This window comes from Symphodus melops (assembly GCF_947650265.1).
Source record: "Symphodus melops genome assembly, chromosome: 21".
NCBI lineage: Eukaryota > Metazoa > Chordata > Actinopteri > Labriformes > Labridae > Symphodus > Symphodus melops.
In genome coordinates, this window is record NC_136711.1 from 10,892,211 (window position 1) to 11,030,448 (window position 138,238).

General features: G+C 39.4%; 16 protein-coding genes across 23 annotated transcripts in view; 9 read left to right on the top strand and 7 right to left on the bottom strand.

Moving 5' to 3' along the window:
- Nucleotides 1–4,971: 4,971 nt before the first annotated feature.
- Nucleotides 4,972–11,820, bottom strand: ppp1cab (protein phosphatase 1, catalytic subunit, alpha isozyme b). The gene is made up of 7 exons (XM_079333550.1): nt 11,409–11,820; nt 10,289–10,420; nt 9,394–9,624; nt 8,379–8,483; nt 7,078–7,301; nt 6,579–6,713; nt 4,972–5,811 (listed from the first exon to the last, which is right to left on the bottom strand). The coding sequence occupies exons 1-7, from the start codon at nt 11,461–11,463 to the stop codon at nt 5,722–5,724; spliced, it is 972 nt and encodes a 323-aa protein (XP_079189676.1). The 5' UTR covers nt 11,464–11,820; the 3' UTR covers nt 4,972–5,721.
- Nucleotides 11,821–12,179: 359 nt separating this feature from the next.
- On the top strand, nt 12,180–17,670 carry pelo (pelota mRNA surveillance and ribosome rescue factor). Its single transcript, XM_079333547.1, has 13 exons — nt 12,180–12,386; nt 12,791–12,883; nt 13,773–13,923; nt 14,184–14,274; nt 14,867–15,030; nt 15,161–15,221; nt 15,469–15,630; nt 15,718–15,764; nt 15,841–15,914; nt 15,993–16,064; nt 16,235–16,309; nt 16,403–16,434; nt 17,256–17,670. Exons 1-13 carry the CDS (start codon nt 12,346–12,348, stop codon nt 17,345–17,347), a joined length of 1,155 nt encoding a protein of 384 aa, XP_079189673.1. The 5' UTR covers nt 12,180–12,345; the 3' UTR covers nt 17,348–17,670.
- Nucleotides 17,671–17,676: 6 nt separating this feature from the next.
- On the bottom strand, nt 17,677–21,449 carry paqr4b (progestin and adipoQ receptor family member IVb). Its single transcript, XM_079333556.1, has 3 exons — nt 21,198–21,449; nt 20,108–20,326; nt 17,677–18,954 (listed from the first exon to the last, which is right to left on the bottom strand). The coding sequence occupies exons 1-3, from the start codon at nt 21,361–21,363 to the stop codon at nt 18,521–18,523; spliced, it is 819 nt and encodes a 272-aa protein (XP_079189682.1). The 5' UTR covers nt 21,364–21,449; the 3' UTR covers nt 17,677–18,520.
- Nucleotides 21,450–21,830: 381 nt separating this feature from the next.
- Nucleotides 21,831–34,123, bottom strand: cmn (calymmin; the record flags this gene model as incomplete). The annotated part of the gene is made up of 41 exons (XM_079372368.1): nt 21,831–22,254; nt 22,341–22,397; nt 23,326–23,622; nt 23,743–23,781; nt 23,858–23,917; nt 24,008–24,070; nt 24,162–24,230; nt 24,301–24,372; nt 24,467–24,529; nt 25,104–25,175; nt 25,263–25,334; nt 25,495–25,542; nt 25,702–25,758; nt 25,871–25,927; nt 26,095–26,163; nt 26,349–26,417; nt 26,717–26,773; nt 26,888–26,926; nt 27,010–27,060; nt 27,581–27,631; nt 27,730–27,768; nt 27,867–27,914; nt 28,237–28,296; nt 28,460–28,510; nt 28,609–28,653; nt 28,911–28,964; nt 29,778–29,900; nt 30,641–30,931; nt 31,327–31,758; nt 31,851–31,907; nt 32,036–32,128; nt 32,228–32,281; nt 32,743–32,787; nt 32,896–32,943; nt 33,022–33,063; nt 33,176–33,217; nt 33,460–33,504; nt 33,596–33,643; nt 33,747–33,797; nt 33,893–33,973; nt 34,069–34,123. Coding segments are annotated over 41 exons (3,171 nt in total), but the record flags the coding sequence as incomplete, so codon positions are not given.
- A 37-nt stretch (nt 34,124–34,160) lies between these two features.
- Nucleotides 34,161–38,772, bottom strand: LOC306842243 (uncharacterized protein; the record flags this gene model as incomplete). Its single annotated transcript, XM_079372369.1, has 23 exons — nt 38,756–38,772; nt 38,600–38,659; nt 38,453–38,497; nt 38,310–38,360; nt 38,062–38,109; nt 37,902–37,952; nt 37,752–37,802; nt 37,432–37,482; nt 37,294–37,344; nt 37,012–37,062; nt 36,764–36,811; nt 36,603–36,653; nt 36,453–36,503; nt 36,133–36,183; nt 35,996–36,046; nt 35,722–35,766; nt 35,596–35,637; nt 35,326–35,376; nt 35,190–35,240; nt 34,579–34,629; nt 34,437–34,487; nt 34,301–34,360; nt 34,161–34,213 (listed from the first exon to the last, which is right to left on the bottom strand). Exons 1-23 carry the CDS (start codon nt 38,766–38,768, stop codon nt 34,161–34,163), a joined length of 1,128 nt encoding a protein of 375 aa, XP_079228495.1. The 5' UTR covers nt 38,769–38,772.
- A 6,410-nt stretch (nt 38,773–45,182) lies between these two features.
- On the bottom strand, nt 45,183–52,716 carry patl2 (PAT1 homolog 2). Of its 2 annotated transcripts, XM_079372581.1 has the most exons (19): nt 52,561–52,715; nt 51,617–51,770; nt 50,644–50,930; nt 50,490–50,552; nt 50,352–50,405; nt 50,097–50,261; nt 49,267–49,341; nt 49,035–49,183; nt 48,796–48,870; nt 48,585–48,708; nt 48,307–48,424; nt 47,580–47,686; nt 47,441–47,494; nt 47,215–47,357; nt 46,935–47,091; nt 46,537–46,677; nt 46,347–46,444; nt 46,116–46,256; nt 45,183–46,035 (listed from the first exon to the last, which is right to left on the bottom strand). In XM_079372581.1, the coding sequence occupies exons 1-19, from the start codon at nt 52,582–52,584 to the stop codon at nt 46,002–46,004; spliced, it is 2,163 nt and encodes a 720-aa protein (XP_079228707.1). In that variant the 5' UTR covers nt 52,585–52,715; the 3' UTR covers nt 45,183–46,001. The 2 variants fall into 2 exon arrangements, with proteins under 2 accessions (XP_079228707.1, XP_079228708.1); XM_079372582.1 differs by lacking the exons at nt 50,352–50,405; nt 50,490–50,552 and having other exon boundaries at nt 52,561–52,716.
- Nucleotides 52,717–53,555: 839 nt separating this feature from the next.
- On the bottom strand, nt 53,556–63,783 carry LOC306842441 (transforming growth factor beta-1-induced transcript 1 protein-like). 2 transcript variants are annotated; one of them, XM_079372708.1, is made up of 12 exons: nt 63,241–63,783; nt 59,861–59,911; nt 59,358–59,506; nt 59,175–59,230; nt 58,638–58,774; nt 58,447–58,528; nt 57,862–57,946; nt 56,170–56,352; nt 55,840–56,013; nt 55,640–55,721; nt 54,908–55,056; nt 53,556–54,419 (listed from the first exon to the last, which is right to left on the bottom strand). In XM_079372708.1, exons 1-12 carry the CDS (start codon nt 63,251–63,253, stop codon nt 54,153–54,155), a joined length of 1,428 nt encoding a protein of 475 aa, XP_079228834.1. In that variant the 5' UTR covers nt 63,254–63,783; the 3' UTR covers nt 53,556–54,152. The 2 variants fall into 2 exon arrangements, with proteins under 2 accessions (XP_079228834.1, XP_079228835.1); XM_079372709.1 differs by lacking the exon at nt 59,861–59,911.
- Nucleotides 63,784–64,762: 979 nt separating this feature from the next.
- On the bottom strand, nt 64,763–67,328 carry LOC306842484 (elongin-B-like). Its single transcript, XM_079372778.1, has 4 exons — nt 67,239–67,328; nt 66,488–66,622; nt 66,209–66,317; nt 64,763–65,844 (listed from the first exon to the last, which is right to left on the bottom strand). The coding sequence occupies exons 1-4, from the start codon at nt 67,239–67,241 to the stop codon at nt 65,732–65,734; spliced, it is 360 nt and encodes a 119-aa protein (XP_079228904.1). The 5' UTR covers nt 67,242–67,328; the 3' UTR covers nt 64,763–65,731.
- On the top strand, nt 67,281–71,244 carry pkmyt1 (protein kinase, membrane associated tyrosine/threonine 1). Of its 3 annotated transcripts, none has more exons than XM_079372777.1 (8): nt 67,281–67,364; nt 68,220–68,636; nt 68,905–69,139; nt 69,262–69,541; nt 69,630–69,736; nt 69,831–70,003; nt 70,155–70,378; nt 70,530–71,244. In XM_079372777.1, exons 2-8 carry the CDS (start codon nt 68,259–68,261, stop codon nt 70,903–70,905), a joined length of 1,773 nt encoding a protein of 590 aa, XP_079228903.1. In that variant the 5' UTR covers nt 67,281–67,364; nt 68,220–68,258; the 3' UTR covers nt 70,906–71,244. The 3 variants fall into 3 exon arrangements, with proteins under 3 accessions (XP_079228903.1, XP_079228902.1, XP_079228901.1); XM_079372776.1 differs by lacking the exon at nt 67,281–67,364 and adding an exon at nt 67,401–67,502; XM_079372775.1 differs by lacking the exon at nt 67,281–67,364 and adding an exon at nt 67,416–67,519.
- Nucleotides 71,245–71,521: 277 nt separating this feature from the next.
- LOC306817042 (uncharacterized protein) lies at nt 71,522–74,417 on the top strand. Its single transcript, XM_079333598.1, has 3 exons — nt 71,522–71,805; nt 72,776–72,992; nt 73,069–74,417. Exons 2-3 carry the CDS (start codon nt 72,803–72,805, stop codon nt 73,956–73,958), a joined length of 1,080 nt encoding a protein of 359 aa, XP_079189724.1. The 5' UTR covers nt 71,522–71,805; nt 72,776–72,802; the 3' UTR covers nt 73,959–74,417.
- A 1,342-nt stretch (nt 74,418–75,759) lies between these two features.
- LOC306842244 (rho-related GTP-binding protein RhoG-like) lies at nt 75,760–76,326 on the top strand (the record flags this gene model as incomplete). The annotated part of the gene is made up of 1 exon (XM_079372370.1): nt 75,760–76,326. One exon carries the CDS (start codon nt 75,760–75,762, stop codon nt 76,324–76,326), a length of 567 nt encoding a protein of 188 aa, XP_079228496.1.
- Nucleotides 76,327–76,682: 356 nt separating this feature from the next.
- Nucleotides 76,683–79,516, top strand: LOC306817011 (uncharacterized protein). 2 transcript variants are annotated; one of them, XM_079333548.1, is made up of 3 exons: nt 76,683–76,976; nt 77,459–77,649; nt 77,763–79,516. In XM_079333548.1, the coding sequence occupies exons 2-3, from the start codon at nt 77,460–77,462 to the stop codon at nt 78,689–78,691; spliced, it is 1,119 nt and encodes a 372-aa protein (XP_079189674.1). In that variant the 5' UTR covers nt 76,683–76,976; nt 77,459; the 3' UTR covers nt 78,692–79,516. The 2 variants fall into 2 exon arrangements, with proteins under 2 accessions (XP_079189674.1, XP_079189675.1); XM_079333549.1 differs by having other exon boundaries at nt 77,766–79,516.
- Nucleotides 79,517–80,230: 714 nt separating this feature from the next.
- On the top strand, nt 80,231–83,993 carry LOC306817013 (sesquipedalian-2-like). 2 transcript variants are annotated; one of them, XM_079333551.1, is made up of 4 exons: nt 80,231–80,345; nt 80,718–80,822; nt 81,333–81,636; nt 83,375–83,993. In XM_079333551.1, exons 1-4 carry the CDS (start codon nt 80,268–80,270, stop codon nt 83,800–83,802), a joined length of 915 nt encoding a protein of 304 aa, XP_079189677.1. In that variant the 5' UTR covers nt 80,231–80,267; the 3' UTR covers nt 83,803–83,993. The 2 variants fall into 2 exon arrangements, with proteins under 2 accessions (XP_079189677.1, XP_079189678.1); XM_079333552.1 differs by lacking the exon at nt 80,231–80,345 and adding an exon at nt 80,348–80,430.
- Nucleotides 83,994–85,608: 1,615 nt separating this feature from the next.
- On the top strand, nt 85,609–89,574 carry LOC306817016 (myosin regulatory light chain 2, skeletal muscle). The gene is made up of 6 exons (XM_079333557.1): nt 85,609–86,120; nt 86,708–86,806; nt 87,804–87,984; nt 88,328–88,406; nt 88,514–88,562; nt 88,662–89,574. The coding sequence occupies exons 1-6, from the start codon at nt 86,118–86,120 to the stop codon at nt 88,761–88,763; spliced, it is 513 nt and encodes a 170-aa protein (XP_079189683.1). The 5' UTR covers nt 85,609–86,117; the 3' UTR covers nt 88,764–89,574.
- A 19,539-nt stretch (nt 89,575–109,113) lies between these two features.
- pgap3 (post-GPI attachment to proteins phospholipase 3) lies at nt 109,114–114,912 on the top strand. The gene is made up of 8 exons (XM_079333558.1): nt 109,114–109,565; nt 110,484–110,581; nt 110,741–110,893; nt 111,011–111,073; nt 111,828–111,889; nt 112,080–112,216; nt 112,365–112,569; nt 113,051–114,912. The coding sequence occupies exons 1-8, from the start codon at nt 109,334–109,336 to the stop codon at nt 113,112–113,114; spliced, it is 1,014 nt and encodes a 337-aa protein (XP_079189684.1). The 5' UTR covers nt 109,114–109,333; the 3' UTR covers nt 113,115–114,912.
- Nucleotides 114,913–119,436: 4,524 nt separating this feature from the next.
- Nucleotides 119,437–138,238, top strand: part of erbb2 (erb-b2 receptor tyrosine kinase 2) — a 21,376-nt gene continuing 2,574 nt past the window's right edge. The window contains exons 1-27 of one of the 2 annotated variants that reach the window (XM_079372779.1): nt 119,437–119,774; nt 126,240–126,391; nt 126,636–126,816; nt 126,958–127,092; nt 127,771–127,836; nt 127,920–128,032; nt 128,120–128,261; nt 128,833–128,961; nt 129,704–129,845; nt 130,464–130,537; nt 130,734–130,824; nt 131,412–131,614; nt 132,044–132,173; nt 132,860–132,950; nt 133,269–133,423; nt 133,532–133,579; nt 133,734–133,872; nt 134,089–134,211; nt 134,330–134,428; nt 134,515–134,700; nt 134,855–135,010; nt 135,095–135,170; nt 135,787–135,933; nt 136,094–136,191; nt 136,377–136,568; nt 136,864–137,263; nt 137,349–138,238. The exon at nt 137,349–138,238 is cut by the window's right edge and continues 2,574 nt beyond it. In XM_079372779.1, the coding sequence (XP_079228905.1) occupies nt 119,702–119,774; nt 126,240–126,391; nt 126,636–126,816; nt 126,958–127,092; nt 127,771–127,836; nt 127,920–128,032; nt 128,120–128,261; nt 128,833–128,961; nt 129,704–129,845; nt 130,464–130,537; nt 130,734–130,824; nt 131,412–131,614; nt 132,044–132,173; nt 132,860–132,950; nt 133,269–133,423; nt 133,532–133,579; nt 133,734–133,872; nt 134,089–134,211; nt 134,330–134,428; nt 134,515–134,700; nt 134,855–135,010; nt 135,095–135,170; nt 135,787–135,933; nt 136,094–136,191; nt 136,377–136,568; nt 136,864–137,263; nt 137,349–137,716 (3,909 nt within the window). In that variant the 5' untranslated portion in view covers nt 119,437–119,701 and the 3' untranslated portion in view covers nt 137,717–138,238. The remainder of the gene's footprint in view (nt 119,775–126,239; nt 126,392–126,635; nt 126,817–126,957; nt 127,093–127,770; nt 127,837–127,919; nt 128,033–128,119; nt 128,262–128,832; nt 128,962–129,703; nt 129,846–130,463; nt 130,538–130,733; nt 130,825–131,411; nt 131,615–132,043; nt 132,174–132,859; nt 132,951–133,268; nt 133,424–133,531; nt 133,580–133,733; nt 133,873–134,088; nt 134,212–134,329; nt 134,429–134,514; nt 134,701–134,854; nt 135,011–135,094; nt 135,171–135,786; nt 135,934–136,093; nt 136,192–136,376; nt 136,569–136,863; nt 137,264–137,348) is intronic. The other variant, XM_079372780.1, reaches the window with a different exon arrangement.

The following is a 138,238-nucleotide window of genomic DNA, read 5'->3' on the forward strand; positions in this document are numbered from 1 at the left end:
CAACTAAGTGTAAGAAAAGAGAAAAAGGCACTAAGATTCATCTCATACTTTCCCTCCCTCTCAGACATGTTGCCTGAACATTTATACTTTTCCTGTTCCACCGGTGTCCCCATCTCTGTTTCAGCTCGCCGTTCTCAGGCCTCAGCTGTTGTGCAGCCACTCTGACCTCTGAGATTTGGGGGCTGTGATAGGGGTCAGCCTGTCAGTGTCTCCCTCAGGGCAGAGCTGTGACATTTAACTCAATATCCCAGTAGGATAAGGTTTCTCCCTCCCCTACATCTTCCGCTTCTGTCTATCACCTAGGTGTCAGTAGCCTGTGGGTGCCGGGGACTTACTACAACGTAAACCCCTACGAGCTGGGACACCCATCACCTCCAACTCCCTCTGTGGCGCTAACATGCCACGCCTTCATGCCAGGCTGAGGGATCACCATGTGCCGCTGCGACCCATCAAGCCCTCTCTCCCTCACTGGCGAACTCTATCCGTGTTCCCAGTTCTGTACAAGTGTTAAGTACCACAGGGGTGCAGCTGTACACACAGCTATCTTATGCAACTAAGTCTGTCTCTGCTGACTTGCACGGCACAAGCAAAGTGAGAGGGACAAGGCGACATTTGTCACATATAGACTTGGAGCCAAGAAGGTTATTGTCATAAACAGCAAATTCTGCACATTGTTGGCTGCCTACTATAGGTGATCAGTATCATCTGTTTGTGGAGGACATAGTGACGTTATGGAACTTTTTTTCAAATATGCTAATAGACCCAAACACACTTTCATTCACAGTCTTAAAAAACCCCCAAGTCTTTTCAGACAGGAAATGTAATGAATAAGCTATATATGGGTTAAAAGTTATCCTTTCTATGTGTGTATTTGCAGCTTTAACAATATGTGTGATTTGCAAACAAAACCTGTGTGAGAAGTTGACCGAAAAAGTCGAGGGACACATTGCGGTACGTATGTTTGATACTTGTAAGTAAAGTAAATTTGGTTTGATTTGTGTGTAAACGGGATGAACTGCATGTTGTAGTGTGCACATGGATGTATTCATTTGAAAGTGAAGATGGAGGCCTGAAGAATTACTTCAGGAGTGAGTTTTGAAAAACAGGCTGTGCAAATGTTAACGCCCTCTTCCTGTAAAAATGTGTCTTGTTTAAAATGATCCTAATTGTAGGGTTTGAGATATACAGTAACACATCATTCACATATAAAGATATTTTTGTTATTTGCAAAATATCCTCATCGTGTAAAGTTATACAGATACATAAACGCATCATTTTTAATAGTACACCCAACAAGACTACAACGGCATCACTTTTAACTTTAAACTATACCCACGTGCAAAATAAAGGAGGCGTCCAATTCAACATAAAGTTAAATAGTACAGTATAGGTGTTGTATTGACAGTGAGGACATAATTAGTCATAGGCAATAAGAAACTGGATAAAGGAGCTACATTATCTGAGTTAGCGGAGTACTTGTTACAGCATTAGCTAATAGTAATAATAGAAGTGGCAGCTGAGTCTCTGAATCCAGAATTCCTCACAGGATATAAATAGAGCAAGTGACACTGTGCAGCTGAGAATGGCATCACGGCAGCTTTAGAGCTTTTTTTATTTCACAATGCTGAATGTTCAAGCTTCTTCGGACAACTTTCATCTGTTGGGGAAATAAAAAAAAGTGAAGATGCTGAAGGGCACATTCGACCTGCACGGTTCATCAGTATCCATGCGTCATGCTGGAACCAAGAGTTCCCGGTTGTTCACACCATTCCTCACACTTCAGGCTGTACTCTATAAGCCTCAGGGGAGCCAACAGGAAAGTGAGCTTGTTGATCAAAAGTGGCATTCATTTTTCTGATGGAGTGTAATTTACAAAGCCAGATCTGTTTTGGTTTTTTTTTCTTCCAAATTTGTTGGAAAAGGAAGATTCAAACATGGATTTAACTGACTCAGATCAATTCAGATGAGACTCACAGCTTCTTTCAATCAGTCCATAAACAGGAAATATAAAAGGCATTCAAAATAGTCTGGTTACAAATTCATTATTTTTATCATCAGCACTTTCACTTTGTCACATTTACACCTATGGTACAACTATAAAGGGCTACAACATTAATGAGAGACTAAGCTAAGATAAGCCAGCTGGCATTGACTCAGGTATAGTTTACTTTAAAACATCAGAGGCAGTTTGGGAAATTGGAGGTGGGCTACTTAACCGGCATGATCAGCACCAAAGACTTTGGATGAACTAGCTAATTTCATGGCCTTTTGCTACATTAGCTGGCTAGCATGTCTCTGTGTTTGTTAGCAAGCGTTTTACAGACAAAAGGTTGGACTGGGGGGTTTGGTTTGACATTAGATGTAGTTACATATGATTATTAAATCTTAGTGGCTTTACATAGAGCCTTTAATGATGATAGTAGCAAGGAGAATGTTGATGTGATGTTCATCTAACCTAATGTAGTCAGGAAGATATGACACGTTCTCCATTCTTTACATTTTGCTCCCTTAAGAGTGTAGGTTTTTTTTTTTTGTCTCTTTTTACTCTTTCTTAATTTGATCTCGGCTTAAGTCCATATTTTTAAAGAAAGTATACTTAAAATGGGGGGCACTTCTCTGTCACCTCTGAAGCGCCACAGGTCCCACTGTGAGCCGTAAAGTAAATGTACTGGTACAGTGTAGATATATTCACATTACATGAGTGTAGATACATTTATTGGATTATATTTCATAAAACATAACTATTACGGGCTACAATATACAACTACTATGTTATTATTCTGGTGCAAATCGCAGTCTGTCTCCAGTAGAAGGCACCGCCTTGACTTCAGACATGAATTCAGCAGTGAAGTATTTCAGGGCAGAATAGCTGCATGAACCACGATGTTCAGTATTTGGTATCATCTGAAAGATGAACTTCTACTACATCTTCAGTGTCTTGTCTATTTTGAGCACTGTTATCTAACCAAGACACTATTCTTGGGAAGATTGCTATGACTTAGGTATGTTACACCCACAAAAAATGGACCGGACCCAGAATGTTATAAATGTAGTTTTGATTTTTTTGTTTTGTTTTAACTTTACTTTAGTTTTACTTTTCTCACAGTATCTGTAACAAGAAACCTTCCAGCTCAAATCTTAACACTAACCAGTATGTTTTATGAAACATAATCGTATCCTGTCAGTGATAATATAAGATGACGGGTGACTTTGAGACACCATTAGCAGTGAATAACCACAGCTGACATATTTTGCCTCATGTACACCTTGCATGTACTTTTTTCTACATCACAATTAATTAATTGAGATAATAATTATTATAAAAAAATATGTTATGTTAAAATAGGAAAATAAAGTTAATCCCCCTTTTCTGTTTATTCCTTTTTTATTAATGTGAACCCTGCCTTAAAGGATGGCACAATGATGGACCAAGCGCCTTGAAGAAGGGGGCTGATGACAGGAAGATGAATGAATGCCAATAGATCCAAAGAAATGCCTCAGAAAGAAACAGGATCCCGAACTGATAAATATAGAATGAGGAATGTCAGAGAGAGGTTCACAGTTTTCAACACAGCTTGGCCTACTTAACAGCAAATAAACGTGACTATTAGTCATGACATTTGTATTTACCAATTTTATACCAAAATAAGTGATATGAAACTATAATTAATATTAACAATTTAGAAGGTGAACAGCCAGTGTTAGTTTAAGGTATACATCAAGCAGATTAGAAATGTTTACTATTGGTAAGGTCAAATAAGCATTTTGTTCACTTCAGGTCCTTCACCTCATTTTAAAGGCAGAGTAGGTAATTTTCTCCAGATATACTTTTTAAGATTATGGTTGAAATTGTCTTTAGGTCCTGACAGAAATGAATATTTAATGTACTCTGAAAAAGAAAGAACAAAATCTGTGATCTGTAGTGGTTGTAAACTCCAAAAAACTTTGACCAATGTCTGCACTCAGTATGAATTTTATGAACCAATCATGCCTCCCTGTCCCCCTGCTTGTTCTCTACCCCCAAGCATGCACGAGCCCACAGCATAAGCCTGTAAATATGGTCCACACTCAAAGCATGAGAGCAATGGCTGTAGTGTGTCAATGAAGAACGTGGCTTTTGAGGGAGCACAGAGGGGATGGGGTGGGTGAAGACAGAGCACATTTTTGAATGCTACTTTCAAGATCATGCGAGTTTTCGGAAATGACCAACCTCGTCTTTAACTCATGGTCACTGCACGACTCCACTGACCTCATGGTTAAAAGAGCTCAACAGCACCACCCTGTGGACAAAGGCTGAACATATACTGCATATATTGACATTCAAAGACATTAACTGCAGCTAAAGTGGCATGGATTTGGGAAGCACATGGATCATGCGTGAATGAAAGGTAAATCAATGTATATATCTTTCAGTTCATTAATGTTTGGTTGACTTCAGACTGAACTGGTGATTATAGAAACAGTCTTGACAAATATTCCTTTGGATTCTTGGTTAGATATTTTTACTGCGACACTTTTAAAAGTGTTTGAGTTAAATGCTCATTTAGTGATATGAAATCACGGACCACCGAGCAGTCAAAGAATAAACAAGAATAAAGACAACATGGACAAGGGACATAGTATTTGAGTTATAACTGTAAGTGAGCCTTCAAAATGTCTCATGCAGGAAATCAAAAACCAGTATAAATCATGTTAAAAATACTAATTACTGTACTAAAAACAAATGATTTAATAAGTCAATGGATGGGTTGTTTTCAGTCCAGTATGACAATAAACCAGCAATACAGTTTGAGTATTTGACAGAAGTTTGTCAACTCTGTAAGAACTTGTGTGTACAAGTGTGAGAGCTTCACACCAATTGTTTTTAACATTACAGACAAATGAGTCAATTAAAAAAAGATTCAAAACCTGTTTACCTTTGAACATGTCATTATTATTCATTAGCAGACAAAAAATACCCAAGAGACTTCGTAGCTCAGATTCTCGCTTTATTGGTCAACTTGATGAAAGACTACAAAACGAATTCACAAAAAATCTCTTTCAAGTAATCAAATCTGTACAAACCTAAACTGTAGGGGTTTTTTACAGCTCTGGCTCATATGAATCTGAAGAGTCATACGCATAAGTGTGTGCATGTGAGTGGGTAGGCAAGTGCTCCTGTGTAAGGATACGCCACCCTGAGGCAAAACACCCCAAGCGCAAACGCACACACATGCACACACTTGTGTTTGAGATTTTACAGTACAGAGGACAGGGAAAACAAAATACTTCCCCTCTCCACACGTACACATACATGACCCGCTGGCCGGGGTTTGCTTCCAAATTCATCAATACAGCATCTCCCACTGTCACGACACCTTGCTTTTCAGTCAAAATTACTGTACAGACAGACACTGTGGTTTCGACCTTTCCACGGGAAGAGTGGTAAGAGAGAGGGGAAAGTATAAATCTCTAATACTCTCACACAAAATGAAAACGTGCACACGTGATTTTAATGCTCACCCGTAGATGAGACGCGTTCGTCATTTTTGAACGCACGCACGCATCCACCCACGCATTCACTCAGACAATTCGTAACATTAAATGTTTTAAGAAGTACAGATAAAAAAGGAAAAAAGCCCTGGGTATAGGTTTGATTTCTGGCTGTTTGGTGAAAGAAAGGAGAAGAGAGGTAGAGAGGGCAGGAGGGATGGGTCGGAGTTCGAGGGCAATCTACGGGTGTCATTTCTTAGCTTTCCTTGGGGGAGTGACAGGGCGACCGGAGCCCACCCCTGCACCATAGAACAGCTTCTTATCTGCAGGTTTCAGAATCTGCGAAGACAAAAAGACAACAATGAGTGCATTTACACAAAGTTTACAAAAACTTGATGAACTGGACTCTTTAGGTGCATGAAAACATGCACGTCTTACTTCTCCGAGATAAACGAACACACCAAGATATTGTAATTGGGCCTCAATTTACTCCAACAAGCCTCCGTGTTCTGAACATGCCCACTCTGGACTTTGACCCAGAAATCAAATCCATGTGAAACACAGCAGAAGATCTACTGTTGTCTGCCTTCAGATATCACTGCAAGCTCGAGGCATGGCGAGCATCCTATTTGTGCCAAAAGCAAACAAAATTCCATTTTGTCATCGTTTTACACTCAAGTTTACAAACTTGTTGTCATGGTCACCAAGAAGAAGGTCCAATAGCAGCTAGCTGAAAGGAGACATACTGCCACCTCCTGTCCAGGAGTCAAGACACACTTCCATGGTATCAAATGGCCTTATCGGGCTTTAACTACAGGTCAGTTTAACTGTGCATGTGAGCACACTGAGTGACAGGAATATTATTCAGATGTTGATAAAATACTAATACAGTTAAAAACTAAAAATGTCATATTTCATATTGTAGACACTGTAAAAAGTATCACAACTTATTAACTTTTACTTAAGTTGAGGTGTCCAGGAGTACAAGGAGACTAACTGATGGGGTTTTTAGGCATGAAGGTCTCTGTTTTCATTTCAAAATGTTGGTTCTGCGAGGCCAGCTTCATCAACATCTGAGTTCCCCCAAGAGGTCTGATCGGTCTCACCTGGAATGAGCACATCAAGGTCTCGTCTACACTCATCATGGCACCGGCGTTGTCGAACTCGCCGCAGTAGTTTGGGGCAGAGAACAGCGTCACCAGCTGCCTCTTTGCAAAGAACTCATATCCGTCCTCAACCACCTGAAACAGATAGCACCAAGTTAAATGACTGTTTATAAGACGTGGGAGAAAGGGGAAAAAAAGAACATGTTTTCTATATGCAAACAATGAATCTATATGATGAGGTGTTCCAACAGTTCAAATTATTTTTTACTACACAGCTCGGTCTGCCTCTGATGCTGGAGGCTCCTGGGACTATCCACATTAATCAGCTGTTCCCTGACCTTTTCTGATAACAGCACGAACCTCGTCACTAAAAAAAGAAGTTGGATTTACGGAAGAAGGCCTCAAAACCATCGGATGGCATACCTTTAATTTACTCATCTCTTATGCTTTTCATTCCTGCTGCCTACACATCTTTTGAGGCAAGAGGTCATGTACTCACCTGATGGGCCCGACAAATGAGGTCCATGTCGTGTTTGTGTAGGAACTTCGTGACCACGTCTGCGCCAAAAGTGAAGGACACGCCGCGGTCGTTCTCGCCCCAGCCCAATACGTCTTTGTCCGGGTCGGCCCACAGCAGGTCACAGAGGAGGCCCTGGTCAGGCACATCAGTGGGACGCATGACCCTTCTCACCTGCTCCATGGACTGGAGGTCTGGGGAGAGGCCTGCAGAGGGCAAGAACAGAGAAATGTCAGCAAAGAGTCAACAGGAAGGTAGGTGCTCCACATTATGATCTATTCTTTTACTTCCTCTTTAAGTCGCTCTGTTTGTTTTTCCACACAATGATTTAAATACTTGATGTAGAGTGGACATGGATACCCATTTTGTTTCACCTAGAATACAGGCTGAGTCCTATAAACCAACCAATATATCAATAAAACACTGAGGCGCTGACTTTAATTACCCAGTGTGCATTTCTGCATCATGATATTTTGAATAAAGACATTTGCTGTTGACACACCTCTGTAATGTTTGTAAACGGAGTGGGAAAACATGGCTGCACATAGATCTTTATTTCACTGACAATTTGATCTTTCCATTGGCAGAAAATCTAAGACAGCATTTTTAACGGCGACAGTGAAAGCCCTGCAGTTGCTGTAACAGTCTTACAGGATTATCAAGATCTTTAGGATGATCTCGAATTGCTCAAAAAGACGAGTCATCTTAAACCTCACGTGATTTTCTGGGATGTGTCTGAACGTTGTTGAGGTTTAATAATCTCCTTGCGAGTGCGTGAAGCCCTTCAGTGATCAAATTAAAGAGTGGGACTTAAACTCCAACTTGGTGAACAGCTGAAACACTCGACACATTTCCTTTTGCATTATACCATTTTGCTTTCGTGAGTGAGGCTGAGTTTGCCCTCGTGATTATCAGCGCCTGTTTACATATCTTGTGTCGTCGCTTTCACAAACATGAGATAGCCTTGAGTGGCTGTGCTGGTGTCACGCTGTCTGAGGCCGAGGGCCCATTTCTTTTTTTTGATATTGTACACACAGCCGAGTGTTTTTAATCTTTAGCACAGTGAGAGAAGTGTTACTTCATGTTTGCTACTTGATAGCAAGTGTAAAAAGAAACTAAAAATACAGAGCAGCCCTGATAGCTGGACGAGAATGTGCGTGTGTAGTCAAAGAAGACGGTACGCTCCCACACAGCGGTGCAGGCCTTTGACCATGATGTTGACAGTAACAACAGTGCAGGGGCGAGTTTGTGTGTGCGCCAAATGAACTGTTTGATGAGGATACCTCCATGGCAACAGAAGATCTTCTCATCAACAATGGCTGCGACAGGCAAACAGTTGAAGCAGTCGGTGAAGGTCTTCCAAAGCTTAATGTTGTATCGCCTCTTACCTGTGGGAGCAAACGGCAGGCACTTTGTCACAATCTTATCTTCAGAGCAATAAAGCCTCAGCAGCTGTAGCCATTGCATCACATTAGCAACATTTTACATAATCCTGACTGTGAATAGAAGGGAACAGCATGTGATTAATCACTGCTGCCTGGTCACACTCCTCAGCCCCACGCCCAGTCAGAGCAGTTAACCATGTTGCAGCTTTTGTTACTGCTTACAAGTCAACTTTCCCAGTCAGGTCAGAAACTCTGATTGACTAAATATAATGACTGTTCTTCTGAGTATATACTACACGAGTACCCAGTATAAAGCTACGCTCATGTTGACGTTTGATGGGAAAACAATGTCAACCAACATTAACTGCTGACACTTTAAAAGGGGAGGCGATCTCGAGCATGACGGTAAATCTTAATGTTTATGACAGCTTTCTCTTGTAACCCTTTAGACAGAGATAAAAGAACTTGTGGTTAGGAAAAGTGTTACAACAGACAAGTGTTTCCGTAAAAAAAAAAAATGTCTGAAACATATTGAGACAACAAGAAAAGAGGAAACAAGAAAACATTCATCGTAAGATAACAAATCCTAAAACCATTTTAGTAAAGACTAAAGAAGGGGGGGGGGGTTATCTGCTGCATGATCATCAACATTAGATTTGTACTTAACTAAAATCAAGACAGTACACACTGTATAGTTTATAAAAAGATAGTTTGGTTAAAAACAAAGAAGGTTGGCTCAGCTTATTTCATAGATACAAGCCGGGAAAGCTCCAAGGAAGAACGTTTGGGAACAAACTTGGATTGCTTAAAAAAAAGCCTGCAGACTTGTGAATACGTTTTTAGAAAACATCTGGAAACTGTTGACAACAGGTTACATTAATGCATGCATTGTTAAGCTTGGTGCACGACTTACACTCGTCATAGAATCCATATATTCTGTTAATGGAGGCGCACTCGTGGTTTCCTCTCAGCAGAAAGAAGTTTTCTGGGTATTTGATCTTGTAGGCCAGCAACAGGCAGATGGTCTCCAGGGACTGCTTGCCTCTGTCTACATAGTCCCCCAGGAACAGGTAGTTGCTCTCTGGTGGGAAGCCCCCATATTCAAACAGCCTCAGCAGATCATAGTATTGCCCATGAACATCACCTGGTGAACAGAGCAGTGTGTTGGTTAACCATGTGATAATAATGCTGTGTGTATGCACAAAACAAAAGCTTAGTGACTTTGATAGAGGTACAACAACACTTGGCGCCTTGTAAATTGACAACATTTTTTACCATTACCGGACTTCCACATATAAACACTGTTATCACTGTGCTTGACTTGTGTGTTTTTGAGACTGAGATAAATAAGTGACTAGACGAGACGGAATGAAATGTGAAGATGCTGATGATTCACTTCACAGAGAAAATATAGCCAGTTACTGAAATATGTAGACTGCTCCTTTAAGGTTTCGCTCCTCATTAAGAAGCATCAGCAGAATGACACAGGAGGGCAACTCCAGGGAGACTTCAAGTGCAAAACAGCACTGCAGTGGAGAGCCAATATTATCAGTATCCCTATGGCTCTGTTATTATGTGACAAGGTCACAGCCATGGACTGCTTTCTATCCTCAAGATTTAACCACAGTATCTTTCAAATGAGATCGCTCCACAATATTGTTGACCACAGTAATAAAAAGTAATGGATGGATAATGTGAATTTGAGCATTATCATAATAGCTTTAACGGCCAGCTAAGAGTGTTTGTAAATGCTGTGTGACCTCACATGCAAATTCCCCCAACTCAAAAGAACACAAAGTAATCCTTACCACAAATCTTGAGGGGCGCCTCAAGTTCGAGCAGGATTGGCTGGCTGAGGAAGATCTCTCGGGATTTGAGGCAGAGGCCACGGATTTCATTCTCTGTCAGCTGAACATTTTTGCCAGGTCTGGAGCCTTTCACTGTAAGGATAAAAAGTGGAGCAAGAATGAGAGAGCAGTATAAAACAAATCATTTAACACAAGAGACTCACTCAGCAATACTGCAATGTTGTCGAGTTGAAATGGGAAAACACTGCCGTTCATAATTGTGTAAAGATTAATGTTCAAAATAATACATTTATCATATGGGTTTGCACAGTCAGTCCAGATGTGAAATTTGTTTCTCGTGTGGACACAGTAGCAGAAGAAAATAAAACAAAACGATGCCCTTGCAAAAATGTCTTCTGGAAAACGAACAGGAGTAAAATAAAATAAAGAAAACACATAACGCTCGCTTGTTTACAATTACTCTGGATCAATAAAGTATCTATATATTTACCAAAGACTCTTCTTCCACTTTTAATGGAGATACATGTTAACATTAACTTAAGAGTTATCCAATAAATAGTGAAAATTGTATCGACTCAGATTCGTTTGGGTTAAACACCCTGGTCTTAACTTTGCTCTCTAATATTTAATGAATTTTCTCTTATATCCTGGAGTGTCTTGCAAACGTAAAACAAAACCATGTAAACTTAAAGATTTAATAAGATAAATGTTGACCAAACATTGACTTGACCTTAGTACACAAACACGTTTGTCTCGCGCGGTAACTCTAATTTGACACTTGTAGCTCAACAAACAATTCAAATTCATTAAGAAATAATTTTGTAGGGTTTTTAAAAATGATAAATCCTTAGCGTTTCACTTTGAATAACGTCTGAGTGCGGACGTTTTTCCGGGTGGACTGAAACCTGGCTACATGTTGAACAGTTTAGTATTGTAATAAACCGAAGAGTTTAAATAAAATGTCCATCTGATGGAGATGTGTCCACACATTACTGGCGGTCAGAAGTGTTTCACTGGAAACAAACAAGAGATGAACTAAGCTGGTTAGCATAGCAGAGGAGGCTATCGTTGTCTAGCTTCTCGCAGCTAAAATGGCTACCTCGGTGAAATACTGACTTACCTTCCAGCAGACGTTGTATAATAGAGTCGATGTTCAACTTGTCGGCTTCTGCCATGCTATTCCTCTATTATGCGCAATGCCCTTTTTTACGAATATGTAGTAAATATGATCAGAAAGCGAGTCACCGTTAGCGTTAATCGGCTACCGTTAGCCCGCTAGCTTGCTAACCTTGGGGCAGAAATGGTAACCTCGGAAAATGAGGCTCGGTGTTTAAATATTAAAGATTTTTTGGCTGTCATGTAATAAAAAAATCGAATTAAATAAATTGTTTGAATTAAAAATGTCGAATTCCGTTTAAGAAGTTGTATTTTCTCGTGACTTCGGTGTTTTACGCCGTAGCTACTAGCACCATGCCATCGACACAAAAAAAGCTAGACGAGCGTTAGCTCAAAGCGAGGTTGAACGGAAGAGGTCTGGCTGTTCCTGCGCTCGATTCGTCAATTTTGGAAAGGGGCGGGTTTTTTCAAGGCCGAAACTCTCGCCGATTGGCCCTTTTCAATGTCGGTTAGCATTTACTTACGTTAAACCACAGCGTACAAACAACTGTTATTTTTTTGTATTTATGTCACGCTTTTCTTGCCTTTAATGTAAAATTTAACAAACAATGCAAGCTAGGCCGACTTTTGTCTGACTTAGCTCAAGTCGTGGCTCTTCTTTTTTGCTCTTTATTGCTTGCGCAGTACAGCGCCAGCGACACCCACGGAAGTGACCAAGATGGGAAGAATTGATGACGTATCTTGGCATGACGTCATGTCCCAGCGCCTGGCAACCAACCCGCAGCGAGTGATTCATTGTGAAGTTAAGAGATGACTTAGCTAGCTACTCTGCTAACATACTAAAAGTTAAACATGAACGTCATTTGGATGGACGTTAAACTGTCAACTATATTCGAATAATATTATTTTTTTGTATATATATATAAGACAACCATCCGACCATGAAGTTGCTCCATAAAGACATTGAAAAAGATAACGCCGGGTGAGTGACTGTTAGCATGTCAACAGGCTAACCAGCATGCTAGCAAGCAGCTGACAGTACATGTGTCAACTAAGTCTTTGTAAATGACTTAATTTACATTCACCTGTACCGACTGAGAATCGGGAGTGTTGGGTTAGTTATAATACCTTTTGCAATGTATTAGGAAACCGAAATAAAGACACCCACAAATAGCTACAGTATTGACATAGAGCTCTCAATACAGCTGTATATTTTAAGATTGAATCACACAGACTGTTTGGCTTTTAATGACTAATCATAAGCTGCCTTATTGTGAACTATGTTTTTAATGCCGATTGTATTTCATCAGATCTGAATGTGCACCACACCTCATTATGACGTACATAAACAAAAGCCAGTCTGTTCATGTTCATGCACCTCTTCAGTCAGGTGACTCTGATGCCAGAGGAGGCAGAGGACATGTGGCACACCTACAACCTGCTGCAAGTGGGGGACAGTCTCAGAGCCTCCACTATCAGGTAAACAATGCTTTCTTTTACATGCACCATGAGCCCTGTTGTGCACAGCCAACTATCAACTCATCTGTTATCTATAAGCATTGCACATTTTAGTGATATAGCATCTTCACCTGTTTTTAATTTTCCCATAAATTAAAAGGATTGGAATCTGTCATTCTAGGCACGTGTTTTGGTTTTATGCTAAAGCTTTTAAAAGTTTAGGTGTCATCCAACTTTGTTAAAACTGCAGTTTACATTTGAAACAAGTTGACTGTGTCGTAACTGTCTAGATTTGAAATGGACCAGTACAACAGGCAGCTTTATTCACACACACACACACACACACACACACACGACACGACCATTAAGGGGTACACACACTCTGTTTCCTACACACTTACTTTAGCAGTAGTTCAAATGTATATGTTGCCTCCAGTATGTCTATTTAAACATATAGTTTACTGGAACCAATCTGTGTTTGCAAATGATGTGCTTACTTTGTATTTTTCTGTCACTCTTCATGACTTACTTTTTGGTAGGTACTTCCGATACGATACCGATATTGCAGCCTTGAGTATTGGCCGATACTGATCTTGATCCAATAGCAGCACAAATCATACATACTAATTTTTAATTATTTTGTAGTGTGGAATGTTCGAAGAGGCTTGATCAAGTGATGTTACTCAAACAGAGAATAAAAGTCAACACATACTTTGTTGGATTGTGAACCAGAGCCACCTATGGATAGGATAGCTTGAGCAGAGAATGGTCTGATTATCAGATTATTTTCAGCTGATATCAGACCAATATCCAATATCAATATCGGATCAGTATACCCCTACTTTTTGGTCTTAAAAACCCACAGAGGACTATTCACAGTGAATTAGAGTAATGCCCTATGTTCCCACAGGAAGGTGCAGACAGAGTCCCAGACTGGAAGTGTGGGCAGCTCCAGAGTTCGGACGACGCTGACTTTATGTGTGGAGACCATCGACTTTGACTCTCAGGCCTGCCAGCTGAGAGTAAAGGGCACTAACCTAGAGGAGAACCAGTATGTCAAGGTCTGACATTTCTTTCAAACCTGAATTTGTAGTCCTCTCATCTCCTGAGATATATTACATGAGATTGAAAAAAGGATTTTGGGATTGAAAATAGACTATTAAGTTCATTTAGAGAGCACTACACATGAATCCTTGTCTGATACCATGTACGTGTTGTTCTTTTATTTTGTCATTACCCACTTATGAAATACAGTTTGTCTCTCTGTTAGCTCTTAAATGATAGAAGTTGTTGTGATGATGATCTTCCCTTCGCTCTTTAGATGGGGGCCTACCATACTATTGAGCTTGAGCTCAACAGGAAGTTCACTCTCGCTAAAAAGTGCTGGGACAGCGTCGTGCTGGACAGAATTGGTAAGCTCTTTAAAAACATTTCAACTCAGTAATCTTTGCTTCCGTAAGTTTGTCTTTCATCGCTACCATTTCCTTCTACACACTTTAATAACTTGTTTTTATTGTTATTGGACGTTGGCTGCTGTTGATTGTGTTTTACTCCTTTTCTGTCAGCTCTAGTCTTCCTGTTGTAACTTCAGACTACCAAGCCTTTTCCACTTGCTCCAGACCCCATCAATCATGAATCAGACGTATATTTTAAGAGCTGATTAGCACCGCGTTGCCTGACTGACAGGATGACATTTAGCTGGCTGTCTTTTCCATGCAAAAATCTCTGTCCTCTGTTGTTCATTTATTTACAGTGCCAAAAGAGAGGAAGGGTTGCCATGGGAACAGAATAGAGAGAAACAAGAAAAAAAAACAAGGGAATAACTGACAGATGGGTTCATGTTTTGAAGGAGTGAAGGTCCACTGAGTCATTGCTGCTTCAGTATGAAGTGGTTTTGTTAATTTGTTGCAACTACAGGGAATAAGTACTGATGACTTTCCAAAAAAAACGAATATTGAGATGAAATCTTTAGAATGAACACATGTATAATTTGTTGCCCTTCAGAGCAGGCGTGTGATGCGACCCAGAAGGCGGACGTAGCAGCTGTGGTGATGCAGGAAGGTCTGGCCAACCTGGTGCTGGTGACCCCCGCTATGACGCTGCTCCGAGCAAAGGTGGAGCTCACCATTCCCCGCAAGAGGCGGGGGAGCTGCACACAGCACGAGAAGGTGGGAGAGCTCTTTGTAACTGCTTGGAAGTTGTGAGCTCACAGATGGGGGGGGAACAAGTGTGCTTTTTATTTGGTAGAACTGTTTATTTGTCCTGTTGCCTCAAAGTATCCGTCGCTTCTGTTTGCAGGCACTGGAGCGGTTCTATGAGGCCGTGATGCAGGCAATTCTTCGCCACATCAATTTTGATGGTAGGACGAATGTTTAGACGTTGACACATTGACACTAACACCTGCTCCTACATGCACTTTGTTCCTGTTTCTCAGGCACATGCTCGCTCACTTTTTTTTATTGGTTTTTCCTGTCAATGCTCAAACTTGTCATTTTTATGATACCGTCTTTGCTTGTTCCTTCTTTTTATTTGTGTTTAAACAGACATTCAAATAATACAATTACTCTCATAAACATTTTTTTCCCCTCCTCTCCTCCTTCTTGCAGTGGTGAAGTGCTTCCTGGTAGCCAGTCCAGGATTTGTGCGAGACCAGTTCATGACCTACCTCTTCAAAGAGGCGGTGCGACAGGACAACAAGATACTGCTGGAGAATCGACCCAAATTCATGCTGGTCCACTCGTCATCAGGTCACAAGTACTCTCTCAAAGGTACGAGCTGCTGTTGCCTCTGAGAATAAGTAAACGTGACGAAATCAGAAGGCGAATATTTAGTCGAATCGCTTGTTGTTTTTGCAGAAATCCTCTCCGATCCCACTGTGACGAGTAGGCTTTCTGATACCAAGGTGACTGTGCAGCTCATCACTCTTTTAAGCTTTCAAACCAAAAAAAACAATGTGACTGACAGATGTTCATGTTCAGGCATCAGGAGAGGTGAAAGCCCTGGAGGATTTCTATAAGATGCTGCAGCATGAGCCTGACAGAGCCTTTTACGGGTGAGAGAGATGATGGACGCAAAAAGGCAAATTAAGCAGCTACCACTGATTTCTCATCGTAATATTTCATCCCCGCAGACTGGCACATGTGGAGAGAGCCGCTGACGCCCTCGCCATCGACACCTTGTTGATAAGTGACAAGCTTTTCAGGTACACGCTGAGGCTGTTTGCTCTTTAAAACACACATACACGTCGACTGAATCACACAGGAATGACACAGTTAGCTCTTCACCTTATACCTGATCTATTCCCGCAACACATTTGAAAAGATACATCCCCATCTTCACACACGTTTTGAGGGTTTGCCTGCGTTCTTTCAGACATCAAGAAGTTCCCGTAAGAAGCCGTTATGTTCGATTGGTGGACAACGTGAGAGACAATGGCGGCAATGTCAGGTACCGAGTGTTTGTTAAAGGCAGACTGGAGGAAAATCCTTTATCAAATAAACGCCTGATATGTTTTCTCTTTTTTTGTTTTTCTTCTTACAGAATATTCTCAAGCCTGCATGTGTCTGGTGAACGTAAGTTTGATTTAACTATTGCTCATATATGACGAAATTGTCAAGCTAGTTCATTAAAGACACTCCAATGACTGTTGTGTTATGATATCACTTTCTATTCTATCATGTGGAGTTGTCGTTTTTTTTTAATAGCTGCATTAAAGGTTACTCCGAGGAATGAGAGAAAAAGGAGGTTGTTATACGTTCACGTAGCTGCAGGGCAGTGCAAAATCAGCAAACTAAAAAAAGAGAGAGGTTCGCTAAAGTTGTAATTAATCACAACGTTTCAATGAGAGGTCTTCTTCGGGTTATTTATTTATTTTTTGTTGGTTTTTTTAATCCAAGGAATAACAAAGATGTTGATTGTATTTTGATCCTGAAAAAAAAGAACTGCTAATATATAAAATACAAAACCCAACTTTTATTTTTCATCCTCAGGATCTGTCTTTACTGATTGTTTCTTCTCTTAGCACATTACTGCCCCCAACTGTCGTTCAGCAGAATAAAATAAATTGCTTGGCGAGTATAGCTCTGAAAAGCTTTCTCCTTGACTAAATGTTTTTGAAAACTCCCTCTGCTTCCTGTTAAACGTCCTTTTTTTCTGTACAGTGAATTACATAATTCTGCTGAACGTGTGAGTTGAATAACAACATTGTATTATCAGAGTGAAGCTGTAAATGTTTAATGACTGACTGCAGGAGGAATTTATTAGTGTCATTCAGCACACAGAATTGACACCAATAAACCGAGGACTTTCACCGAACATTAGCTTTCTGTTTATTGATAACAAACTTTGTCTTTGTACCGTCACCTTATGATTTATTCTTGAACTGTGTCCTCAGAACTGACCCAGCTGAGCGGAGTTGCTGCCATCTTGCGGTTTCCCATTGCTGACCTATCAGAGCCCGAGGACAGCAGCTCGGACGATGACTAATTGGCAGATATGTAGCAGAAAGAGGAGAGGAAGGCGGTCCAGCGATGACACAGGAATTCCTAACGACAGAGTGTTGATTAACAATAAAGCTGCTGTGTTCCTGTCTACATACTCCACCTCTGCAGCAACTTGTGTCATCTACACCACCTTGTGTGACCATAGATTCAAATAATTTGATGCCGTTTTTGTTGCTTTTGGTTTGAAGGTGAGTGAAGTTCATGAGAATGCCAATAAACAGAAATGTAACATTTGTTGCCAAGTCCAAAGGAAAACAGTAATTACAGTGGCTCTTATTAAGCAATAAAATACTCAATTTTTCATCAGCAATGTATATACATATATCTTTTAATTAAACATAAGCATTTACCCAAAGCGATATTGCACTTTACTTACATTTATACCATTCATACACGAGTTGTAGTCAGTTATAAAAATATATAATTTCATTCACAAAATAAGTCATTTTCCATAGAGTGTCGAAGTCCCGCCCATTCCACTAGAGTCCCATGGGACCTTTAAACTGAACACTTGCAAAATAAATGGTCACACTGTTGATGTGAAAAATTATCGTTTAAATCCACAAACAACATATTGCTTATTCGGGGCATGTAACGACTGGGACCAGCAGATAATTACATTATCTGCATTGAGACCCATACATTTTTTACTGTAGACTCTACAGCCTTGAGTTCGACAAAGACTACATGTGCGTATGTGATGTCGGTACATCAACCCGCCCCCTGTGGCTGCCGTGGATAATACAGTCTCCCCATCAGCAGAAGTCAAACTCTCCACATGCCCTGACTTGAAATGGTTTTCACCTCTCTTGATGCTATTATTGAGAGGTGATACCGGAAACATGGAGGCGGGACATCACATCTGTTTTTATAACGGGTAATGTGGCCCAGTACTGCATTTCAACAAACTAAGAATCAAGTATGCTCAGGATTTTAAACTTGATAAGTAATAATGGACAACCACAGTTAGAACACTGTAGGTTCCTCCTGTTCTGCTCTGGCAAAGTTTCAATTTTCCTTTCAGCAGCTAGAACTAAAGTGCATCATTAGACCACTCTGTGCTTATACTTTACTCCTCCTTCCTCATGAAGTCTAATCTCGTTTCTATCAGTGTAGTCCTGAGTGCATCCTGCATGTGAACTTGATATTCTTGGCATCACTCAGTAGGACACTGGTAGGTCTTAATCCAGGCTAAATCCTCCAGTGTGCCCCAATGCAGGTAAATAATGGAGGCAATGACCATGACATGCATGATCTGGTGGCTGTTGCCCCAGTTGTCGAACAGGCCTGGGACGAAGCGCTCTGGGATCTGGATTATGTTGACCACTCCTCCCAGTACAGCAAGGGAGTCCATGATTACGAAGAGGCGAAGTGAGTCAGGGCTGCCCACCCCACTGCCGAACACCCGGAAAAGGAAGAGGATGAAGCGGAACAGGGCCTGCCACACAAATGCTCGCAGGCGCAGGACATTGGTGCGGGCTGTGGTGGCACAGTAGATGCCGTAGGTTGACAAGAGGATGTAGGTGAGCAGGGCAGTCTGTCGCAGGACTGGGTAGCAGAGAAGGGTGATGTGGATGATCGGGAGTGCGCCTGGTGATAAGAGGGAACAGCAATGTGTCTTAAAATATTCTAATTTCCTGTTAGCTTGGCAAAGCTCAGACAAAACATGGGGAAAGGGCTGCTAAGTGTCCTGAAAGAAATCCTAAATGGGATTTTTTTTTACCATTAAGCACTGTCTTTAAGAAGCACCCATTGCTGGACGTTCAGTGGTGGCAACTTTGACAATTGTCAAAAATCTGGCAAACTCTGGTTGGATTTCATATTTCCAAAGTTGAACACCAAAGCTCCATTTAAAAGTGCTTAAAAGTGGATTTCATGCCATGGATGGAGAAGGTGAAATGTTTCCCCCCTTTTCCCTGTCTTCATGCTATGCTAACAATTTTCTACCTAAAGCTTTTGAACAGGCAGAGAAATCTAGTGATCTTTTCATCTAACTCGAGTTAAAAAACTGAATCTCATTAAGTGGTGAACAAGTGGTTTCTTTTAGACAGCTTTGAGAGGGACATGCTGAAAGTTCTTTCAGTCGTTGTGATCAGCGTTGTGGAAAAGAGAAGGACTTGTGACTTTAAGAAACTAAAATTAGTGAAAGGTATTTATTGACGTTTGGAACATTGCTGTGAAACAACCTTTACTCAGGGAACACTTTTTAGATAAGCGTGAGTTTGCTTAGTTTTGTCATGACATGTCAACAGAAACTCCATGTATGCTGATCACTGAGGTTAAAGCTCTTTGAAAACGTGTTGAGTTTGTCTGACTTCAGGGACCATGTACAACATCTCTATTAATTGAGACAAGATGCATTGCATCAGATGAAGCTGATAAGATAGATTCCATCTGCAGTCCCTGGGCAGGTAGACCCACAAACAATGCAAAATACAATACACACTTAATCAATGCAAACTGTTACTACAAGATACTGTGACCAGATAATATCAAAACCACATTCTCTAACCTTAAACCTACCACCATCCCAAGCCTCCCTCTACACCCATAAAGCATTTCTACCACATGTAGGCTATACCCAAATACACACACACACCAGATTGCACTCATGACAATCCAGGATCCATTCAAAAACCACTCAAATGGACTTGGCAGCAGTAAGTGGCATAGAACACTTTCCATTAAGAAAGACATCTAAGAATCAAGGGAAAAACAGATTATATTTTCTTCTGCAACCTACCGAGGGTGTTCACCAAGCAGACCCCGAACATGTCCAGAGAGAGCAGCGTGTCATACACATGCTCTCCTCCCACATGGTTCATGAACATATGGTAGACCACCGATCCCACCGTGGGGGAGAGGCAGGCCAAGTAGTGGACCACACAGATCCAGACACTGTCCACCTCCTCCCAGGGGATACTGAAAGGCAGCAGCACCAAGAAAAGAAAAAAAGGTATGCCTGAGGTACACGGGGGAGGAAGTAAAAGAGAAAAGAGAATTGAGATGAAATCAGCTGCTGGAAATAAAAATGTATGGATTACTACAAAGGAGAGCAAGTAAAGTTTGTTTGTAGGGTTAGTGGTTGTATTCTAGGTTTATGACTTTTCTTTTTTGCAGAGCTACCTGAGGAATTTATCAGTCCTGACCTGATCGTGTCACAGACAGGAAGAATTTGCAGTTGGCTACAAGTGTTTGGGAAGTGCTCCTCAGATAATACCCAATGCTTCCTCTTAGTAAGAGTGTTAGCCTTAATGAACTTACAGGATATAAGGAGAAAATGGAGAGAGGATAGCTTTGAAAGTTCAAGGCTGTGCAGCTTTTAGCTACTGCACAAATACGCTTTAATCTTTGTATCTTTCTGTTCAAAATACGTTTGCATGTTAAATATCTATGCAAGCATGACACGTTTACATTCATGCCGTTTCCACGAGGACGTATTTGGGAATTTGCAATTAAAAAAAGGTCACACTCCTTCACAAGACCTAATTACCTGAAGGTTATTTCCAGGACAGGGATTCCCAAGACAGATTACAGCTAATACCCCATATCCTCATTACACACTCTTTTAAGTATGCTTGTAACCGGCCACAAGTGAGAGTATCGGATATCTGTGACCTGTATTGTTTCTACATCCCCTGAATGAGTTAAAAGGATACAAGTTGAGGAAAAAGTGCTCTGGGTGTTTAACTGCAGGGAATCATCCTATTTCAATGGGATATTTCAGATGCATCTAAAAACACTTTTGACGTATTTGCATTCAATCTAAATAAAACCTACTGGATGACTTTTCCAAAAACAATTTAAAAAGTACCATTCCTTTCTGGACATACCATGTGTGTAGATGTTCCCCAGCTCATTGTGCACATAGAAGAGGCTCCTGACGCACTCCTGAGCTGTGGACACCGGCCGGTAACCTGTCAGGACATATTTGTTGAACTGAAGATGCGTCGGGGTCTTTGCAAACTCCAGCAGCCGTGGCCCTTTGTAAAGCACCATCACGACTTCCTGATGCCCTCACATTTAGTTGAAAGTTCCACAACATTTACATTCCAAACAAAGCCATGCTCAGAGGACACCCGGGCACGGACATGAGGACAAACGAGCTGAAGCTCTGCTACCTGAAATCCATCATTGGACAGGTGTAATTCCAAGCAAGCAACCTGTTGAGCTGGCAAAGTGGCATGCTTTCTGTAGGACCAATCAGCAAAGGGTTCTTATCCTTAAGCTGGAGTTAATCCTTACAAATAGCCATGTGCACTGCGGCAGCTGCTCTGTGTCGTGGCTCATAAGTGACACACACCTCAGCCTTACGGTGAACATTGATTTATTCTGTATTTCCATTAGTACACTTTTGTTCCTCTTCCTCCTGCTAACATACAGCTGGGTTACAGTCATGATGACCTGAGCATAAACAATATCATATAGAAACACACACACCGCAGATAAGTGGATATTTTCCAATCGTCGGTTCATTGATGGTTTTATTCAAATTCTGTACAGTTATAAACAGATGCTTTGCAACAAGTAGTGAAAACCCTGTATGCACAATAAATAGACTGCTCTGCATTTTACAGGATACGTTTGAGTAAATAACATCAAATTCAATTAAAAAAAATAACTAACTGACTTCATTGCTCCTCTAACCAAATCTTTTCATGTAGAGCGAACAGTAAGTGCATGATATAAAGGTAATGAAGACGCACCACAATAAACATAAACAGAAAACCTAACAACTCCATATGTCTGAACTGCATATATCTCTAAAAACAAACACCAACACACAGACTATTCTACAGACAGAAGAGAGTAAGAATAATGTACACTTGCAAACAGTTCAAAAATAATATACAACGGCAGATGATAGTTGTCGTTGTTGGTGAGGTTAACCTGTGAGGAGAAAAAACACAGTTGAGTGGTCGGTGGAGAAAAAACACAACAAACTGAAAGTGATTCTTTTTCCTTTCAGTTCTCACCTTGATAGCCACTATTCCCAAAGAAGCCGTTCAAGTCATATTTTTCATTCTTTGCTCCTGAAGACAACGACAAAAACAACAACCGTTATTACGTTTGTGAATTACTGATGCATATATTGGACTATTACTTACGTTGGTTACATATTCTTTTCTGTTCAGTCTCTGTCTGGATTTAAATCTTTCACTTACAGGGGTAGTTTTGACTATTTGGGCATTCTTTCTTGCTTAGTACTAAACTACAAGACTGATACACAAGAGATGCCTCTTTTTATATGAATACATCGGAAAATTAACTCCAGTAGCCTCTTAGCTTCACTTAGCATTTATTTGTATGTAGAAAATTCACAACAAAATGTTCTCAAGACACGATGGCCTGACATGAAGAGGCCCTACAAGCTGTCTGCATGTTTAACTCTTTTTTTTACACTTTGCGTCCAATTTGAGCAAATTAGGTGTAACATTTAACTTAATGAGCTTTAAAGGTTCTGATCTAATCTACTACAAGCAACTCTTAGCTGTAGCTCTACATGGGCTTTCTAGATATAAGAACAGCATTGATCTTGTTAGAATCTCAAGCAAAACAATCTACAAAAAGCAAATCAATCTTTTTCTATAAGCAGCAGCACATCTCTACAAACATCACAGTGGACTTTTCTTGTGGGTTTCTGAGGTAACAAACAAGGTATACAGTAAAGTTAAACCGCAGTAATGTATTTAGAGGCTACAAGAAAAGTTTTTAGGTCAAGATTTGAAATAAAACTCATTTTCTTTCTCACATTATTTATGGAAACAACGTGACAAAAATGACATCCAAATCTAAACCCTATGAGTGACTATAAGTCAATTTATCCCTAAAACAAAACATCCTGAATTATTCATTCTTCCTCTATTTTACTGTTCCAGTGTTTCAACTTCCTTCCCATTGAACATTTTTGCAGGATCTCTTTACATTGGGTAACTGTGTTTTCACCTCATCTGGACTTGCCTTTTTGGTGAAAGTGCAGTTTAAGATGCTGCTGGATGTGGATCTGACGTGGCAGCTGCTGCTCATCATCATCATCATCATCATCAGGTTGATCAGGCAGCTGAAGCACACCCTGCATTTGTGTCGCTGGTGCAGAATCTAAGGTGAGGCTCGTCGTGCCTGCAGAGTCAGTAAAGTCCTCAACGCCTGCTTCATGTACGGCCTCAGGAGTGAAGGAGGAGTCTACCTGCATGTAGGACGGGGCAGAGGGGTAGGCCAGAGTGGAGCCAGGAGTAGGGGCTGCTGGGAAATTTACAACTTTTGGGACAGCAGAAAAGAAAGATAGGCACACAGGACAGAGGAGAAACAAAATGTGAATGTTTTTAATAATTTGAAGTACCTAACGTTTTTCACTCAATCTAGTGTTCTTAGTTTTACCTTCTGGCTGCACTTGTCCATTTATATAGCCAACATTTTCTGAGAGGGATAAACAGATGAACGTTACCTTATGTAGTGATGGGAAAAAAAACAATCATGCAGAAAAACAACTAACCATATCTATTAATCCCGTCTCCTTCAACTGCCGTCGCTTGAGTCGGTACCTCTCCATTCACTAAGAGATCAGGAAAAAAGAGAAAATAAGATGAAGCAAAATTTGGCTGCTGTAAATTATTTGTGCTGTGAAATATTTTCCATTACCCACCGAAAGATTTTACAGCTGAATCAGGCTCCACAGGAAGCTGTTCATAAGATAAGCCAGCCGTTTCTGTGTAAGACAAAAACTGTGATCAATGCATTTTTTTTTATCTTTACATTTCCAACTAAAAGGGGTCATAACACTAGTTCACCATAAATACCATATCCTCCTCCAGATCTGACTTCAGATGCAGATTCAAGCGGCTGTGACTGGTCGGGTCCCTGGTTACCTGAGGAGAGAAAACAAATTAAAATATATAGAGAAAAAGAATAATTGTTATCAAAATCACTGCTCTGTACCGTATTTACTGGAAGACTTTGTCTGACCCTGATAACCAAGAGCTTGAGGTGCGTAGGGAACTTCACCACCACCTTTGAAACCATACAGAGATGAGCAATTTAAATTCAATGGAAAAAAGACAGTTCGAGGACAGATTTCATGTGCGCTGAATCTTATTATATTTACCTGTTAATTTTCCATTTTGTCCAAGTCCAAGAGGCTCAGGCTGATATTGTGCTGCAGCTGGACCTATATGAAAACATTAACAAAACCAACAAAAATCAAAATACAAACAGCAGCAACGTAATAAATGCCTTTGGTTTCACAGCTCTGACTTTCTAGTAGACTTATCTAATTTGTCTGATTCCTTTTTTCATCAACTAATTATCCAATTATATAAAAACAAGTCAATCACTTTTGGAAATACAACATTTGTATTAACTTTTAGATTGGAAAAAAAAATTACACCTCTCTTCTATCTGTATAGAACATTTAAAGCTGCCAGCAGACAGCTAACTTAGCTGAACATTCAAAATAAGAAAAAGGGGCACCAGCCTATGTTACATTGATGTTTTCCTTTTGGCAGGAGAACGTACAAATAGGATATAGCAATTACATTACCATGGCAAGCTTGTTCTCCTTGTTTACAGTTTATGCTAAGCTAAACACTGTGTTTATTGTTATTGCATGGCCTGCGGAAAAGCCCTTACATTTCACTGCACATCTGTATGAGCACGTGACAAATAAAAATCTTGAATTAAATTAGCATCTAGTGTGCAGTCGTTTATATTAAACAAACAGGATTAGATTTTTTTTTTATTACCATATTTGCCATTAGATGTGGCTTCAGGACTCATTCCAGCTGGCTGAGCTTCATACGGCATTCTTCCATAACCTGTAGATGAACAGAAGAGATGAGATCATGGTTGAGAGGTGGGGAACAGGCAAGCAAAACCACAATAATGAAAAACTAATTATTTACCATATTTCCCGGCTGCGTGTCCGTTACTGCCAAGGCCGAGATTTTGCCAACCATTGGGGTACCCACCATAGCCTGAGCAGGGACAGAGAGAAAACAGGATAGAGCAAGAAAATCTCAAACTCAAGCCTTTTCAGAGTCGGGTATACATACATTTCAATATTCTTCCAAATTTCTATAACGTTCCTACAGTTAATCATTTTTGGGTGGGCCAAAAAACTGTCATCACACTGACCATATTTTGCTGGTACAGGATTCCCTCCAGCGCCACCATCAAGACCACCTGTAATAGTGTTTCATTGAATTATCATAAATATCTCGAGACAGACAATTGATTCTGGGCGGTTTGCCTCAAATTTGGAAACTCTACTTCTAGTACTGCACTTTATTATTGAAACACAACATTCATGCCTGTTAGTTTTTTTTAAGAAACATGACTCACCATATTTTCCAGAGGATTTACCATTACCAGCAGCGCCATAGGGACTTCCACCATATCCTGGACAGCAATGAGACAGATTATCCATTTGAGTACGATAGTACAATTGCAACTGATCAAGACCTACATGCAGTGTCCACCTATACAACCTTATATGAGAGCATAGACATACCATAACCATTACTTCCTCTGCTGATTTGCTGTCCACCAAACTGTAACCCACCGATGCCTAATAAGCATGGAGGGAGCGAAAAGCACTTGGTCGGTAAATAAATGATAGGGAAAGAGACATACTTGAAGAGGTTTAAGTTGTATGAACATTCCACTTTAAACTCATTGAGCCTCAGAACAACAACCTTCCCAAGATACAGTCAATTATGATGGAAGAGCACTCACCATACTTTGTGTTTGATGTCTTTGCACCCATTCCCAGAGGCTGACCGCCATCAGGCAAGCCACCCATTCCTAAAATATTGGAGAGGGTTTTGGTTGCATAAAAATAGTACTATTACTATTTTCATTATGATCATGAATACATTTTCTTACATCAGTGTCATGCTACAGATGTGTTAGACTCTTCCTGGAGGTTATTTTCTAATCAGGGTTCTATTTTATGATCCTAAGGATTTAAGAGATTTTGTGGGACGTACCACCGTACATGCTGCCGCTTTTTCCATTTGGACCAAGGCCAGCAAACTGAGGCTCGAACTGACTCATTCCTGTGTGAGTAAAGGAAGTAAACAACGATAGACCTAGCCACTGAACCCGAGATGTCCTGTGTATAAACATTATGGATTTAAGCCTTTCTTATCTTTAGCAACATACCCAACATATTCAATAATTCAACATCTGTTATAGTTTTTGCATGGCTCCTTTCATGCAAATGACACCACTATTACTGATAATAGTTTTAACAGGTTTACTGTTTCTGTTCTGGAGATTGCACTCTGGATTATCCTTCTTACAGGATAATCTCACTTTTCACTCGTGCTTAAGTCATATTTTTACATTCTCTCACCATCTAGTCCTGCAGGAATCACTGGAGCTCCATTGTAAGGCATGTGTCTGGCACCACCTGAAGAATCAGCAATTCATTGAACCATAATGCATTTGTTAAATTCTCTCTCTGCTCAAGTCTGTATAAGATTTACATCTTTAAAGATATCCACACTTGCCACCCATAATGTACCTGATTTGCCATTAGCAGTGGGTACACCTTGGCCAAAACCTGAACAAAGCAGAAATGGTATTTTGGTTACAATACAACATGAACAAATACTTTATAACTTCACTTCATAAAATGTAAATTACCAGCTAAATCTGGCTGAACACCAGCACCATAGCCATTTCCGTTTGCATACCCTGAAGACAAAACACCATTAATCAACTTCATGTGGACTAATTGAGACATGTAGGCTAAGATGATGGCCTGAAATAACGACACAAATCACATATTCAAAGTTAATGATCTAGTTGTGGGTTCATTTAATAAAGATCAAGAATTGCCTCCTTCACCCTGACCTGCATATCCTGAGGAAAAAAGGGAAATTCAAGAAAACCCCACTGTCTGCTTCAGCAGTGCACAATTATACTTTGATTTTCTTGCTTTAGTTTGCACACAAAATATCTACTGTATATTTGTATATCTGCCTTGGAAAGAAAGCATTCATCTGATGCTAATCATAAACGTTTCTAGCACATTTCCCCAACAACTATTTGTTACTTAAATAGAAAGTCAAAGTTGTGGTATGATCATACAGCTTCTTTTGGCAAACTTTGAAATGTGATATTGGGCTGTTTAGTTTAAGCTAATGGATAGTTTCTTTTAGTTTACAAGTGAAATTGCTAAACAATTTTCAATTGCTTATCCTTTAAACTGCACCTCCAAATGGATTTCCATATCCAGCTCCAAGGTATGCTCCTTGTCCATAACCTAAAGAATACACAACAAATATTAAACCACTCCCCTCGCTTTAAACTCAAAGCATTTCTTCGCCCTTTGAGGTCTACTGTCAGTTGAGTATCACTCACTAGGTTGCTGAGGTTTCCCTGCATAAGGATATCCAATTCCTGCAGACAGAAAGCCAAAGGAACATTTTCTTTAAGAATTTAAGAAGAAACTCTGAATAATATAATGGGGCAGGTATTTACACCACAGTACATATTACCAGCTCCATATCCATTGCTCAGTACAGGGACAGCTCCTGCTCCATAACCTTTGAACAAGCAAAACTTCATTTAGATTTAAAAGGCCTTTAAAAGCTTTTTCTTATGCAGTACATTTAAATCTCAGATGCAGGTCAGAAGTAAAAACAAAACGTTAACTTAAGCAGCACAGTGTCAGTGCACAATTAAGAACGAAAGGCAAGAAGTATCATTTTATTTTTGTAAAGGTGTCATACTTTTCGCTTAAAAAGATCAATAAGGTATCAATATGTTGCTTATCCTGAGAGACTAAAATGTAGGCCTACCCTCAATTGTCTGATGATAGCTTCTAAAAATGTTGCATAAAACAGCTTTTTTAATCATGCTTTGTACCTGGTTTATTTGCTTTGGCTGCTCCTCCATTTGGATATCCCCCTGCACTGGCACCATATCCTAAACAATGAAACACAATCACCAATCAGGCTTTCAGTCACGTCATTTTATAATCAAATTGCAGTATATTTTAAAAATCCAATAATCATCTGCAAAATGCAGACATTTGAAATGTATTCAAACAGAGAAGAAGAATAAATAGAGAATGAAGTATATAGCCTACCGTTGGGTTGAGAACCATATCCGTTGGGAACACCAGCTCCTGCTCCATAACCTAAAAATAAAATCACCAAATCTCTTAAAGCATAAGTAATAACAAAGGAAATTAGTTTTTTATATGCTTTGTCTACATATTCACTTGTGTATAAGTACCTTTTGTGTTTGTGCCAGCAGAAGCTCCAGCACCTCCATTATAACCTTAAAGTGTAAAACAACATGCACACTTTGACTCATTTCAAAGTAAACAAATAAAGGGTTACATGTATGTGGTCAACAAAAACTTTATACTTCAAACTCTCATGGCTCTTTTACTGATGTTTTACAGATAATAAAAAATAAAACAATGATTGAACCACAATGAGACCTTTGAAACGTTTGTTCTTAGTTCAACACATTGGTATTTAAAACCACACCCACTAACACACTATTGTTAGAATATCATACTCTTAATTTACCTGGTCGAGGTATCTTCATCCACTGGCCATCTGGTACTCCTGATGGTCCACAGTCTAGAACAAAAGAGTAAATATGTATTTTTAGGAAAATCTAGGAGTTCAAAGCAACAAATACACCCATGTGTGTCCAAACACCTGAGCAACCAACATCCAATCCAACAGACTAAAATATACGAATAAAATACTACTATTTTATCTGTGAGAGCCAATGCAATTAATGTTGCGTTAAATGTGTTCTTATTGAAAAAACGAGGACGAAATAAGAGGAGTCAGACCAGTCAAGTTCATTGGTGATTTGTACTACGGTAATTGCAGCATCCTGACATGCTAACAGTTTTAGGCTGAAGTTTTGAGGAACAAAGGCTCCTACTCAAACATAACGTGATACTGTTTGTAGGTTTAAATGACCTTGTCTGTCCACCAGGTGGCTAGTTAAGTAGCTTAGCATCGAACATTATTTCAGGTTGGGCTAGGTTACTTCATTTGTACCTGTCCTTAGTTTTGGTTTACAGTGAGGGAGAATCTTTAACGCACACAAGCACAAGACATGATAGACAAACGACCACAGTGCACAAAGCTAAACAGGCTAACCTTAAAAGCAGGTAAAAATATACCATTAGTAAAAACACCTGAATAAAGGTAAAAAATAAATAAATACCCATATAACATTGCTATTAGCATATTTGCAACAAGTCAAGATGAGATTGGTGTAAAACGTTTTGTTGGTTGGAAGAGTTTTCAATGAATTGAACAAAAAAAGTAAAGGGATCACTAATATTGTAACATTTCACTAAATTATAGTAGACTAGAATGGGCATTTCTGCTCGCAGATAATTTATAGATGGGTTAAAATAGAGAAATGTGTACCAGGTTTGTTTGGTTTTGCTCCCTGTCCCTTGGACATGGTGGGTACACCTCCGTTCTCTGAAAACCAGAGCAGACAGGATAACAGATCAGAGCTTTGATGGAAATGATCAACATACCATTCTCCTTAAAATGTTCAACTTGAAACACAGTTAAAGAAACACAAATCAGTGGGTTAAATGTTGGACTTCATGCATTGAATGGCCCACTTTGAGATTTAGAATTAAGGTCATAATTAACCACAAAGACACTTGGCCAATGACACACACTGCCAATGACACACACTGCACACTTTATGTCAAGTCGTAGGAGTGTTGTGGATTTATTAATTCATAACCTGTAACAAAGGTTTAAGCAAGATGACATTTTGGGAAGTCGTTTTTTTTTTAACCAAAAGTTAACCAAGGAAGAACATAAACTAGGTGAAGAAAATGAAGCCAAAGCCAGGAGAACTTTAGCTTAGCTTAGCTTAGCATAACGACTGAAGTATTATGAGTATATTTCATGGATAGAAATATAGTGGTATCATATAATATAATAAATAGAAATCATGTTTCCCAAAATGTCACTTTAAAAGTGACAAACTTGGTTATTTCAATAAAACAGTATGATGAGGGTTTCAACCACATTAAAGAAAAACAGGTCTGAACACAAGTTGTTGGTGTCTTCTGAGGCAAATCTGACAAGGACATGCAACACAGACAAGACTACCATTCTAACAGTTACAACCATGAGCACTAGCTAGGATTCACTCTCAAGTAAACAATTATATCATCATCATGATGAGGCGGCGTTAGGAAGTGACATTCAGTGGACATTGAACCATGCACTACAAGAATCGTTAAATACACCCTGTCCTAGATTACCAGTTGCCCCAGTTTCTTCTGCAGGTTGACCTTTGACCCCGGGCCTGTAAGGTCCCACCTCAGGCTGCCTCTTGATGTTTGTTTCCTCTGGTGTAATGTCAGGCACTCCCACAGGCAGAGCTTCTTCAAGTGTGATGCTATCTGTACTCTTAGCCGACACTGTTTCAGGCACAGCTTTGGTTTTCACGGATTTGGTGCTTTCAGGGACCGCGTCCCCTTCACTGTCCCCCCCATAAAGAACATCTGTCTCTGCACCTGTTTGCTCGGGCACAGCATCCCCAGTCACATAACCTAGAGGTTATACATTTTATATAAATATAAAAGTACATATACTATTTTACATATTTTCCGACAAAACGTTTGCAAATCATTTCTAATGCTGCTGCCATACAAAAAGAAAGAAATATGTGCAGAATCACTAAATCTACACAATACAACACAAAAATTCTTCTTTCAGAGCATCTGAAAGAAGAATATTATACACATTGTGCTTTGAGATTAAGATTTTCCTTTTTTGCTTTACGTTTGAGGTAGCAAAAGAAGAAAAGAAAAAGAAAAGAAGAAAATCATATGGTTTATCGAAGAGAAAAACTTCATACCAGTTATGTCTCAAACTGCAAATCCATGCTTCTAAATGTGTTCCCAACAACAAGCTCAATGTACAGGTTTATCTTTGGGGTACTTGCCTTGAGGTAGGACCGTTTCCGGCTCTGGTGCTGAGGCAGTCTGGTAAATCACAGTTCCAGGTCCAGATGTTACCACCTTTGGACCTTTGGGTGCTGGTTCAGGTGTGGGTTCTGGTGCAGGCTCTGGTTCTTGAGGAATCACTGGGGCCGGCTCTTGTGTAGCGAGAGGGATCAGCGGTGTCTTGTAGCTTTTTCCTACTGGCACAGGAGAGGGCAGTGTCTGATGCCTCTCTTGTGTCACCATAACAAGGATACCGTTGGTGGGCTCAGGGGTGACAGGCGCTGCAGCTTCAGTTAGCGCTTGTTGAGGGACTACCACCTCCTCTGGTGCTGCGCTGGGCTGCTCTGAAGAGAGAACTTCACCTTTAAGGTTTTTGCCATTTGCTGCCCCTGCGTTCTTTGCCCCTTTATCATAAGGCATTGTGCCAAAACCTAAGATTCAAAGAGAAACATTGATCAGATCAAAATTCTTAATGAGAATAAAGATGTGCAACAGAGATATTTAACACATGCAGAACATTTACCAGGATTGCCTGCTTTTACAAACTGTCCGTTCTGCACACCAGCAACACCACCATAGCCTATGAAAGAAGATGTTCAATAGATGCTGTATAAGGATAAAAATTGTGCTTTGAATTTATATGCATTTTTCTTTTACTGTCTTATTACATGGTGTTCTTGTTTCATTGCATTACAAACTTTATCTTACCATTTCCGAGTGATTTTGCCCCTTCACCAGTTGACACAGCTCCAGCTCCTTTGTTAGCTTGAGGTTTAGAGCCTCTGCTCGGGACTCCAAATCCTTCAAACAATGGTTTACAAAGCTCACAATGTCAGGTATGAATAATAATACTTGTTACTGAAATTCTATAAAAGACTGAAAATCAAAGCTGGAAGTTACCATTGAGTGCTCCTCCATATTGACTGAGTGCAGCACCATTTCTAACTCCATGACCTCAAGGATGAATAAAACAAGAATTAGGCAAGGCGGTCAATAGTAGACTAAATAAAGTGTAAGACATATGGACAAGTTTTTCCTTTTTAGTTCACATTTCTGAAACCAATAAACAAAACGCTGGGTTCAAAGAATCCATTTTTAGTCATTTGTTTAAACTTCTGTTTTTGTTTATCATAATGAAAGGCTCATTTATTTTAACTCTCCTCGTGCTAACATGTGAAGAGTAAATGCAAACACTCAATACAGGGACCTTAATAGTTCTCTGAATAAAGTTCTATACGTTTATAAAATTATAAATGTCCAATTATCCCTGCATGAGATGGAACCAGTTATATGTTTTTAAGTGACAGTCAGGTCATAAATTGAATTACAATGATTATATCATCTATTGTACTATGGTAGATGTAAACATCGTATTAGCGCATGTAAAAAAATAAATAAAATAAACTGGTTTTCACCATTGGGTTTGGCCCCATTTCCTTTGACAGCTCCAGTTCCATACCCTGGAGTCAAACATAAATATATCACAATAAAAAATTACATCAAAGGGTAACTAACCCCAAGACCACCTCTGTATTTGAGTATTAAGAAATGTTGTGGACCATCCTTACCATTAGGTTTAGCTCCATAGCCATTGGGAACAGCTCCGTTTCCAAAACCTTGAGATTAAATTAATAATTCAATAAATCTCGTGTGCACATGTACATTTTGTGACATGTTTGCAGTTCAAGTACTACCTGGTTGGGGTCTCATTGCACCTCCTCTGCTGGCTCCATATCCTGTTAAACATTCAGGAAAGGAAATTACTTTATACTGCTATTGAGATGTTAGCGCAATACAATCATCATCAATCATTACAAAGATCAGAAGAAGAAGAAGAGAAAGTCTTACCATTTGCTTTTGCACCATATCCATTTTGACCATTGCCATGTGCTAAAACACAAGATACATCAGAAAAAAGCTAATTTCAGAAATTTGCTGATATTTGAAACTATGCATGTGAAATATTTGTATATTAATTGTAATATTTAACTATTTGTTGTAATATTATATCTGTGAAACATCAACATTTCACTGAAATGATGGCACTCACCCCATGAGGTGGATCTGGCTTGAATATCATAAAAAGGTGAGAGACACAAGTGATACAGTAATATCTGTGGATACTTATTTACCTGGCTTTGCTGGCTTGTTAGCTCCACCCCTCGGGTATCCATAACCTGAACAGATTCATGAGAAACAGGATTAATTTACCTGATACTGTAAATGGAAAAGGAAAAAGATTCATACATTTCCTGCATGTTTACCCACCGTTTGATAAGGCTCCATTCCCATTAGGGGCTCTGGCTCCTGCATTACCTTTACAATAATAAAATAATATCAGCCCATTTTCGGAGAATCATGTCACATTTTATTTAGATGAATTCGATTTTACTGAACTGGACATTGTTTATTGGCGTACCATTGGGTTTTGTTCCATATCCATTGGAGCCACCAGCGGCAGCACCATAGCCTGAATTAATGAAGATGAAATGATGAATTAATCAAAAGGGTTTTATGGATGAACTTGTGATGTTAACATGACAATTTGATATACAAAATGCTTACCTTGCTTTGGTCCTTTCATTCCTCCGTTTCCATACCGAGGTCCCAGTCCCAAACCGGCACTACCAAAACCTCCAGTGTAGGCTAAATATAGATTATACACACATATTAGCACATGGCGTTTGTTTTGTATTCATCAATAAGTAAGTGATGTTACTGAACCCAGACATGTGACTCACCTCCCCTGGGTTGAGCCCCATAACCATTATAACCATTACTGCCATATCCTGGAAGACAATAATGAAGACCTTGTTAGAAGTATTTAAGGTGGTTAAAGGATAACAGTGTCAAGTTGTGGAACTCCCAGACCTCCCATCCCCACACCTGTAAATGACACACGCACACTCATATCAATATTGTGTCAAGATATCAGGGAATTCTCAGACAGCAATGAGGCAGAAGAAGAGTCACCTGCACCAAAAGGTGGTCGGCCAAAACCTTTCTTTGGCTGACTTCCAGCTGCAACCTGTCCTGTTTTATTAAGAGCAAATAGAAACTCTAAGTTTTATTCTGCCATATTCTAATAAAAACAACTGACATGTCATACCATTTGTTCTTGCCCCATTGCCGTTGGATGGTCCAGCTGCAGCTCCCTGTCCTGGAGAACCATTATTGTATTAAGTTATTTTACACTCTTCATACATAATCGTATATAAATGTGTTTAAAAGTCTGGTTTTGCTGACATTACCGTTTGTTTTAGCCCCATTTCCATTAGGCACACCAAATCCAGCACCATAGCCTGTAGTAAAGAGAGGGATTTTTCTTTTTTACAGTAAGAACTCAGCGCAACATTTTGCAAACTCTACCGATTCCTGGACTTTTGTTATGCATCAGTTCGATCAACCAAACATCTTAAAATGTTGGATGATGCTGAGACAGACTTTTGACAGCAGCTAACACATTCTTAAAGCAACTTTGAAATTAAAATCCCTATAAAGTCTGAAGGGTCTTTTGACCAAACACCAAAAAACGTATCCAACTCTTCTCTTCATCATTTAAACAGTGAAAAGCAGAAAATAATCAATTGGATATGTAATCAACCAAAGTTCTTTGTTTATTAGAAAACAAAGAAAATAATTCTTCGAAAAATATACATGTCAGTGGGCATCAAAACTCATACAGTATGACTACAACAACTAAAGACATGCAGTCAAATTCTATTTCCACTCACAGAGTCAACCCAAAATTAATCATGTATCATCGACATATGTTGAATTTCTATAATTCTGTGTAAAAATGTAGTCATGTCTATCAAACCCAACCCAACACTTTCTCCAGTACACCATCACATTTTTATACCGTTTCCTTTAGTTGCTCGTCCACCAGATCCTCCAGCATGTGAACCGAAACCTGTCAGTGAACAAGAAGTTGATCAGTGTTATTGTTCAGGGTGTGTGCGCGTTTCTGTGTGCATGACAAGAGTATGTTTTCATACCGTTGCCTTTCATTGGTTGTCCATTGGTTGGACCAGCTTGAACACCATGTCCTGTAATAGAGATAACAGTGTGGCAGTATTACAGCAAATGATCTTTACATGACTGATAGAAGATGTTTCAAAAAATATGTTTTTTTTAAAGCATCTAATGCCTTCCATCAGAAAATGTTGAAACTTTTGTATTTTGGTATTTCTGATGGTGTTGTTCCCAAAGAGGTAACAGTAATAAAACAGAAAGATGAAAAACAAACATTATAGAAACTACCCCACCATTGCCTTTCATTCCATGTCCACCTGCTGCAGCACCATTACCTGCAAATATAACACATTTTTCAATTACGTCAGTCAAAGCAAAAACATGGTAGAAATATTTTTTTTAAAGAAATGTTCTCTCACTGTTGGGTATAGCTCCGTTTCCAACACCAGCTGCCGCTCCATAACCTAAGAGCCAATGAGAGAAACAAATATCATTGTGTCTGCTTTGGTAAGATAATTGAAAAAAATAAAATAAAAATACACAACTACATAAAAACAATGTCAAAGTGATTCAATATATTTTGACAATAGTGTGATGTAAATAAGGCAAAATGTCAACAATTTACAAATGGCTCATGTTGAATAAGTGATCATTTTAATCTTTCTGCTATAATAAAGTATCAAATCAAAATACCGTTGCCTTTACTTCCTTGTCCACCGTATCCACCAGCCTGAGCACCGTAGCCTGCAACACAAACAGTTTTTGTAAATGTGTCCATGTATGTTTGGGATTGTACACATGTCCTTAATGATAATGCAGATGTTGCATACCGTTGCCTTTCATTGGTTGTCCATTGGTTGGACCAGCTTGAACACCGTGTCCTGCAATAGAGATAACAGTGTGGCAGTATTACAGCAAATGATCTTTACATGACTGATAGAAGATGTTTCAAAAAATATGTTTTTTTAAAAGCACCTAATGCCTTCATTCAGAATATGTTGAAACTTTTTATATTTGGATATTTCTGAGGGTGTTGTCCCAAAGAGGTTTGTATGTACATAAGACTAACAGTCAACAATTTACAAATGGCTCATTTTGAATAGTTATATTTGTCATCTTTCTGCTATAATAAAGTATCAAATGAAAATACCGTTGCCTTTCGTTCCTTGTCCACCGTATCCACCAGCCTGAGCACCGTAGCCTGCAACACAAACATTAAATTCAACCATTGTTGCTCAGTTTTTGTGAATGTGTGTTTGGGATTGTACATGTCCGTGATGACAATACAGATGTGGCATACCGTTGCCTTTCATTGGTTGTCCATTGGCCGGGCCAGCTTGAACTCCTTGTCCTGAAATGAAGATCACAGTATTAATACAAAACAGCAAATCATTTTGGAGTTTAATCATCATTTTTCAAATATAGATTTAAATGGTGGAGAATTTGTTTTACACAACCGACCCTTTGAGTAAGCTCCATTTCCATTGGGTAAAAATGCTGGACTTCCTCCTGGTTTAGAGAAAGTTGGAAAACAATGACTGTGATACAGAGTTGTGTGCATAAGGAAACAAAAACTAAATAGATTCCCTTTGAAACATGTGATTAGTGTCAGTTGGTTTTAGCAGTAGAATAAGCTGCTAATCAATTTGCATTTGCTGCCATCTGTTGGTTCAATGTTATATTCAATAGTGGAAAGGAAGAAAACAAACCCTGTGATTTGCCACCCTGTCCGTTTCCAACACCAGCTGCAGCTCCATAACCTAAGAGCCAATGAGAGAAACAAATATCATTGTGTCTGCTTTGGTAAGATATTTGAAAAAAACAACAACATAAAAACAACAATTACATGAAAACAATGTCAAAGTGATTCATTATATTTCGGCAATAGTGTGATGTAAATAAGACAAACTGTCAACAATTTACAAATGGCTCATGTTGAATAAGTGATCATTTTAATCTTTCTGCTATAATAAAGTATCAAATCAAAATACCGTTGCCTTTACTTCCTTGTCCACCGTATCCACCAGCCTGAGCACCGTAGCCTGCAACACAAACAGTTTTTTGTAAATGTGTCCATGTATGTTTGGGATTGTACGCATGTCCTTAATAATAACGCAGATGTTACATACCGTTGCCTTTCATTGGTTGTCCATTGGTTGGACCAGCTTGAACACCATGTCCTGCAATAGACATAACAGTGTGGCAGTATTACAGCAAATGATCTTTACATGACTGATAGAAGATGTTTCAAAAAACATGTTTTTTTTAAAGCACCTAATGCCTTCATTCAGAATATGTTGAAACTTTTTATATTTGGATATTTCTGAGGGTGTTGTCCCAAAGAGGTTTGTATGTACATAAGACAAACTGTCAACAATTTACAAATGGCTCATTTTGAATAGTTATATTTGTCATCTTTCTGCTATAATAAAGTATCAAATCAAAATACCGTTGCCTTTCGTTCCTTGTCCACCGTATCCACCAGCCTGAGCACCGTAGCCTGCAACACAAACATTAAATTCAACCATTGTTGCTCAGTTTTTGTGAATGTGTGTTTGGGATTGTACATGTCCGTGATGACAATACAGATGTGGCATACCGTTGCCTTTCATTGGTTGTCCATTGGCCGGGCCAGCTTGAACTCCTTGTCCTGAAATGAAGATCACAGTATTAATACATAACAGCAAATCATTTTGGAGTTTAATCATCATTTTCAAATACAGATTTAAATGGTGGAGAATTTGTTTTACACAACATACCCTTTGAGTAAGCTCCATTTCCATTGGGTAAAAATGCTGGACTTCCTCCTGGTTTAGAGAAAGTTGGAAAACAATGACTGTGATACAGAGTTGTGTGTATAAGGAAACAAAAACTAAATAGATTCCCTTTGAAACATGTGATTAGTGTCAGTTGGTTTTAGCAGTAGAATAAGCTGCTCATCAATTTGCATTTGCTGCCATCTGTTGGTTCAATGTTATATTCAATAGTGGAAAGGAGGAAAACAAACCCTGTGATTTGCCACCCTGTCCGTTTCCAACACCAGCTGCAGCTCCATAGCCTTAAAATATTACATAAAATAAAGATTAATTTTTTTTTTTTTTTAAATCATCACTTTGCTAAAATAATATTAAAATAAGAACTTTTACTTACCCTTTATCCCTCCTTCATTGGTCACACCAGCAGCAGCTCCAGAGCCTTAAACAGATCAGGAAACATGATTTTCAAATCAAAGTAAGTCCATCTTAAAACCCTTTTTTTTTTCTCAGAACAGAAATCTGCACACAAAAGAATACACACCCATTCCTTTTGTTGGGTATCCACCATATCCATTTTGTGCACCCATTGCCTGACCCACATCTGTGAAAAATAATTCGTCAAAAATTGAAACGGGGGGGGGGGGAAACAAAAAAAACAAAAACATTTTTTGACGAGCAATATTTAGCATGAATCTACCTTTTGATGGCATCAGAATTCTTCCTACACCTCCACCATTGTTACCTGAAAATCATAACAACAGCTGTGAAGCTAATTGCTAAATGAAATCCGACTAACGCTTAACTGTGTGGTTTTAAAAAGACGAAAGTGAAGAGAATGTATTTACCATTGAGTTGTGGCCCATGTCCATTGGATATTCCAGATGCAGCCCTGTATCCTGTAACACAGCACATTTGTTTTCAATTTATAACATATCTACAGGCATCTTTCTCTTTACTACACACAAATCTACCATTCCTAGCATGAACCTAACAGCCAATTTCAATAACAGAGACAAAGCAACAGTCAAAAAGTCACCAAAACATTACGTACAAATATTAATAATCATGTTATTTGGTTGTTTGTTTGGTCCAACAGTAAGTAAGTATCAATGTATTCTTTATTATTCACATGACTTGGACCCAACATAAATGCATCAGCATTGATTGTACTACAACTTTGTTTACTTTCTTTAATGGTTTGATAAAAGATGAAATCATCCTGAGACTTGCAGTAACAGTTTTCCCTTCTCAGTTGTTAAACTTTTAAGACTTGTGATTGTGAAAGTTGGATTAATTATTTTGGGGATTTGGGATTCTTTTTTTTTTTTTTTAGCTAAGTAGGATAGCTTGGATGTAGGATGCAATATGATGAGTTTTGCATCACATGAAGAAAACTTTCAAGCAAAGAAAAATAAATGTTTCTCGTCTCAGGGCAAAATGAGGGTTGGATTCACGACCATTCAACACTACTACCATGTTTCTAATGATACACAGCTTCATGCAAATGGGTGAAGCATCCCTTTAATTTATAACCCCATGTCTACCATGCATTTTGGTAATGTTTGATGTAAGTAAGAGGATTTAAGTAAGACAAGTTGTAATCATTATGTTAATATTTATTGTAGTTATTATTAAATGAACAAACTTAACTCATTTATATTTCATTTCTATTGGGAGATATTGGTTGGATGTTATCCTATTTTTAAGACAAAAATGTTTTGTTTTTTTCATATACAGTATGGCGTTCCTTTTTAAAAACCAAGAGGTACAGCCCTCATCACAATCATCTTGTAGTCACTACGTTATAATAACCACTGCTGCTGGTTACTCAGAAGTCAGCTGAGCATTTTTAAGAAGAAATGAGCGGGGACTGTGCAAAAGTGAAAGGAGCGACTGTGCACATGCAGTAAAACTATTCTCTTCTCTCACAGAGGGATGTTAAATTTAGACGCCCGCTGCCACTAAAGCAGAGCTGCCTTTGATTTCCCAAGCAGAGACCGCCACTTAAGAGGAAAGAATATAGTTGTTTCACATCACAAGAAAGAGACCTCCGAGGATACCAAAGAGCGACAGAGTAAGTATTTCTAATATTTCAGTTTAACAGGATCGTTTGAAATTTAACAGGCAAACCAGAGCAGCTTAAAGACAGCTGTCCCATCTTTTTTTTTCCTTTTCTATCTCTGCAGGATCTCACACGTTCTCTGCTCAAGAGTGAAGTGGACAGCCAGCATGTAACACAACATGATAGAGTTTAAAGACTTCTAATTAATTACATTCATTAGTCCACTCATATAAGGGTGCTATTTTTTTAAGATTTATTTTTGGCCTTTATTAAATAGAGATAGGACAGGGGACAGAGTCAGAAATCGGGGAGAGAGGCCGAACGACATACAGGAAAGAGGCCACAGGCCGAAGTCAACAAGGAGCAGATTTAATGTAGTGTATTTTCCTTATTTAACTTTTTGGGGGAATCATTTTTCAGGTTTCCACACCCAGGTAATGTAGCATAACATGGGCTCCTGTAAGTCTTAATAATGAAGACTGATCAATAGAGACCAAGAGCAGTAAATCAATGCTTGCTCACTGACACAGACCCCATCAAGTAGTGAATTCCTCATGAACAAACCTGAGTAACTCCACACATGGGATAAATTTACCCTTTTCACTTAACTGTCAAATTTCTTGATTTTCAGTCATTCTAACAAAGGAAGTCCTATAGCCTCTTCCAATGACTTATATTACTTCTATATTTTGTGTTATCATACACATGAAAGTAAATCTTATGTAAAAATTACTTTAATGACAGTTCTCACATTATCTTAGATAAGAAACTGAGCAGCCGCCTCCACCTCTGCACTCTCACCTGTTGTGTGCGCCGTCCTCGCCAACCAAAGGACCACCGTGCCCTGAAGAAGTATCTGTCCCAACATAGTGGACCTGGAGGAAGAAACCCAAAACGCTTCACCAAAAATTCACCAGCAGAGCGAGGATGAGGAAGGTGAAGCTGGTGTGGGTTACGTACCCTGATTGTAAGGGTCTCATATACACTCTGGTCTGGGGGCGTCCCTCCTCCTTTGCATAGATGCTCCTCTTCTGCAGACCTTCCCCCACTGCCAAGGAGTACACACACTAACTAAATAATTGGTCATTTAAAGTACATTAACACTTAAGAGGGAGAGAGAGGAGCAAAGAGAGGGAGGTCATCTGTGTGGACACTGACTGATGAGCTCTTGACAGGTTAAGTTGTTTATACAGATATCAGTATTACTTTCTCTCTAATTCATGACTGTTTCCATATACTGTAGGTATCCATCTTTGCAGTATTTTCAATTAAGGAACTCTTATTAGGGTTTCTTATAATATATACGATACATATTAAAATAAACATTTTACAAGCAGGAGCAGGGCATGGAACAAAAACACTAAACAGTTAAAAGTTAAACTTTAGTTTAGTCAAGCTAGAGCAGAATAACATCTCATACCCACCGAGGACATCTGTCACTTAAAATAGTTGGTATTGCCAAAGGTGAACTAGTGACTTTAAAGAATGGTTCTTTAAAAAAAAAAAAATATTAAAAAGTCTGATTCTTTTTGGAACTTCATGAAAAACTTGAAGGTTTATCCAGATAATTAAGAAAAATAACTCAAATCTGCCTTCGCCTTTCCAGAATTTTTTCCTAAATTAGTTAAACTCGATCCCTTTACCTTAATGACAATTTTATTATCAATCTTACAGGCGGTTTAGCTCCTGGTGTCACACACTAAATAAATGTGTTCCCATACAAACATATCTTTAAAAATATAGAAATGAAACAAGTGAAACATCATGTAGAGTCTGAAGTCCCTCTCATAGGAATATTAAAAAAATACCTGAAAGGGAACTCCCCATCTCGATAAAGATCTGCTACAGATATGCAATGCTAAATATTAGCATCATTCAGTAGAAACCTTAATCACTTTTAATGACTGCAGCAGTGACAAAACCAAACGAATGGTTCATGATGTAAACAAAGAGCAATTTAGTCCAACGTTTGGTGTGCAAGTGATACTGTGAAAACTTCTTTGTGAATTGACTTGAGGAGATCCCTTCAACTCCACCGGAGGGGCCAGTTCAAAGACAGATGACTGAAACTGTCAGGGAGCTTCATCATCTACTCTTGCCTCCGAGTCCATCGTGTATCCATGGTTCCAGCGTACACACAGACACACATAAACACAAAGACTAGTTAGTGAAGGTTGCCACGTGTACAGTTAAAAGGGGGAAAAAAGTGAGTAAAAAGAGAAATATATCTCACCTTTCACTCAGATTCCTCACTTAAAGTCCAAATCCTCTTCTTATGGGGTCAAGGAGGGGTTAACGTCTCAGCCCACAGCCCTCCCAGACCTCTCACATACTTGGCTTCTTAACAAACACACTCACCACCTCTATTGACAAACCATCAGTCTGGCTCTTCACCACCATGAGACAGACGGGACTTCTGGTTTCATGTTTGATGTTTGTCAAACTTCCCTCACAGCTTTAACTGCCAGCAAAAGAGATCATTCTTCGTGCATTGATTGGTTAGTAGTTTTTTTAAACTATGCTTCTTTTAAGTAAAACTAGAAACACATTTGAAGATTACGTTTTAAACATGTGACCACTTTTGTCCAGATTGAAATGTCTCAAAAACAATAGGTTAACAAGTGATAAAATACTATCATGATCTCCAAGGTGTAACGCCTGAATCAAAAGCAGGCATCGACTTCCATGTACATGTAAGGATAAACAAATATATACAGCACAACCTGTCAAAAATCAGAACAGTGTAAAAAACAGTTAGCTAGCCAAAAACTTATTTTATGTTTGAAGGTATGCTTTTCGCAATATCTCCATTAATATTTTCTCCTGAGTCCCAAATAAACGAAAACATTTCCTCATGATTGATGGGCAGTAGAAAAAAAAGGAGGTAAATTGATGGGTAGAATTATCTTTGACTGCTTGGAAAAGTTGTAAAAATGTAGCCAGTATACCCCAGACTTCAATCCAACAGGTAAAATGTTCATGTTACTTTATAAAGTAAACCATGACTGTAATACATTTTATAAACAGAACATGTTGGTTTTGTAGCAAATGCTAAAATCACAATGACTTTTTGAAAAAAAAAACGTGTCATTGTTTTTAAGCCAAGTTGTATTGGTAAATGTCAGAGAGCCAAGAGCAGAGGCAAGGTTGTGGTGTGACCAAGTCTGAAGAAAATACATTTGAGTAATCCACTCTACACAGCCAAGTCTGCCATGTATGCTCCTGCCCAGATGTTTGCAGCTGTCAAGAGACGAGCCAGCCTGTGACTCAGTGTTTGGCTCAGAGCCCGATCAGGAATTACAACTTCACCGAAAAGACATTGCTTTAATGCTGCTCCAAACAAACCCACTCTGACAGCTGGCAGCACAGTGAGAGAAAGTAGATTATCAACTAATGCAAAAACCTTAAAGTTTATACTGGTCAAGTTTGGAAATTTCTAATTTACATTTTGAAAAACAATACTCCTGAAGATTTCTTTCAGTGGATGTCCAGGGTTCGCAATAGGTTATCAGTGTGATTCACAGGTTTAAATCTCTGTAAAAGGACTGGTTGCCGACATCCTTCCCAAGCACTGCCCAGATGCCCTTAAGCAAAGCATCAAACACTTGACTACCTGGGCACTCCATTAGTGCATAGCCAAAGGATCCTGTTTGTACATGTTTAATCCTGGCTTATGTGGTGTAGCATGATAACAGGGGGAAATAATAATTATGCGTTTCTTCCATAGGTTGAATTTAAGAACATTACACTAATGAAGATAGTGTGAGCTCTTCTTAAAGATACAATACTGTGCAAACATTTCTATTTTGGCTCCAAACACCTCCAAGACATTTTCTAATGACATGACTGTCCTCGATGCCATCAGTCTGTCCACCAAGCACCACTGTTAGGAGTTCTATGTGATCCACATGTCCGTAAAACACCCACAAAGCGCTTTAAAAACAAAACAAAAAAAAAACACTCCTTCACACAGGCAGGATCTAAAAAAGTTCTCGAGCACATGAATCACTTATATCAGTCTCCTATGCTTTGTAAAGACTGCAGCCCAAATCTGATTTTTTCTCCAAATCTGATAAGAATCTGATCCAACTTATTAACCGTCCACATTACAAATTGCAAGTGATCAGATCTGATCTATCTGTCCGTATTGACATGTCTGATCCACATTGATTTCTATGGTAACAGGTTACTCCCAGGAAATACAACAGCAAAATGGATGACAGAAAAGTGCGTCTACTCCTGACGCAAACGATCTTGTGGAGCAGTCCATCCATGGAAACCACCTGCGTACGTGGTGAATCAGATCTCATGTAGCCTTTTGTTTCCAGACTGGCAAAAAACAAACCAAGTACATACAATCTAGATGTGCTAAATTGTCGTTTGTTTTTTTAATGATAGTATTACAGTGATCAGTTGATTGAAATACTTTGATACTTCTTATACCACACACACACTTGAACCATATTATTACAGGCTTTGTAACCGTATCATGGCCTGGTGTCAGTTCCCCTCTTCAGGAATGTCACACACTGACGTTTGGTGCAAAAAAAAAAGCTTATGAGCTTGTTTTAAAGCTCAACTCTTCAGTTATAAACACTGGTTATCTGGGTTAAGTTGTTTTTAACTGAGTTTTAGCGCAAATATTTATAAAATGAATCAGCTTTGGCCGAATTATGAAAGTTGTGTAAATCCTTTATAACATTAGCTTGTTATCCCCAGAGAGCCCACTGCTGTTGAGTAAATACAACCATACTGTACATTTTTACTTCTAAAAATTAGTAGTTGAATTATAAAAGCTAACAATCTGTAGATCAGTGACCTTTTTTTTTTTGCACACTTAATGTTTCTGTTTCTTATTCTATTTTCTTCTCATGAAATAGTCAATGTTAGACTTTTTGATCAAAGTAAAACAATTTTCAGTAAATGCAGCTCCCAGAACTTAAGCTTAATATCCCCAGACTGAACCAGCAGCACCAACTAAACCGAACTTCAGTAAAGTGATCAACAGGCGACACACCCTGCAAGGCGAATGTGTTTGGATGTATCCTCTGCTCACTTGAAGCATTTTTAACAAGTTTTTTTATTTTTATTTGTTTTGCAAGTGCTCTACAAGGGTGCAATTTTAAATTATTCCTGTTTCCAAAGTAACAATAAATAAAAATATTTTTACAACTGACATCTATGATGGAAAATTACACCAAATACATCATATGTTGTATCGCTACACATTTACATAATGCATGTCTTTTTACAAAAAAAACAAAATTGCATGGCTTCTGTTGGTGGACCATGCCATGACAACTTCCTTAATAATTATCATTATTACTATTATAATGAACAAATATTTTCAGCTGTACAATCATAAATAACTATACAATCCTCAATCCAGTCACCAACATCTGATTAAACATTCATCGCAGTAAGTGGCACTTCTGTGTTACCTTAATGTAACTGGATGTAAACTGTCATCTGGAAATCTAAATGTTCAATCGTTTGACTAAAGCTGCCAAAGTAAATCATGTTTGTCGGTTTGTAAATGAAATGTTACTAACTCAGTATACAGAAATCTCAAAACACTACGGGAACACCTGTTTTAGAATTATCTGTGTTCATGTGTCCTACTGGAGACCGAAGGGAGGAGAGTAAAAAAAAAAAAAAAAAAAAGACAAGACAAAGGAAATAAAAAGGGAAACAGACAAAGTGTTCAAAACTGTGTAGGGATGAGGCAGGGGAGGACAAAGTAAGAATCGAAACAATCAAAGAGTAAATCACATTTGTTCTGCCGTATTAAAGACCGAGGAGTTTTTGTTCAGGCTCCTTTCATTCATGTGCTCACCACAACCTGGTCATTAGCTTGACATCTAATAAGCTTGTTTCCACCTTAAGATGGGAGAGCCAGAAATCCAGTCGCAGACCTGAATACAGATATTTGGATGTTATTTTTGGAGTCTTTTCAAGTTAAAGAAAAAAAAAATTCAACTAAAAAGTGACTTACTCCATGTTGCTTTTCAGCTGATGCACGGTGCGTTTGTCCAGGTATCGACAGAAGAGAGTGAGCAGGTTTGAGGGCAGGAGGAGCGGCTCTACAAGTGAACACTGGGACAGCTGTCCTGCCACTTGGAATATTGTTTCAGTCCTAAAAGATAACCGCAACACAAGGGTCAAAATCTAATTGGAATGCTAAAATATTTTCTCGATCATGGAATGTTTGGCTTCAAATCCCCACCAGGTCTCAAAGTCACCGATGCTGGGCTCCAGAGGGACACCTGAGGACAGCAGCTTCTCTCCCTGGGATAGGAGGGCATAAAGTAACGACAGCCCAAACTGAAAGGGGAAAAATTTTTAAAAAAAAATCACGTTTTTAAAAAAAGTCCCTCAAAAAGATAAAAGGCTCTTCTGTGACAGGAGGCACATACCTTATTCTGACATGCCAGCGTGAGTGACTCGTATGTTATGAGAGACTCAGAGGCTGTCAGATCTTTGAGGACCCCAATTAACTGACTGAACGTCAGGCCTCCAATCACGTTTCGAAGAGGCGGGTAGAGAATAGGAAGAGCCTAAAAAAAAACAAGAACACATTTAGATCAGATTTCTCCCCAAAAAAATGTATCTTCCATGGACATGCTCTCCTTTGTTTCATGCTACATAAGCTACACAAGATTATATAAATCTGAAGCTCAGAGCTCCACATACTTCCAACTGGAGCTCGCTTGTTATGTATGCAGATTCTTAATTTGACATAAATACAAAGAAAGAAAGCAAAAAAAAACAAAAAAACCTGACCTTTAAACAGTATTGAAAAAAGAAGCACTACCTCTTCTGTATCTCTGCTCATCAGTGTTGGAAGGTTGGAAGTCACAATGTGCAGGATTTTGAGGGCAGTGTCATGTTTCAGGAACGGGAGCAGACGAGCGAGAAGCCTTTTGCCTTTTGAGATGGACAGGAAAGGGAGAAACTCCCCTCCTGAATCTCTACATCAAAACATTTGAAAGAATTCAGCGCTTAAATTAGCCAGAGGCCTGAGACGAGTCTAAAAAGTCAAGTCACACGTTTCTCTAGGTAACACAAAACAACAGTGTTTGGTCTGTGCTCACAGAGGATCGTGATGTTGCAGCTGGGAGTAGATGTGCTCCACTTTCCTTTGAGTCTTCTCCATCAACTTTCTCTCCTCTGCTTCGGACAACACTATAGTTTTCACCCGCTCCGTCTCCTCCACTTCCAGCAGAACTACAAACAGCTGCATGCGTGATCACATTTGGCATATTGTTAGAAAAAATAATAAGACATGTCAATGCTTTAAAGTGGTTTTCCAGCAGATACCTTTTCTATTTTGCTGAGGACTTCTAACCGCTGCTGCCTGATGCATTTTTGTTCCTTTAAAAATGCAAATAAGTGTCAGTATTCAGGAGGACAGATTAATGGACCTTTGAACAGACCTAGCTTTAACACAAACTCTTACCTCAAGTGGACCTTGAGTTTGGACGGCATGAACAGCACTGATGGCCCGTCGAGGAGAGTAACATGTGGACACAGCGACTTGACCCAAAGAGCCTTCAATGTGCACCACTGAAGGAGCAACAGAGATTCAAATTCGAAGGAAAACATGTAAACTATGAAGAGTTTTCTGAAAGTGTACATTATCAATTCACAACAAATGTTGGTTTGGATACAGAACAAGGTGGGGCACAGCAAAAATGAGAACACGGGACTAAAGATGAAACAAAATCCCAGTTTAAAGATCACATATTATACTCCTTTTAAACAACTTTAAATACATTTCAGAGATCCCAGAAACATGTCTGAAGTTTTCTTTTACTCAAACTCCACTCTGATACTGTATTTGATCACACCCATAAACCCCTCTGTTTCAGCCCTGCTCAGAACAGGCTGTTTCTGTGTCTATAGCTTTAAATGCAAGGGAACTGAGTTAGACCACGCCCCTCTTGAAGGGGGAGGGGTTACTGCCTTTTGTGATGTCACGAAGAGAAAATCTCCAAACATCCTGTTTGAGCACACATTTTCTAAAAAATGTGGAGCAGGCAAAAGAGAGTGGAGTTTTCTAATAATTTGAGAGTTCCTTAGACACCTAGGAAAGTGTTAGTGTTTCGAAAAACCTGGAAAAGTGTAAAACCAACGCAAGACATAACCATGAACAAAATTAATGAGGAAAAAAAAAAAGAAAGAACCTGGTGTGTATGAGTCCATTTTTGTGATGTACGGTGTGGTCAACTTGAGTGGCTCCCTTTTACTCCTGATGCCTAGCTCTTCCTCTGCCATCTTGGCCTCTATTCTCCGATAGTACTCCTGTATAAAAGGTTAAAAAAAAACAAACACAGTACCTGTGAGTTGCTTAGCCTTTGGTAATGTACTTAAAAATGATTTTTCTGATTGAAGCAATAGTAGAAAAAAAAAGGACAAAATAAAATAAAAAAACACTGATGCAACAGGAGCAAAGGTTTCCTACCTGGTAATAGTAGTCCTCAAGGTATGGATTCTCACTCTGCAGCTGGATCATCTGCAGCCTGATGATCCACTCCTTTTCTTTGGCCGTCATGATATTACAGTAAGGATCCCAGCCCTCTGTTTTCCTAAAGGTAAGTTGATATTTTAGTTTTAATGAGCTTTTTACTTTTTCAATTTTTTTAATTATTTTTTTAAAATGACAAAGCGCCCACCTTTGGAATAACCGTTGTTTCTGACCGAGTAGTCGTTTATGTTGGGGATGGAGCTGGGTGACAGGTCCAGGTAACCTGTAGGTAATTTCTCTTTACATTAAAAAAAAAGCAGCTTTCATAAAACGAGCGATTAATTGAAAGATGGACATCTTTACTCTTGTCCCAGTTATAACCGAGTACACTGCCTCTTTATCTGCATTACAAAGGGAAAATCGTTTCAGACCACAAATCAAACAAACCTGAAATGTTGTACAGAATTGGACGAGGGGCTGTAAAAGGGGGACGGTCTTGGCGAGTTGGCACCAAAGCGAAGTTGCATCATCTTAGGGGGCAAAGACTGAGGAGTGGAGGGGCACGGACGATTTGGCGGCAACATGAAACTTCCCGTCTGATTCAACACAACAAACTTATGAGTCACAACTGATTTTTGACTGAAATGTATCAGTAGGGTTTGGATGGAATGTGAGAAACCTGGTTGTAATGTTGCCGTGTTGTTAACGGCTGGCGTGAGAAGTGGGGGGATCCAGGCACCATGGTTTCATGCGTCTGCATGAAAAAGGTCGATTTAGTGAAGAATTTACCAACAAAGTTGATGTTAACAGACAGACAATGACATTTTTGGCAGTGCAGTTAAACAAGATTGACACCAACGTAGCTGATTCAGCCGTTTGCACGTAAAATTAACCTTTTCACATCTTTTGTCTAAAATGTATCCAACACTATAAACTTAATTAATAAAGCCATATATGCATTTTTTTCCTATCCTTCTTTCTGCATCTTGTCCCACCTCCCCCATCCCATTTTCAAGCCCAGCACAGTTCAGCAGATGGCTGCTCCGTCATGAGCCCGGGTGTGCTGAAGATTTCTGCCCGTTAAAAGGGAAGTCTTGTCTTGCCACGCTATGACGGATTAAGCTGGGCTCTTGTAATATGGTAATAAGTAAGGTCTTTTACCTGCTTTTTGTAAACATAACGATAAGCATGGTCTGTTTACCTGCTCTTTTGTAATGTTAACAAACAGTAAGGTCCTCTATCTGCTTTTTGTGAAGTGTCTCAACATAACACCCATTATAAATTGACGCTATACAAATAAAGATTGATTGAGTCCAACAGTAAAAAACGCTTCCCCTCCTAATAAGTCTGTAAGCTAAGCTATACCTGACCAGTTACAAGCCCCAGCTACTGATTCTTTATTCAGATATGACAGTGTATTTATGTTATTTTCCTTGTCTCAAGAAGAAATCTAAATAGAAAATATTCAATGTCCAAACCTTAATATTTGCATATAAATCATTTTTGCACCTGATTGTGGTCTCGTAGGCCAAACTGCCTCCTGGAGTAGGATCCTCTAGGCTCTCCTCTCCTGCCCCTGAATGGTGAGACAGGATGCGGCAAATCCATGTAGTTTGAGGTCAGGTGCTGACCTCTTCCTCTGTGACCGTCAATCACACACACTACAGCTTGGTCCTAAGCAACACAATAAAAATTAGACAACTATTGTCAGAGCAACTTCCATTCATTCATTCATTTTAGCATGCATTTGTTTTCAATCTGAACCTGAAATATTGATCCTGAGATTCTTCTAGTCTTTCTGGAGGAGGGCTCAATATACTAAAAGGAGGGGACAAAATCAAGCAAAAAATTAAAAGCACAAATAAATAATTGATTTAAAAAAAAGTTAAAATTGGCACCTACGTCATCCTCAAAGTTATTATGATACATGGCACTCCCACAGTCCACTATGGCACTGTCCAGACTCTAAAAACCCCCAAAGCAGATCAAAATGAAGACAGCACCATATGAGCTGAACCCCATCATTAAAGACAGTCTATTAAGTAGTCCGCCTTACCTTGAGGCTGGGCCGGCCCTCCACAATCCTCATCACTGCTGGGTCCTCAAACATCTGGCCCCTGCCCAGCCCACCTCCCATGGGTCCCCGACCTCTGCCAAACCGCCCTCTAAGAGGTCGTGGTATATACTGTTGTCTCTGTCGGGGCGGGAAGGGGGAGCTGTGGCAGGACGGTGGTTTCGGCTCTGGTGGAGGTGGAGGTGGTGGTGGTGGTGATGAGGGTGGAGGCTCTCCAAACTGAAGGAGACCAGTGCTGGGGTCTTCTGTGGCCCCATGGGCATCAAGATCTACAAATCAGACATGTAGAAATATAGACTCAGGCCAAAGGGTAGATTTAGACACCAACCAAACAGATATTTGGGAACAAATATTTTAAATTTGATCCATTTTAAAAGTGACTAAGTTATACATTGGTTCTCTTAAAACGTATAGTTAAACACATTCATAGATGAAGAATCTTTAATGTACTGTATGATGACAATCCGTTTAACTTTAAGGACGTAGTGATAGTTACTAAGTCACAGAATTAAAACTGATAATGAAACAATCAAGGCCAAAATTTAGGAAATTAGCTGAAGCTGGCAGCCTTTTAGCTTAGCCTAGCACAAAGACGAGTGTATTAACAGGAAGCCCCTGGAGACTCCTCCAGTTATGTGGCTACTGTTTGTCACATAACCACTCTGAAAACTTAAAATTTTAGCTTTCACAATACAATTATCTAAGGAAAAAAAGTAAAGAGGCTGGTAAATGAATGTCTTGCCTGAAGACACGGTAAGCAAATCCAACAGTTTCTCTGCTAATCTAAGAGTGCGATCAATTCTTTGTATCCAACTCTGTCCCATGAAGACAAAGTACTTCCCAAAGTGGTTGACCTCTAAAATGGCTGATTTCCTCAACTTCTTCATTTTTACAGTTTAGTAAAGAGGCTCAGCATCAGTACAAGCCTAGAATGAGGTATAACGCTTTTACAGACCCATTCCAAATGTCTCGTCATTGTGGACATTTATCTCCTCATCCTCTTCAGCCATGGCCTGCAGAAGCCCGCAGTCCATGTTCGCCCCATCCTCTGTGTCGCTCCACTTGTCTCCATTCTCGGGCCACTGGGGCTCACAAACCTTTTCAGCCTCCTGAGGGGAATAGAGACAATGTGGATGGAAAAAGAAAGAATCAACATATAGACTACAAAGAAGCAAAGACAAGCTGGGGAGTTTCTATTGCCTGGAAATGACTATTAGCATCATAAAGGGAAATTTAATGTTTTCACAGTCATTTTAGTGTTATTGTGTTGAGCCCTGCATGGGCCAAGGCTACATTCATTATTGTAATAAATCCCAATACTTCAGTAATTTCATAATACTGCTTTACCAAAGGAAACATTTGCTTTTCATTGCAATAGTTTAGAGTTGCCATGCAACATCATCAGTAGCGTCAGGCCAGCATACTGTGAATAAGAATGGCATTTGAAACGCAAAGAACACATTTTATTACACTTGTGAAATTTTATTGTCAGATTTTTTTTTACCAATCAACATTTTTTTTTACCAATCAACATTTGGCTGAACTTACAATATCTGAGCTCTTCAAAGAAAATAGTCACATTGAACTAGAACAAGTATTGAATATGAAAAAAGTCAAGGACTGGAGGGCACGATTTGTCAACTGTTCTGCAGCTGGTTATTAATGCCTTGATAAATGTTTGTGTACAGATTATATCTGATTAAGCACTTTTGACGAAAAAAAAAACGTATTGTCCCTGTCGCTGAACTGCTACAATTACAGTGATAACAACTCAGGCATTCTTTGAGAAGAAACATGCTCAGGTTATATTGAATACAAAGTTTAGTTTGTGCACCTCATAATGCAGCCGTGGTTTGCTCTAAACAACAACATCCTCACAGCAAAATAATACTGACTTACTTGTTGCTGTTCTGAATCACTCATTGTGTTTTTTAGAAATTTTGTATTACTCAAAGCCGACGTGTCACGGTGACTTTCTTCAGAAAGTTACATGCTTTCTCTGGTCAGACTGTGAGGAAGGCTCATTAAGTTTTAAATGAAGTCACCTGTCAGGGGAAAGAGGCGTGCTGGATACGTCACAACGCTGCCGTCGCTGTCACCTCGACTTTCTCTTTCTCTCTCCTTTTTCCTTGCTACATTTTATAATGTATAATCCATAGGACTTCAACATTTTAAAGAGATCGTTCTTACTTTTTTCTTTACTTATCAAAACATAGACTCATTCAGGATGAAGCCATTATTTTTATAATGAACTCAAACTGGTCGTCTGGAGAGAAAAAATACGAGAAAACAGCGACACACAGTGGTGAAAGTTTATACTAAACTCTAAAAAATAATCTTGTTTTATTCATATGCAGGTATAGTTGTAAAATAAACCAATAGAAATGTTATGACAGAATTCAAATTGCTAGTATTTGCCTGAATAGGTGAAAACTTTCCTTAACCATCCTTCAACATAAGTTTAAACATATATTTTCAGAGAAAGATTTGTTGTTGATAAAAATAACGTTTTATTTCAGCTATATGGTTTGAATGTTATACTGATCAAGACCAGCATGAATGTCTTTACAAATAATTTTTTTTGAAAACAATCAGGTTTTACCTCAGGTTTTTTCCAAGCCTATGATGTGTTAAAAATGTTTGGGTTTTTTATTTATTTATTTTATCAGAGTAGAAAAGTGCATGAAAAAATGTGGTCATAGTCAAACAATGAACCAGACAGGACTTAATTCATAAAATATTTTTAGACTTGATACAACAGGTAAAAATACTGCCTGTAAGTGAGTCTTCAAACAATGACTTCTGTACCAAAAAGGACCAGGAAAAAAACTGTCCCTTGATATAACTTTCACCCTTAATCTCAAGATTATTCCACCCAAAAAACAGCAAACAAGTTGTGTTTTCATTTATTGTGTTCTTTGAAAATATCTGGCAAATTGCATAGAGCAGTTGTGAAAAGGTAATGTAAAATATCTGACATTAAACATATATGACAGCTTAGTTTGTTTCACATAAACATAATATAGCAGGCAGCATACAATACATGAATGCAATAGCATTGGCACTTTTTACGGTTTGCCATTTAAAGCAAATATATTAAAGGGGATTTAAAGCACAAAAGTTCTTTCCTGAAACAATACATTTTGGTCTTTATATATTGTTTCTTTTCTATCTTTGGTAAAATAACTGTTTTTCATATTCAATTTGAATCAATACATTATGTAAAGATTTACAATCATGACAAAACATTTGGCATCATTTTGTGTACGTCTCACTCATCCTATGCAGTCCACTTTTTGTGACACTAAGAACAATATTGGTGTGCATGATTCTCTCACTTTAACTTTATTTTCTTAAATCAATGAAAGAGACCAGCTCCACCTTCATTCCTGCAGTAAAAAAACAAACAAAAACAAATTGAGAACTCAGTCATACAGCTTCTTCTCTTTAGGGTCCAGAGGAGAGAGGGGTTGCAAAGTTCTTATGTGTCCTCAACCAAAGAGTTTGATGAAACAGGGGTGGCAGTATGGCTTGTTTTCCTGTTCCTTGAAGCAGCCTTTGCTCAGGGGCTTCAGGCAGAAGTGACACACCAGGTGGTGGGGGTGGAATTTGGCCCCCATGGCGGTGACGCAGCGGCCCAGGATCGGCTGCTGGCATGCTTGACACATGCTGCCGCGGGACTGGTGGTAGTGGGCCTCACACAGCGGCTTGCCCTCATGTTCGAAGAAGCTGCCGTTGACGAAGGGGCTGTAGCACTCCTGAGGAGCGTGAGGAAGAGAGAGAGACACAGTGAGCCATGATTAAAGGAACTGTAATTAGAAACTTGTCCTATGAAATGAAAAGCTTTTTACGACATAATCCCATTTATTTATTTTTGGTAGTTTAATGTGAACGCTGACTTTTTACAGACACACCCTGCTCATACAGTTGCAGACATGAAAACACAACCACTGTGTAATATGTGTCACTGAACAGATTCACAGTAGCAGCTGTTGTTTAACTGCCGTTCTCAAGAAATCTTATGAAACAAATATCGGCTTGTTGTCACAAGAGACACAAACCCCAGTATTCTTTTAAAGTTATGTTTTTAAATGTTAAATGAGGGCGACAATACAGTCATCATGTTGGCAAGACTACTAAACTCAAAAAATGTATCGTTTATAGAATAGGATTTCAACTCCTTTTTTGCCAAAAGCAACAAACATTTCCATTGACATGACCCTCAGACAAGCGGAGAAACACTCACCCTGCACACAAAGCACTGCGGGTGCCAGAGAGAGTTGAGAGCTGAGATGTAGTTTTCCAGAATGGGCTGGCTGCAGCCTTGACAGCGTGAAGCAAACAGAGTCAAGAAGCACTGCTGGCAATACTGCTGGCCCTCGCGGTCATGGAAACCTGTACAAGACACAGCCACAGTTTAACACAGTTCAGGAGTCGCTTTAATAAATGTTTTATAAACTGACTGATGGAGGGCAAAACACACTGTTTAGACTGTTTTCATGCGAGTGTGCTCTGTGGAACATGAAACTTTAATCTTATTTTTTATTGTTGTTTAACGTTTAATCAATCTAAATTCTTAAAGACAGACTTTTTTATATATATTTCTAAGCTGGTTCTGATTAAATTTGCAGCTTTTTATACCAAAGATTTGGTTGCTTTGTCTTGGTCTTGGCAGGATGAAACTCCATTTACATCATTGGGACATTATAGCTCTCCTTTGAAAGCCTCAGAGTTCATACAAAGTTTTGAAATTCAATGTTTTACAAACCCTGAGACATACTGTAATCAACTTGCAAATAGTAAATAAACACAAAAATGATTTCACCTTAAAATTTCCTTAATTATTGCATGAATTATTAACTGAATTAGTACGTGGGCTAAATTGTTTTTCTTATGTGATTTTCTTAAGCGTGACCCCTGACCAAGTTCACCTCTTTGTTTCTAACCCAGACAGGATATGGTTCACGCCGCCCATTACCTTCCTCTCCAAACGCCTGGCTGCACTTCACACAGCAGAAACACTCAGGGTGCCAGTTCTTATCCAGAGCAGTGACCATTTTCTGAAACAAAAAAAGAAGAAGAAGGAGATCAGGTTAAGTGGGTTCAGTTGTGTTTTAGAAACGTGGATAAACGTTAACTCTTTATGTGACAAACAGCTCAAACATTCAAGTCTCTCACATTAAGAATGGGCTTGCTGCATTGTGCACAATGAGGGGAGAATAGAGTGAAGTAATCTGACTCGCAGTACGGTCGTCCATCCTTTTCAAAGAAGTTGCGACTGCCTAATTCCGTCTCACACTCCGAGCACACAAAATGCTCTGGGTGCCACACTTTCCCAAGAGCCGTGACCACCTGCGTGATGAAGGATAAAGGATAAAGTCAGCGGTTTATTAAAAAACTGCATTGTTAAAAATAGTCTCCACCAGTAATACAGTTAATCGGCAAGTCCCTAACATTATAGTTGCAAGAAGATTTATACATTTGTCTCGACTTATTCTGATAGCTCACCTGCCCCACCACTGGCTTTTGACAGGCATTACAGTTCCCCTTGGACGATGTTTGAACTCCCTGTCGGCTCAGGTCTGACTGAAGCAGCCCCAGCATGCTGTCTAAGGAGCCCCCAGAAGAGGGCTGTGGTGGGGGGGCGGGCTGCTGTGGTGATGTCACTGTTGGACTGACAGGTGCAGCTGGCTGTGAGAAGAAAAAAGAATAATGTTGGCCTGGTGCTGAATGTCAAGTTTGTAGGTACCTAACAATCACACGTCAGTGCATCTAAACCAAATGAATTTAGTTTTGGTGGGACAGATTTCTATTGGTCCTGATTCAGGTCATGCCAATCACAGCAATGTTTGTAATTTATGGCTGTTTAAAGTTTTTTTAAGTTGTTGTTTTTTGTTTCATAAATAACCAATATGGCTGCTTTATCATGTCAGTGTTAAACCAATAGGAGGGGAGTTCACGCTACATACAAATGCTTTGAGCTGACTTGAGATAACCTTTGTTATGAATTGGTGCTATACAAATAAATATTGATTTTTGCATGTCTAGACTTATTCTGATAGCTCACCTGTCCCACCACTGGCTTTTGACAGGAATTACAGTTCAATAATAATTATAATTATAATTAATAATAATCGTGGTCTCAGTATCCATCAGAATCATTCTGATTAAGATGTTGAGCAGCCCTAATGTGTGTAGTGTATTAATATCTAGTAATTTACTGACTTTATCATGTTGTGCCACCTAAACTGAATTTTAGCTACTACCTAGCCGAACTGTCTGAAAAAAAAACATCCCTCTTATTGACGGTTGTTGCATCGAGAGGTTCAGAATCAGAAATACTTTTACTATTGCCAGTGGGAAATTCGGTTGTTAGCGTAAATAATAAATAATTTAGACTCAAAAATAAAATACAATAGAGATACTAAAATAAGTAATAAGTACCGGTTAGGACTGGACTAATGAGCTGTGAACAAGCGCAAATGACTTAAAGATGGAACAGTACAGTTACTAGTATAGACAATGGCTATGACTTATTTGCATTTCACCGAAACCAAAGTGTCAGAAAATACATTTTTAACCTCATTGCTTGAGGGGGTCCCATTGAAGACCAGTAATGTCAAATAAACTGTATCTCTGGATCAACGTGTTGGTCTGACCTACTACAGCTACAGCATGGTCAAAAAAACAACATATATCTACATGTTATTATTTGAAAACAGTATCAATAAGAAATGCTCCATCTGAACCTCTGTTTCCAGAACCTCCCTCAGGCTTGTTTATGACCCACAGCTGGACTGCACACTTAATCCAAACAAAATGACAGAACCACTTCCTTAGCCTAAATAATCGCCACTGGCTGTTGAAAGAAGACCGACTGGGTTTATAATCCGTCCCAAACATAGGTCTATAACTGCTTTAACTTTCTACTTTTGAAGCTACTTTTTTAAGCTGAAAGTAAGTTTCCACCCTTATCTCTAACCATATCCTCGGGCCGTCTCTGGTATTCATCGATTTTTACTAAAAGTTTGGTGCTTCTCACTGTTACAGGCCACACAGTAACAGTGAGATCACCACGAACCAACAGCTGAAAAGGATGGTTGAGAAAGACGCTGTTGCTGTCACATATTGAGAAAGAGTGTGCATCTACATAAGAGGATTTGGCAGGTTCAGTACAATTTTTGTTGAGTGGACTCTTACCGTACTCTGGACTCTGAAGTCTGACAGTGAAGCCATCAGTTTGTCCAGTTCCAGCGTGGCTGATGTTGCCGAGGGCTTTGCAGAACTAAAGCAAAAGAAAAACAACGACAAAATACAACAATTGACCAAATATTACTTATAACTGTGAAAAGATACAAAGTGCACCGAGCTCCAACAGTCTTATTATCCTCATTTCTGACCACATTTGGTCTTTCGCAAGGTAAGTGCTTCCTTACTAAGAAAGACAAACAATTAGAAATAATGACTGTGATAAAATGTGTCCAGATGTCTGAAACAAAATATGAGCTTACTTGAAACACTGCCATATAACAAAACTAAATTGGACTTCCAGTGAATTCTGGATACTTTGTGATCAATTTGTTGTTGACATATGTGTGGAGCTATTTCAACAATGCAGTATTTAATATATCAGAACCTTGCACAAACGCTGAGAAAATTAAACCAGCCCCACCCCAAATGACTTGCTGTACAATTGTAAGTGGCACTAATATGGACCTGGAACAAGTGTTTAGAGTTTTACAGATCAATACTCCCAGCATATCAATCAATAAAACGACTTTGCACCTGGAAGAGGAGGTGGTGGCCTTATCTTTAATCTTGTCCCTGTCATCTTTCTTAGAGGAAGGGAACTGGGCCAGGATCTCATCTAATGACAAAAATAAAAGTCAAATTGAATAACAGAGTCAACTTGGAATAAAGAGATATAAAACACACACACACACACACACACACACACACACAAACAAACCAGTAACCTGTGATGTTGAACTGGGTGGCGTTCAGCTCCTGTAACAGATGGTCCAGTTCACTCAGTCCTCCTCCCAACAGCGAGGAGGAAGAGAAAGCTGGGGGAGGATCTGTTGTGCGGGGAGAGCGCGGTTTACACACCGTGCTGTGAGACGGACAAGAAAGCCAGTGAACACAAACTTAACCAAATAGGGAAACATCTTCGTCACTAATGATGTGGTTTTCTTCATGGTGGTCACTTTGTCATGGATGACCAGTGATTCTTGAACTTAAGAAATGAGTCATTCTGCAGCAGGATAGTGACTTTTTTCCACTGCAGCAGTTTTCTCATATTCATCAGAAAGACAAAAAAAAAAAGTTCACACAAATGAGTAACTTACAGTAGTTAAGTTCACGCTATGTGTTACTATTTTACAACAAAAATAAAAAATAATGCCAAATGAAAAGACTTTTATTATATTCAGCCTGGATTTATCCTTCCAGTATCACTGTATTTAGATGATGTGTCTCCTAACATACTCTATATTACAATCAGGGAAACGTACCTGTATAATTTGTCTGGGTTGGAGTTCTGAGAAGACTTCATTGCAGCAGAAACCGTCTGAAAGACAAAAATAAAAATGACCACGCGTTTCCGTGACAAACGATTGTCGGTTTTATGGAGAGCACGTTTGTGAGATCAGAGAGAACACGGGCCTGAACTCATCCCCGTGAGGTGGAGTGTCTACCTGCTGTGGCGTGTAGGCAGGTGGCGGTGGTCGGGTTTGGTCGTTCTCCTGGATGGTAGGATCCGAATTTTGAGGGGGCTCAGAGGTCAGCAGGACAGGACACCGAGCGAGGGGAGAGCCGGTGTTCTCGAGATCAGCAAGAAGGGCGTCTGGAAAGAGATGGAGAAGAAACTTAATAAGACGGAAAAGACACAACTCCTAACAGCGTGGATGTGATGGAGGATGGGAGGTGAGGTTAACGTTTAATATTTAGCTTTAGGTTGTTTTTAATCAAAGAGACTTTACTACCCTATACAGTCTAGACAGATGACTTTGTGGATGTCCCTGATGGTACATGTTTGAAGCTACAAAGACAATAGAAAGAATTATGAGTTAAAAAATGGATTAGGGACCATGCAGTGGTAGAAAAACAGAAGATATGCAGTGAAGTGAAGGAGGAAGAAGAAAAGCATCTTTATGCAGATTGACAAACAGGGAAAAGACTCGCAGAGACAGTTACGTACCAAACACAACAATACGAGGACTGAGAGGGTAATTAGGTGGCTCAGGCACTCCTAAAGAAAGACAGAGAGCCAATATGTGACCAGTACAGCAGGAGCAACATCAGGCTGCACATCAGACACAACACGGAGGACAAAGGTTGTCTCAGGCATAACGATCAAGCAGAGGACAGAAACGCCAGAGCTGGTGCAACCCAGAGAGAATCCATCATCACAGGGAAGTTATTTGAGCACACAAAGATATCATATCCAAGACAAGCCAGTGTGGAAAGAGGAAGCAGAGTAGAAATGTGGCCCCTGATAGCCAATGAAGAGGAAGCTGTCCAGAAAATTGCTCAAGGGTTAAGCTTGCAGCTGTATGACGTTCTTTAGTGCTGACAAGTCCATGTACGTGCATAACTGGGGTTTGTAAGAAGTGGGCTGAACATGAGTGTTTACAAAGCGTTGTACAGAAGAGGTTACGCTTTTGGCTTCTTCATCAAGACGTGGTTTAAACTGGATGTAACATAACACAATAGAAGGGCCAATTAAAGATATGTAGAACATCTTTCTAGGTTTTAGGATTACTGAAGAAGAAAAAGGATATTCAAAGTCAACGCAACAAGGAGTATCGCTGGATCCCACAAATCCCATCATGCAACTCAGTAGAATCTGTTTACCTGTATATTATAACCGAAATCTCACAAACCTAATGCAGGGTGATAAAAGAAGTCATCTTTTAGAGCAAGCTGAGACAACTTAAATCCCCACTGTGAAATCAATGTGCTGAAGCAGGTTAGTTTATCAGACTTTTTCTGACATCAAATGATGGATGAAGAGATAGAAATGTTTCCCATGTCAACCACTTGTGACATTCCTCCTTACATTAATGGTTTAGGTTTTGTTTATTGATTGTTGTAGTTATAAAACTATATAGAACTAGTGTAGTATTATTATTATTTGTACATTTTCAAATGGCTTTACAGTTGTAGCATTAGAGAGTCAAATAGTAGACTTTCAGACACTCCATACTTCATTGGCTAATGTGAAGCTAAGGCTAACAAGTACTTAGTTAAGTTTATGTGCTCACTGGATAAATTGGATCGATCAGAAAAACATACTTATCGTAGTTATTCTTGGAAGTAGATGTGAATGCTAATGAGATTTTTTAACAACTTGCAATCACAATATCTTTGATAATATTTAAACACAGTGTCAAAAGAGTGAACACAGTAATGAAGCTATAGGCTATCAATTTAACAAATATTGACACACTTCCATCAACGTGCAGCCAGTGCAATAAGCTTACAACAGTTTATCGAGGACCTGAGGTGCTGCTGATCAGCCTCTGGTTAGAAAGCACTCATCTACTGTAGATCATTTGAAGGGACGCAGCCTGGCATGAAACCAGGAGAGGAGGAGGGCAATACCTCACACAAGCCAAATTAGAACACAAATCAGCAACAGGATAATATAGACAGGATCTACAGTGATGAGGACAGGAGCACATGGTTTAAGTTAAATCTTTTTAACAAGGTTCTGTCTCTTGTTAAAAAGCTTTAACTACAACCGTATGCTAGCAGTAATCCTCACTGTAGGTAGTCCAGTTCAGCTAGTCTTACTTTGGTGACTTTGGTTTTGTGAGTTTTGCTCAACTGTCTGGGGAAAGTTTCTCCACATGGTCCATTTCGTAGCTGCTCCGGACACTCTCTTTTTTTGGCAGATGTTTTAAAAAAAACGTATACCTTTTGGGCAATTATGTCCATAAATACGAGGGAAACAGTTCATTCATGAACTTAAACATCAAGTGAGAACACTCTTAACTTTCATTCTCATCAAATGATCTGTATTGACCGTTTCTTCTTGACCTTGGAAACAGTTGTGAAAGCAAATGATCAACTTGGTCACAAAACTTAAATTATGGCCTTTGTAATTTAATAGTTAGGATATTTAATCACCATTTAAACTAACTACAAGACATTTGTCATGCGTTTAAACATCTGGAGGGATCAGTTACTTGACACAGTAAAACTTAAGGTAACCAGTCTACACTGTCTTGGTTCATCACTGTGCTTCCCTCTGCCCCAGATGATTCACACTTCTGGTACGACCATGTGGTGAAAAAAATCTTGCGCATATACTACTCGCCATCCTCCTCCCTGCTGTGTGTCTGTCTCTTACACACACAAACACACATACACAAACACACACACACACACACACACACACACTAAAAACTAAACTGCTCATATAAGGAGCTGAACTTCTCTCTATGGGAATTATGACCATATTTAGAGCTGCCTGTCGGCTTGTTTGTCTTGGCGAAAAGCTTTTCTAACAAGTGGTCTCTCTCACCGAAAAGCCTCGCCAGCTCCAATACATACTGTAAACTTAAAACAACAGCATAAACTGAGCGTCCGGAAAAATGACCACTTATCCAGTCCCTGTCCCAACACTGTCACTCTGTTTGAAGTCCAATCCAGATGTGCTTAGCTACATCTAACTATTTCTTCTCGTGTAGCTTGAGTAGCATACATCCATTTTTTTTTTCCCAGTGAAAAAAAAGTTCCTCAAGATAACAAATGGGCAGCCGAGGCAAAAAGGCCTGTCTATTTTCATTGAAGTCTGTGGCTTTTTGAAATAGCAGTGTGGCCCTGGGCTATTTCAGGGCCTCTCTGACTTAGTTACAGCCAAACACAAAAAAGGCAGCTTCTTATAATGTTGTTCTGAAAAAGACTACAAATCTGCCATCTGCGTCTCCATCAAAAGACCAAACAATCTGATCCCAGCGTGCTCTGATACTTTTAAAAAGGAGGGAGACACTTAGTTGAAAACCATGTGGTTTTTCCTTGAGACCCTCGACTTGTTCATCATAAAGCTGATCTCCTGAAATCTAATTTACAAAGATGTTATTGAATTTGCAGGGCATGCACCAAATACCCTATGGCAGTCAAGGAGGCACATTAAAATAAGGTACCAGTTCCTGTTTTTATGCTGTAGTTTTTTTGTGATTATTTTGCTCAAAAAAGTGAACACAATTCTGTAAATAATGAGCCTTAATGGGTGCAAGGACGCAGAGTTACTTTGACTGGGAGGTATCACATGATGTCATTTGAGAAAGGGCTTTTGTGCTTGATAGGAGTTGTAAGGCAGTTATATGAAAGATAAACCATGGCTTTGCTTCAATTTGTTACTCCAATGGGACCTAATAAAATTCTATTTCTAGTCTATTACATCCCCAACACATCCTTGTGAAAAAGGGAAGCTGATTCTCCTCTCCTGTTACTACCAGACTGAACAGAGACTAGATTATTTCCTCTGTTTGAACACAAAGATCTCCAGCAGATAGGCTGTCCTAACATGTAGTTACAAGGCTGGAAACGAAGAACAGCTTTATTACTTACCCAGGTCGTCCATGATATGGTTTCAGCCGAGTGTTTTCCTCTTTGTGTGGTACAATAGAGATGTGGACAGCATTAAAAGTAAGTGATGGACTTGTATTTAAACAAGAATGGATTAGACAGGCTCGGCGCTATTGTCTGCGGCGGTCCTGAATAACTTCTTGGACACCGTTATCCGCCAAGAGAGGAGGAGGAGGAGGAGGAGGAGGAGGAGGAGGAGGAGGATGAAGACGAGGAGGAGGGCGTCCCGTTTCTTTTTTTCCTACACGGCTCTCTTCCCGTGTAATGCCTACCAGGACCTCAGACTGAGGGAAGGCGTAGTTAAATAAATGTGGTTACAAACCCCGCATTCCCCGGACACATGACGTCATCCTGGACATTCCTAGTCCATATTTGGGAGAGGACGTTTAGGATTCAGTGGCGCGCGAGCAGAAGGTGAAGCTGCGACGATGAGCTCGGCAATGAAAACAAAACATATGATCACTACTGAGTCACATGGGTTACTATCCGTAGGGTATGTCCTGCGGATTATCGTGAGTGTAAACACAAATGGACGAAGAAAGAAAGACAATAAAACATAAGGATGTCATCATTTAACTCGGTGGAAAAACACTTAGGACTTACAATACGGATGTTTTATCTATTTTAATGAAAATAAACATTTTTAAATTCATCAAGAGATTTGGATTTATTTATTTTTCCAATTTAATTGGCACGTTTTCTTTTTCTATTAAGTCAAAAATATTAGATGCTGGGTGAGTTCAACCCAACAAGATGGGTCAAATATTCAACTCAAACCGTGGTTAAGTGTAACTAGCTCGATTATTTCTGAGACGTATACGAGCTGATTATTCGACCCAAATGTTGGTTCATTGTAACTGGAATCTTGGGTTAGTCTCACCTCATAGGTTATTTTTTCATGATTCCTTCAGTTAGATCTACAAATAAAATAAAAAAAATCAACGGATATGGATCAAGTAAACATGTCAAAATTACACTAAATATTTTCTATTCAAAATTCTACAGATGTATTAAACAAAACAGTGCAACAGCATTTCCTACAAGAGTTATGCATATAAAGTGATTATGCTCTTTTCCTACTAGCCATACAATAAAATAACATCCCTAAGACACTTTGTCAACATATTCTTAGTGCACTGGCAGTGGTCTGTAGACTTTTTGCTTTAAAAAGTAGTTTACTATCCCACTAAATACAAATGGAAACTTTTCCTTTACCAGAGAACTCATGGTAACATCTTTTACAGTATACTGTGTAAGTCACTTGGTTGTAGATAATCTAGTCCACCAATTTTGAGCATGATGTGCATTCATTCATGTCAATGATAGTGGCGTAAATACCCCAAAAACCTTTATAGATGCAGCATAAAAAGGAACTGTATGTGAACTTAAATATTTTAGATCCCTTCATTAGGAGTGTGTGAAAAAGAAAACACTGAATCTTTTGCAGTTATTTTGGTAAGATTTCCCAACAAAACAAACTGGTTTCAAATAAAGAAACAGTCAGTTGTGTAAAAAAGAAAACAGAAAAAACTTTTTAATTAAGCAAGCTCACAGTTACAGGCTATGTTTGTGTGTTACGGGGAAGGTGCCACATTTATGTTGGTGACATGTGGTACTTTTTTTTTTTTTTTTTCAAGGAAGTTGTAACATTGGAAAACTCTTCTCCTGTGTACACTGTATGTCACAGACAAAATGTTCTTTGACCAAAGAAAAAGTCCCTCCGTTGTCAAAAAGGTCACTGGCTTTGGTCTCAGTGCATGAAACATACAACAAAGAACTGACGAGTTAGACACAGAAAAAAACAGTCAATGACAACACAAAAGAACACATAATAATCATAAAGAACTTCTTTCTTGGTATGAAATCAAATCAGAAATGTACAACAAAACTGGGGAAATCAGACCAAGGAAACTTAACAGTTGAAGGTTTAGCCGTTTGTGTGAAATAAAGCCTTTTTTTTTTTAACTTGTTCATGCAGTTTGCCGATTCAGACACCGGACTCCTTACCTACTGTTATTTCTAAAGCACTGCGACACACAACTACGCCTTCACCTTTTCAAAAAATATTAAATGATAATAATTATAACTCACACACAATCACAATCACACACACACACACACACACACACAAAATCATACTTTCCAAAACCAACTTCTTCACTCAAAACCTTTAAGCAGGTTGTTGCTAAAGAGCAAAATCGAGGAGATAAAAGTGCATGTGGTGTGGAAATCAAACAAAAAGTTAAAAATGATTTGTGAGGCTAATGTCAGGAGAGGGGAGGGGTTGTGGTGCTGGGATGATAGCATGAAGGTAACATGGATAGGTCTGGGTTACCTATGACATCCCCATCCATCAACTAATATTATATTACATATTCTCCACCCCACTACTTCTCCACTGCAGTGAATCCACACACACACCCACTTCCATTCTCCTCTCCACTGCTCGTTTCTTTCCCCCCCCACCCCGTCATCACTGCACGGCCTGCTCGTTGGCAGTGCTACCCGAGTCCTGAGGTTTCATCACATCGGGGAGTTCTGGGGGGCTGGAGAAGGCCTCGACGTGCAGCTGTTCGAACATCTCGTCTGGTGAACAGAGTGAAGTACAGAAAACATTTAACTATTGTGACAGCAGAGTTGTGACTGGATACATGTAGCTAAAGCATTTCTTCTTGGCAAGCGATTTTATAGGTTAATGTATTCTTAAAAAGTGTCAAAATAAACTACATCTTTTTCAAGTCAATATAAAATTAGAAAATATGTGCATCTCTACCTGGGAACCCCCTTTATAAAGTGAAGTAGTATTTTAGTATTTTACTTTATACGGTTAGAAAGTAAAATATGTTGCTATAAATGAATACCGGTAAATAAATAAATGGAAATTTAACAAATTACAAAAGGAAAAAACAAACATGAGCTTTGGAGTCAAATAACACCAAACTTAACGTACCATTTATGCGGAAAGCCAGACCGACTGTAGCTGGGGCTTGAGGTCTGGCAGTCTGGTTGGTGAATCCACTATCACCAAGCGTTTTGCTGTCCTCTAGCAACTGGTCATCCTTTGGATCAGAAGATAACATGTCAAATCATCCTGGCCTCTGCTTACAATAATATGCTTTAAAATGTGAAATCAGCATGCTACACATTTTGATGAAGTTTGATGAAGTGTCATGTTGCGCTGAGGAAAGATAAGGCCAGCATCAATGGTCATCTTGAAAAGGAAACTCACTTTGTAGAGTCTCTGGTCTTCAGGCGTTCTCTTCAGGATTCCTTCAACAATGCGCTTCAGCTCGTAGACTGTGGTGGACTCTTTGGCGTCTGTGAAGATTGTAGTCTTGTGACGCCGGATCATCAGGAACACGTCCTAAACAACACAAAGACCATTAATGTTATGAGTTTAAATGTATTAAAATAAACTGATCAAAGCAAATGACGAGATCGTATATTTAATGGCCGTATAATCGAAACCTTTAACAGCATGGTGAGTTGACTGTTTCGCTGTTTAGTGAGTTTTCTTGCTTTTTAAAATACATATAAAATCAGGCGATCTATAAGCTACCCACAAATACTCAAAGTCAGACGTCGATCCTAGCTAACCCAGAATTAGACAACATGACATAGCCTTGTTCTAAAGAGACACAAAATAAGCACATTGGTTATTATTAGTTAAATCAAAACACGAAGTACATACTGACAGCACGCTGGGCTAATCGGACACGCTTGCTGCTGATGTTACAACATGTCCAACGTTAGCCTTGCTAAGATAAGTTACCTTAAAGCTACAGCTGTATGGTAAAGCTAACATAGCAAACCTACGTTAGCATCAAAGCTAGCTAGCTAGGTAGGAAACACACACAGAAATGTGTATCTAACACAGAGTTTCAGTGTTATTTAAACGCGTACACCTTTAAACAAGCACTACACGGTTAATCGTTTTGTTATAAGGCGATAAAACGACCGAAAATAACGTTTAAAGTTACCATTTCAATTGGTCAGCTAGCTAGCCGAGTTGTGCCAGCCCTGTGTTGTGTGCAGCAGAAACCCAGACTGCACCGCTTGCGGATGTTGCGCAATAAAGATACGCATCCTGTATTCACGAAAACGAGGTACGCAACACTGCGTATGGGATTCAGAATTTGGCGCGAGGTGCTTAATGCTTGAAGGGTGCGCGCGCAGTTTGAACAGGGAAACAACGTCCACCCGAGCTTCACTGTTTGGGGGACTGTCGTCAGTACTGGACTATGGTTAGTACTGGACTTTGGTTAATACTGGACTTTGGTTAATACTGGACTGTTGTCAGCATTTTCTGTACTAAATTATCCTTACTGAACGCTAAACTGTCATTTACACAAATTAGTCTCGTGAAAGTTAGCTCGTGGGCTACGTAACGTTGTTAAGATGACCCGATTTAACGTTAGCCAAAGCCTGTGTTGTTTTTACTGGCAACTTGCATGTAATGGGAAATAATTCAAAAAAGCCTGCGTGTGTGTTGCATTGCATGATGTAAACTGAAACTGCAGCTTCTTCAGAAATGTGACTGATAGACGTATCACAGAGCTCAGGTGAATTAATTTGGCATTGCTGTGTTGGTAAACTTAGCTAAATACGTTCAATTCAAGTAAGACCTGTTCTAACTGAGCTGGCCATCAAAGGATCAGGATACCTTTATCAGAAAGCCTGTCAAGCAACATAAGCAGGTTTTTAGAGGTGAACAGTCATGATGACCAGTGAGAGCAAGCTGGAGGGGAAAAAATAGAAACCTTCCCAAATAGTTAATTTTGCTCTTAAATGAGTAAAAATTTTTTAGTCTGTGTCTTCCCTTTGGTATAGCAAACGTTGAAGCTTGTGTCAGAATTTAAAACATAGGAAATGCAATGGTAATGAGCAGTGTCAATCATATATCCATTTTAACTGTCAGCGAAGACAGCAAGCGCTTACTTTCTTTCTTTTAAATGTTGCAGGTATCTCTCTTTGGACTAAGGATCTGAAAAAGTCCCCATATGATGTCAGTGGCAGTGGAAACCACGATGCCCAGGGTGCCGCTCCCTATTCCGACCCACTTCTCCCAAGCAGAGCAGTCCTTCTCCCTTAAAAAGCGTAGACCTCTTTGTTCCTCTTCGTCCACATCCAACTCGTCGTACTCTCCACCTGCCCGGCTCTCGCACTCGATGCCCCCACTGCCACCATCAAAGGGATGCCCCCCTCTAAGCAGGATGTTCCCCCAGCACCCATCCCCTTTCACCCCCTTGTCTTGTTCCCTTAGTAAGTCTCCCCCTCCGAATTCTGTATTTGATCCAAGCAAGCAGCAGTCCTACTTCACTCAGTGCTTCACTAATCTGGGGCTGCTGGGAAGAGGATCTTTCGGAGAGGTCTACAAGGTGAGGAATGAACATACATTTAAACTGAATTATTGTCAAGTTTAAAATCCAGAGAAATAAATGATGTATGTTTGAATATTTTTTTATGTTTAAAAATCTGTTTATGTTAAAAACATGGGGTAAGGTTAAAAGGCAGCATTTGAACATCTGTGCTGTTATTTGTAATTCAGAAGTACAAACTACAAAAAATCTCTAAGCCCTGTTTTCTTTTGCTGCGACAAAGATTACATAGGAGCTAAAGAGCTCTGCTTTTCCTTTCATTTTCTAGGTGCAAAACAACAAGAACAGCCGCCAATATGCAGTCAAGCGCTCGGCTCATCGCTTCAGAGGTAAAAGTGAGAGGAACCGCAGTGTGAGAGAAGCGAGGAATCACGAGCGCCTGTGTCCTCACCCTCACATCCTGGATTTTGTAGCAGCCTGGGAAGAGTGCGGCCGACTTTACATTCAGACAGAGCTTTGCAGCACCAGTTTGCTTCTTCATGCCGAGAACCAACCGGGGCCAGGTCTGTTAGAAAGACACATTACAATACTTGTGGAATATTTTGCATTTAATGTACACATTAATTTTGCCACCGAAAAAGACAAGTTCCTCTCCTTTTCTTTCTTTGAAAACTGTTTGACACAGACGAGCCTGCAGCGTGGGCCTACCTGTGTGACCTCCTCTCTGCCCTGCAACACCTACACTCTCATGGATTTGTGCATCTGGACCTCAAGCCCGCCAATGTCCTCATGACTGACTCTGGCCGTCTTAAGCTGGGGGACTTCGGGCTGCTGCTTGAGTTAAAGCAAAAGAGTACGGAGCCCGCAGGGGGGAAAGGTAAAGAGGAGGCACAGGAGGGAGACCCGAGATACATGGCACCTGAGCTGCTGCATGGGGAGTATGGACCTGCTGCAGATGTCTTTAGGTACAAGTGCAATAAATGAATGCAATAAAAAATGGATTATCCAATACGCAAAGAAATGCATAAATATAGTTTTCTTCTTTTCTTTTAGTTTGGGTGTTTCTATTCTGGAGCTTGCTTGCAATATTGAAGTTCCTAATGGTGGGGAAGGCTGGCAGCAGCTTAGACAAGGCTGCCTCCCCTCAGAGTTCACCAGCAGTAAGATTCACATTCTAAATTCTTTTAAAAAATCCTCTCCATTATCAGTTTTCAAATCTTCAGTTTTACTGTTTTATGACCTGTATTTTTTAAGGCCTTTCAGCTGAGCTTCAGACTGTACTGCAGAAGATGCTGGCACCAAATCCATCTGACAGGCCGACAGTCCCGGAGCTCCTCGCCATCCCCTGTGTCTGGAAACGCAGGTGGAAAAGACGTGTTTATCTTCTGCTGGCCGAGACTCTGCTGACACTGGCCTCCCTCTGCCAGGTTATACATCCAAAAAACACCTTAAAGAAAATGTATCTTGAGAATATACGATATTTTGCAACAGTGCACAGAATGACTAAACATCAATTTGTGTATTTCTATCGCAAGAATTGAAGAAGTATTTCAAATGTTTCTTGTCTTTTTCTTGTAGTCTGTTGTGCGCACTGGCTGCAGACTGCTGTCCTTCCTTCCCACTCCTTCCTTTCTCCCTCGACGGACAAAGCCAGTTCCCTGCACTCCTCCCAAAGACAGCTGGGACAGGGATCTAACGCTGCCCCTCAGTGCCATGCATGCTGACTCAGGGAGCCCGGAAGATGATGCAGTGTTTCTTTTGGACCCCACAGACGCAGACCTTTCCCCCACCTTCTCACACAGGTACGTAATCACTCTACTGATAAACGTGTTGTCTCTGTTAGCTCTTACTTATGAATATCCTGCAAGTGCAAACTAAACAGAGATGTTGAATACTTCATTTGTGATCTAAGTCCTGTACTCGGTTGAAACTCACATTTTACTCTTTCCACAGGGTCATATCCAGATTATCTGTGGAAAGCACATCCACTCCCCTCCCAGCTTCACCAATGCACAATCGCAGTCCTGCCAACACACCGACTCACTCAAATATGAGCGACTGGTTTTCCTGTAACTTGTCACACACGCCCTCCAGCATCCACTTAAGTGGTTCCTGCCACACTCTTACACCCAGCGTTAGCCCGATAAACAACAATACGCACAGCCTGAGTGACATGTCCATGCACAGCCGACACTCTGTATCCAGCAGGTCCTCGCAGAGATGTGGCCGCAGCTGGGTCCAGACTGAGGAGGCATTACCCCGACCCAACATCGAACCAAAGAACCTGCTAAGCCTGTTTGAGGAAACAATGCTGGAAGCAGAGCCATGAGTTTACACTAAAGAAGGGGAAATATTCTCCTTCAAATGCGGAATCAATCTTCACCTATTGTATAAATGTAATAAGTTCAGTTTCACTTCTTATTTTGTAAAAACTGCTGCTGCCAAATTCTTACAGTTCTATAAGAGCCTCTTATGGTGTAATGTATTAAAAAAAAACAGTCAGGGGAAAGGGATTAAATATATTATCAGACCTTTAAGCACTTTTTTTGTTTGTGTAAATGCAATCTGTTGCATGTTGGATGTTGTGTTGCTAAGTTATCATTATCTTGGTGTACTCCTGTACCTCATGAGTTTCAAAATACAATAAATAGAGGAAGGTTAAAAAAAATCCAACTCTTGTGGTGTGTTTTCAGTTATGATATATATATATATATATATATATATATATATATATATATATAGGCCCACTGCTGCATTATTTAACTGAAAAAACAATACATGCATTATTTGACTCGAGAAAAATCAGAGATCTTTCTTAGCAGTGACCTGAGGTTTTTTGTTTTTTTTTAAGGCTACTTCTTATCTTCGTCAGTAGATGGCAGCATCGCACCTCGCGCTGGACCATAGACTGTAAGCTGGACTCGTCAGCCACACAGGAAGTGAGAGTCCATGTTTCCTCATGTGTTTCCTGCATAAACAATACAATCGATTGGTATAGTTATGTGATCAACCAGTAAAGGCTAATCCTATCTTCCAGAACAAAGATGCGTCTGAAGTAGCTTCTTGCCTACCATGTCCTGACGCTGGATTTTTACAAAATCATCGTTTCTGTATCAGTTTGAATGGTAATACAATTTTTTCCAATTAGGATCACTTCTAGACTGTGTTGGCTTCATCAGAGACTGAGAACATTTGACGTCCTTCATATCAGATTTGATGTACGCTTCTGGTAAGAGCTCGACATATCCTATACACCCTGAGGAGCCTTTCTATTTTTATTCTTGAGGGTCACAGCGAGAAATTCATGAGGGCTATTTTATGAATGGATTAAATCAAATGGTGGCGTTTATGTTTAGTACTGTTAATGATTCCTGTACGGAAGAAAAAAAAATCCCTTTGCGCACCTTACCAAACTTCTGCAAACTTGCCATTCGTTTTTTTTTCTGATCCCACTGCCCAGTAGGAATGCTTGTGTAATGTTAAGTAAACTAGTAAAGTCTTCTTGGTAATCCTAGATCCAGGAGACAGACTGGTGAAGATGAAAATACACAGATTATGCCTTCCTTGGTCAATATTTAATCAGCAGGATATTCAGATCCAGTTTCACTTAAGGTATGTTTCGTAAACAAAGTGCTGCTGTAAAACCAACCAGAGATCTTTTATGTATGGTGAGCGAACTACAAATAATCCCCTAAAACATGTTAAAGCACATGTTATCAACTGAAGTGAAGTCATATCAGAGGAGATCCTTTACTCATGTTGTAGCCGTCTATCTTACTGCAAATCAATGTTTTACTGACCAATGAAGGCGTAATCTTTGAATATATTTCTAATTTTACTAAAGTGGAGGGTCACGTGATCTAAGCTTTTTTTTTTCTTAACTCCATATCAAGAATCCCAAGTGACAATGTTGCATAACAACAGATAGCCATTAAAGGCGATGTGAGGTTACACAAAAAGAAAAATCTTGATGTGACACCTGGAGCAGTATTTGATTTTGAAAATGGTGTATTTGTTTCAGTCCCACTAATACCTTTTATTTCTACCAGGATAAAATGATATGTTATAGTTTCTGCAGAATCGAGTCTCCTAAAAATTGTTTTCACAATTGTTATATACAGCAAGAAAGATTTGTAGAAAGCATTCTGCTCCTGCAAAGATGATTCGATTAAACACGATTATCATCAACTTTTCTCCAGATTTCCTGTTTTAAATTGCCAACAAAGATGTCCAAACTTGAGCGTCTGAACTTCCGAGTGGAAAAGCTGCTGTCTAAAGCAGTGCAGGAGGTTCTGAAGGTGGTGCAAGAGACGGTGTCAGAGTACCAGGAGAAAACTGCCAGAACACAGAGAGAGAACCAGAGTCTGAAGAGGAGACTGCAGGAGCTGCAGGAGAGCACACGACTGGAAAGCAATGGTAAATCCAAACTCAATACTTGTTGCAAACAAATATTATGACTCTTTGATTAAAATATTGCCTGTGTTTGTTGTAGGAATTGTGGCACAAACATCCCTTGCAGCCAAGCAGTCTGATGCCGAGATGAATCTCGTGGAACAGGAAGAAAACGGAAAGCAGGAAGAGTTGATTAAACTCATCTCTTTTGACGGCGACAGTGCAGCAATGTGTCCCTCATATTCATTTGAAGACCCTGACTGTGAAGCGTCCACACAATCATTACCCAACTCCTGTCTCTCCCCTTGTCTTATAACCGGCCAAATTAAAGGGGATAACTTGTCTGAACCAAAAACTCTAACAACGGAGATCGAAAATGGACTTTCAGCATCAATGTACACGGTGTGTACTGCTGCGGTTATATACTCTGAAGAAGATCACACAATAAAAGAAGAGCCTACATTGGAAGAATGCACCATGCTCACCGAAAATGAATCACATGCTGAGGCTGCACGAACAGCAACATCCTTATACACACTGATCCGAGAACCTCCTCAAGCCAGTTCAGGACTCGTCAGTGACACAGGGATTATCTTTAGTGCAAACAGAAATGGAATAGAAGAGTCACTAACTCAAGCATACAGAGACACGGATAATGAAACGACAGGAAAACATTACACCACACAGAACAACTCGAAAGCTCAAGGTTCAAGTTCAAGAACTTTCCAAAGAAATGTGAGAAAACACTACTGCTGCTTGCTGTGCGGCCGAACCTTCAGGCATGCTGGAGACTACAAGAAACACAGTCGGGTGCACACTGGGGAGAAGCCGTACTGCTGTTCAGTGTGCGGGAAGAGATTCAGTCAGTCGGGCTACCTGAAAGTTCACCTTCGCTACCACACCGGGGAGAAGCCATTCATTTGCAGCTACTGTGGTAGAAGCTTTAGTCACTCGAGTAACATGAAGAAACACCAGCAGACTCATCTGTGAGCCTTCTGTGTATTTTGAATTTATTCACAGCTTTCTGTTAGACTTAACACTGTCTGTTTTCATGTAGATATAAAGAACTCAGACAGTTTCATGTACAATAAGTTGTACCTGTAGCTCTTAAGTATCAAACACAGTCTAGTCGTTGAAACATTCCTGCTGTACTGCCAGTATCTGATCTTGACCTTTTTTGTCTCCTTTTGTTTTGGCTAAGGTTCCACAGTTATTTCGAAATCAAATCAATCTTTTTGGCGCTTCTTCGAAGTCAAGTTTTCTCTAATTAACAAGTTTCCTTAACAATGATTCGACACTAAATCCTAAAAACAGAACCAGACATCGCTGACTTAAAAAAAAAATAGCATTGAGTAAATTGAAGAGTTTGTTATGATCAGTGTGTGTACAAATATTGAAATGATTGTCTTACTTGTGAGTCTAAAGGTAATAAAATTATGTTATGCCACATGGAAAGTACATCATCAGTCAAGCCTGTAGAGATATTAGCATAACTAGATAAGACAACTATTAATAGCTGATCTCAGACACTTAAGACTGTGAATGTATAGAAATCCGTACAACTCCACAGTTTCTTCCTCCCCTCAGGTTAAGAGTCTGGGTGTCATCCTTGACAGCACAGTATCATTCCAAGCTCACATCAATAATGTCACCCAATCTGCATATTTTCATCTAAGGAACATTTATCACCTCCGCCCGCACCTCACTCCCAATATAACTGCCATACTCATCAACAGCCTGGTTACATCCCGCATTAACGACTGCAACTCCCTTCTTTGGTCTCCCCCTCGAGTCCAGAACTCTGCAGCTGGCATCATCTCCAGAACCCCCTCTGTTAATCACATCACTCCTGTCTCATCTTAAAACACATCTTTTTAAACTGGCATATTCAGTCTGACAATTCCCTTCCAGTCTTTTAAATAAACTAAATCCTGTTTTGGGCTTTTTAATTTTATTGATATAATTGTTAATTTGCTATTTTTATCTCTGCTTCGTAAGGTGACCTTGAGTGTTTTGAAAGGTGCCTTTAAATAACATTTATTATGATTTTATTATTTAAAAAAAAAAATATAGGTCTATGGAAAAGGTGTAAACATTTAAAGATGCTGAATTCTGCCCAGTTTTAAATGAATTGCTCTCACAAGGCCAGGTGAGACTGATATGCTTGACTCCAACGATTACAAATATAGTTAAAGTCCTAAAAAAACGTTATATTTCCAAAGTCAGTCCTTGTGGCCTATATTGACCATAAAGAACTATATTATAAAATATAAGAAACTCTATTACATTATATGTGGACAGGACACTCTCAATGGTCAGAGTATTGTTAGAAGACATGTACAGAACATGATTTTTTTTTAATCAGTAAACTGTCCCTCTGGTCTGGTAAGGTAGTCTAAGTATTGCAGTGATTGGTTTCAGAGAACACTTCGAAGGTATTATGAAATTCCAAAATTTCCAGCATGTAGGCCTACTTCCCTTTCCTCCCCCCCAACCGCATGAGACTTGTTAAAGCTTGTGTAATTACAAAGGACTGCCTACTTTACCTTATGTGTCATGTTCCACTCAATAGCATTTAAACCATTTTATACAGGATGACTACAGAAAACACTATCTGAAGACTGTGATACGAGAGATCTGACAAGTAGGTTTTTTCAATTTATATTGACTTTTGATATTTTCTTTCATCTTTGATTCAGATGTGATCATGTCATGTGAATCCTCTTCTTACTTAGTACGCTTAATTATAACATTTTACCTTTTCAGGGTTTCTGGAGGTTAAGTTGCTACAATGAGTGTCCAGTGTGTGATTGTTGGAGACAATGGTGTAGGAAAGACATGTTTAATCCTAACCTATGTCAGAAAGATCTTTCCTACAGATTACTTTAGTTCTTTTGACATATTAGATACCCAGGTTAATTTAGACAACCAGACCATCAGCCTGAAGCTTGTGGACAGTGCTGGCAGTGACGACTATGACCATATACGCCCTCTCTCCTACACCAACGTCAGTGTCGTCATCATTTGCTTCTCCATTGCTAACCCAACTTCCCATGAGAACGTCAGGCGCAAATGGCACCCAGAGGTTAAACACAATCGCCCCAATGTGCCAATTCTCCTCGTGGGAACAAAGAGTGACTTGCGTGATGATCAGGAGATCCTCATGAAACTGAGGGAGCAGAATCAGACCACAGTGGCCCAGCAGCAGGGATTAAAACTGGCAAAGCAAATAAAGGCTGTTAAGTATCTTGAGTGTGCCTCAATTAACCAGCATGGACTGGATGAAGTGTTTGAAGAGGCTGTACGTTCCTCTCTCAGCCATTCATCCGTCACCAAGAAACCCTGTGTCCTCTTGTAGGCTATTTTGACGTTATTTTTTGTGTGTGCTCATTGTGTTACGTTTAAAAACATGTTTGTACAATTCTAAAGAAAGCTGTAAGCGAATGCTACAGAAGTTATATTTTTTTTAATAAATATCTAACAAAGTATAACCGTGTTATGGTTATTATTATTATTATTATATATTATGGTGATGTATCAAAAATTAAAAAAAAATATTGAATTGAGTTGAATATTTAAGCCTACTTTACTAGCCCTTCATGTTATATCATTTGTTTTTGTTTCTTTAAAGGAAAAAAAGAATGGAATAAAATATATATATGTATTTTCCATCCAGACTAAAAAGACAGAAGTATTTTGTTTTGAAAAGTTCATACAACACCGGAACTGATTCGGGTACATCTTCCGGGTGCGTCAGTTTGTTTTGTTCGTTTAGCTCTGGCTTGGCTCTTAACAGTTGTGTGTCCTCTTTTGTTTTTTTTAATTGTTTTTACATTTGGAATTTCATAAAAATCTGGTAAAGGAAAAGCAAAACTTTCAATACTGTAAAAAAAAACAAGATAGCGGGGTTTTAAAAAGATAAGAGTGGAAAAAAACACGAAGAGAGCTAATGTAGCTAACATTAGCAGTCCCGTTGGTGCACGCGCTAACTTCACGGCTACCTGACAGGTAAACGTTACGGCCATAGATACATATAAACACATCTATGGTCACGGCAGCTCTTAACATGCTAAACTTATCCGCATGTTTTCATTATGTTTGCTTTAAAGCTAACATATAGGACTATTTTATACATAAATGCATACTGAACCTAGTCTATAACTCAGCAAAACGTGACATTATCCTTCATGTTCAGACCTCACGATTCAAATGAAATAAAATGATCCTGAAGGATTAACCTGTTGTTAACACATGTCTTTCTGGGAATACTTTAACCTTCAACAAAGGAAGATGAATTGACATGTAATAACATTTATACCTCAGTATATTTCTACCATTGTTTTTGTGCTTACAAAGAACTGCTGTCGCCCATTGTGTTTTTCTCTGTGAGGGAAAAACAATCCTATTATTGGTCAATAAGTAATATTTGTAAACATAGTACTTCCTTTACAGGGCCAGATTCATAAGCATTCTCCTCCCTTTTATTTCAGGATGTCGAAACTTGAACGTTTGAATGCTCGTGTGGCCAAACTGTTGACTGAAGCCGTGCAAGAGGTTCTCGAGGTGGTGAAAGAGACAGTGTTGGAGTACCAGGACAAAACTGCACGAACGCAGAGAGAGAATGAGAGTCTGAAGAGAAGACTGCAGGAGCTTCAGGAGCACATAACAAGAGATTGCTTAGGTGGGTAAGAGGGGTATTATTTATGAGGATTCATCATTACTGCGTGTGCCATTTCATATTTGTTACCCCTGGAAAAAGTGTAACACTCCTTTTTTTCGGTATCTGTCTCACAGCAGCTTCTCCTGCGATTAGTCCATTACCTCAAGAAAAGGAAATCACACACCATGAAGAGCAGGATTCCAGCTTCACTTTGAGGTGCAAGGCAGAACTATCTCTCACAGACCAAAACAATGAAACAGGCCGCACATTTGACAATGAGGGAAAGGAGGATGAAAACCATCAGGAAAGCTTCGATAACTTTAAACCACAGTCTGAGTGCGTCACGGCACGAGCATCAGAACTTAGCGAAGAACAAAGCGAGGAGGTGGCACAGATTGTAAAAGAGGAAATGACTGTCCACGCGTCACAGAGTGCAAACAGGAATGTCAATTCTGCCTCATCTAATATTGCGTGTACCCCACTCTCTTTAACCTCCCTTGGGCTGAACCATATCAAAAGAGAACCAACAGACTTAACAGCATCAGGACAGCCGTCTGATCAGGAACAGTACAGTGGATGTGTAGATTTAAGCTGCAACTCTTCCCATTTAAATTCTGCTGAGAAACACAGGTCCCAAGTTAGCACTGAATCTCGCGGACTCGTCGTTTTCCACTCGAATCATGCCATACCGAGGAGGCATGGTTTCACAAAAACCAACAAAGCTGCTTTCGATGGAAGAAAAATCCGGATGGAACACTTTAGCAGGGAGGAAACACATGTGTGTGTTGTTTGTGGAAAGTCTTTCAGCAGGGTTGGGAACTTAAGAATCCACCAGCGATGCCACACAGGGGAGAAGCCGTATGGCTGCATACAGTGTGGGAGGCGTTTTAGTCAGGCAGGGGACCTGAAAAAACACAAGAGGGTCCACACAGGGGAGAAACCGTACTACTGCAACCAGTGTGGAAAGAGCTTCAGTCGGGGGGAGAACCTGAAAAGACACCAGAAGATCCACATTGGAGAGATTTTACAGTTACAGCAAGTGTGGAGGGAACAGCAGCAATGATGGCTATCTCGACTCACGGCCAATCAGAAGACACACTTTGTGGAGAATCTGTGAAGGCATATTATTGCTCTGTGAATTTCGTTGAGAACTATTTGCAGTGTATTTAATTTATAAAGGCTCCTGTAAAGCATTTGACATTGTTTAATGAAGTTTTGGAAGTTGTGGTATCAAGCCTGTTACAGTAGTCTTTCTGCCCCTTGATCATTTATACAGGGCCACAACAGGCAACACCTGAGGCTGACTCTCTCCTTATACTTCAACACAAATATAAAAGCGTCATCATGTCATGATCTGAACTGATGTCAGCCTCATATTCTATTTGGCCGATGAGATTTGTTTCTCTATCAAAACTCAAACCAACCCATGCAGTGATCAGCGACCTTAACACTAACAGGTCTGCCCGCCTTTCAAAAGAGGCATGGGTAAAAAATTGGTATATATCTCTTTTCAGATATTGTTTTTATTGCATCGTATCATCAGGAATGTGTGATGAAAAATGTTTTAGATATTTGCTTTTCAAAGGCATATGGCTTCATCTGGACTACGAAAGAAAAGGTTGAAGAATTGTAACATGTCAGTGTGTTGCATCATGTAACACCTCTTTGGGACATGTGTCTTTAGATAAGTATGTAAACCTAATGATAAATATTGATTTATTTAAAAAAATCTGAAAAAAAAGCATGATTGTCTTTGAGATTCCCTGAGTGTCTGGAATGATTGCCGCTTGTTGGATGCTGGATATATTTATTGCAGATTAATATAGAATAAAATGGAACCAATTGTTTGTATAGCAAAAGCAATACATTCAGTTAGTTCAACTATAAAGTACCAAGAGTATAATGTTTTTACTGTATATTAATATTTAGTTCTTCAGGGGAGACGTTAACATACTGCTTGCAGTACACACTTATTGTCACGGTGAATAATTAAATTACAAAGTAAAAGCAGACACGTCTCGCATCAACTTGGGGCTGAAGTAATTTATGAAATAAAGTTTTGGGGGGTTTTTTACCTCGTGAGTTCATTGGGTTCAGTTATATAAGACTAAAACATGAATTTATCATATACACAGACTTGACTTTACACACCAGATGTTTCCACTGTATAAGTATAGGCACACAGCCAAACACTGCACAACAGACACAACAGTTCACACAGTAACACAATCTGTGATGGATATAGTTAAAATCCACGTGTAGCAAATGAATAAATTACCAAATGTCGGCTGATAAAAGGATTAACCTCTTTACGGTTGAGGTTAAACTCTACTAATGAAGTAAAACACTCAATGTGAATGTATTTTGACTGTTGCTTTACCACTACTTCGCCCCCTTTTAAGCAGAAACAGAATCAGGTTTATGCCAGTTGTTAAAATATTATAAAGGACTCTATTTAGTGTACAAACTATCACAGTAAGAGAAAAGGTGATGCAGGAGTCAAAAATAAAATGATTAGAATGCATTATTGAGTAAACCCTAACCCTTAAATGTCAGCTCAACTAATATGCATTGTTAAAAAAGATCTTAATAAAGATTATTTATGAGTTTAAAGTACACATGCAGAGGGGTGCGGGCTGATGACGTGGAGCTGCCCTTACCTTGGCAACCAGGAAGTGATTGACACACGGGAAGGAACTGAAACACACGTTAAGCAGGTGAGTAAACAACAACCAAGTGCAAATTAGACATTCACCCATTAAGGTTTAAATGTTTGCAAATAGAAAAAGATAAGATAAAAATGTAAGTTTAAATGCGTCAGCAGACATTAGGTTAACCCGGAAGGTGCACCGCCTCCTAACAGTCTGTGAGTTATTAATGGCGACGGTCACTCAAAAGATAATAATACACTGTAAAAATACTGGCATGTTGTAAAGACTATGTAAGATGCGTTGTGCAAAACTGAAAAGCGTTAGTTTGACACATTGACAGGAGCATAGAGTCAGTTTAATAGTTCCCCATAAATAAATAGACAAACACTCAATAAAAGAGGAAGTGAGTTCAGACTTTTAGTTTTGTTTATGTTACAGGGTCAGTTCTGTGAAGATGTCGAAATGAAGTTTAATGAAAAGATTGTGTCCTACTTTGAATCTTGCAACTCACCTGTGGACAAAGAAGGCTACCTGTCTAAAAAGGTAAGACTCCGAAATTATAAATAATACATTCAAGCAATATTAGCATTTAATGTGAGGTTGTAGGTACATTATGTTTCTGTTTACAAAAATGGACAAATGTTTTCAAGTCAAGTCTTTTTTTTATAGGCTACTTCCAGGATTAGTTTGTTCACCACCTTTTTAAAGTTTTAAATTGATTTTTCATGAGGTTGAAAAAATACAGTGCCTTTGTTTAGTTCAGTGATGAGTTTATTGCTTGATTTTATGAGTTTATTGCTTGATTTTACGAGTTTATTGCTTGATTTTTACTGATGAACTCAAATTAAAGAATTTAGAATTTCAGAGCAAAGAGAAACAAAATAAAAAAGCGACTTCACTTTTTGGTGTTTGTATCAGAAATGTCATAAACAACTCTGTAACATGACCTTCCTCTGTGCTGCGTGTTTCCCCGAGCCAGTTGTGTAAGAAATTGAGTAAATGAGTCATTTCTAACTGAGTCAGTAAACCCCAGATGGCACAACTGTCCCACAGGGCGAGATAAAGACTTCCTATCAGAAGCGCTGGTTCGTGCTGAAGGGCAACCTCCTCTTCTACAAGGACCGGCCGGACGATCGGGAACTAACAGGGGTGATTGTTCTGGAGGGCTGCACCGTCCAGCTGTGTGAGTCTGAGGAGCAGTTTGCTTTCTCGCTGGTGTGGGGCGAGCCGGGACTGCGGACCTACAAGTTTGCAGCCGAGGACCAGGCGAGCCAGGAGAGTTGGATCAAAGCGTTGCTGTCGGCCAACCACAGCTACCTGTCCCTCCTTCTGATGGACCTGGAGAAGATATACCGAGGTGAGAGATAGAAAGCACGAGTGCTTGTTTTTCTCATATCTGAGGAGGAGAGAGAGCTGTCTTTGTTCTGAGAGCAGCTGTGTGAGGCCTCACTGTTTACAGCCTCAGCATCTGACACCCTGTACACCATGCCACAAAGCATGCACAATGTATACTAACCTGACCCATTTCAGTTTGTTGTGTTTATATCTGGGCTGTCAGAATTAACTAATTAATCATGATTAATTGAGGTTGAAAATTAATGCATGCATTTTTTTAATCCCTATTAATCACATGCTATTGTGTCCCTTTACGTGCATAACATTAAATGTGGGATGCGATGAGCAAAACTAAGAATCAATTGTTTGGCACGAGCTGAGCTGATTGGGACATAGATTCAGTTTAATAGTTCCCCATAAACAAACGACACTCAATAAAGGAGGATCCCCCACAGTGTGTCCCTGTAGTCACAGTGATTGAATGTCTCATTTCACTTCAAAAACAAGTCATGTCCTCAAACATTTCTCTTATTTACCGTTTCTTTTAACTGTTGACGTTTAGTTTTTGATCTTTAAAGAGCACATTTTTCCCTACCAGATGTTCTTTAGATAGATAGATAGATAGATAGATACTTTATTGATCCCGAGGGAAATTCAGGCTTTACTTAAATTCAAAGTCGGTGAGTTGGATTAGGATGCATAGAATAACATACTGACAGGGCCCTTGTGCAGGTTAAATGGTAGATTTTCTGTGGTCACTAAGCTGGAAAAGGTCTTAGAACTCCCTACAGAGAGGATATATCACAGAGGAATATCTGAATATCTGAAGGGTAAAAAGTTTCATGTCTAGTAGGTGTCTTTACGTTTCACTTTTTTGGCCACAAACCAACTTGACGAAGTCTCTCGTCTCTGGGTTCCAACTTTACAGCCTTGAGCAGCAATTAAAAAAAAGATCCCAGATGTAATCAAAGAAATGTAATGACAAAATAGAATGATTGGTGTCCAGAGTTGTTTACGTTGGACTCTTGTTACGCCTCTCTCCTGTACTGTTGTATGTTCTTTATTTTCATCGGATAACATGCACTATGCACACAGAACATTTGTTTGAACATTTCGTTGCTGTCACCCTCTCTGCTAAACATCCTTTTACATGTTTTTGTGTTAACATGAACCGCTCACTGATTGGTACAAGTAACAACAAACCCAGTCATAGTGATGTCAGAGTTCAACAGCCCCGGTTTAAATGTAACCAGAGTGGAAGTGGTAATGAGATACTTTTATAAATAAACCAAAATACAATGCTGCCCCCTTTTGTTAGTTAAGGAGTACTATAACCATGTTGTTGTTTAAGATGCAGTGGGTAGTGTCAGGTTTCCCACATGAACAAACAGGAGCCTCAAAAAAAAGCAAAACTAATGTCTTAGAAAGAAAACACCAGAAACTTGCCGTGGTATTTCTATTTGGGGACTTTAAAACACCAGATGAGTTAATGAGTTAATCATTGCTAACAGAATATAATCAACTTAATGTGTACATTGAGTGGAGAAGTGACGACTGATTACTTCTAAAGTATGTAGAGATATTTGTGCAGGCTGTTAATGACGCTCTTAGAGCTGTCTCCTTGTGATCGGATTATCAATCACACATGTTAATTCACGGTGTAAAGAGGGCCTAAGTGTCTTTTTAAGTTCTCTTTCAACATCAATGTACTTTTTGGGAGGTTTATTTAAGTTGTCTGTCTTTTTTTTTTTTCCCCTCAGATGCACTCGGTGAGTTCTCTGGGGAACGAGCCAAAGCTTTCACCATGCCCAATTACAGCACTGCAGGATTTCCTTCTGCCCCTTTAAGCATACAAACTTCCACACTCCCGCCATTCCCATCACCCTTTGCCGGAACAGGAGCCGTCCCCACCACCAGTACGATGCTCCAACCTGCCAATGTTTCATCCAAAGCATCCAGTAAAAAATCCCCAAAACTGTGGAACAAGAAGAGCGCCAACGTGGTGACTACTAACACTTCTGCTCCATCTTTTGGAGAGTGGTCAGGTCTCTGCTTCAGCTCTAAAGAGGAGTTCAGTAAATTGCATGAAGACTTTGGAAGAGAAGTGAAGGAACTGATTGCTGATTGGTTGAAGAGGGGGCAAGCTGGTGAAGCTGTTCAGGAAGAGAACTTAATAGATTTTGGATAATCTGAGTAGTACTGTGACTTAGCCCTTAATTTTAATAACTGTGGTTACTTTGCAAAATAGATAAATAAATAGCAATAATCAATAGCAATATGAACAATACTATGAAATATTCATATATATTTTGTTGATCTTTTTTTTACTAATTATGTGTGCTGTTGAGTCAATAAATGAAATATGAGCTTTTAAATTGATCTAGTGATCTCTTCCTGTGAAGTTTTTAAAACACACAATGACAAGAACTTCTTGTGACGATTGACCATTCTATTGACCATTCTATTGGTAACTAACGTATCCGTTTCCCCTCGAGCTTCATGAATCGAGCTTTAAAGCGTAATACAGTAAAGTATAGGGTGGACTTCTACATTCATGATGGCAGAAAAAAACATTTGAAGGCAAAAAGTAACAGAAATAAATTGGTTTGATACCAGTTTTTTTTTAATGAAGTCCAAAAAGGAGATTTTCTCCATCAAGAATCCAGTTACCATAAAATAGTTATCACCTAACAATCAATCAGAATTAAGAATCCAACACTGGTCACAATATTGAGAGTTGAGATTTTTGAAACACTTATTTTGATACTCTATGCATACAGTAGGTAAGGTTACTTTATTGATCTATGTCTCGATATACATGGGACTTTCATTTCAAAGCACTTTATCTCCATACAGGATGTTGGGTGTGGAGTTAAAATATAAAGGGCTGACAGTTGTAAGGGGGGAAGCAAGCCAAGAAGGGTGAAGTAAGTCTGTCAAATTTGAGAAGAGGAAAAATGGCTGAGAAAGAGAATGGTGGGGGGAGTCAGCGCTATTTCAGTCACTACAGCAGCTGTCTTGTTTTTATGGTCTTTGACAGGGTCCGGGCTCTTTCTCCCTCTCTGTCTCTCTCTCTCTCTCTCACACCTTTGTCACCTTCAAGGAACAATTTCAAGAAGTGGCTGTTTGCAATATTCTTTACACAGGAACAAACCTTTGGTTGCTTCTTTGATAATCATTGAAATTCAGTAACTAGTGCCAGGAACTTGAGTTACATTAAGAATAACAACTGGATTTTTGAGTGGAAAAAAAACATACATAGTTTTCCCATTTACAAAAATTAGGTCATATTTTGCCCCTGGAAATACAAGTCCAACAAATGAGCAACGTATTAGTTAACGTTAGTGCTGTTTTCCAATGCGTACCTTGGCTGTGCAGTGGTTTGATTGATGGCTGCCTTTGGAGCTCATATATGGAGTTTAGTGGGTGGGCCACTGTCCTCCTATTCTAAAGTAACTATACTGGGAGCACCCCAAATTAGTGTGTCCATGGTGGGAAAGCTACTCTTTTAGTTTCATCATTTTTTTTTTCTGTTTTTCATCATGGAGGCGACTTATCACAAAAAAAACATACTAAAATGAAAGAGAGGGATCAAGTCAGCTGCTGCTGTCATGTTCTAAGAAACATTATTCTTTTCTTTAATGGAACATCTTCTTCACTTTTTAAACTTTTATATTACATTTTTGGACTTCCTTAGGATATAACGGCCAACCTTTTGTCCAAAGGGCGTTTAGAGGAAAGAATGTAAGGAACATTATAGACTTGGTCCTCTGTCAGGACTGTTTACATTTCACATTAATGCAAGGTCACTATATCAAATCCTGGTCGTGTGTCACTACTGGCCCTGAACCAGTATCCGTCATCCGACTGCTTTCAAGTTTCATGTCTGTTTATAAACCCCGCTGGCCACTACTGATCATGTAGTAGAACCTAACCTATCATTTAGACAGGCGATGACTTCAGGAAATGTTTACTGCGATTACAAGCTGGCAACTTGAGCGGCTAAAGCCTGTTGATTACTGTTAATCCAATACGTGTGTGTCAAGTTAGTAGCAATAGCCTGTCATCATGAACTGGGGTTTGTTCTCTCATGGTAAACATAGGAAAAAATAGCCACAAAAAGATCTTCAGCTGGCAGAAGAAGTAGGGATCGGGGGTTGTTCAGTTGTCGCAGCATTCCCGCCTGTTAGTTTGCCCATATTAGTCCACAGATGACACCAAAGTCAGGCGTGTGTGTTGGCATTGAATTCACCTCATTCCAAGTCTCCTGGGGCCTATTTTGGATCATTGGTAAGCTGATCCACCCTTCCACCTTCTCACTCCTCCCTCTTTCTCTTACTTTCCCTCAGCTCTGCTTTCCTGCCAAACCTGATGGTGGGGCTAAAGTTAGCCCTCCATGGGCTAGTATATAAGACCCCATGGGTGCGATGCATACATGTCAGTCACATCGGTTTTGGCGTAGGCTTCTCTTCTTGACCATCAACAACCCCAAAAGAATCAGAGATGGTGAGTGTCACCATGTTCTATGGAAGAACAGTCTCTAGGGAGCTTGGAGCATCTACACTAAACTGATGTTTTAAAAGCATCAGTTACATATTTTCAATCTGGTCTACCAACTGTCAATGTTGCTCAATTTTAGGTGTCTCTTAAGAAAAGCTGGTGCCATATCGATATGCCATATATCGATATGGCACCAGACTAGATATTACCGGCCTACTCTAAATCTTCAGCTTATTTGGCTAATTTTTGTAGTCTTCAATGAAATTAACTACTTAATTTTTTTGTGAGATTTAACATTGTCAGAAATCTTTCTGATTTGAAAAGTTGGGATTTCTTTGATTATTTGGCAAAAGCCACCAGTTAAGTTAATGTTATTAGACTTGCCGGAGCTTATCTCTGTTAAAATACAATTTAAAAAGGTTAAAAAATCAAGCCCTGTGGGACTCCACCTTGTCCTATTGGTTTTGACCTTACAAAGGGCATCAATTGACAAGTGAGACAATCCACAAGGATCACACAGTCTTCTAGAGATGTGTGTTTGGTCTGTTGTTTTGTATGTTTAAAGCGTGTTTTACCTTGTTATTGTAACACAGGCACCCAAGAAGGCCAAGAGGAGGCAGCAGCAGGGAGAGGGTGGATCCTCCAATGTGTTCTCCATGTTTGAGCAGAGCCAGATCCAGGAGTACAAGGAGGTAACATTTTGTTCATTTCTTCTCTTGCATTTCAAATTAGACGCCTTCTAACAGTATAAACTAAAGACTTCAAACTTACTTCAGTAAATGTTCCTTCTCTGTATCGATCATTTGACCTTGCAGTAACATGAGGTAGCTTCTGAAGGATATACACCTCATTTGTTAGGCCACATGACAGCTAAAATATCCTCATCAGCACGTCAGAACAGTGTATCCAAGTTCTTCCGATGACAGCAGCTACCTCTCCCCTGGGTGAGCTCAGTAATACCTCACCCAGACCCTCAAACAGACGCTGTGTGACCCCCCTGGAATGCTGCCAGGCAGCTGGTGGACGGTTAAATCAGTCAAAACAGGGGAGAGGAACTCAAGGTAAAAAGATATAGGTAGAGTGTACTTTCAAGTAAAATAAAGGGAACAGAATGTGCTGTTCTGTTAAAGGATTTAACATTTAGCTGTAAAGGGTATCAAGGTGTTATCGAGGGGATTCTGGTGACAGGTACCGTAACAGAAATGAACAGGGGGGTGATCATTGGCGACAGGGCCAGAAAATGTAGTCACAAGGCAAAAAAAAAAAAAAAAGACATAGGGGGCTTTAAATGTAATCGATACTGTCTCCTGAAATGTCGCAAGGGGCTTGTCTCAAATTCCGAGACCATTTTAACACCCTAGAAAGACAAGTGGGCGACCAGCTGCCAAGTCCCGAAAGGTTTTCAATGCCATCTTTGGTTTCACATGCTGCAACCCCCAGCTATGTGGAGAGGGAGAGGTGGAGGACAGCTCTGCATTTACACGTTTATGTTGGCAGGCAAATAATTATCATAGGGGGTCTTATGACCCAGAGTTGTGAGAAATCTGAGAATCTCAGATATCAGTGTTTTAATTTGATGTGGGTTTTGTTTTTAAAAAAGCCTGAAGGCTTAAAGTGACCTTCACTTTCTTTTTGATCTCTTAAATGACCCTCCCACCCCCTTCTTTCTTTCTTTGTCGAACATACCAGGCTTTCACAATCATCGACCAGAACAGAGATGGCATCATCAGCAAGGACGACTTGAGGGACGTGCTCGCCACCATGGGCCAACTGAACGTGAAGAATGAGGAGCTGGAAGCCATGGTGAAGGAGGCCAGCGGCCCCATTAACTTTACCGTCTTCCTGACCATGTTCGGCGAGAAGCTGAAGGGTGAGTCAAAACTTACACTCTTCAATTCCTTACATGTCACTTTTTTTGTCTCTTCATTCAGTGTTTTGCGCTAGACATATTTTGCACCTGGCATTTTTTAACATCTTTCAACACAACAAAATTAATATACACTAAAATGGAATTTAAAAAAAATACACAAAAAACAGAGGCATGACATCTTTCAAATGCAGAAAAGTGAACTTGAGCAAATCTTTTTTTATTTTGTAATAGTGGCAATGCATTATCATTTATTCAACTTTAATTGGAAATTAAAATGTTTTTTTTTAATATTTTAACATGTTATGAAATGTTTTATAATATATGGCTAATTGACTCTTGTCAGGTGCTGATCCTGAGGACGTTATCGTGAGCGCTTTCAAGGTCCTGGACCCAGAGGCCACTGGCGCCATCAAGAAGGAATTGTAAGGGCTTATACCTTTAACTTACCTTCAATCTAATAAGAGATACTCTTTGTGAAACACTCTAGAATCAAGCTCGATGTTCAATTTCTTCCGTTCTTCCTCTCCAGCCTTGAGGAGCTCTTGACCACCCAGTGCGACAGGTTCACAGCTGAGGAGGTGAGCTGCTTGAACTTTGTGACGCGCCTGTTCACACAACCTGTCGGAAGCTTTTCTGAGTTTTAAGTCATTACATTCTTCCTTTTTTTCCCTTTGCAGATGACCAACCTGTGGGCTGCTTTCCCCCCTGATGTGGCTGGCAATGTGGACTACAAGAACATCTGCTACGTCATCACACACGGAGAGGAAAAGGAAGAGTAAATCCCACTCTCTCAAACTCTCTGCTTCTGTTCAAACCCATACTCGCTTCCACCATCACAATCTACTTAAGCCCTCTTCTCCAACGCCGCAACTTCCTCGCACACATTCGCCCTCTCTTTCGCTACAAAAAGACTTGCCTCCATCATAGAGATCCTCAGTGAGGGGACTGTGGGAGGTGTTTGTGTGAGCAGTACCAACATCGGAAACATGGGATTATTTTCAATAAAAATAATCTTGTGCTAATGAAATATTCTGTCCATCTCTGTCCCCGCCTCTTCTTCCCTTTTCTTTTCCCCCATCAATCATTCTGTCCTGTGTTGAGGCTAACAGTGCGTGCATCATACCTACATACAACATGTCAGTAGGTCAAATTCTTGGGTGCTATGGTGCAAGCACAGTCGCTTGCTTGAAACAAGTGAGCAGTCTGACCCATTTGGTTTGTTAATCTCAACCTGATCGAGTGCTTAATGGATTTGTTCCTTTTTTGTATTAGGAAGGAGCGCATAGCAAAAGAGTTTGAGTACTGTACTATAATAGTTTGCCTCGTTCTCTTTTGAATCCGTCTCCCTCTCTTTACAGAGGTGCGAAACGGAAAAGTTACAGTGAAAAATAGTACGCTTGATTTTTGTTTACCCTTAAATCTTGGAAATAGAGAAAGAGATGGTGAGAAATGGTGAATGGGAGGCAGAGATGAAATAAACAAAAGTGAAAAATCTTTGTTTTATGACTCTTCTTCCTCCCTCTTGCCACTGTTTCTCTCTGGTGTTTGTGACTGTGCCTGTAACTAATAAAGAAGTACAAATAAAATACACTTTCTTTTGTACAATACTGTGTCTTCTGGTTTGAGTGAGGGTGTGGATGATGGGACTGCTGGTGGAGCAACCCACCGACAGCACACTGACTGGAAGTCTTTTCATAATGTAAAATATTAACAAAAATTCTGATTTTTTATTTGCAAAATAAAATATCCAAATACGCCTACAACCAAAACATGGTGAAGATCAAAACTTAGTGATGGAATTAGTTGTCACATTTGGCTCAGAGCCAGAAACCCCACCTGTCAATCAAAGCAACTATGCCCCTTGTTTTGCACAACTTAAGCCCTGACATCATTTTCAGTGGGTGAGCTTAGACTAATTCCTGCTCCTAGTTGTCAGTAAACGTTAAATTAACTTTTCAGACCAAAACTTTCTGAGTCATCTGCATGATGAAGGCTTTGTGTGCAGTGTTTCTTCACATGTGCTCAGATTTTAGTTAATTCACAGTTGTTGTTCAAGGCAGTTTCTGAAGCTGTTGGGTTAAACTGCTGGCACAGCAGGTTTCCTAAAGCATGAAACTTTATAAAGTCATTTTAGTCGAATGTTATATTATTATTACTTTATTATATTATAAAGTATATTATATTAATATATAATATATTATATTATTATATTATCAATAATTACAGTTGAACTCATTAATGAACCAATTACAAGTTGATACAAATCCACTGACACGAAGTACTGTTTCTATATTCTTGTTTTTATCAGTACAGTTATAATCCAGTTCATTCTGATTAAATTGCAGAAAAGCATCTGAAGTGATTATGGTCTGTCGGATGGTCCAATACTGTGATAAACGTCACTTCTTTACGTTCATTATAAATGAGCAGATGATGGCATGCTAAAATGTTCATTTAAAACATGAAGATAGTAACTGACAAACACTGTAATTGTCATCATGTCGTCATTCACAAATGGTACATTTAGCAAATACTGTTAGCCTCGTTTGTTTAAGAATGGAATAAGATCAAGCTAAACATGAAGCATATTCACACCATGTTTGTAGGATGACTAGTCCACCACTGTCACCATCAGCAACAACTGAACTTTGTGTGCAGTGTAAAAGGCAAATGATAGCATGCTAACATGTTAAACTTAGCATGAATGGTATAAATGAACACTGCACCTGTTGAGACTCTGAGCATGTAAGCATTCTTATTGAGATCATGTCAGCCAATTGATAACAATGATGATATTTTCTTTAAAACGTGTCGCTATGAGCCTTGTTTATTTGAAAAGAACAGTCAGGATTTTTTTTTAATCGATGTGACATGATCATGATCTAATATTTAATAATTTAAACATTTCAGTCAACAACTGTATTATTAATCGTGAAAGATTAGTTACTAAATGATTAGACAATTGGAGAGCAGACTTTGTAGGCTGGTCCTCAGTAAATATCAGCTGCAGCTACTGTAAACTTTGTATTTAAGATTGCAAATAAGAGCAAGCTTTGATGCTAAAGTAAGTTTAAGAATATTGTAAACATTACTTATGCTAAACAACTGAGCTTTTTAAATATGTCACAGTGTGTAGCCTATTGCCAAGTTATTATTTTCTATGGAGCTAGCACTGCTGTAAATATTAACCTTCTTTATCCAAAAGATTTAATAACAATAGTCTTTTTTATTATTATTATTTAAACAACGTTCAGTACAGACTAAATGGCGATATGTGTTCACTAATCAAAGTCCGAGATAACTTCTGGTCAAGATTTGAAATTCAATTCCTCTGAAGTTCCTAATTATATGACTCAAGCTTGAAGAAAAGAAGACATACACAGGTTCTACTTCTGTTTAACAGAAGTGGGTGCAGCATATCAATTTATATTTGTCCTTCCTTATTTCCTAGTAAAACTTATTCAAATCTTGAGAGCACTAATAGTACAACTATTATTCAAATCAAGGTTACACAGCATATCACATCGTCATTGTACTAAAAGTGTTGACTTGTTCAGTTGTTGGTCAGTAGTGAGTTTGTTTTCTATTGCTCCAATACCTCCAGAAATCCAGATGTCTAGTTTAACTAACTCCACAAATTCCTCTGCGACAGTTCTTAATGTTTTTCAGCTTTGTACTGGCCATCAGGAGGGTGTTATCCTCCAGGCATGTGTTGGTGTGGTTTCTTTTGTTTTTGGGTTTCCTGCAGCTGTCGCTGTACTCTGGGACATGTTACAGAGAAGAAGAAAAGGAGACCAGTTCACCCCATATGATGTCTTTGTGTTGAATGTGGCTATCCTAGATGGGATTCTATTGGTCTTTACTTTGATAGAGCTGTATAACTATCTCTACGCACATAACTTGGAACTTCTAAAAGGTATAACCTTCTTGTTTCCATTCAATCTGTGTGGAAGGCCTCTGTTCACCACCTGTATCTGTCTGGACTGTTACCTGGCTGTCGTTCATCCAGTTGTGTATCGGGCAAACAAGAGTCTGACTCCGAGGGTGCTGACTGCTGGTGTTGTTTGGACTGTTACGCTTCTTTATGGAGGTATTCTTACAAGATATTATGAGTTCAGTGACCTTCATGTGCAAGTCCTGTTTTTTGCCATAACTCTACCTATTATTGGATTTTGTGATGCAACCATCTTCTGGACCCTGAGGAGATCAAACCCCACAGGAGGAGGCGTCCATCCAAAGAAGAAGAAGGCTCTCCAGATCATCATAAACAACCTTGTTATTTCATTTACTTCCTATCTCCCACCAATAATTGGTGTGTTGGTGTCCGAGTTTGTGAACATGGATGAAGTTACCACTGTGTGTCATCTTGGGATTTCCGTGTCATGCAGCCTATTAGTGGGAAATACAATTTCACCCATCATGCATTTGATCAATCTGGGAAAACTGGAGTGGCTCAAGTGTTTGTTTCAGAAATAGACCTCAAACACCCTCTGTCAGTCTGTTCAGGAGTATTTTTAGTTCGAGGAACTTTGCTTCATTATAATTAGTGCAGTGCTCATGATGGATTAAAGTTGGGTCTTTGTAACAAACAATGAGTACGCTCTTTTGACCTGCTTTTCGGAAAGTATCTTGAGATAACATTTGTTAAGAATTGGCACTATACAAATGAAGAGTGATTGTTTATTGTTGGTTTGTTCAGTAGAGATTGCTTGATTTCTTAGCTTCACAAACAACTGTAGAATTATAGGTACTATGAAGTGTTAAAGTGTTAAAGTAGTGTTAAAATAGGATTCCATACTGAAATGCCTTTCTGGATTACAAATACAACAGTTTCCTTTCATAATTTATTGGTAATACTGTCTTACTGCATGGTATGATTTCTCTACTTAAATACTTGCTACATTCTTTTTTGTGTAAGCAGTTTTTATTTTTGAGGCCATCTTTTTTATTTGTATCGCTTCTAAAAGACCATGTGAAGTTGTCTTAATTGCATCAAGAATACAATAAATACATGCCTATTTGAAACAGACACATGCTGCTGCTTCAAACAAAACAATTAGTCTTATCATGGTATGTTTGTTCAGCATCACTCAGAACTCACCACCACATTTACCTAAACAACAACTTCATTTGTCATATGCAAATCATTAATGGTGACATCTGGCTGTGAAGCGTTGCATGCTAATAAAGATTTGCATCAAAGCAAGAAACACTTTCTGCCATATATCTACACATCAATAATGAAGTGATCAATATTATTATTCCATTGTTACATACATCTTATTTTAATTGAACAGGGCTAATACTACAAGTATGAATTAACATCATTGTTAATCAAACTGTCATTAGTAAGCTACATTAGTTTGAAAGTCAATAGATCAGTGAATGATATGGGCAAAACAAAAAAAGTTACATGCAAAGGTTTCTGCCTTTTAAACAAAAGCTTAGTGAACATATTATTCAACTTAAAAAAATGCTTAAAATGTCATCTTTTCTAAAGCAAATACTTTCGCAACTTCAGGTCTATTTCTTTAGTCTTTCCTGTGTCATTATTTTTGCTATTTAAAAGAGAACCTGGCAGCCTCTGACACCGGCAGCAAAGACATCACAGGAGCGTTCGACAAATCATCAGTAGCTTCTCTGACATTTGAAGCCAAAATGTTTCATTTCAGATTTATTTTTCTTTTTGAATAGACTAGACATTTTAAATGTTTTTTGGCAATTCTGCACACAGACATGTGCTCAGAGGGAGCAAACAGAAATTCATCAACAAGAGTCATTATGATACAATCACTAAGCCAATGGAATGCACTGTTACATGATGACTTCTCCAAAAAAAGGTGAGGGGGAACATTTGGAGCGTTCTCACCAGCTGCTAAACCAAATACTAAATTAAATGTAATATTTGTCTTCATGTAGCTTGTTCTCTGTTGACTTGATTACCCTGATTGCCCTCACCTGTCTCATTAGTCTCACCTGTGTCTGATTACCCCATGTCTATTTAGTCTCTGTGTTTCTTACCATCTGTGTTGGTTCATTTTCTTATGTACTTTGAGAAGTTTCATCTTTCTTGTTCATTCTTCCTTGTTTTAGTTTCAATGAATAATTTCAAGACAGCGATGGCCGAAACTGTCCTTCATTTTAATCTAAGCAAACTTGATTCTCCCTATCGCTTACCTGATTTCTCTAACAAGTTTGAGTAAGTGATAGTGCCCACCATCCTGATTAAACTTGATCACGATATTTCATTAATCCAGTTGTGCTTTCCTACTACGACTAGTCCTTGTGGTTTCGTTGGTCCTATTGGCATTGACTCACTACGATCTGACCAACTTTTTGCTATTTTAGATCTCGATCTATAAAAGCCCTTTTTAGACTTGTGGACCAATATACAGTATTATTTAATTTTCACTATATCCACCTGAGGAAGTTGACGTGATGCAACAGCCAGAGTATAGCTCTTGTAATTCACCAAAACAACTTTCAGTCCTACCACACTTGTCTCACTTCTTTCCTCTTCCTTCCAATAACAACTCATATAAAGAGAGTATCGGAGGAGGAAATAAGGTAGAATTCTAGTCACGCCGATTGGACAGCCACACCCACTAATACATTTACCTCACAACACAAGGAAAAATAATGCACAACGATACAAATCAGACAGCCATCATGTCAATACGTGGTTGACGTGTACAGTAGGTTAGTGTTTTCTATAGATATATAATACAGTCAAAGAATGTGAAGATCTTTTTTCTCTCTTTTTTTCCCTGCAGTTATACCAAGGATCGAACTGCCAAAATCTTAAATGTCTGGGTTAACTAACATGACAAACTCCTCTAATACACCACTGAACCAATGGTGTGAGGATCATCAGGAGGGTGTCATCATCTTGACATTTTTCTGTGTAGTTTCTTTTGTTTTTGGTTTTCCTGCAGCTGTCGCTGTATTCTGGGACATGTTACAGAGAGGAAGAAACCAGTTCACCCCATATGATGTCTTTGTGTTCAGTGCTACTATCATCGACGGGATAGCTTTGCTGTTTTCTTTGCCAAATGCCTATAATATTTTGCGTGTTCATAACATGGAATTTGAAAGATTAATGAACTTCCTGTTTCCATTCAATCTGTATGGAAGGCCTCTGTTCACCACCTGTATCTGTCTGGACTGTTACCTGGCTGTCATTCATCCAGTTGTGTATCGAACAAACAAGAGTCTGACTCCGAGGGTGCTGACTGCTGGTGTTGTTTGGACTGTTACACTTCTCAGTAGTTGTTTATTTGTTCACTATGCTGCTTCTATTGACCACTTTCTCTTCAACTTGTTTTTTATCATGACTCTACCTATTATTGGATTTTGTGACGTAACCATCTTCTGGACCCTGAAGAGATCAAACCCCACAGGAGGAGGCGTCCATCCAAAGAAGAAGAAGGCTCTCCAGATCATCATAAACAACCTTGTTATTACCTTTACTTCCTATCTCCCACCAGTAATTGGTATGTTGGTATCCAAGATTTTCAACGTCAATTTATATGCTACAACTTGTTTTATTTTAATTCCACTGACATGCAGCATGCTGGTAGGAAACACATGTTCACCAATCATGTATTTGATCAATCTAGAAAAACTGGACTGGCTCAAATGTTTGGGGCAGAAATAGACTTTAAACGCCCTCTTTCTGTTCAGTACTTTTAGTTAATTGTATAGCTACAAGTGCTATAAAGATCGGTTAATGTCTTGGGTTAAATAAGCAGTAAACAAGTCAGAACTGTGCTACCTGTTGGATTTTCAGTTACTGTGTGATGCTTTCAACATTTGCTTCTGAATGAAGAAATACACCAAAACTCATTAAATCAACAACCTCCATTCTGAGTTTATTGATAAAAGTGTGTTATAATGTGTTGGTGTAAACATGAACTAATCCTTTTATTTTCCTATCTTCAACTTTCTGTTATAATTATGATGGTTGCTTATTTTTTTATTGTCTGTGTTGGTTGTTTCTCTTTTCAGAGAATCTATAAATATATCCTATCCTGCCTAAATGTGCTTCGAGAACATTCAAATAAAAACACTGATAGTGATCTGTTTCTGAGTGTTCATCTTTGGGGTATCTAAAACGTGTATTTTGAAATTCCAACAGTTGTGACGGAGGCCTAAAAGTTTTGTGCATTTTTTTGCACATCATCAATCTGCTGCAGCTTTACACAATGTACGACCTGTCACTGTATGTTTGTTCAGGATCTGTCAGAACACACCATCACATTTACCTAATAGACGACTTCATTTGTCATTTGCAAAACACCGATGATGACAGGGAGTTGCGGGATAAGATAGATGCGAAGTAAAAACATGCATATTCAAAGCACTGACAATGTTCCACAATAGACCTGTTAATGCTGCAAGTTATTCAAAAGAACAAGAACACAAAGACATTTAAAATGCACTCACTAAAAATGTGGCATTGTAATCATAGTGTATGATAGTGTGAATCAAACAGACTTGTCATGTATAAATCTATAAATCAATCAATTCTCAAATTGAGAGTGGGGCATGACATGCAGGAGGAGAGTCACAGGACTTCAGTCTTTACATGGGGCACACAAACTAACCCCATGTTTGTTAGTTTGATAATCATTACTTAGCTACAATAATGTTAAAAAAGATCAGTGAATCACATGATCTTGTGATGTTAGATGCAAAACTGGGGAAAAAAAGTTACTGGAAAAAAATGTTCTGCCTATCAAACTAAAAGTGACTGGTCAACACGTACATTATTCAAATGAATTTATTCAAATCACCTGATGGAATATAACGTGTCTTAAAGTTGGTTCACTTGTTCTGTTGCTGCGCAGTAAGTGGGTGTTTTCCATTGACTTATGAAAGAGAGGGAGAAAGTTCAGTTTATTTTTGGCAACAATAACATCAGATATCTAGATGCCTTTGTTAACTAATCTCACAAACTGCACTGATGCAACACTTGATCCGTTTCTAATGTGTAAGAAACATCAGGAGGGTGTTATCGTCTGGGCATTTTTTAGTGTGGTTTCTTTTGTTTTGGGGTTTCCTGCAGCTGTCGCTGTACTCTGGGACATGTTACAGAGAAGAAGAAAAGGAGACCAGTTCACCCCATATGATGTCTTTGTGTTCAATGTAGCTATCCTTGATGTGATTCTATTGTTCTTTACTTTGCCAGAGCTGTATAACTATCTCTACGGACATAACTTGGAATTCGACCTTGGAATGATCTTCTTGTTTCCATTCAATCTGTGTGGAAGGCCTCTGTTCACCACCTGTATCTGTCTGGACTGTTACCTGGCTGTCGTTCATCCAGTTGTGTATCGGGCAAACAAGAGTCTGACTCCGAGGGTGCTGACTGCTGGTGTTGTTTGGACTGTTACACTTCTTTATGGAGGTATTCTTACAAGATATTATGGGTTCAGTGACACAAGTTTTGAAGTCCTGTTTTTTGCCATAACTCTACCTATTATTGGGTTTTGTGACGCAACCATCTTCTGGACCCTGAGGAGATCAAATCCCACAGGAGGAGGCGTCCATCCAAAGAAGAAGAAGGCTCTCCAGATCATCATAAACAACCTTGTTATTTCATTTACTTCCTATCTCCCACCAATAATTGGTGTGTTGGTGTCCGAGTTTCTGAACTTGGATAAGGCTACCACTATGTGTCATGTTTTATTTCCGGTGTTGTGCAGTGTTTTAGTGGGAAACGCAGTGTCACCCATCATGTATTTGAACAATCTGGGAAAACTGGAGTGGCTCAAGTGTTTAAAGCAGAATTAAACATTTGCTTGTTCAAAACTATTTCTGTTAATTTGGGCTGTTTTCTTTTGTAGAGACTGCTGCATATCTGGGGTTCATAAATATGTAAGTGGTTTTAATAATAAAATGGGAGAAATTGGATTTTAAGTTCTCATTCTGTAGTGAAAGTCACTCCAAATGAAGAAATACATTGTAGATATGTTTTTATTAATATCCTCCCTTCTGAGTTCATTGATAATGTGTCATTATACTGTAAAGCATTTTTTAAAAATGTTTCTGAAGTTATTACTTGTTTTGTTTTTATTTGAATAAAATCAGAATTCCCTCATTTTGGTCGCTCAGTTGTTTTTGTTGTTTGATTTTTTTCAGGAATGTATTTCATTTTTATCACCTGTAAAGAGCAACCTCAGTTTGCTCATGGAAAACTTTTACTTATTGTCACTAATATAAAAGACACGTCATTTATTTTCCTGTGACATGTTTCTATAATGTCATCTCTTAACTGTGTTTCATGAAAGTCAATGATCAACTAAATTCTTTAATGCTTTTGTCATTTTCACACATGAAGGCTAATAATATTACTTACTTATAGAATCTTTGAAGATCGAAATGTTGTGTGTGAATCTTCGTACGATGTGTCACTGTGTGTGTGTTAAATGTCAGAAGTCACCATCAAGTTAAACTAAAAGACAACTCTATTTGTCCTTTGAAAATCACTCATAGTGACAGCGTTTTGTGATGAGTCTCTTGAATTTCCCTCAGGATCAATAAAGTATTTATCTATCTATCTATCTGTCTGTCTGTCTGTCTGTCTGTCTGTCTGTCTGTCTGTCTGTCTGTCTGTCTGTCTGTCTGTCTGTCTGTCTGTCTGTCTGTCTGTCTGTCTGTCTGTCTGTCTGTCTGTCTGTCTGTCTGTCTGTCTGTCTGTCTATCTATCTATCTGATGCTGAGGAAAGTCTTGCATATATAAAGCAAAGAACATTTTTCACAAACTTTAAGACACTTGTTTATTCTTCACTTTATTGACACAATTAAAACAATACTACAATAAACTTGGGGTGCAAATGATAACAAAACCTAGAGTACGGCTTGGATCACGGATTTAGTCCTGGGTTATTTATTTTTTTAAACACAAATAATTTTCTTCCCATTCATGTGAAATTTGAAGACCATTTTAGATTGAACATAAAAACATCAAATATTCAATTTTTCTAATTAAATTGCAATAGAGAGATCTACTGTATCTTTGAATTTGGTGACAGAGAATGGGGAAAAAGGTGTCCACATAAAAAATGTGAAATAGAAATTAAAATTTAACGACATAACTCCAACTGAACAGTTTATTAAAAAGTGCAAACTGTGCTACGTAAGCTATTGGATGACTTAATTTTCTTCACATTTTAGTTCAAGTTTCAAGATAAAAATCCTGCCCATGACATTTCATAAACGCAACATACAACATGTCTGGACTTATACTAATATAATACAATTCACAAATATCTGACATAAATAGTTATTCTATCCATAGGTTAGGGGGTTCAGCTGTGCCAGCTGAGGCGGAAGGAGACAGAGAACTCAAAGTTTACAGGGCACATTATGAACCGAAATTAAATGAAAAATAAACAACACAAAACAAAAAACAAAAAGTCAATGTCCGTCTATAAAATGTATGTTGTCTATTAATCTGGATGTGTGCATGATGTATGACCTACAGTATGCTCCAGCAGCAGTGGTTGGGAGGAGACTACTGTGTCACAGAGGGTTGAGTTGCTGGGGTTTCTTTAACTCTTCTAAGTTTGATTAAGTGATAGTGCCCACCATCCTGATTAAACTTGATCACGATATTTCATTAATCCAGTTGTGCTTTCCTACGAAGACTAGTCCTTGTGGTTTCGTTGGTCCTATTGGCATTGACTCACTACCATCTGACCAGCTTTTTGCTATTTTAGATCTCGATCTATAAAAGCCCTTTTTAGACTTGTGGACCAATATACAGTATTATTTAATTTTCACTATATCCACCTGAGGAAGTTGACGTGATGCAACAGCCAGAGTATAGCTCTTGTAATTCACCAAAACAACTTTCAGTCCTACCACACTTGTCTCACTTCTTTCCTCTTCCTTCCAATAACAACTCATATAAAGAGAGTATCGGAGGAGGAAATAAGGTAGAATTCTAGTCACGCCGATTGGACAGCCACACCCACTAATACATTTACCTCACAACACAAGGAAAAATAATGCACAGCTATTCAAATCAGTCAGCCATCATGTCAATACATGGTTGACGTGTACAGTCGGTTAGTGTTTTCTATAGATATATAATACAGTCAAAGAATGTGAAGATCTTTTTTCTCTCTTTTTTCCCCTGCAGTTATACCAAGGATCGAACTGCCAAAATCTTAAATGTCTGGGTTAACTAACATGACAAACTCCTCTAATACACCACTGAACCAATGGTGTGAGGATCATCAGGAGGGTGTCATCATCTTGACATTTTTCTGTGTAGTTTCTTTTGTTTTTGGTTTTCCTGCAGCTGTCGCTGTACTCTGGGACATGTTACAGAGAAGAAGAAACCAGTTCACCCCATATGATGTCTTTGTGTTCAGTGCTACTATCATCGACGGGATAGCTTTGCTGTTTTCTTTGCCAAATGCCTATAATATTTTGCGTGTTCATAACATGGAATTTGAAAGATTAATGAGCTTCCTGTTTCCATTCAATCTGTATGGAAGGCCTCTGTTCACCACCTGTATCTGTCTGGACTGTTACCTGGCTGTCGTTCATCCAGTTGTGTATCGAACAAACAAGAGTCTGACTCCGAGGGTGCTGACTGCTGGTGTTGTTTGGACTGTTACACTTCTCAGTAGTTGTTTATTTGTTCACTATGCTGCTTCTATTGACCACTTTCTCTTCAACTTGTTTTTTATCATGACTCTACCTATTATTGGATTTTGTGACGTAACCATCTTCTGGACCCTGAAGAGATCAAACCCCATAGGAGGAGGCGTCCATCCAAAGAAGAAGAAGGCTCTCCAGATCATCATAAACAACCTTGTTATTACCTTTACTTCCTATCTCCCACCAGTAATTGGTATGTTGGTATCCAAGATTTTCAACGTCAATGTATATACTACAACTTGTTTTATTTTAATTCCACTGACATGCAGCATGCTGGTAGGAAACACATGTTCACCAATCATGTATTTGATCAATCTAGAAAAACTGGACTGGCTCAAATGTTTGGGGCAGAAATAGACTTTAAACGCCCTCTTTCTGTTCAGTACTTTTAGTTAATTGTATAGCTACAAGTGCTATAGAGATCGGTTAATGTCTTGGGTTAAATAAGCAGTAAACAAGTCAGAACTGTGCTACCTGTTGGATTTTCAGTTACTGTGTGATGCTTTCAACATTTGCTTCTGAATGAAGAAATACACCAAAACTCATTAAATCAACAACCTCCATTCTGAGTTTATTGATAAAAGTGTGTTATAATGTGTTGGTGTAAACATGAACTAATCCTTTTATTTTCCTATCTTCAACTTTCTGTTATAATTATGATGGTTGCTTATTTTTTTATTGTCTGTGTTGGTTGTTTCTCTTTTCAGAGAATCTATAAATATATCCTATCCTGCCTAAATGTGCTTCGAGAACATTCAAATAAAAACACTGATAGTGATCTGTTTCTGAGTGTTCATCTTTGGGGTATCTAAAACGTGTATTTTGAAATTCCAACAGTTGTGACGGAGGCCCAAAAGTTTTGTGCATTTTTTTGCACATCATCAATCTGCTGCAGCTTTACACAATGTACGACCTGTCACTGTATGTTTGTTCAGGATCTGTCAGAACACACCATCACATTTACCTAATAGACGACTTCATTTGTCATTTGCAAAACACCGATGATGACAGGGAGTTGCGGGATAAGATAGATGCGAAGTAAAAACATGCATATTCAAAGCACTGACAATGTTCCACAATAGACCTGTTAATGCTGCAAGTTATTCAAAAGAACAAGAACACAAAGACATTTAAAATGCACTCACTAAAAATGTGGCATTGTAATCATAGTGTATGATAGTGTGAATCAAACAGACTTGTCATGTATAAATCTATAAATCAATCAATTCTCAAATTGAGAGTGGGGCATGACATGCAGGAGGAGAGTCACAGGACTTCAGTCTTTACATGGGGCACACAAACTAACCCCATGTTTGTTAGTTTGATAATCATTACTTAGCTACAATAATGTTAAAAAAGATCAGTGAATCACATGATCTTGTGATGTTAGATGCAAAACTGGGGAAAAAAAGTTACTGGAAAAAAATGTTCTGCCTATCAAACTAAAAGTGACTGGTCAACACGTACATTATTCAAATGAATTTATTCAAATCACCTGATGGAATATAACGTGTCTTAAAGTTGGTTCACTTGTTCTGTTGCTGCGCAGTAAGTGGGTGTTTTCCATTGACTTATGAAAGAGAGGGAGAAAGTTCAGTTTATTTTTGGCAACAATAACATCAGATATCTAGATGCCTTTGTTAACTAATCTCACAAACTGCACTGATGCAACACTTGATCCGTTTCGAATGTGTAAGAAACATCAGGAGGGTGTTATCGTCTGGGCATTTTTTAGTGTGGTTTCTTTTGTTTTGGGGTTTCCTGCAGCTGTCGCTGTACTCTGGGACATGTTACAGAGAAGAAGAAAAGGAGACCAGTTCACCCCATATGATGTCTTTGTGTTCAATGTAGCTATCCTTGATGTGATTCTATTGTTCTTTACTTTGCCAGAGCTGTATAACTATCTCTACGGACATAACTTGGAATTCGACCTTGGAATGATCTTCTTGTTTCCATTCAATCTGTGTGGAAGGCCTCTGTTCACCACCTGTATCTGTCTGGACTGTTACCTGGCTGTCGTTCATCCAGTTGTGTATCGGGCAAACAAGAGTCTGACTCCGAGGGTGCTGACAGCTGGTGTTGTTTGGACTGTTACACTTCTTTATGGAGGTATTCTTACAAGATATTATGGGTTCAGTGACACAAGTTTTGAAGTCCTGTTTTTTGCCATAACTCTACCTATTATTGGGTTTTGTGACGCAACCATCTTCTGGACCCTGAGGAGATCAAATCCCACAGGAGGAGGCGTCCATCCAAAGAAGAAGAAGGCTCTCCAGATCATCATAAACAACCTTGTTATTTCATTTACTTCCTATCTCCCACCAATAATTGGTGTGTTGGTGTCCGAGTTTCTGAACTTGGATAAGGCTACCACTATGTGTCATGTCTCATTTACAGTGTTGTGCAGTGTTTTAGTGGGAAACGTAGTGTCACCCATCATGTATTTGAACAATCTGGGAAAACTGGAGTGGCTCAAGTGTTTAAAGCAGAATTAAACATTTGCTTGTTCAAAACTATTTCTGTTAATTTGGGCTGTTTTCTTTTGTAGAGACTGCTGCATATCTGGGGTTCATAAATATGTAAGTGGTTTTAATAATAAAATGGGAGAAATTGGATTTTAAGTTCTCATTCTGTAGTGAAAGTCACTCCAAATGAAGAAATACATTGTAGATATGTTTTTATTAATATCCTCCCTTCTGAGTTCATTGATAATGTGTCATTATACTGTAAAGCATTTTTTAAAAATGTTTCTGAAGTTATTACTTGTTTTGTTTTTATTTGAATAAAATCAGAATTCCCTCATTTTGGTCGCTCAGTTGTTTTTGTTGTTTGATTTTTTTCAGGAATGTATTTCATTTTTATCACCTGTAAAGAGCAACCTCAGTTTGCTCATGGAAAACTTTTACTTATTGTCACTAATATAAAAGACACGTCATTTATTTTCCTGTGACATGTTTCTATAATGTCATCTCTTAACTGTGTTTCATGAAAGTCATTGATCAACTAAATTCTTTAATGCTTTTGTCATTTTCACACATGAAGGCTAATAATATTACTTACTTATAGAATCTTTGAAGATCGAAATGTTGTGTGTGAATCTTCGTACGATGTGTCACTGTGTGTGTGTTAAATGTCAGAAGTCACCATCAAGTTGAACTAAAAGACAACTCTATTTGTCCTTTGAAAATCACTCATAGTGACAGCGTTTTGTGATGAGTCTCTTGAATTTCCCTCGGGATCAATAAAGTATTTATCTATCTATCTATCTGTCTGTCTGTCTGTCTGTCTGTCTGTCTGTCTGTCTGTCTGTCTGTCTGTCTGTCTGTCTGTCTGTCTGTCTGTCTGTCTGTCTGTCTGTCTGTCTGTCTGTCTGTCTGTCTGTCTGTCTATCTATCTATCTGATGCTGAGGAAAGTCTTGCATATATAAAGCAAAGAACATTTTTCACAAACTTTAAGACACTTGTTTATTCTTCACTTTATTGACACAATTAAAACAATACTACAATAAACTTGGGGTGCAAATGATAACAAAACCTAGAGTACGGCTTGGATCAAGGATTTAGTCCTGGGTTATTTATTTTTTTAAACACAAATAATTTTCTTCCCATTCATATGAAATTTGAAGACCATTTTAGATTGAACATAAAAACACATCAAATATTCAATTTTTCTAATTAAATTGCAATAGAGAGATCTACTGTATCTTTGAATTTGGTGACAGAGAATGGGGAAAAAGGTGTCCACATAAAAAATGTGAAATAGAAATTAAAATTTAACGACATAACTCCAACTGAACAGTTTATTAAAAAGTGCAAACTGTGCTACGTAAGCTATTGGATGACTTAATTTTCTTCACATTTTAGTTCAAGTTTCAAGATAAAAATCCTGCCCATGACATTTCATAAACGCAACATACAACATGTCTGGACTTATACTAATATAATACAATTCACAAATATCTGACATAAATAGTTATTCTATCCATAGGTTAGGGGGTTCAGCTGTGCCAGCTGAGGCGGAAGGAGACAGAGAACTCAAAGTTTACAGGGCACATTATGAACCGAAATTAAATGAAAAATAAACAACACAAAACAAAAAAACAAAAAGTCAATGTCCGTCTATAAAATGTATGTTGTCTATTAATCTGGATGTGTGCATGATGTATGACATATATTCCGGCAGCAGTGGTTGGGAGGAGACTACTGTGTCACAGAGGGTTGAGTTGCTGGGGTTTCTTTAACTCTTCTAAGTTTGAGTAAGTGATAGTGCCCACCATCCTGATTAAACTTGATCACGATATTTCATTAATCCAGTTGTGCTTTCCTACTACGACTAGTCCTTGTGGTTTCGTTGGTCCTATTGGCATTGACTCACTACCATCTGACCAGCTTTTTGCTATTTTAGATCTCGATCTATAAAAGCCCTTTTTAGACTTGTGGACCAATATACAGTATTATTTAATTTTCACTATATCCACCTGAGGAAGTTGACGTGATGCAACAGCCAGAGTATAGCTCTTGTAATTCACCAAAACAACTTTCAGTCCTACCACACTTGTCTCACTTCTTTCCTCTTCCTTCCAATAACAACTCATATAAAGAGAGTATCGGAGGAGGAAATAAGGTAGAATTCTAGTCACGCCGATTGGACAGCCACACCCACTAATACATTTACCTCACAACACAAGGAAAAATAATGCACAGCTATTCAAATCAGTCAGCCATCATGTCAATACGTGGTTGACGTGTACAGTCGGTTAGTGTTTTCTATAGATATATAATAGAGTCAACAAATGTGAATATTTTTTTCTCTCTTTTTTCCCCTGCAGTTATACCAAGGATCGAACTGCCAAAATCTTAAATGTCTGGGTTAACTAACATGACAAACTCCTCTAATACACCACTGAACCAATGGTGTGAGGATCATCAGGAGGGTGTCATCATCTTGACATTTTTCTGTGTAGTTTCTTTTGTTTTTGGTTTTCCTGCAGCTGTCGCTGTACTCTGGGACATGTTACAGAGAAGAAGAAACCAGTTCACCCCATATGATGTCTTTGTGTTCAGTGCTACTATCATCGACGGGATAGCTTTGCTGTTTTCTTTGCCAAATGCCTATAATATTTTGCGTGTTCATAACATGGAATTTGAAAGATTAATGAGCTTCCTGTTTCCATTCAATCTGTATGGAAGGCCTCTGTTCACCACCTGTATCTGTCTGGACTGTTACCTGGCTGTTGTTCATCCAGTTGTGTATCGAACAAACAAGAGTCTGACTCCGAGGGTGCTGACTGCTGGTGTTGTTTGGACTGTTACACTTCTCAGTAGTTGTTTATTTGTTCACTATGCTGCTTCTATTGACCACTTTCTCTTCAACTTGTTTTTTATCATGACTCTACCTATTATTGGATTTTGTGACGTAACCATCTTCTGGACCCTGAAGAGATCAAACCCCATAGGAGGAGGCGTCCATCCAAAGAAGAAGAAGGCTCTCCAGATCATCATAAACAACCTTGTTATTACCTTTACTTCCTATCTCCCACCAGTAATTGGTATGTTGGTATCCAAGATTTTCAACGTCAATTTATATGCTACAACTTGTTTTATTTTAATTCCACTGACATGCAGCATGCTGGTAGGAAACACATGTTCACCAATCATGTATTTGATCAATCTAGAAAAACTGGACTGGCTCAAATGTTTGGGGCAGAAATAGACTTTAAACGCCCTCTTTCTGTTCAGTACTTTTAGTTAATTGTATAGCTACAAGTGCTATAGAGATCGGTTAATGTCTTGGGTTAAATAAGCAGTAAACAAGTCAGAACTGTGCTACCTGTTGGATTTTCAGTTACTGTGTGATGCTTTCAACATTTGCTTCTGAATGAAGAAATACACCAAAACTCATTAAATCAACAACCTCCATTCTGAGTTTATTGATAAAAGTGTGTTATAATGTGTTGGTGTAAACATGAACTAATCCTTTTATTTTCCTATCTTCAACTTTCTGTTATAATTATGATGGTTGCTTATTTTTTTATTGTCTGTGTTGGTTGTTTCTCTTTTCAGAGAATCTATAAATATATCCTATCCTGCCTAAATGTGCTTCGAGAACATTCAAATAAAAACACTGATAGTGATCTGTTTCTGAGTGTTCATCTTTGGGGTATCTAAAACGTGTATTTTGAAATTCCAACAGTTGTGACGGAGGCCCAAAAGTTTTGTGCATTTTTTTGCACATCATCAATCTGCTGCAGCTTTACACAATGTACGACCTGTCACTGTATGTTTGTTCAGGATCTGTCAGAACACACCATCACATTTACCTAATAGACGACTTCATTTGTCATTTGCAAAACACCGATGATGACAGGGAGTTGCGGGATAAGATAGATGCGAAGTAAAAACATGCATATTCAAAGCACTGACGATGTTCCACAATAGACCTGTTAATGCTGCAAGTTATTCAAAAGAACAAGAACACAGAGACATTTAAAATGCACTCACTAAAAATGTGGCATTGTAATCATAGTGTATGATAGTGTGAATCAAACAGACTTGTCATGTATAAGTCTATAAATCAATTCTCAAACTGAGAGTGGGGCATGACATGCAGGAGGAGAGTCACAGGACTTCAGTCTTTACATGGGGCACACAAACTAACTCCATGTTTGTTAGTTTGATAATCATTACTTAGCTACAATAATGTTAAAAAAGATCAGTGAATCACATGATCTTATGATGTTAGATGCAAAACTGGGAAAAAAAAGTTACTGGAAATTTGTTTCTACCACCCCATACCATGAAAGCTACTGGTCAACACGTACATTATTCAAATGAACATCACCTGATGGAACACAACGTGTCTTAAAGGTGGTTCACTTGTTCTGTTGCTGCGCAGTAAGTGGGTGTTTTCCATTGACTTATGAAAGAGAGACAGAAAGTTCAGTTTATTTTTGGCAACAATATCATCAAAAATTGAAATGTCTTCTAATCTCACAAACTGCACTGATGCAACACGTGATCCGTTTCTAATGTGTAAGAAACATCAGGAGGGTGTTATCGTCTGGGCATTTTTTAGTGTGGTTTCTTTTGTTTTGGGGTTTCCTGCAGCTGTCGCTGTACTCTGGGACATGTTACAGAGAAGAAGAAAAGGAGACCAGTTCACCCCATATGATGTCTTTGTGTTCAATGTAGCTATCCTTGATGTGATTCTATTGTTCTTTACTTTGCCACAGCTGTATAACTATCTCTACGGACATAACTTGGAATTCGACCTTGGAATGACCTTCTTGTTTGCATTCAATCTGTGTGGAAGGCCTCTGTTCACCACCTGTATCTGTCTGGACTGTTACCTGGCTGTCGTTCATCCAGTTGTGTATCGGGCAAACAAGAGTCTGACTCCGAGGGTGCTGACAGCTGGTGTTGTTTGGACTGTTACGTTTCTTTATGGAGGTATTCTTACAAGATATTATGGGTTCATTGACACACGTGTGGAAGTCCTGTTTTTTGCCATAACTCTACCTATTATTGGGTTTTGTGACGCAACCATCTTCTGGACCCTGAGGAGATCAAACCCCACAGGAGGAGGCGTCCATCCAAAGAAGAAGAAGGCTCTCCAGATCATCATAAACAACCTTGTTATTTCATTTACTTCCTATCTCCCACCAATAATTGGTGTGTTGGTGTCCGAGTTTCTGAACTTGGATAAGGCTACCACTATGTGTCATGTTTTATTTCCGGTGTTGTGCAGTGTTTTAGTGGGAAACGCAGTGTCACCCATCATGTATTTGAACAATCTGGGAAAACTGGAGTGGCTCAAGTGTTTAAAGCAGAATTAAACCTTTGTTTGTTCAAAACTATTTCTATTAATTTGTGCTGTTTTCTTTTGTAGAGACTGCTGCATATCTGGGGTTCATAAATATTTAAGTGGTTTTAATAATAAAATGGGAGAAATTTGATTCAAATGAAGAAATACATTGTAGATATGTTTTCATTAATATCCTCCCTTCTGAGTTCATTGATAATGTGTCATTATACTGTAAAGCATTTTTTTTTTGTTTCTGAAGTTACTACTTCTTTTGTTTTTATTTGAATAAAATCAGAATTCCATCATTTTGGTCGCTCAGTTGTTTTTGTTTGATTTTTTTCAGGAATATATTTCACTTTTTACCCGAATCACGTGATTTCGTGACGTGATTCGCAAAGCAGGAAACAAAAGTAGCTTCAAATATATTCCACCTTCACAATAAAAGCCCTCAGCGTTCATGGCTAGATCATAGACTGACTAGGTCAAGTAATTCGGCTGACAACAGAACTTAATTTTACAAACTACGTAAAAAATATATATACATCGACATTAAATTATATCGTAGAGTAAAGTGGATGTTTCACCATTCAGTGCAAAGGCTTTCGCAAAAACATCCACCTACACGTGTTTTATTCTGAAAGATAATGACCAGAAATGAGTGTGTGTGTGTGTGTGTGTGTGTATGAGTGTGAGTTTCACTCCTGATCAGAACGCAGGGGAACCAGTGACCACAGTTGTTGTACACTCCCCCCGTCCCCGGTTTGTCGATCCCTGCTCGGGATGGCAGTCTGGTAATGCAGGCTGGTGGCTAAGGGAGGCCGTCGATGCCGCTGTCGTCCGCCGTGCCTTCGTGAGCTCTAACAGGCCGTGATGGAGAAAACCACCACCATGGCCTCATCTCCACCAGGCTGCACATCTGTAAGACTCCCCGCTGTGACCACCTTCCTCCTGCTCCTGATGTCGGCCACCACTGTACGGTCCTCTCAAGGCGACAAGGAGCCAGTCTACCGGGACTGTGTGAAGCACTGTGTCCGGACCAACTGCACCGGGGCTCGGCTCCGTGGCTTCCAGTCTGCCCAGCCTCAATACATGGCGCTGACAGGTGAGCTCTTCTTGTTGTTGTTGGTAGGTGAGTTCAGCTAACTTAGCCTGCTAGCTGAAGCCATGATAACTTTAATGGTGTATTTCGTGGTTATTTTGAATCCGTTTGACCTTTCAAACATTCTTATCTTTTACCTGTAATACTGTGATACAGAAACAGGCAGGACAGTTGATAGCTGGTTTTTCTGGCTGAGCAAGGTGACAACAAAAGGCAGGTTGTAACTCCACCCTCAGTATCACACTAACTATTGATACTCTCCTCAGATATCAGAGAGATTTAAAAAACATAGCACATCACGTTTCTTGAGGAACAACATTTTTTTTTAGAGTAATCAAACTTTTAACAAACTATTGTTCCTTATCAATGAACTATCATTCAACTTGATGATTAAAGTCAACAGCTTTGACATTAATTATTTGGTCTTGAAAGTGTCAAATAAGATCACAAACTGTATGTATGTGCATTATTTACTTTGAATCATACTTCTGTCTTGTATGAGTGTGCAACTCAGACACATAAATAAAGCTGATTGATTGGTTGATTGATTCCCATGCTGCTGCTGACTCAGCAGAAGGAGTGATTTGGGATTAAGCATCTTGACTAAGGACACTTCGCCTTGTGGCTGCAAGAGCTGGGGATCGAACCTTCTGGTTGAGGGATGAACAATTCTACTCATGAGCCGCAGCCGCTCTTGCATAATCTTTTTTTTTTTTTTGCAAAGAAAATATTTTAAGGATTGTTTATCGCAGGCTGTTTCTCGTCATTTAACAAATTATGTCAATCTTGTCAGTCAAAACTTCAGATGGGTTTTATAGTTCAATAGATAGTTTGAACGTTGTTGAGTTATCCGTTAAAAATGTATACTTTACCCTTAAACCTGTCTTAGCCCTCATTTCTGAACTTGTTCTTGAGTTCCAGGTTGGACATGTCGGGATGACTGTCGCTATGAATGCATGTGGACCACCGTGGGCCTTTACCAGGCCGAAGGGTATCGGGTCCCACAGTTTCACGGCAAGGTAAGTGCTCGCTACAGAGGCGAGTATCCGACCCACGCTGCATGTGCCGGCGATGACTCTGTGTTCTATCCTTTTAAAAAATGTTCAAATTTTTATTTGAGGAAACTTATGAGAGTCAAATAATCATGTGAACTTCTGGTTGATATCTTGTGCTGACAGTGGCCGTTTGCACGCTTCCTGTGCTTTGAGGAGCCAGCTTCGGCCCTGGCCTCTCTGCTTAATGGCTTGGCCTGCCTTCTCATGCTGCTGCGCTATCGGAGCACGGTGCCACGCCAGAGCCCCATGTACCAAACCATCAACGCCTTCTCATTGGTGAGTCAAGTCCTGCATCTGCCTGAGCCAAAGAAATAATCACAACTTCCCAGAACAAACGACTATTGCTTTACTCTTGTATCAGTATTAAAGAATAACTTTTGTGTGTCTCTGTAGGTGTCTCTTAATGCCTGGCTCTGGTCCACAGTGTTTCACACCAGGGACACCTATCTCACTGAGGTAATGGATCCAGGCTGTTTAGAGAACAGTTGTGTCAGCTTTAAATAAAATATATGGAAGTAAAACGGACCAGGCAATGAAAAAAAGATAACGCCAAACTACTGTGCTAAATTTAAGTCGTTGTCAGAATATCCCAACTCTGGGAATCTTTTAATGTTTGAACAACAACAACACAGAAAAAATGTAAAACGTTATTGCCGCAAAACTTTTTCTATATATTTACATTGTGTATATATATATATATGTATATATATATATAAAGTAGTTTTTCATTTTTCATAGAGATTTCATTGCATGATAATTGGCTTATCGAGCTTTATGACCAGCCTGTTAGCAAAATGTGTTGAACTTGTACTTTCAGCTGACGGAAATTCATTTGTCTTTGACAAGTTGGTCCGAATTTTTATATGGAGGGATTTTTAGAGCTGTTGGAAGGAAATTTTCATGCCAGAGAACCTAAACAAAAAGTCGAGCACGGCTAAAAGCAAGCACTTTACATAGCAAGCAGTCAGTTTGAATATTTGAAATGCAGATTTACTAAACGCAGAGTTTGAACGTATTTTTCCAACTGCCAGAAAACCTGCTGAGAACAGGATGGGTTTTTTTCTCTTTTACTGACTAATGAGATTAGCCACTCAGTGGCATCCTAATGCCATTACTGACCAGCTCTTCAGCTGCTTGCCTGTCACAAAAAAAAAAACCAGGCACAACACTTCAGTTACTTTAAATCTTATGTTGCTGTCTTCTCTTGTAGAAAATGGATTATTTTTGTGCGACAGCAGTCATTCTTTACTCAATCTACTTATGCTGTGTGAGGTAAGCTGTAAAACATGCATCTACTCCGACGTTCCTTTTCTTTCAATAATATTCAAACAGTCATTCTACTGGTCAGCATTCATGACTTTTTCATATTTCTAAGTCCTGTAAAGCATTTTTTCTGCTTTTATATTATTGTTTATATAAATGTACTTTATTTTTCCTCACTCTGTCCCCCTCTCTTGGTCAGAACTCTCGGTCTGAGGCGGCCCGGTGTGTCCAGTATGGTGGGGGCCCTGCTTATCCTGGCCTTTACCTCACATGTGTCCTATTTGACCTTTGTCAGTTTTGACTACGGCTACAATATGGCTGCTAACTGCACAACTGGTAAAGGAAAAGATCCAATCAGCTTTTTTTTTTGACTTGTGATGTTACTATATTGTTTTGTCTGAACAGTATGTACACTTACCAGTCCTTTCTAATTGTTTTCATCTTTCTCTATGTCTTTGAAATGCTCTTTGTTTTGTTTTTAAAGGCATGGTGAACCTCCTCTGGTGGCTGTGTTGGTGCTGGCACAATCGGCGGACGCTTCCTTATTGGTGGAAATGCGGCCTCGTGGTGCTGTTGCTTCACGGTCTGGCCCTGCTGGAGCTGCTGGACTTCCCCCCGATGCTCTGGATCCTGGACGCTCATGCTGTGTGGCACCTCAGCACCATACCTGTGCACTTCCTCTTCTATAGGTTAGTCTGAAACATTTCAGGCCATGTCTGAAAGAGAACAAAAGACAACACAGTAGCTGTGTCCTAACCCATGGGGTAGCATCTTACGAAACACTCAGCCTTTGTCTCTTGAAAGGATTTCCTGTTTGCGTCACCACCTGCTCCTGCCCGCATCCTTTTGTTGCTTAGCAGCCTCAACCGCCATACCAGAACTAGCTAACATACCTAATATTAAGTTGATCTATTATCATAAAGACGACTTAAAGTTTCCTTTTTGTAGTTTAACTTTTGCATCTATAGTTTATAGACTGCGTTGAAAGCGATTCCTTACATTTTACTTATCAGCAGCTTTAGGTCTGTCATCCAGTTTGACACATTTAAAGGAGCCTTCGAAACGGCACAGCCCCTCCATGACCCAGCACTTTTCAGATTCGCAGTTCTAAATTGGGACACAGCTTGTGAATGAGCCTGATTAATGACCCCGACGTCTCTCTCCCTCCAGTTTCCTGATTGATGACAGCCTCTACTTATTAAACACAGAGAAGATGGGCGTCAAAGTCGAGTAGGTGGAAGTCATCGCCTCTTCACCGGGCCCACTCCCTCACAGCTCTCCAATCGGGGCAGTCGGACAGTCGAACATGGACGGAGCTCAGCCTGCCAGATGACATGCATGACACCACTAGGACGTCCGTCAAAGTAGACTTTATTTCCGTGTTATGTTTTATTGTATTTATTTGGGGGGGAGGGGCTTTTTCCCCCCTACTTTATTTTAACGATCAAGGCTTGCTCTACTTCATGTTGGCTTCTACAATTTTTTATTTTTTTTTTGCCATCTGTTGTCACTTCAAAAACAAGAGGAAATACTTTCTCTTTCTGTTCCATTCAACTCCTTTAATTGATCCGGGAAAGCAGAAGATCTCACTCTCACCAACTCCTTAAATTCCAACATACGTGGCAGTTTGTAGCGGCTGACACTGGATGGCACTAATCCCCTCACCTTACCATCATGACCTTCTCTGTGTGCGTGCCGGGCTCCGTCTGAGCTAAAAGTGGACAGTTGGACACAGGGAGGGAGCTCTTGTGAAAGGAACTGGATTGTTCTAGAAAAGGGGGGGGGGGGTATTTGGATGGCCATTCTTGCTGACTGTGTTTTTTTTTGTCTTCTCTCACATCACACCTTTTCAATTTGTGCCTGTGTTTTTTTCCACTTGCTGCTTTTGTTTCTCGTTATGATTTCCATCAGCTGCCTTAGCTGTTTTCATTTAGTTGTCGGTGACCAATTTGTGCTTTATTGTGTGTACAGTTTTATGTTGATTACTTGATTTTGAATTTGGGTGGGACATACCTGATGCTCATGAGATCGAAGTGGATTTTTTTTTAATCACCTGGATTGCCTTTAAGTGTGAGGAAGGGGAGGAAAGGATTGAGGTAGGAAAAATGAGCTGTAACAGAGAGCAGTATTCAGAGGGGCTTCTTTTAAAAGCTTCTTTTATATCTTGGGTTTAGTTGTGTGTGTGTGTGAAGAACTGCTTCGATGTAAGTCTGGCGCACATTATTATTTTTATTGCAGTAATATTCCCATACAACAAGCTTCCCCAATATAAAAAAAGGTTCCCTTAATGTCTGCCTTAAACACTCAATCATAACCTGTTTATGTACCTTTTTTCTTGGTTAAATAACTTCTTCCGCTAAGAGTTTGCACCAAAACAATCAATTTCATACCATTTATCTCTTTACCTTTCCGAGTTTCTCTTCCCATATGTGCACTTTATAGGTGTGTGCGGACACTCACACATACCTGTGTGAAACTCTACCCACACCTTTGTATCTTTGAGGGATTCGGAACAAAGACCAGTATGTGTGTACACATTGCCTTGACTCCACATTGTTTTTGTTTGTTTTCTTTGTCATCATGAACTGAACCAGTGTGTGTGTGTGTGTGTGTGTGAGAGAGAGAGGGGTCTAGATTGTACTGGACCCTTTATTAAAGCTACTGATGTGTGAGTGAATGTGTGTGTGTATATATATATCTATATATATAGATATATATAGATATAGCCATCAGAGGTTAACTGCGTGGACATGACGGGTAAATTTAGTTTTTTGATAGTCTGGGATTGGGGTGGTGAGACAGAAGATAAAAGACAGGGAGAGGTTTATACGGGTTTGGGTGGACAAAAAGATTCCTCAGAGGTCCTTCTCTGAACATTTTATTTTTGAAAACTCCTAAATGTTTTTGAGCAGAAATAATTTAATTTATTTAAAAAGCTTCAACAGTTATCGCAATTTTGACTAACAAAGTAATTTACAGCCAGTTTATAGTTGTATATTGATTGATAATCTTAATAAATCATGTCACCGCTGTTTTTTTTTTTTTTTTTTTCACAAATTGAACATTTCCTGAGAAATTTCCTGAAAAACCTCAGTTTTTGGCATGTAAATTGTCAATTTTCTTTCTCCTTTACTAACCTCACTCATCTGCTGCCCCTGCCTGCTGCCCTGTTCACTTCTACTCAACACTTTCCTCACCTCACGTCAAATATAAGACCAAAAAAAACCAATTGCAATGAACTGGAGCAAATAAAAGTTCTTTGTTGATAAGGAATTTGGCTCAGTGTTGCTTTTTTTAATCTACTTGAGACAATTAAGGAACTTTATTCTTATTGGTTTGATCTGACCTCAAAACACATGCATATACAGTAATAGTAGATAAGAAAAACATGTACATAATAAAAATGCATTCAGCTGTTAAAGTGCTTTTTTAAGTACTCAAAGACGCTCAACAAAGAATACATTGGATAATATAATAAAACAAAACGGTGAAAACAATACAAGGAACATTTTTTAGAGATTTCTTGACGTTGAGTGAGAGGGAGTCTCTGATGTTTTTTTGGAGTGAGTTCCAGATGGTTGGAGCGGGAATGGAGAAAGCTCTGTCCCCCCAGGAGTGATGGCTGGTTCCTACAGGGGAGAGACAGGAGGTTTGCATCAGCAGACCTGAGAGTGTGATGGGAGTGTGTTGGTGGAGAAGCTCAGACAGGTAAGGGGAGCCAGCTTATGGAGGGCTTTGTATTAAGGAATCTGAAGTGAAGACACTGTGGGATGGCAAGCCAGTGCAGGTTATGAAGGAGGGGAAAGGGAATATAACCCGTTATAAAATCAATATTTGGATGTTATGAATTGATATTCGATCACTAACATGAGAATCAATTTAGATCAGAAAATTAATTTTTAAAACCCAGTCCTAATAGAAAGTGATGAAGGCAACGTGATTGAGGAGGGTTCTAAAGCCTTATTTGTTATGCTGTCAGTCATTCCATGCCTCTCTCTGTTGAGGCCAAACGTCTGAAAGTGAAAAAATACAATCTGAAAGTGAATAAAAGATCTGAAAGCAAAAAAAATCTTTTTTCTTGCAAAAAACGAAAAACAATTTGAAATTGTAAAACTCTGAATCTGATTCTGCAACTAAAAAAATAAGACCTCAAATATAAAAATATATATGAAAGTGAAAAATGAAAATAAAGAATATATTCAAAAGAATTCCAGAATTGAATAAAAATTACATTTAACCTGAACAAAACGTTTCTTATGCTTGTTTTTATTTTTTATTTTTCAAAGTTCAAGATTAATACTTGAACTCTTATTTATTTTATTTTTTTTCATTTTTCAAATAATCAAAATTTATGGCCCGGATTTAGCTCCATAAAAATCAAGGTGCAAAATCAACCCCAGGAAGAGTTGGTGCTTGGCACAAACAGTGAAAAAGAAACATCTCCCCCTATAGTAACAGTGAAGTCATTACAAGTCTTATTTGTTTTTTAAGAGTGTTTTAGTTATGTTATTTGTTGCATTTGTAAGACGTCCCAGATTTTTTGGATCCATTTATTGTAAGTGGGAGGTTCTGGTTCTGGTATATCTAACAGGTATTTCTTGGCTCTCCTATTCAGGCCATAAAGAGTTACTCATAGGATCTTGTGGAATGTTTTGTTGGAAAACCTGTTTCAGTGCATTGAATGTCTTTCTCCAAAACACGCTAAGCTTATAAGTGAGCGTGATGAGCAACATGTGTTCCATCATTCTTCCGACAGGAGGTGGGATGTGTTTAACCTATTTTGGATCATGTTTCTGGGGTTCTAATGTATTGCGTAATCATTTTCGTTCAAATTCCCTCCATTTGTTTGAGTTTAAACTTCTTTCCACGTTTCCTGTATCATATTTGTTTTCAATTTCCATCTCTGTTTAAATATATTAAGTGAGGGATAAAAAAAAATTGATGAATACACTAATTATGTTCTTATTGTCATTCTGCTTTTGAATTAGCATGAGAAACTTTTCTTTGGTGGTAGGCATCATTAGGTCTTAGCTGCAGGAGTCAGTCCTGGGGAGATCAAATTAATTTCTCAACTGCTCAAATGCCTAAAGCTCATTTCCTTTAACTAACTGATGCCAAACACCCAACCCATGATCTGACCATCTTAAAATACTTTATAACGCCAATATTGCAATGAATGCGGAAAAAAAACAAATGAGGTGGATCCGAGTGAAAAATTCAACGACACAATATTTATTAAACAAAAACACACAACAAAACTTGATTGAAATCCAAAATGTTCCACCAAAAAAAAAAAAAAATCACAAAGGGGAGCAACGAGGAACCACAAGGATGCTCCATATGCAACAAATAACATCTAACAACTTACAATGAACTGACAATAAGAGGGAGGGAACGCTGAGATGAAATAGACACAGTAATCAGACACGGGTGAGACTAATGACACGGGTGAACACAATGAGGGCAATCACACTGTGGGGAAACAGACAGAGGCAGGAATAAATACAAGACACACTGAGGACTTCTGCAAAGTAAATCAGGAAACACAAAAGGCACACAAAGAACCCAAAAATGTAACAATAATAATACCCACTAGAACAAAGAGAAACACAAGGATGAGAAAATTACAAAATAAAACAGGAAACACTGAAGACCAACCGCAAGGGAAACAACACTAGAACACAAAATAAACAAAAGCCCATCATGACAAATAGTTGTTAGTGATTTTTCAGATTTTCAGAGTACAGTCTTAGTATCTAAAATAGGCATGAACTGCACAGGCATATTTATCCTAATGTTAATGTTCATAAAGTTTTCAGAATGTCTTCAGGTAGCATCTGGAAAAAATAAAGCAGTCTGTGAATACTTTCAATAGAGAAAGGATGAGCATCGACCATAATTCCAATTCACTATTGATGCCTCATATTTTTAATGTGGAAGACATGTTGAAGACAATTAGGCCAGGCTTTGTACGTATGTTGAAAAAATCTGTTTCTTTAGAAAAGTTTGCAGCTGGGAAAGTCATACGAACCAGAGTGCAAACATCCAAGCAGAAAGAGGACTACTAAGCGATGTAAAAGTCACAGACGACATGTGTTCTGTGTGAGTAGCTTTTTGTTGTTTACTGATAGCTCGGTGCAGTAGGTCGGACTCTGACCCGGGCTGCTGTGGGTGTGGAGAGTGGAGAGAGTGAGATGAATAGAGCTTATTCTTCTTCCTTCAACTCCTGATTTGTGACCATCAAGTGAGGGGCATGAGAAATGTGAAGATGCTCTCTCTGGTCTATCATACAAATCCCTCTTACAAATTCATCACAACACAAATCAATGAGTAACCAAAGTTTCATTTGAATACATAATTATACTTCAGTTTACGAAACAATTTATACTGAAAAAAGTGGAGGCCTCTGAGTTTAAAACATTTTGACTGAAGTGATTTAGTATTTGAAGGACCGTACTGCAAACTCTTTGAACTGGATGCCCTTAAGCTTACCTCAGTTAATAAATGATTAAAACAGTCATAAAAGTGAGAGGGAAAACAAATACCTTTTTGTTTACCCATTCTCCTGTTACAATAGTTTAGAACTTGTAAAAGTTGTTTATGAAATAGGCCAAAATCCCTCTATCCAGAAACAGAGGCAAAGGACCGCAGAGATTTAAAAAATAGGAGTTCACACGTTGTGTGCAGTGGGGCATCACAATAAGTTTTTCTGGCATATGAAAAGCCTGAATGGCAATCCATTGCATTGTGGCTCTTTGGCCATTTACAGCAATAGTTGAACATTAGGCCACCTTGACACTTTGTTCTGTTTTATCGAGGGCAATTTGGTTTCTTTATTTTTATTTTTATTTATTTATTTTTTTTTACTTGGGCATCACCACTGCATTCCAGACATGAACTGTGGACTTTCTTTAAACTTTATAAACAGCGATTTTCCATTCACAGAAAAAGTACATTTTCTGGTGAAAAATGTATTATATCCCTCAAAATACTGCATAAATGTATATTTCTGTGCTTTTTGTGGATTACATAAATCTTGTTCTACATTGATGATCATTGCTTTAAACATTAAACAGCATTTATTCTATGTGATTGTAATTAATCATGATTTTTGCGTGCATTATGCATTGCGTCTTTTTAAGAAACTCTGATTTAAGAAGCTTTTTTATAATATTGTTCATGTTCTTCGTATAATTTATAAGAAAGAAAGAAAATCAGCAAATTTCTGGAGACCATGCACCATGGAATATACTATCAAATCAACATTCAAGTTATGTAGCCTACAGGTCAATGCATTAATAACTATATTATTTATATAATAGCACAGTTTTAGCTGCATCATGATTATATGTTTGTATTGGTAAGTGATCTTTGAATGTTGTATTATAGCCTTTTATACATGGTTTTCAATAACGGACTACACTGTATACACGATGGTCTTTGATTTAATATAAGCTAAATGTCTGATTACTTTGTTTACCACTGTTTTTTTTTCTTAGTAATGACTATGATGAAATGGATTTTGCACAGGTCTATAACGTTGTGAGGGCGGGCTGAGTAAACCTGCCACTCCCCGCTCAGGCCTTCACGGGCGCACGTCTCTGCTCATGCGCGCTGCTGTCACGCTCCACAAACCAACAGGCACAGAATTCCAGGGAGGAAGTCACTGAGATTGGAAACGAACAAACTCCAAAAGTAGCCAAAACACAAAACGAGAACCAAACCACACACTAAAGAAAGCCTGGATACGGCGATTCGGCACTGGGAGCAGTGATTCCAACATAGTTTGGAGTATGGACTAGAGGCGGCGAGTCGCAGCAGATGGAGGCGGTGAGAAGTTTGGTGTTTGTCGGGGCCGTGCTGCTCGGAGTGACGGGCGCGTTGGGCAGAGAAGGTGGGTAACTTTTGCTGCGTTTCTAAGACTTTACCATCAGGAAAATAGATATAGGGAGCTGCCTACGTAATTCATATTACAGAGGTATGTTGGGCATACTGGAGAGAATTTTGAAAGTTTTACTTGATTTAAAAGAGGTTGATATTTTCCAGCCACATTCCTGCGTGAGTCCGCAGCTCTCGTCACTAAGTCACTGCTGTGGCTCTCGGGATTTATGCAGCGATGATAAGGAGAAAACAAATGGCACCTGTCACATAGTAGCCCCGACTGAGATTTACTTTTTGGACTTCGACTCAATGTAGCGACTTGTAGCACGGTTGTGTTGCACAAACAAACACTGTAGTAGTAAAAGGCAAGGGAAATGAGAACCTGCCCTGCAGCTTTCTGGACAGATACAAGCAGCAGAGTGACTGAGTGCGCGTGCAGGCGGACGTCAGGCTGGTTTGCTCTGCGCGTAAACAAAAACAAACCAATAACAACAACAGGCAATGCATTGTGTGCCAGGGATCATGACTATGTCAATTATTCACTTGTGGCTCCAAAGAGGACATTGTCTGATAGAGGACCACTTGTCACACTTGGAGTTTGAGAGCATGCCAGTAAAACAAGAGCTAAATGAAAGTGCAAACAAGTGCAGGATTTGCAGCAGGCCTACAGTCGTTGAAAATCAGGGTTTTATTTTGAAAGTTTTTATATTACACGAGAAAATGGAAGTTTAATAAAGCATTAAAGTTTGTACCAATATTGCAGTTAAATTCTGAAGTTAATCACCTTTCCTTTCTGCTCTACACACGAGGAAACAGAAGCTATTTCAATGAAGGGTTTCTATAAATAAAGTGCTTTTCTTAAGATAAATACCAAACGTTACTTTTTTTCAGTTTTTCCTAAACGGTGTTGTGCTTCCTCTGTTAACTATAACGTTTATCAGGCCAAAGAAAAATCTTCTATTAAAAAAAAAAGATTAAAGGAATTTTGTTCTCAATTTATGATTTTCTACAGGACCAAAAATATACATTTAAACCACATAAATTAAAACTATTATTTTCGACTGTCGTCTGTCATCATGCATGCATGGCCCTTTATATTGCTGGAGATCCTATGTTAAGTGGAGTCGAACATCAATAAGTGCGGCCAGATGTTTTTAAAAGCACTTAATATGTCACACACCGTTTTGCCCTTTTAGATAATCAATAATCTGCTGAGGAAATAGGTCAGTGCGGAGCTTTCACATAATAACCAAGACTTCTACATAACTAATCAATTGCAGTTATGGATAAAAAGTCCATGTCTGTGTCTACCCAACATCCATCATACTACAAAGCCCATAGTCCCAGATGAAGGGATTTCAAAATACGACTGCATTGTTGGTGAAAACAGGTTGGTGCACTTTGCTCCACAGTGTCAGTCTCGGAAGCATCAGTGCAGTACGAGCATTGTGATTGGTCTGTGCGCAACAACTGAAGCAACGCATCATGCACAAACAGATCATTCTCTACGAATTCAAGTAACTCAGTGTTGTTTTTGTCTCAACACACTCTCATCCTGCAGCACACATTTGACTTCAAAGGTCAGCTGCTTTTTTTTTTTTTCTTTTGGTGGTCACAAATAATTATTTCATCATCCTGCCCCTGTGTGAGAACATAGTGTATTTGTGTGTGTGCATGTGTGTGTGTGTGTTACGGAGGGCCCAGTATCCACAGGGTTCATGTCCTTGTCACACTCCTGTGCCCCTATTGAGTGAAACTCAAAGCAAAGTGATTAAGTTGTCCTGAATGTCCGTAGGTGGCCGGTTAATTCTGTAAGCAGTGACTCACACGACTGTGTCAGTGATCTGATCATTAGAGCTGAGGAGGGGGTCGCCAATACCAGCGCCATCCCAAACTGCTGACACCTGTCTGTCTGCCTGAAGCTGAAACATACCTTCACCTTCTTTTTGGTCCAGACACTTTATAAAAAAATGTCTGAAACCAAACATGTAGGGAATACTTCAGTAAAGCCTTAAACACTGAATGTGGTATTTGTGAGTACAGCAGCCACGCACCAATAAGATTCCATCATTTAAAAGTCCATTTGTTTCATAAAAGATGAATTATTTTCTTCTTTTGCCACTCAAAAACAGTAGCCCTCACAGTAAGTTTCAATATCCTGGCTCCCTCCAAAGACACTTTAGATCTTTTATCTTCCACTGTGAGCTACAGAGAGCGCATACCGTATAACAAACGCTAGGTTTGTGTTATTCATCACATGTCAACAGCTTACAACAAAGAAGCCGGGCCAGAGGAGAATCTAATTTTGGTCAGATCTGCACGACACAAAACGGTTTCTCCTTATAAATCTCTGAAACAATGAAGTGGAATAAGAAAAAGAGAAAGATGTAGGAAAGTAATATTGTTGTTGCAGACTTTGCAATAATTTATGCTCTTTTGAAAATCCTCACTTACTTTCCAATTCGGTGAAATTTTTTTTTATGACATTTATTGTTTGTTCGAGTTTAACAAAGTGTTCTAACATTACCATGCGACTATTTAATAATAGAAACCGTAACGAACTGTCAGGTGTAGGAAGAATCCCTGTGCCAGGATCATTTAAACGATACGAAGCTGTTTGTTTCTTCTATAGGAAGTCTTTTAAAAAGACACACACACACACACACACACACACACACACACACACACACACACACACAAACAAAAGACCGGTGTTGTGATGTGCTGCATGTTTCTCATAAGGTATTTGTTAACACGTTTACTCATAAACTTCAGGAAGAAATAAGAAGTAAAAGAATGAGCACTGATCAATGTAGGGTTAAAAAGGTTCTTGTATATTTTCACGAGATGATAACACACAACCAAAGTGCAGCTCAGACAGTAAGTGGAGCACTAGACAAGGACAGCAACATGTTTGTTTCTTCATTCAAACTGTCTTTTATGACTGGAGGGCCAGCAGATACCAGCAAGTTCTCAGGTCTACAATTTATTAAATTACTTCAGGATTTTTTTTAAATAGTCAAAAATTGCACAATGTTCTATAAGTAAGGAAAAAAAATTCCTGATTAAAAAAAATCATTTATTTTATTTGTATCAGTTCTCTTGATAAAAGTTATGAGAGGCTTCATTACACATTGAATAATAATGGCATGTAAACAGAGTCTCTGATCATTTCTATGCCGTATCCAGTTTTCGATGACTTCAGGGTTTTACTTTGGACACAGATGCAGGAGCTTTCAAACTACTACATACTTTGATGCCTCTGTGTTGTGTGTATGTATGTTTGCAGCCTCTGCATGACAGGCTGAATGAGTGAGGAGTTCACGTCACTCCGGTACAGTACGATCCTGTTCTGCTTGTCTGTTGAGCAATACCTGTTTTTTCTTCCTCGACTGAAGAGAAAGAGAGAGAGAGAGGGGCGGGGGGGGGGGGGTCAGAAAGGTTTGGAGACATTTGCAGCTCATGCAAGACGTGTTGCTAGGATTACTGCTGCATTAGAATGAGGAGCAGCATGTTAAATCTGTGGGATAATCCACTGACAGAGAAAGTCCTGATGGATCAGATGGTGTGTTTATGTTGAGCTTTGCAGGGATCTGAGCCATCTGAGAAAAAGCCTGCAGAGAGTTGGCTGGTGTATCTTCAGGCTCTCCGTCGTGGATCAGTCAAACTCCTGCAAGTTGCGTCGCTGTCGTCATGTTTGGGTCACTTAGCGTACACACACACACACTGGTAAACACAATGCACACTCCCTGTGTTACCTGGCACGTATCCATGTACAGGTGTGGCTTCAAGCTGGCTTTCAGTTTGCAGACACTTATACAAGCAGCACATGGATACAAGACACACTCAGTTTACAGTCACATCTACTGAAACAGGAAGTCAGAAAATACCATATCGCTCACTCGTAATTCACTTTTCCTATGTTTGTAAATCACCTATTTACAGTATCAGAAATTATGACTAGATTTGATGGTAACTGTGTCATGATACATATCATATGATAAGGAGGTTTAATCCATTACTGTATCCGCTGTGTGTGTTTCACAGGGTCAGATTGTTGATTTCATGTAAGTGCCTGTCAGCAGCTCGAAAAACCTCATAATCTCTACACATTTGTTTTTGACATCTTTCCAAACCAAATAACAGGACATTTCTTCACACCATGATTTGTCACTGCAAAGGAGAGAGAGTCAGCTCCGTACAGCCTGTTTATAGCCCCTTTTTTTGTCCTTTACTTAAACTAGTGTGCAGCGTTCTCTCAAAATTAAAACGTACGAAGCGTCTCAATCGATGCTATCACAGCAGACTCAATGTGGATGATCAACAGTAAAAAGGCAAATAACAGGTTTGGTAGTTTAGGTTTTCATGTACCTGTAACAAAGTGAAACCTGCCTCTTTATTTAGAGCAAAACATGGAAATAGATCACAATGAATTCTGGTTTGTGTGTGGTTTGGATGTCATTTGTTTTTTGGGTTGGACTCTGCTAGGAAAAGAAGACATTGTTTGTAACCTGGAGGGTCATTGGTGGCTGACGTGTCTGAACTACTCACCTAGTTTATCTCTGGTGAAATACTGTACATGCATGTGTCATCTTTTAGATATGCAAAGACGCACACTCCTGGGAAATGAGCCTCTCGGACTCGCTGGAAAAAATAATCAAGGAGAACGTTTTCAGGCTGATTAGCTCTGAAAAAGACGGTTCTAAAAACGATGGATTGGACTTACAGGAGGAAGGCAGAGCCGGCGTCACGACAGCCGGCTGTTGCAGCAAAGGAGTGATAAAAGAGCGAGTATTTTAGTGTGGAGGGGACAGAAGGGTGGGCAGCTCCCCACAGGGCCGAACACACACAGAAACGCACTCAGACGTTGCTGAGAGACTTTTGGAGAGCAAACAATGTGAGAGTAAAAGGAGAGGAAGCTGAGAGCTGGCTTTACACACACTTTTTAGAAATGGAAAAGCTGCTCTGTTCCGGCACATTTAGCTAATCCCTGGAGTTTGAGCTATGTGCATTTTTTTTTTGTATGTCCAGATCATAGAGGTTCTAGAGAGTTTCTTTTTTTGTCCGATATTCAGTTATTTTAATAATTAAAGATTAAAAGCATGACTCCCCTTTTGGCTTAACATAAAGACATTTTCCAAGATGATATCACTTCAGGAAGCAGCGATCAGTCATTTGAATAACACAAGCTGCAATGCCTGGGTGGTTTTTGGCAGCTGCTCTACCAATCAAAGACCCGTCTGCTCTTCAGATTTGAAAGCAGACTTTATTTAAATCATTGTTGGTAAAACTGCTTCATTATGGGTCAAATGTTCAGCAATCAGCAGTGAAGCTTTGAGGATAAATATGATAAGAGCACGTCATGAGCACAAATCTCCTGAACTTCATGGCCTTCCTCCTGCCTGACAACACTTACTGTTCCTCTGAAGATGTATCTGAGGCGTCCTTTCCCCAATGGAGGGACTGATATAGCACAGGGAGAGGAGAGAGGGGGGTCGTCTTAAATCAGGAAAAGTGGGTTGACTATTGAAGGGCTGTTGGATAGAAGCCAGAGGAAGTCATTTATAACCCCAGCAGAGGAGGGACGGCCCACAGTGTGTGACTGCCTGCTAAAGTATGGGAGCTATGTGCGTGTGAGTACCGCAGCCCCCATGAATTGTCAAGCTGTATGACCCTGAATGTAATGCTGTGTGTGACCCACTGTGGGGAATCTACGCTCTCTGCTGCCAGTGGAAAATATACCATACACACAGAAGCAGCACAGATGGTGCGTGTTTCAGAAGACCACAGTCAAGGCTGCTTGTAAAAAGTTATTCAGTCAAAATAAGATTCCAAAACATTTTGAATAGTATTCTCTGCCTTATCCCTTTTATCCCTGTTGGGTGTGAGTAACCTATGTAATTATTTATTGAGTTATCTTGTCTAGAAACTGCTTGTATTTGCTTTTGTTTGCATAAAGATCATTTTGATATTTAATGACTGACAAAAAAACCACACACACAATAGATGATTTGTGATTAAATACTGGAGCATCACAGCTGAAAACTAGGAGAAAAGAATCATAGGAAAGTTCTTCAGTCACAAGGTTGTTGTTGTTCTTATTTCAGTAGAATGTATTCTTTGTAGGCCAGTTGTTTTCAGTGCATTACTTCCAGATACTATACAGCTTAACTGATTGGATTACTTCAGTACAGACTCTATAAGCACTGCATGTTTCACATGTCAAATGAGAAAAGCTGCTTCATTATGTACTCAAATTGTAATGTTTTGTACCTGTTTTTGTAAAGTGGGGCTATACAAATAAAGGTTGATATTAAAAGTAGACAGACATATTTTGCTGCAGTTTTTTTAAAGGCTTATAAAGTTTGCTTTATCAGCTTTTGACTGGCAATCGACACAAGTCACTTGATGGATATGGATGGATACCGAGCAATACATCATTTTACATGCTTCAGGTCATTTGTCATCTCTGTTGCAGTATGCCTGGGTACAGACATGAAGCTGGCCCTACCCTCCAGTCTAGAAAATCACTACGAGACCCTGAGGCTGCTCTACACCGGCTGCAAGGTCGTCCATGGCAACCTAGAGATTACACACCTTCATGGAAACCCTGACCTCTCATTTCTACAGGTATTTACGATGTGGTAGCTGTAATGGACATGTACAAGCACACACTATGTCTAAATAAGTGTGTTATATTGCTGTTATTACACAGGATTAAAAAAAAAATTTCAAGATGAGGTCTTAACTTTTGAAATAAAGAAATATATCAAATACAATCATTCTTTTGGTTAGCTTTGGATTTGTTTTCCATCCACACATCTGTTGCCTGCACAGACTCTTATTTTTACTCTCTTTATCTCTTGTTGTTTAGGGGATCGTGGAGGTTCAAGGCTATGTACTTGTAGCTCATGTATCAGTGAGTCTGGTTCCTCTGGACAACCTCAGGATCATAAGAGGCAGCCAGCTGTACAACTCCAGCTTCGCTCTGGCTGTGTTGGATAACACTTTGGATGGAAGGGGTCTCAGAACCCTCAGGCTTCGTTCCCTTACAGGTCAGAAACTCTATTGCTATAGAGGAAAGGGTTGTTGATGCCCAAACCAACTGTGACCTGTCTTGACTGGTGTTTGGGCTGTATGTTTCCGTCGTTTTTGCTCGTTCATTTGGTTTATTTTCTGAACCCTCTCCCTCGCAGAGATCCTGTTGGGTGGGGTGTATATTTGGGGGAACCCTCAGCTTTGCTTCCCAGACGCCCAGAGAATCAATTGGACGGACACTTTGGATGGGAAGAACAGCACTAAAAAGCTGCTGCAGCCTCGAGGCCCCGGATGTGAGTAGCAGATTGACTTAAAGAAAGAAAGAAAAAAAAAAAACGAAAAAAAAACGCGAAGAAGGTTTGAACTTTTTCAGGGGCAAAACAATAAGTGCAAAATAGCAAAAGATGTACAGGAAAGGGCCAAAGCAGGTAGTTTGTTATACTGGACAATGTTGCTCTTCCCACAATTAATTTGACACGTTTATGAATTCGAATGTACAAATGTACATGCAGCGACACCTTATCAACTCTACTCATTATTTAAAGAGCACTTAGCTACTTATTTGCTACCCTAGGGATAGCAATGTCGTCCAAGTGCTCTGTCACAGATAATCATTTTCCGTGGGCAGTGAAAGACAACAAAAGCACAATAAAAGCTCAAGTCAATTTCCCATATTTGATCTGGAGGTAAATAGTCTAATAACAGAGGGTCAAGTCTTGGTCCAATTTGTTACTGTAGAATGAAATCAAATTCAGAAAGGACATTTCTATCAACTCCAGCTCGTGCTAACGAGCTAATAGTTAGCACACTCATGCTACACTACAATGATGAAGCTGTTTTTTCTGAACTGCTAATCTTCACTATGTCGGAAAAAATAATTTTTTAGCTTTTTAGCATATTGGTGGTGCCCTAGGCTCAAATCGATTTGCATCTGTATTTGTTGTTGACTATTATTTTCTTTTATCATTAAGGTCCTAGTTGTGACCCTGCATGTAAGAGTAGCTGCTGGGGAGAAACCGCACAGGACTGCCAGAGCTGTGAGTTAACACCATGTGTAATAAAGTCACACTTTAAGATTAAAGCAGATGAAAAACAGAATATTCAAATCTCTTTTTCACAGTGACCCATAATTGTACATCGGGGTGTCAGAGGTGTAAAGGACCCCTACCAAATGACTGCTGTCACATGCAGTGTGCTGCTGGTTGCACAGGACCCAAAGACTCAGACTGTCTGGTAAAGACATAAATACACAAACGCTTATCAGTCTTAACTAGTTCTTCTTAGATTTTAGGATAATATATCGTTCCTCCTTCTCTCCAGGCCTGCCGTCACTTCAATGACAGTGGTGTTTGTAAGGAAAACTGCCCTCCACCCACTATCTACGACCCCGTCACCTTTCAGACCAAACCCAACCCAAACAAGAAGTTCAACTTTGGAGCCACCTGTGTGAAGACGTGTCCCTGTGAGACTTTTTTTTTTTTCTTGAGCTTATCTGTACAAAAAGATGCAACACTGTGTTCAGGTAATGGCCAGTCTGCAGCTGCAGCTGTGAGTCATGATTAAGTGTTTGGCTGCAGGGCATCCTCGATGACAGCGTATGCTGACAGTGGAGAAAAGATCATTTTATTCACTCTCACTGCCAAGATTCCCACACACATTCCGTGGATTCATACCTGCCGATATTACGATCACATTCCTGTCACTACTGGCTTCCCATTTTTGATTTATTTATTATTATTAATATTTATTATTTATTTATCACTTTACACACTGACACTTTACACTGTTTACAGTATTCTATTCTATATTTATTATTTTGCACATTCAAACAACTCCTTTTATTTTTTTAGATTATATTCTATTATCATTAACTGAGTGTTTATTCTTATTATTGTTATTGCATGGCCTGCGGAACAGTCCTTACATTTCACTGCACATCTGCATGAGCATGTGACAAATAAAAATCTTGAATCTTGAATTTTTGTTTTTGCTGTAAAGACACCTTTTAACATTTTCTATCCTCCTGTCTGTAGATAACTATCTGGCTATGGACGTGGCCTGCACTTTACTTTGTCCTAAGGCCAACCAAGAAGTTATCATCAAAAATCCCGACGGGAACGAGATGCAGAAATGTGAAAAGTGTGAAGCAGACTGTCCTAAAAGTGAGAATCTTTGAATATTTGGGGATGCATGTTCATTTGGTCCACATTTCCGCTTTCCTGGGATCAAGAGATTTTCAGCAGGAATTTCCATTTTACAAATTTCGCCGTAGCTATGATATGATATCATGTCAATATGAACAAGATGTGTAAGTAATTATTCCCGCACCTTTTTGAATCCCTGCCAGTCGGATTTAATTCATGCTGTTCTTATTTCCTCGTCAGTATTAGGACGGTGTAGCACAAGGTGTAGCCTCTTGAAAGTCTAAATGAGGAAAAACCTTTTCACCTTGTGTGACTCAATTATTACAAAACAAATGTGAAGTGTTCATTCAAGTTATTGCTGACGTGCGTCGGTGTTGTCACGTGCCGATGTTCTGATGCATCACATGTTGACAATGCAAAGTGAACCAACCAGTCCCAGAGGCACTGTGTTGTTTCTGATGTTGTTGTTGTTGTTGTTTTTACTTCTGGGTTTTGTCTCATGAATCCTTCTCCCCCTCACGTTGTTCTCCATCTCACCTAATGTAGGTCCTTCAATTATAAACACTTCCATTATTGTTTTACTTTGTAGATGAAACATGAATGCATAATGCCATTTGTTTGTTTCTCTCCAACGTTGATGTCCCGGGTTTATGTGAAGGGTTGTTGATGGTTATTTCACTGCTTTATCTATTCATGTCAGTTGAGTGTCTGTTGACAAGACCGCATGATTGAGATCTAATGTCATGGTTTGCTTTTTCAGTGTGTTATGGTCTAGGGATGGACAACCTCGGTGTCACGGACAACCATGGCATCGTCATGGTGACGTCATCTAACGTGGAGCAGTTCAACAAGTGTAAGAAGATATTTGGTAGCCTGGCCTTCCTCCCTCAGAGCTTTGTAAGGTAAGAGACAAAACAGCCAAGGATACAGTTTGAGTTCACACAGATACAAAAGTTATTATACAAACAAACTAGCAGGTTGATTGTCACAACTGCCATAGAGCCACATCCCTGCGTTCAGTCCTTCAAACTCTTTACAGATCATTTGTGGAAAACTTATTTTTTTAAACAACCAAGGTTGTTTTAAATGTGCTATAGAAATAAACTTTGATAGACTGATTGATTGAAAATGTCTTTGTGCAGGCTGTTCTGTACTTGAGTGTACATTTTTTTGTTTTTGTTTTTTTTACTTTAAAGTTTCTTTTTTGTCTCCATGAGAAACTGAGAGAACTGCTTTTGTTCACTTTCTCTTCATTAGTCGAATGTAAATAATATTACATAACTGGGGCAATAATGCCATGATGAAGGGTAGAGTTTATGTACAGTAAGAAAGGATTCGGCATTTGTCAACCTGGTCAGCTGGCTTATTAGTCACTGTGTGTATGTGACTGGATCGATCTACGTGGCACCAACTCAAAGTGAGATGCCATATTCATGTAAACAAACCAGAGATGAGTGAGTGCTGAGGTTCCTCGTGTGTTTTCTAAAATGTTCTTAAAACACGGTGTTGTCGTTGTCAAGGGACCCTGTGACCAACACATCCGGCCTGACCCTCGAGCAGCTGAGCACTTTCAAGAAACTGGAGGAGATAACAGGTATGTAACCCTTTTTGGGTCTTTGCAAATATGAGAAAATTGGATGACGCCTTTATTTTAAGACTCATGGGGATTCAGAACTAATGCAAATGTAAATATTCTGTAATATCTGTGGACTTGACCCTAAAACACTGCATAGAAGAATGGTATACAGAGCACACTATGACTTTCCTTTTGTCTGATTTTTGACTTGCAGGTTATCTATATGTTGAAGCTTGGCCAGAAGAGTGGAGTGACCTGAGTGTGTTTGAGAATCTGAAGGTGATCAGAGGCAGGACGCTCTACAAGTAAGACTCTCTGATTTGTATTCTGCCTTTCCGTCTTTTCTCCCTGTCTCCATGTGATATTATTATCGATTTTATTTTTTAATTCAACACTTTCTCATTCCAACCAGACTATTTTTGTCACTGTGGCTTCCCCTAGGCTGCCTTTCTACGCTTGTTATCCAACCTTGTGTCTTGGTTTCTGCTCCTTCTTTGACTATCACTCTCTTGATCAATGACAGCAGTTGTTTTCATTTTCAGGGTTATAAAAGCAAATTATTAGCCAGCCCTGCAGCTTCTGACTTGCAGAACAAACCAGGCAGGGCAGCACTTCAAGTGTATGGGTTGCTTTCCAGTGTAACATGCTCTAACTAGGTCATACTGCTAAATGTTGGATCTACGTGTCTGATACTGAAACAACAAGCCCTGAAATTATGAGCTGCTGTTATTGTTGAAATCAGAATGTTTTCACTGTTTCTTTGTTTTTCTTTCATTATTTCCTTTTATACAGTATAAATGTCATTTGTTGACTTGTTTGTGAAAGTTCCCACCTTTCTTCATTAAACTTGAATTCCTTTATTCTTTTCTTTTCTTTTTTAACTTTTGTTTAGGGGTGTGTTTTCACTTGCACTCCAAAATCTTCACATCAAATCTCTGGGGCTGCGTTCGCTGCGCAGCGTCAGTGGAGGTTTGGTCCTGTTGCACAACAATTCCCAGCTGTGTTACACCAATTCTCTTCCCTGGGACACTCTACTCCATCCCACCCAGGGACCCCACCGCATCATCAGCAACAACCAGGAACCCCAACTCTGTGGTTGGTTTACACACAAACATGTTAATGAGAACACAGCAATGCGATGCCAAGGTCCGTTAAAGACTTATAGTTTGCCCTTTGATCAGACACTTCATTTGGCAGCTATCTGTTTCCACCTTTACACCCTTTGCAAGATACTAGATTTTTTTTTTTTTTATTGCAATAACTTCATCTGCAAAAAATGACCTTTATGTGCATTTAAAACGACGTTCATGCAGCTTCACGCAGCACGGTAAATATTTACTATGAATGAGAAAGTCAGTGCACTGTCCATCTTGAGGGTTTTTAAAATGTTCTAATTAAAAATTTCATGTAACTTTGCAGCTTAGGCTCTGATAGTCAACATACATGCGTCACAATGAGTGTTATTAACAAAAACCTACAGTGTACGTCACGCACTTGACACTCTGTCCATGTGTCTGTATCCAGAGGCAGAGGGGCGTGTTTGTCACCCGCTGTGTGAGGGGGGCTGCTGGGGCCCCGGGCCCAGCCAGTGTGTGTCCTGCAGGACTTTCCAACGTGGTTCTGAGTGCATTGAGCAGTGTGACATTGTCCAGGGGTAAGACATATTGTGTCCGTGTGTGTTTGTGTTTGTGTGTGTGCTCATACCAATTGTGGGGTGATAGTGCTCAAATTAATCCAGTATTTTAGTTCTCCAGTTAAATATAACAAAACACTTCACATATTGGCCTAAAGTGATTTATGTAGGTTTGATGTGTTTGCATTCAGTGTCTATTTATTTTCATAATGCCAAGTGTTCACAAAAATGAAATCTGAGAGTTTTTAAGTTACAATAGTTCCCCCAATAAAAATAGACTAAATAATCTGTGGTCTCAACATGTGTTTAATTATTGGCATATTGATAATATGGCACAGAAGTAAAGTTTAACATTGAAATCCATTTGAGGTTTTAATTTTATTCTTTACCCTGTAGTGTGATGATATGTATTACACAGTACAAAAACATATGGTTGGAAGGAGCTTTACGCAGAAGCTAGTTAAAATGAGCATAAATGAAAAACAAGGGGAGTCGATCAGTCTTACTCTGAAGACCGCAAAACTGTCTGCTGTTTCTATAACTGATGAATATAATATCTAAATCTGTCTGCGTTTGGCGGACACATTCGGCCTACAGATTTGAGTGCTGTTAATCTTACTCTGCTCTAAACAGTTTGAAAGTATTTGGTTTACATTGTTTGTTCAGAGCACACCCTGATATGGGATGTTATGTTGCTTGTGTCGCAGGTCTGTGCGTGAATACACAGATGGATCTGTGTGCGTCCCCTGTCACTCAGAGTGTCGACCTCTAAACGGCTCTGCTTCCTGTCATGGCCCGGTAAGATGTCCGCACAGATCTCTGACTGTCCCGCTGATGAAGAAACATCAGCAGCAGCCCTGTTTATTCTCTTTGTTTTTACTACTTTCTCTGAATATAAGAATTATATTATGACTCCAAATATGATGTTTTTTCACGTAGTGCCACGAAGCAATAATAATTCAGAAGCTTTTTCAACACTCACTGCCTGTCTCTAATATTAAGACTATCAAATAAATTGCAAAAGTACTGATCATAATACACCTATGCCATCATGCATGTGTGGCTCTAGGTAACATTGTCTTTATAAAGTCACTTATTTTTCTTGTGTGTTTTCAGGATGCAGATGATTGTGAAGAGTGCAGAAACTTCCAGGATGGGGATTTTTGTGTGGATCATTGTCCCAGCGGCGTAAAAGAAGATCAGCAAACAGTGTGGAAGTACAGCAACGCCACTGGGCACTGTTTGTCGTGCAACACCAACTGCACGCTGTCGTGAGTAAACACCCATGACGGACACGAGCCAAGACTTTTTAAAAGTGTTTATTCATGAATTATGGGGAATAGAAGAGTGGTTTCACGCCCAGCACTTCTATGTTTCAGCTGCACTGTGATGGATGAAAGAGGCTGCCCCGTTGACACCAGGACAGGGTGAGCAGCTTCAGCTTTTCAGCATAAAATTGACGTCTCTGTGCGAGTGATGAATCTAAATGTAACCTCGGTACTGTCTGTAATTAAGCCTCCGGACTCTCTTGGAGGCTCTTTTCAAGAATGTGAACTTTGTTTCTTTTTGTTTTCTGTTAAGACCGGGCACAACCATTGCTGCCGCAGTTGGCGGTGTGGTGCTTTTCTTTATCCTGCTGGCTTTGCTGGTCTTCTACCTGAGGAGACAGAAAAAGCTGAAGAGGAAGGAGACGATGAGGAGGATCCTGCAAGAACATGAGGTGAGCACACACGCCATGATACAGAGACCTTTTGCCTTTCTTTCTTTATTTATTTATTTTTGGTTGAATTTTGGAAAATTGAATTCTAATCATTAGTTAGACTTGTGCTTTACTTTAATAATTTACATATATACAGCACAGTAAGTTCCAAGCTTCCCACTGGATGTTATAATGTTTAATAAAGGAATCTACATTCTGTTTCTTTTATGTGCACAGCTGGTAGAACCTTTAACACCGAGCGGTGCCTCACCAAATCAGGCTCAGATGCGCATCCTTAAGGAGACAGAGCTGAAAAAGCTCAGGGTGCTGGGTGCTGGGGCCTTTGGTACAGTCTACAAGGTAGGAGCCACGTCATTAACATGAAACAAAAAAAAAGCACAATAAAGTATCTGCTGGACATTCGATTGCTCCCTGTACATCTTCGGTCAAGGTTTTGATGATTTGTTGTGTGTTTCAGGGAGTGTGGGCTCCTGATGGGGAAAATGTCAAGATACCGGTTGCGATCAAGGTGTTGCGAGAGAATACATCGCCGAAAGCCAATAAAGAGATCCTTGATGTGAGCAAAAGATACACACGTGTACATCCACAACACATGCCAATCCAGTTTGAAACATCCAAACATCTTTCCTCTGTCGTTGTCAGGAGGCTTATGTGATGGCAGGAGTGTTCAGCCCCTACGTTTGTCGTCTGCTGGGGATTTGTCTGACCTCCACCGTGCAGCTGGTCACTCAGCTGATGCCGTACGGCTGCCTCCTTGACTACGTTAGAGAGAACAAAGACCGCATCGGCTCCCAGTTTCTCCTCAACTGGTGTGTCCAGATTGCTAAGGTGTGTTAACCAGAAACAGGGTGTCATCTTTGTGTCTATTTTTCCTATATTCAGTGTGGTATCATCCTGTATATTTATGGACACATGAAGTTGTGTGTAATGGAGTGTGTGTTTGTGTGTGTGTGTGTGTGTGTGTGTGTGTGTGTTGTGGTAGGGGATGAGTTATCTGGAGGAAGTCCGGCTGGTCCACAGAGATTTGGCTGCTCGTAACGTTCTGGTTAAAAACCCAAACCACGTGAAGATCACCGACTTCGGTCTGGCCCGTTTGCTCGACATAGATGAGACTGAATATCACGCTGATGGAGGAAAAGTAAGCTTTAGCAGTGACTGGATGAGCATCAGCACAGGGGGTGTTCGAATGTATTCATTGATTTTGTGCGTTTTGTTCCTCAAGGTGCCGATTAAATGGATGGCCCTTGAGTCCATTCTGCACAGGAAGTTCACACATCAGAGTGACGTCTGGAGCTACGGTGGGTGTAACTCAGGGCTGTGGCATTAAAGACTCAATGTTTTTTGAATCACAGTGTGTCTATTACCAAGACTGAAAGTGTATTCAAATACATTCTGATACAAAAACGTCCAAGGAAGGTTTTCAGTTTATGAGTTAATTTTGGGATAACAAACTGTTGTTTCTGAGAAGCTGTGGCTCAGTGGTAGAGTGGTCTTACATATGGAAGGTCCCCACTACTACTCCACACACACACACACACACACACACACACACACAACATGTCTTTGGGCAAGACTCTAAACGCCAAACTGCTCCTGCTGCTTTGTCATTGGTCTGTGTATGTTTTTGAATGGATAGATAATACTGATGGACTCTTTATATAGCGGTCTCTGCCTGTGTTGATGTGACCGGCAGAGTAAAAGTGGTTCAAAGGAGTCAGATGACTAGAAAAGCGCAAGCAAGCGTCACGTCCATTAACCATTTTCATGTCAGTCAAAATGTATGATTATTTATTTTCTGATCAATATAAAAATAAATCAGTGTAACTGACACGATGGTCATCAGTAAATGTCAAATCATTGAAGCCTGAAAATTGTGCTCCTTAAATTGTATTTATAATGTCGTTTCCTTCTCAGGGGTGACGGTCTGGGAGCTGATGACGTTTGGTGCTAAACCCTACGATATGATCCCAGCGAGAGAGATCCCAGATGTTTTGGAAGGAGGAGAAAGGCTTCCCCAACCTCTCATCTGCACCATCGATGTCTACATGATCATGGTCAAATGTTAGTGTTGAGATTTTATACATCTGATTTAATGAATCAATTAGAGGCCTTTATTTCTACGTTGTTGACTGTCTGTTTTTTTTGCTGTTTATCCTGGCCGATGTTCATGTAAGTGTTGAGGATGACTGATTGACAGTTTGATTTTCTGTTTGGACGACAGGTTGGATGATTGACCCAGACAGCAGGCCGAGGTTCAAAGATCTAGTCAATGATTTCAGTGCCATGGCAAGAGATCCACCTCGCTTTGTAGTTATTCAGGTATGTGGTATTTGATGTGTAGTTGATGTAGCCTTTTATTTAAAAAAAAAAACTGAACTGCAATATTTGCTTAAAGACAGTTAAAAACAAAGAAGAAATTGTATTACAGCCATCCAGATAAACACTGACTTATGGCTGCTTTTTTATTAGTTTTTTTTAAATGAGTGGTATTCTCTGTCTTGCAGAACGATGAGCAGATGAGCTTGTCCAGCCCAGTGGACAGCCAGTTCTTTCGGATGCTCCTGGAAGAGGAAGGAAACAATATGAGGGAACTGCTGGATGCAGAGGAGTACCTGGTGCCTCAGCCAAACCTTTTCCCCAGGACTCAAACAGACGGGCCCCAGACCAACGGGCCGTCAAGACACCAATCATACAGGGTCAGTGCGGAGGGACGACATGAGCTATACTTTCAAACTATGCTGGTTAAAGTAAAGGACTTTTATTGGTTCATTGTATTTATTTTTATTGGTTTGTAGATAATTTTTTATCAGCTTTCTTGCTGGCAATAGGAATTAAGCCGTTAAATCATACATATACAGTCTGGTTTACGTAGTTCATAACCATAACTACACATGTAATATAACCATTGGCTTAGGTTTCCTGGTCAGCAGTCAGATAGACTTTATAACTTCCGTGTCTGAATCAACCTTCGTGTTGTTGTTTTCTCTCCAGCAGAGCAGAGATCAGGGCTTAGATATCGACCCTTTCATCGCCAACGGTCCTCGAAGCATTTACTCGTCTCTAAGCACTCTGGGTCGTAGTCAGTACCCAACCTTACCTTCAGGAGCCAGCACATCCAACGGCCTGTGGACTTCACAGTACCCAACACTGGCTCGCAGTCCCTCAGCCGGGGGCCAGTCTGACTCCGTCTTCCATGACGAACCTCAAGACGACCCCTCCATACCCCCGGCCAGCCCTGGGCGCTACAGCAAAGACCCAACCTACTCCAACGGAAGTCAGGGGGACCTGGAGACGGATGGACCTGTGCAAAATGGCTTTCATCTTCCAAATCATCTTCACTACTCACTGCCCAGGCGGAATCATGGGTATAATCAAAATCATGCTTTGCCAGGTGAGCATGGTAGGATTTCTGAAAGAATTTCTTGTAAAGGACGATAGGATAGATAATAATCCTCTTTCTTCCTCCATTTGTCCAGAATATGTAAACCAAGAGATTCAGGATCCCAGGCCAGTGATTCTCGAGCGTCCCACCACGCTGCCTCGAAAAGGTTCCAGAGCAGACCGGCGCCTCCCAAACGGTCTGAGCTCTGGTCACAGCGTGGAAAACCCAGGATACCTGGTCCCCACAAGTACTGGGGCCTCTACTTCTCCGGCGTTTGACAACCCATACTACCTGGACCTTGTGGCCAAAGCTAGAGCTGTAGCCGGGGCCACAGTGCTTGAGGGCGCAGAGGCAGCGCAAAGGGACGGAAGACTTCAAAGGCATGGGAATGGGTTTGTGACACCCACGGCAGAGAATCCAGAGTATCTGGGATTAGCGGACACCTGGAGTGGATACACCTGAGGGGGCCCGAGTGGCATGATGAACTCAAGATGAGTCACAGATTGTGCTCTACAGAGGGAACCCAGGAGCGACGGAAAGGGAAGACGAGAAGTTTGTGTGTCAGAAATGAGCTGGGTATGTGATTGATTCTAAGAACAGTACGTGCATATGGAAGTGCATCTTTCAATATTAAGAGAATACAAACAGGTTGAGCTCTGGAAAAAAAAAATCACTCAGCCGTGACGCACCATGAGTCAACAGTGTAGCATTAATCTGGTGTCTGTGGCATCACTTGTATTCCTGTCTTCCTCTCAGCACTCTTTAAATGACTGTAAGTTCATTCAGCCTGTTTTTATGATTCAGAACTTGACGAGCAAGATGAGTTCACATCTGTCAAAACTGACCACAGTACAAAAGTCCAATTAGGACAGAATCCAACATTGAACTGGGTGAACAAAAGCCGAGTTCTTTTGCTGAAATGTCTGCGGCTGTTTCTATTACATGTGAAGCATTTTTGGATTCTCATCAGCTCCCCTAGGTGTG

What these genes read in the sequence shown, in the direction of transcription:
- ppp1cab (XM_079333550.1), bottom strand. Translation starts at nt 11,463, where the DNA reads ATGGCAGAAGCCGACAAGTTGAACATCGACTCTATTATACAACGTCTG. An exon ending in GATCTTCTGTTGCCATGGAG is followed by an intron (nt 7,302 to 8,378) that starts GTATCCTCATCA and finishes TGCCCTCTGCAG; the next exon opens with GCCTCTCCCCAGACCTCCAG. An exon ending in CCTTGATGTGCTCATTCCAG is followed by an intron (nt 5,812 to 6,578) that starts GTGAGACCGATC and finishes TTGTCTTCGCAG; the next exon opens with ATTCTGAAACCTGCAGATAA.
- pelo (XM_079333547.1), top strand. Translation starts at nt 12,346, where the DNA reads ATGAAGTTGCTCCATAAAGACATTGAAAAAGATAACGCCGG. An exon ending in CTCAGAGCCTCCACTATCAG is followed by an intron (nt 12,884 to 13,772) that starts GTAAACAATGCT and finishes ATGTTCCCACAG; the next exon opens with GAAGGTGCAGACAGAGTCCC. An exon ending in AGGAGAACCAGTATGTCAAG is followed by an intron (nt 13,924 to 14,183) that starts GTCTGACATTTC and finishes TTCGCTCTTTAG; the next exon opens with ATGGGGGCCTACCATACTAT.
- paqr4b (XM_079333556.1), bottom strand. Translation starts at nt 21,363, where the DNA reads ATGGTGCTTTACAAAGGGCCACGGCTGCTGGAGTTTGCAAAGACCCCG. An exon ending in GGGGAACATCTACACACATG is followed by an intron (nt 20,327 to 21,197) that starts GTATGTCCAGAA and finishes CGTGTACCTCAG; the next exon opens with GCATACCTTTTTTTCTTTTC. An exon ending in CTGCTTGGTGAACACCCTCG is followed by an intron (nt 18,955 to 20,107) that starts GTAGGTTGCAGA and finishes TCTTATCACCAG; the next exon opens with GCGCACTCCCGATCATCCAC.
- patl2 (XM_079372581.1), bottom strand. Translation starts at nt 52,584, where the DNA reads ATGAGTGATTCAGAACAGCAACAA. An exon ending in AATGGACTCATACACACCAG is followed by an intron (nt 47,687 to 48,306) that starts GTTCTTTCTTTT and finishes TTGCTCCTTCAG; the next exon opens with TGGTGCACATTGAAGGCTCT. An exon ending in CGCTGGCATGTCAGAATAAG is followed by an intron (nt 46,445 to 46,536) that starts GTATGTGCCTCC and finishes TTCCCCTTTCAG; the next exon opens with TTTGGGCTGTCGTTACTTTA.
- LOC306842441 (XM_079372708.1), bottom strand. An exon ending in CTGCCTACACGCCACAGCAG is followed by an intron (nt 59,231 to 59,357) that starts GTAGACACTCCA and finishes TTTGTCTTTCAG; the next exon opens with ACGGTTTCTGCTGCAATGAA. An exon ending in GCAGCAAGCCCATTCTTAAT is followed by an intron (nt 55,722 to 55,839) that starts GTGAGAGACTTG and finishes TTTTTGTTTCAG; the next exon opens with AAAATGGTCACTGCTCTGGA.
- LOC306842484 (XM_079372778.1), bottom strand. An exon ending in AAGACCAGAGACTCTACAAA is followed by an intron (nt 66,318 to 66,487) that starts GTGAGTTTCCTT and finishes TCTGATCCAAAG; the next exon opens with GATGACCAGTTGCTAGAGGA. An exon ending in TCTGGCTTTCCGCATAAATG is followed by an intron (nt 65,845 to 66,208) that starts GTACGTTAAGTT and finishes TCTGTTCACCAG; the next exon opens with ACGAGATGTTCGAACAGCTG.
- pkmyt1 (XM_079372777.1), top strand. Translation starts at nt 68,259, where the DNA reads ATGATGTCAGTGGCAGTGGAAACCACGATGCCCAGGGTGCCGCTCCCT. An exon ending in CCTGCTGCAGATGTCTTTAG is followed by an intron (nt 69,542 to 69,629) that starts GTACAAGTGCAA and finishes CTTTTCTTTTAG; the next exon opens with TTTGGGTGTTTCTATTCTGG. An exon ending in TCCCCCACCTTCTCACACAG is followed by an intron (nt 70,379 to 70,529) that starts GTACGTAATCAC and finishes CTCTTTCCACAG; the next exon opens with GGTCATATCCAGATTATCTG.
- LOC306817042 (XM_079333598.1), top strand. Translation starts at nt 72,803, where the DNA reads ATGTCCAAACTTGAGCGTCTGAACTTCCGAGTGGAAAAGCTGCTGTCT. An exon ending in CACACGACTGGAAAGCAATG is followed by an intron (nt 72,993 to 73,068) that starts GTAAATCCAAAC and finishes TGTTTGTTGTAG; the next exon opens with GAATTGTGGCACAAACATCC.
- LOC306817011 (XM_079333548.1), top strand. Translation starts at nt 77,460, where the DNA reads ATGTCGAAACTTGAACGTTTGAATGCTCGTGTGGCCAAACTGTTGACT. An exon ending in CATAACAAGAGATTGCTTAG is followed by an intron (nt 77,650 to 77,762) that starts GTGGGTAAGAGG and finishes TCTGTCTCACAG; the next exon opens with CAGCTTCTCCTGCGATTAGT.
- LOC306817013 (XM_079333551.1), top strand. Translation starts at nt 80,268, where the DNA reads ATGACGTGGAGCTGCCCTTACCTTGGCAACCAGGAAGTGATTGACACA. An exon ending in AAGGCTACCTGTCTAAAAAG is followed by an intron (nt 80,823 to 81,332) that starts GTAAGACTCCGA and finishes ACTGTCCCACAG; the next exon opens with GGCGAGATAAAGACTTCCTA. An exon ending in CCTGGAGAAGATATACCGAG is followed by an intron (nt 81,637 to 83,374) that starts GTGAGAGATAGA and finishes TTTTCCCCTCAG; the next exon opens with ATGCACTCGGTGAGTTCTCT.
- LOC306817016 (XM_079333557.1), top strand. An exon ending in GGCGCCATCAAGAAGGAATT is followed by an intron (nt 88,407 to 88,513) that starts GTAAGGGCTTAT and finishes CTTCCTCTCCAG; the next exon opens with CCTTGAGGAGCTCTTGACCA. An exon ending in ACAGGTTCACAGCTGAGGAG is followed by an intron (nt 88,563 to 88,661) that starts GTGAGCTGCTTG and finishes TTCCCTTTGCAG; the next exon opens with ATGACCAACCTGTGGGCTGC.
- pgap3 (XM_079333558.1), top strand. Translation starts at nt 109,334, where the DNA reads ATGGAGAAAACCACCACCATGGCCTCATCTCCACCAGGCTGCACATCT. An exon ending in TCAATACATGGCGCTGACAG is followed by an intron (nt 109,566 to 110,483) that starts GTGAGCTCTTCT and finishes CTTGAGTTCCAG; the next exon opens with GTTGGACATGTCGGGATGAC. An exon ending in CCATCAACGCCTTCTCATTG is followed by an intron (nt 110,894 to 111,010) that starts GTGAGTCAAGTC and finishes GTGTCTCTGTAG; the next exon opens with GTGTCTCTTAATGCCTGGCT.